This window comes from Zingiber officinale, chromosome 3A (genome assembly GCF_018446385.1).
Source record: "Zingiber officinale cultivar Zhangliang chromosome 3A, Zo_v1.1, whole genome shotgun sequence".
Classification (NCBI taxonomy): Eukaryota; Viridiplantae; Streptophyta; class Magnoliopsida; order Zingiberales; family Zingiberaceae; genus Zingiber; species Zingiber officinale.
Window position 1 is genome coordinate 94415575 of NC_055990.1, and position 123869 is coordinate 94539443.

At 35.5% G+C, this 123869-nt stretch overlaps 1 protein-coding gene and 2 long non-coding RNA genes across 25 annotated transcripts; all 3 read left to right on the plus strand.

Annotated features, from left to right (window-relative positions):
• Nucleotides 1–16341: 16341 nt before the first annotated feature.
• LOC122052068 lies at nucleotides 16342–81415 on the plus strand. Of its 17 annotated transcripts, none has more exons than XR_006131765.1 (7): nucleotides 16342–16698; nucleotides 17056–17101; nucleotides 17320–17386; nucleotides 17594–17657; nucleotides 29089–29142; nucleotides 29676–29784; nucleotides 35021–35079. It is a non-coding gene; the product is annotated as an uncharacterized LOC122052068 (long non-coding RNA). The 17 variants fall into 17 exon arrangements; XR_006131761.1 differs by having other exon boundaries at nucleotides 17622–17657; nucleotides 35021–35071; XR_006131757.1 differs by lacking the exons at nucleotides 17594–17657; nucleotides 29089–29142; nucleotides 29676–29784; nucleotides 35021–35079 and adding exons at nucleotides 77318–78219; nucleotides 79113–79639; nucleotides 81252–81411.
• LOC122052069 lies at nucleotides 60628–61250 on the plus strand. Its single transcript, XR_006131767.1, has 3 exons — nucleotides 60628–60718; nucleotides 60879–60983; nucleotides 61210–61250. It is a non-coding gene; the product is annotated as an uncharacterized LOC122052069 (long non-coding RNA).
• Nucleotides 81416–81469: 54 nt separating the features above from the next.
• LOC122053895 lies at nucleotides 81470–84582 on the plus strand. 7 transcript variants are annotated; one of them, XR_006132430.1, is made up of 6 exons: nucleotides 81470–81642; nucleotides 81776–81826; nucleotides 81928–82162; nucleotides 82807–83249; nucleotides 83776–84003; nucleotides 84314–84582. XR_006132430.1 is itself a non-coding variant. In XM_042615811.1 (6 exons), exons 4-6 carry the CDS (start codon nucleotides 83139–83141, stop codon nucleotides 84412–84414), a joined length of 543 nt encoding a protein of 180 aa, XP_042471745.1. In that variant the 5' UTR covers nucleotides 81470–81642; nucleotides 81776–81826; nucleotides 81903–82162; nucleotides 82807–83138; the 3' UTR covers nucleotides 84415–84582. The 7 variants fall into 7 exon arrangements, 5 of the variants coding, with proteins under 5 accessions (XP_042471745.1, XP_042471743.1, XP_042471744.1 ...); XM_042615811.1 differs by having other exon boundaries at nucleotides 81903–82162; nucleotides 84211–84582; XM_042615809.1 differs by having other exon boundaries at nucleotides 84211–84582.
• The last annotated feature ends 39287 nt before the right edge of the window (nucleotides 84583–123869 follow it).

Here is a 123869-nt window from a genome sequence, read left to right on the forward strand (position 1 = left end):
TGTTCAGATTAACATATATAGTTTTAGTTGAGAACAAATAATTGAGTAGAATGTATTAGATGAGTTATTTATGTTTCCAGCTGTTACTTATTGTATCCTTTGAGTTTTTGAGAGTTTTAGGTATTGATATTTACATGTGAGCAACACTAGTTAAGAAAAGTTAATAGTACAGTAGCGTCCCACCCTCACAGACTAGTAGAGTGGAGGGTGGGGTGTTACAGATTAAGTGGGAAGCAAAGTGCGATGAAACTTTTGCTGAATTAAAGGAATATTTGCTCTCTGATGAACGTACATTATGCATGTTTTCTAGGCATTATCATACATTTACCTATATTTCATAAGCATGATTTACATTATCACACCCTATTTCTATGCGATTTCATTGTTTTTACTCTTTTGATTTAGAGAACTGCTCTTTGCTTATTTTGATTGATAGGGCATATTTTCGGAGCAAAAATGGAGCATAAATCCCTTGGAATGTGAAGTTAGAGTAAGGAGTATGCTCTAGCCATGTCCCATGACACAAACGTGCTCTATGACCAAAAAGTCGAAGAATGAAGTAGAAAAGACTCAACACTGACTAACCATGCCTCATCATCGAGCAAACACACGAAGTATTCAGGAAGAAAAAGGGATTCAAAAGACCATCAAAATAAAGTTTTAATCAAGGAATATGCTCCGACCGTGTCTCATGACACGAGCATGTTTGTACGGAAGAAATTGGGCGTAAAATAATACTAAAATGGAGCCAACAACTTCCACCACAACATGGTTGTGTCGGCACACATGACTATGTCAATTTTGGCCATATTCTAGTGTCCACCATCGTCGGATGTGCCAGCTTGCCACGACTATATTAGCCTCTAGACTACACTATAAATAAAATTTCAAATGGCCATAACTTTTAGCTTAGTTTGAATCACAGTCGTACTACCTATCAAAAGTTAGATAATTTCAAGATCTACAACTTTGATTCAAGGTTCAATATAAGGAAACTAGGTTTAAGGGTTGAAAAACTCATTTTAGGGGAGCTTGATAAATTTGTAGATATGGACAACCTGGGGGAGATATAAAAGGGTGAACGAAACTCTTCTTGTGATCATCTCCGACTAGGGGGCTTTGCCCCCTTCCTTGGAAGAGGGTTTTTCCCTTTAGGGGAAATCCTAGAGCAACTATCTTCATCCATCTCGACTATCCGTCCACCTCTGGAGCAAGAATTTCATCCGAGAAGACCAACATTACATTGATAAACATTCTCTTCTCTCTATTTTATGTATTGAGTTGTTGATTGCTATTTTCTTTATCTCTTGGATGTTTTTCCTTCTCTATGGAGTATATATCTGGATTCTAGGAGCAGGGAGTAAATTTTTTATGCATGAGTTGTGTATTTGGTCATTTCCATGTTTTATAATATGTTTGTTTGTGGTCCGAGCCTACTATATGCACACGATCTTGATGCCAAAAGCACAAGATTCGTATCCCATAAGGTGTGGGGATGAACTAAAAGGAGAACTCAATCCTCTGACCCATAGAAACTCGAGACATGGAGAGTCACTTACAAAAGTAGATTGGTATGCCACAAGGAGTAATAAGCTGTTAGATTTTGAAGGACATCCTAAGGTAATCGCCTTATAGTTTTTACTAAATATAGATTCATTATTTGAGCGCATATTATATATTTAATTATCTTAAATTTATTTACTGAATGTCCATAATACAATTCATAGCATCAGAGAAATTGTGATTGGATCACAACTAGTGATTATCTCTACATGTGCAATTATGAACACATTAGAATTTTCCTAGTTGTCAAATTGATGCATTCGAATATTATCAATTCGGTAAGACTAGCACGAGTTATACTCCTTGGTTCGCCAAACAGCTATTTTCTCATTGGCTGGAGATATCGAGAGTTAAACGTAAATGCTAGTTATGATAACTAGTTCATTGGAGTGACTCACTTTAAGATTTCATATGGTTATCTATATATATAGATATGTCTGTGAAGCTCTTACTGCAACTTGAGTGCAAGTTTCCTTTGAGTAGAGGTATGCAAGTCATCTTGGTCATGGAAATTTATACTTTGACATCTTAAGCAAGCACCTCATTGGGATGTGAATCCGGGATGATTGGGTATAAGTCAAAATGCCCGAAGATGTTTGCATAACCCATAGAGGATTCACCGCTCCTTGCGAGGAGATGTATACCCTATGGCCACTTGTTAGGATTATTACTCAAAGTCTTTGGCCAAAGCATCACATGTTAAGACTACGAGACTCTTGTACACATGTACGAGTAATTTGAATCTATAGAACAAGGAAGAATTACTTGGGCTAGGTGTGATGTAGTCATTCTAGTGGGGACAGACACACAGACCATGTCCTGAACCAAGTGAGTATAAGACGCGTGAAAGGAACAAGGCACAGCTCACTGTAGCTGTTGAAAGGTTTAGAATTAGTTCTAAGATTAACTATGATTTTTCAGCTAATTGGAGATCATGATGTACTACTAGGTGCTACTCATGATCGTTTTATAATTAAGTAGTTAATTATAGATGACTAAGATAAACCGGGAACCTATTGGGTTGCATGCACTAACGAGTCTCTAAAAGACGTAAAACAAGTTAAAGAATAAGATTCTTAGATCTAGAGATAAATATTTGGTTGGACCATACATAAGACAAATATGAAAATATTTGTTATGACTTATGGTAGAGTTGAACCATATTTGCTTTAATCATGAATTAGTCATGAACCAACTTGGTTTAATTGTGAACCAAACCAAGAGGTTAATGGGCTAATTTTTAGTTAAGGGATAATGTATTAGATTTTAGATTTCTAATCCAACTCATTAAAGAAGAGTATATATAGATGTAATTAAGAGAGAATTGTATACAAGTTTCATTATTTGGTTGATTAAGTTTTGGAAACTCAAACCTCCTCTCCCTCTCCTCTCTCTCCTGCCTCCGACAAGAGGGTGCTCCCACTTGTTGTGACTGTTGGGTTTTTCGGGTCGTAAAAATCGCTTTTTGCATTGCGGAAACTCCGAATCCCATGCCACCGGATCCGTGCGAAGTTATAAAACAAAATTTTCTACATGTATGAGTTTCTCTGACCTAGATCTACACTAGATCTACAAAGAAAAAGAGATTACCCTTGATGCGAAGCCCTTCGCAAATCCCGCTCGTCCAAGGTTCGCCGGATCTCAAGGTTGTCAAGTGTACAACCCTCTATGTGTATCCACATGAACAAATCGATGGAGAGAACCTCTAAAGATGTGCTAGCAACCATAGAGGATTAGCAATGGTGGAGGAGAGGGAGAGAAGAAAGGTAGAGAGAGGAAGAAGAAGGAGGTTTGAATGAAAAATCAATTCACTCTAGTAACCCCCACCAAAGTGGCCGGCCACTTTATGCTTCTAAACCCCCATGGAATATCAAGAGTCAAGTCTCTTGATCTCCTCCATGAGGTGGCATTTGGTCAAGTCAAACTTGACCAAATGAAGAAGTCTTGATGATGTGGCATTGGTCAAGTCAAAGTCAAGTCAAAACTTGACTCTTTATCTTCCTACTTAAGTCAAGTCATACTTGATCTTTTTCTCTCCCATGGTTGATAAAATCTAACCATTGGTTCAAGTCAATTTTAATTTAATGAATCTCTATTAATTGAATTAAATTGGCTCAATGAGTCTAAGTCCAAATTAGACTCATTTAACACATGAACCAAATTGAGTCCAACTCAATTAGTTTACTTTGGATTACTCTTAATCTAATTTGGTTCATCACATGAACCTAATCCTCTTGGTTCATCAAATGAACCTAATCTCCATCTAATTTCCCTTTGTGTGTGACCCTATAGGTTCTTGTAACGTTGGCAATGCTCCTAAACTCATTTAGAAGCATAAGTAATGAGCGGTATCTAACAACACATCATTACTACCCAAGTTACAAGAATGTCGAGATCCAACATCACCTTGTGACTACTAATTGTGACTCTTCACAATATGTGACAAGTGTCCTTCTATCCTTGACATCTAGAATGATCAATATGAGGCATAGATCGTGTCATCCTCTAATCAATCTAAATCTTGAATCACAAGTAGACTCACTCAATCAAATGAGCTCAACATATCATATTGACTCATTTGGGCATGGCCATGCACTTAGTGGTCTCACTCTATCAAGAATAATGATGTCACTCCCGTCATATAGGAGGGATAGATCCCATCTACATCACTCACATCCCTTCGCATAATTCGTTACATACCCAGTAATTGCCTTTATAGTCCACCCAGTTACGGGTGACGTTTGACGAAGCCAAAGTATGTAACTCCTTATATAGGGAACCATGGTGACTTCAGGTCCAAGGACTAATAGTCATACTAATAGCCATATGAGAAAGTATATAATACTCATATAATGATCCATGATACTTTCTTATGGCAGGTCATTCAGTATACATTCTCCAATGCATACCCATGTGTCAACTTGATATCTATATATCCATGACTTATGAGATCAAGTCATCGAGTTGACCTACATGCTAGTCTCGTCGCATTAACATTGTCCCTGAGTGTTAATACTTGACTAGGAATGATTAAAAGTAGTGTTCCCTATATCATCTCACTATCGATTCAACCAATCGATTGATATAGGTAAGAACCTTCTACTCAAGGATGCTATTATACTTAGTTATTTGGCACCAATACAAGTAAGTATAATAACCATAACCAAATGTCTTTATATATACATAAGAATATGATACAACGAGTCCATACAACAATCATCAAATGATTGACTCTAGGGCTCTAAGTAACAGTGACCACCATAAGGGAGAAAAACTCTTCCTTGTGTGCTTCTCTTCTTCTTCCTCTTGATCCCTCTTTTTCGCTCGTGGCTAGTAACTTTCGAAGGAGAAGCTTGTACTCAAGGAGCTCGGCGTGGAAATGAATAGAGGCGAGGTTCGACAACGTCGCTACGGTTGATGTCCTTCTCGTTACAGGTCATCCGTAAGGTATACCTAGCGTAAATTTACTTTATGTAAAATTTTAATTATGTGTGTGGTGTGTGTTGTAATAATTATGAATTATTATTGTTTTATTTTTCGCTGTGCATGTTTACAAAACGTGTTCTAGCACGCATCCGCATCAGGCATATCCCAACATAAGCTATCATCGAACTTAATGGATCGATTCCAATTCGTCGCCACATGGTAAGAAAGGCAACTCGAGGGTTGTGGGATCACGTGATAGGGATCTCCTTAAGAAAGCAATCTTTCATCTCTGTCACTCTAAAAATAGGCTATAAATTGGAATAGATATGCTGATGTAGTCCCAAAAGTTCACATCGGATACCATAGGATGATCTACCTATATAAATAACCATTGAAGATAGAAAATCAAATATAGATTAAGTGTTACAAGCATCATACTGAAATCGAAGTCCTAAAATCATTCCGACCAATTTCAACTTCTCCCTTCAACTATTTACTTTCTCTTGATCTCCTCTAATCTAGGCCCTCTCTCAAACCTTTCTCCCTTACTCTCCCAACTCTCTATCTTTCTGACACTCTCTCATTTTTTTTAGCACACTTGACTTCAAACAATTTTCAACTTTCTAGATTACTTTGCAAAATCTGCTAGTACTTCAACAATACCTGTGGATCGATATTTTATTTGTTGACGACAGAGTCGTACACTTGTGATTTGACCACATCAATCTCTAAACTAGTGATAGGAGAAATGCTATAAGTACATTTATCGGCATCTGAAGGAGTAGTCGCTGATTAAGTATAAAAAATAAACTTGAGTAAATAATTGACCTTGAGTTAGAAATGAACTTGAAAAATTCACTAAGTTAAGATAAGTCAAATTAAATCAACAATTAAGCATAAAGTTAACTACTAGTCAAACACATATTTAATATTAAAGCTTAAGCAAGTAAGACATGAAATAGATATAAACAACTTGAAACATACTCCAAGTCAACAAAAGATAGCATAAGTCACTGCAAGTCCCAAATAGAGACAAGCTATCTAAAATAAGCTAGTCTAGTTAAAAGTAGAGGGATGCTGACTTATATGCTAGGAGCACATCATCTCCAGAATCTCCTACTATTGTGCCTCCATGATTTTATGTCGCTCATCAATACACTAAAATTCGAGAGTGACAATCTCCTCGAGGCAAATAAGTCGATATATCCTCTAAAGACAAAGGAGGTGGAGATGGTGGCAACTAACGTCAAAATGGAACTCAAGCATCTTCTCATCCTTCCAAGACTGAGGTGGTTGCCTCCCATGCTTTCATATTATATATAACTCTATTCTTAAGTTACATTTTCGCTAAACTAAATTGTCTAAACCCTATATTATTGTATCCCTAGGGCTACGATGCAATGATTATGCCCTCCAAGTTGTAACCAGACATCTAAGGGTTGAATATATGACACATTAATTGCAAGGATTTCTCCAGTGGGACAACAACCCTAAGAACGCAGGTTGCTTGAATGGACCTTCACGAGTGCTTTCCGATTTATTCTGTGGTCGATGGGAAACTTCCTTAGGGCCATGTTAGTCACCTCCAAGATTAGTCGATTCGAAGAGTTAGATACCTGGATTACCAGAAAAAAAGATAGGGTTTAATGTTATCTCAAGTGTAAATATGCTATCACGAACGATTCTTATGAGCAGTCAGGATATATAAAAACCACTGTCTGCAAAAGAAACACATTATCATGAATGATTCTCATGGCAGATAGAGTGTGTTTGTAATATGAGAATAGATCATAAGCATACTAAGCAATAACAATGTTATCTCATAAAATCTTCTACAATTATACTACGACATGATAACACTATATATATATATATATATATATATAGAACTGATACGTTGCCTAACCTCCCATCTGCATCGCTCAAGTGTGTGTGTAGTTATATATATATATATATATATATATATATAGAGAGAGAGAGAGAGAGAGAGAGAGAGAGAAAGTTGATACACTACCTAACCTCCCATCAGCGCCGCTCGTCCGCGACTAAGTGGTTGGAATGTCCGAAAGTGATCTGAGTGTCTTGAATGCATTCACTTTGAGGGCACTTGGATCCACTACAACAAATTAAAAGACAACGGTTAAAAACCGTTGTCGTAGACCCTTTAAAACCGTTATAATTGGCAGTGTTGTTAAAAATGGGGGCTACGACAACGGTTTTAAACCGTTGTCTTTGAATGAAAAGACAACAGTTTTGCAACGGTTTTAAACCGTTGTCTTTGAATGAAAAGACAACGGTTTAAAACCGTTATTGTTTAGAGCATTTTTTTATTAACACTGCTAGTTTACAACCGTTTTTGGGGCTACGACAACGATTTTTAACCGTTGTCTTTGAGGGTGATAGACAACAACAACGGTTTTAAATCATTGTCTTTTAAATTATTATCTTTTAATACCAATATATCATATTTCAATATAAATAGATAATAAAGAATCATAATCACAAAAGAAAGAATATTTCCCATATCAATGTCATTCAAAATGTTACTTATACAAGAATTATATTACAATCACAAAAGAAGAAACATGTCTAATATTCAAATAAAATTTATCTCAATACAAATAAACAAATAAACTTCATTTACAAACTAATAAACAATTGTCAAAAGACTAGAAACTTATGATGGTGGTTCATGCCATGTAGGATTGCAAGTAATTATTGTCAACTCAAGCCCCATCAAAATCTTCAACTTGTAGAATTTCATTGGACTCCTCTTTCTCACTTGCTGATTCTTCCATGTCAACCTTTTCCAACATTCTGGATTTTTGTGAAGCAAAGTATGTGAGCAAAGCACCAAAAATAAAAGGGAAGAATATAATACTTGTAGAAGACGTAAAACAGGGTTGATAGCTGAAATTTGGAGAAATGTAGTTGCTACAACCACAATAACAGATTTGATAAATCATATACTCTTCAAGTACCCCATTCATATCGGCAAATAAAACCACAACATAAAAGCTTACATGTAGAGGTGGTGGTGTTTTGGCATAATAACATGTTGGACTGCAGTACTCAAGCTCCTCCTTGGTAGGCTCATCAGACCATGGAGAACCAAATGTTTTATAAAGACTATCTATCGAGCTCAAGCTCAGTCCTACTGTTGTTAAATCAATTCCCAATGAAAGAGATGTTAGATCTGGATCATTTGTATTAATAACACTCAATAATCCAAGCATGCCAAATGGACCAAGCGGTAATTGTTACTCGAGTGGACTTTACATTTTGATCTCTATATGACTGGCAAACATCAGACATCTGCTGTAGTCGAAGTTGAGAAAGACTTTGTGGTTGTTGATATTGCTGAATCAGTTGCTCATACATACTCATACCAGAGGCTGGTGTAGGAGAGTTCAACGGTCTCAACCCAATACTAGGGTCCCCACTGTTTTGAATCTGTATAAAGTTGAGGGCAAAACCATTTAATCCATAGCATTAATAAAGATTAAACTATCTAAAGAATTGTAGCCAGGGCAAGGTACCTGTGAATGATAATTACCATGAGAAGGAAAGAAATCAGAGCCATGTGAACATAGTTCTTGAGTGTTTCCAGTGGCAAAAGGCAGCTCACCACTATGGGTTGTGGTAGTATGCAATTGATGTTGCTGAATGCTAGATTGAAAAGTTCCTCCTAAGCTAAATCCGCCAGATCATGTCATCTGGTTGATATCAAACTACCAAATGAATGAAGAAACATGATCAACATAGATAAGCCAATTCTAAAAGTTCACCATAGTTCAACTAATGCATTTAATTAATTATGAAAAAATAGATAAAGAAATATAGATTGTTGAGTGAATATTACTTGTAATTGTCAAATCCTGGACAACATTTGATGTTACTTGGAACGTTGGTGGCACGCTAGGAAACTTTGTCAATAGAACCTGCAAAATATAAACATATATTAGAAGATAAAAATATCCAAAACAAGGTCATTATCCCCTCAACTAGTTAGGTTTCATCTTTGCAAGGCTTGCCACTTATCCCAATGATTTTAAATTCTTGATTTGTATGAGTTGTCTTCACTCTCGAATTTTCAAAGCTCTTCTAGCCTAGCAACAACAAACAGTGAAAAAATAATCTTAGTAGACACAATATGAAGAATGAAACAAGCAAGCTAAAACAAGTTGCCTCAATAAGTATATTATATATAGGCATTCAATAACCTAGAAAATAAAAATAAAGAACAAATTCTTAATCACCTTATTCCAGTCCAGTTGGTATGCATCCTTGACATTTCACTCGTGAATGTATCATTACTATTCATATTAGTTGTAACTTGTAAGAAGGATTGCATAGATTTACAAATGGCATTTAACAGAATATTTAATACCATAAGTTTTAGTGCATCAATGCTACCTCTAACAACACTATTAGTAAAAACAACGTAATAACTGGTGTAACTACTCAAATAATAGAAATAACACTATCTGAATGAAAAGTAGAACTGATTGTCTGTTTAAAAACAAGTAGATAAATATTCATTTAGTACATGAGCCTACTCCATGGACCAAATTTATCAATATTGTACCGAAAAGTAATGTATCAAACAACACAATGATTAAGATCTAGGATTAATATTGACTTATGAACTAGAAAGCTTACAAGGAAGAAGTCTTGGGACTGATAAAAGATTTGGAGAATCTGCTCACGCTTCTCCTCCAAAGAAAGTCCTCTTTTCTTTGACTAGAAAAATATATACAACAAAAAGTACACTAATACGTCTTTTACAAGGAAAGCAACTGTTCATTCAAATTTGAAGAATGAAAGCAAATGCAACTTCATAGACAATTAGATAGTTAAGAATAGTTGTTACTACAAAACTAAGGACTCACCACTTTGCCTACTATAGGGCATTAGCACAGAGTCATCATTTCTCATACTAAATGTAGTAAAGGATTCAAGCATGAAATAACTACTTGACAAATAAATCAACATCCTAATCTATTTCATTCTGAATCCAAGTAAACTACAAGCAACCATTATCACTTTTAACAGCAACAGAGTAAGAAGAATGAGCTCATCTATTTTCATACTAGAGAATAATCAAATTATATTTAAAGAATATTAGGCATAATTTTCATAACTTCTTCTAGAAGTGCATCCCGATTACTAACTATCACCATGCTCCTGGTGAATAAAATTTAGTAGTCTAAATTGTTCGACGAAGAGGAAGAAGAAGACATGAGACAACAACCTCATGGAATGATTAAACAAGCATTATAAACTCCCAACTAGAAGCAGTTCCAAAATCTAGTTTCCCTAAACCCATAAATTTTATAATCCACAGTAAATCACTACCTAAATTTCCCCCTCGTTTAATTTAAAAAAAAAGTTATATCATTTAAAGATATGCTATCTCTAGATCTTTTAGCCAGGAAGAAGGCTCATCGAGTTCTACTCCACACAAGACGATCTACAGCATTAATACGGAAGAGACATGAGAACTAGGTCATCGTCGGAATGCTAATACAAACCTTAATAGGTGGAGTAATAATTGATTCACATACGTGGAGTAATCATTCCCGTCTTTGAGAGCCTGATCATAACCTGAAGAATGCAACAGAAATGACATTTATATAGCTAGGAACAAAAGTTTGCCTCTAATTGAATATAAGTAACCCAATCAGAAGGCAACAACTACAAGAATAAAAGTTATTAAAAAATAAGACATCAATCAGCAACAAAATATAGCCTATGAAAGTCTCAACTATTTGAACAATGGGATTTTAAAAACATTGGCAGGTTCTCTTATCCATTTGTAACAGCTTCACTCCTTCAGTAAGCAAAACACTCAAACTCTTCACAAGGATGCTGACATTCTCTAACAAATATCACATTTACGGCAACAACTGAACTCTAAAAGAAGAAACAAAGAACATAGAATATTCATCATTGTCCACCAAACAAGATTAAGTGTAAGACAACTCACCTCGAATTTGACGGTTCCCTTCCTCACAACAATATTTTCAGTTTAGACCTCTGGATTCCACTTCTCCTTCCAGTAGAACTGGGAAGCGATCTCCGACCAGAACCAGCTGGATCCTCTATCGATTTCTGTACATGTTCCGATACTGAAGATACATGATATTAATGCTGAGAAAAAAAGGCAAAACAAGTTTTCCAAGAAACTAAACAACGTTCCATTTTAAAGTTTTCGTATTCTTCCGAATTGGGAAAAAAAGCACACAACTAGTTCTGTACAATAGCAAATATCATAATCTACAAGTTTCCACAAAAGATAAAACTTACATAAACCTAAACAAAGCCAAAACTTACTTACAAAAACAACAGAATGCCCAACAAAGGAGGAACCTTCAAACCCACAAAACAGAATTAGCCCAAGAAAGCTTGAACCGAAGAGTTCAAGTACAAGCAACACGCACCTGTTCGAACCGAAGCAGCACGCACCTTCGGACGAGGAAGAAGACCAACGAGGAGGGAAGAGGTTTTGGCGAAGAGGGATCGAGCACAAGCAAGGAGAGGAGTCGCCGCTGAGATCTGAGACACCCTAAGCCCTTCGCATCCTCTTCCAGGATGAAGAAGAGGAGACAACAAAAGAAGCGCAAATTCATTCCGCCTTCCTCTTATAGGATTCGAAGAGCTCGTCGAGGAAGTTGGGGGGATTTTGATGGCAGCGAGGTGGGATCGAGAAGAGATCAAGAAAGAAAAACGCGAAGTAGATGAAGAGATCGTAGGTTGGACGGAAATACTTAGGGATCGAGAAGGTAAAGGGGCAGAATTGGCGATAAAAAATTTCGAGGAGAGGGAAAGAAAAACTCGGCGGTAAAAAATGACGAAGGGAAAACAATGGTATTCAACAACACTTAATAGACAACGGTTTTTAAAAACCGTTGTCGTAACCCCCAAAAAAAGCGTACATAGACAACAGTTTTCAAAAACCGTTATCGTAGCCTTTAAAAACCGTTGTCGTAGCCCCAAATAGACAACGGTTTTTAAAAACCGTTGTCGTAGGTCAAAAAAATTGCTAAAAGACAACGATTTTTGTTAAAACCGTTGTTAAAAGGCAAAAAACAACAATTTGGTATAAAACCGTTGTCGTTTGAGTGTTGTTGAATGAGGATTTTCTTGTAGTGATTACTTTTGAATGCCCTTACCACTCAGTCACTAACAATTGTGGCAAAAAAAAAAGGCGAATACGCTCGCCCCCAGTATCCTCGCTAATCTGTCCCAGGGCCAACATGGAGGAGGTAAATCACGGGCTGCTACTAGTCTTTGGAATAGTGACTAGCACATAAGGGAGGTATTTACCTCGGCTTTGCTGAGATTCGAACCCCATACTTCATTATGGCAACACCTTATGCGTTAACCACTAGACCCATCCGAGGGGACCACTCAGTCACTAACAAGTGACATATACAAGTGGCATGAATGGTCGTTGTATAATATATCAAAACTATTTATATAGATATATAGAGGTCAAGACATAAATAACAATGAAAAGAATAAATATCAACTAGTGTAAATAAGTTGATATCAAGAAACAAATGTCGAGTAGAATATTAATATAAAAATAAGTAATTGTTATCTAATTAATGAAAGAAAAATAATCAAGCATTAAGGGTAAAAAATATATATAGAAGTCAAAGAATAAAACCATCTCTACTCTAGAATGTTATAACCATCATCTAATTAGAGAGTTGCTTGAGTTCGAATATATAATTAAAGGATAAATATTTAAGATCAATAAATCAATCTATTAATTTTTTTAATAACATATTCTGTTTGGATGAGGTGAGCGAAGGTTCATTAACGGAAGGGGAAGGGAGGGGAATGGAGAGAAAGGGAAGGAAAGTAAAGTATTTATATTCTCCTTGTTTGGGAGGGAGTGAAGGTTCATTAACGTAACATGTGTTACCGTGTTTGGGAGAAAAGTGAGGGTAATGAAGGTTAAATATATAAAGTTACAAAATTACCCTCACTTTTATTAAAGACTTACACATTCAAAAACCCAGTGCATCTTGCATACATTTGTTGGTTAAGATTTACGCATTCAAATAATTGTAACTCATTTATTAAAGTCGGCATCGGTATCGTCGTCGGCGTCGACGTCGACATCGGTATCGTCGTCGGCGTCGACGTCGACATCGAAGTCAATGTCGGTGTCGAAGTTGACATCGAAGTCGACGTCGCCGCCAAAGTCGGCGTCGGTGTCGAAGTCATCGTCTGCGTAAAAGTCGGTGTCTGCGTCAAAGTCGGAGTCGGTGTCGACATCAAAGTCGGTGTCGGCGTCAACATCGAAGTCGGTGTCGGCATTGACGGAGTGTGAGCGTTGGGTGGTGCCAGTTGGGTGATGCGAGTGTTTTTCGTCATGATGCAAAGAATACCTAAAACAATGATTTTTAGAATTAATATAATTACTAAAATAGGGATAAAATTGGAATATAATTTTTTTTAATTCCCTTTACCCTTCCTTACCCCCCAAATCGGGGTGTAAGAAATTCTTTCGTTTCATAGGTAAGGAAGGTTAAAGCTTACCCTTCCTTACCTTTCCTTTCCGTAGCTCACTTCTTCCCAAACGAGGTTTCAAGTTTCCCTTCTTTTTCTTTACCCTTCCCTCTCCTTCCCTCAATTGAACTATTAATTAATATTTAATTAACTCTAAATTGCTATCAAATTCATATTAACAATTAAATTAAGGCTAAATAACTTTCAACCCCCCTGTGTTTTCCATCCAAAAGTAGTTTGTCCCCCTATATTTAAAAAATGACACTTAGCCCCCCTATGTTTTAAAGAAAAAAGGAAAAAAATAATAAATGACCAAAATAATCCTTACTTTTATTTAAATGTTAAAATTATGACTAAATAACTTTAAGCCCCTTTTATTAAAAATTATTGGTGCAAATTTGTCACACCAACACTTCATTGCTGCTTTTATTATATGTCACATTTGATAATGAAAAAGATATTTTTAATTATGAACTTTATTCCATCTTTATTTGATTTTGGTTCATTAATTTAAATTTTTGGTTTTTTTATTTGGTAAGGGTGGTGGAATGAGTTTTTGAATAGTTATTTCTTTTAGAGTTGCTGCTTATCTATTGTTTATACTGGTGTATGTATAAATTTTGTGAGAGTTTTTTTAGGAACAAATGAAATTTTTGACCTATATATCAATCAGGTTTGGTTAAAATTAAACTTTCAACGATTATGTGAGATTTTTTATTTTTAACTTTTCTTTATGTCTAAAAATCTAAAGTTGCCTTGAATAAGGATGTTTTAGTTACAATAATTTTAACATTTAGAATAGTAAAGGAGTTATTTTGATCATTTACTATTTTTTTTCTTTAAAACATAGGGGGCTAAGTGCCATTTTTTAAATACAGGGGAAACTCCTTTTGGATGAAAAATAAAAGGGGCTTAAAGTTATTTAGCCATAATTTAACATTTAAATAACAAAGTAAGGGTTATTTTGGTCATTTATTATTTTTTTCCTTTTTTTCTTTAAAACATTGGGGGGGGGGGGTAAGTGTCATTTTTTAAATATAGGAGGGCAAACTCTTTTTGGATGGAAAACACAGGGGGTTGAAAGTTAACCTAAGTGATTTAATTAATCACCAAACAACATTAACTCATAAATAAATATCTCAAATTATCTAATTACAGCTAATCAATTAATTAATTAATTAGCTATCCTAATTAATAAAATAATTAATCAATCTATCAATAACTAAACTTAATTAATTAATCCATAGATTAATTAATTAATCAATTATTTAGTTCATCACATCAATAAACCCTCTAATTGCATTTTAAAAATAATTTTAATTTTTGATTTTTTAAATTTAAAATAAAATATTTAATTAGTATATTTTTAAAAAGATACTAATTTCCAATAAGCTTTTATATCTTAATTTTAAATATATTTAGGCGAGAGATCGCTAATATGTGAGTTCTCATTCTCGACTCCTGATTTCTTTTCCTTGTCCGTTGCTTCCTCCCCACAAGCAACATGCATTACTAATGCGATGCTTTGTAGCGAGCTCGTTGCTAGCCCTCTTTCGGACATCAATTCAGTAAATCTCCATTGCCAAGGTATAACATCCCCATCATTTCAACTACAAGTTTCTTCTTAGATAAATATTTGTTAGTGAAGGTTTTGTAATAAAGAATAGATGACTTATGATCATAAACTGAGAGAATGACTGAAAGTGTGATTGCAAAGGGATGATATTGTTTTTTGAAACAAGTCATTGCAAACCCGTTCAATTGCAACCTACATTTGTTTTTATAACTCATTTGAAAGGTAAAATAAAGTGGAGATGCTTGCATAACTAAGTAAGTTAGAGATCTTTTATGGAAGCAACTAGAACTTTGATTTGAGAGAATGGGAGAGAAGAGAAGTGATCTCTCATGTTTGATTGCAGCAAGTAAACAAAAACTTAAGGGTTAAATAGGATCATGTAACAAAATTTGTAAGTAAAAAAAACTTGATAGGTCATAGTTAGTCAGATATTAATTAGGCATGGATAAATTCATTAGAGACATGGGATCTCTTTAAACCATATAAATTCAACCTAGGTATGATTGAAATATGAGTGATTGACTAATGAATTCAAAATTCAAAAATAATTTAGACTGGCTCGACCATCTTGTGCATAATTACACCAATATATATATATAAATCAAGAGTTATCTATTTACACAAAATACTTCATGATAAACTAAAAAAAAAGATAAATTAACGTTTTTAAATATCTAATATCAGCATACCCACGCAAAAAATTATTAGATTAAGTGACCAAAGCTAATCATTTTTTTAGTTCATTATTTTTTAACATAAATTTTATCTTTGAAAATGAGTTTAAAAATTGAAAATAAATAAATAGGTATAGTTAACTAAATTCAAACCTATTAGTTATTTCGATAAATTATTAATTTTTTTGTGAAATTTTTCATAAATCGTTATAGTAATATTGATGAAACAATTATATAACAAGTTTATTATTATATAATTAAAATGATTATTGTCAATACTAGCAAAAAAAGATAGGATTTTTTTTTTCCGTAAAGGAGCTGTTATTTTTTTTAACAACGTGATCATTGCCTCATTGGATCGTTTAAATTTCATGGTTATTGTTTTAAATTATTTATTAGTTTTTTTTTAATTAATATTGTCATTTTTAATGAGAACTGTTGCTTTTTTTTTCTAATTTTTGTACCGTTGCTTTTTTTTTTTTTTCTAATTTTTTTACCGTTGCTTTTTTTTTTCTAATTTTTTTTTACCGTTGCATCTTAATGCGCTAGGTTTTTTTTTGAGAGTTTTTTAAGCAGCGCATCGTCTTCTTATCGGGTTGGCAAAAGGCTACTCATCGTCTTCTTCATCGGGCAAAGAAGCGAGCGAGAGAGAGAGAGAGATGAGCGCAGAACTAATCTAAGACCTCCTCGTCTCAGTTCTCGATGATGCAGCTATCTGATACCTCTTGAGGATGATTTTCTTTTGGATTTGGCGGAGTATTTGTTGACTGGAAGGCGAATCTGCCACGCCAAGAAGGTAGGCGCAGAACTGATCCAAGACCTCCTCGCCTCAGTTCTCGATGATGCAACTATCTGATACCTTTTGAGGAGGATTTGCTTTTGGATTTGGCAGAGTATTTGTTGACTGGGAGGGGAATCTGCCGCGCCAAGAAGGTAGGAGCTACTTTGTGATCGGTCTATTTTTCTTTCTGTCTATCTGTGACTCTCTGAGAGGTTAAATTTTAAACAAAAAGAAATTAGCTAGTTTCGATATGTTTCGGTTCTTCGTTTTCCCCCGTTAGGTACGGTAGGAGCCCCTTTTGTTTCTAGCATTGTGCAAATCTTCATGATGCTTTGGGATTGTGAGTTCACATAAATGTAGATTCTTTTGGGACATTGAGAGTGTGGCAAACTTTTCTCTCCTTTTTTTTTTTTTCAAAACAAAGAAGTATTGTCTAGTATTTGCTGGAAAGTTTTTTTTTCCCATAGACCAATCCGTCACCTTCTCCTCCTAATTCTTTAACGTTGTAGGGTTTCTATCGGATCAACAGACAAGCTGCGAGATGGAGAAGAAGATGTGAGTATTTCTTATGTGGTTGCTTTAGTTTTCTTCCTTGTTTTCTGTTGGTTCTTTTGTGCTTAGGGTTCTTCCAGAAGTTGCGTTCATTAGCCTTTGTTTCTCTTCATCCCCCTCTCTTTGAATAGTTCTCTGATTCTTCGAATTGACTTCTTCTATTGTCTTCGTTCAGTGAGATCATCAAGACCACCACTTCCTCCTAATTCTTTGCTTTGTAGGGTTTCTATTGGTCCCACGGACAAGTGGCGAGATGGAGATTAAGATGTGATTATCACAAGTGGGCAGGTAATCTTTGCTACATATTTTCTAATTGTCACTCCTTCGGTTATTGGATTCTTGTCGTTAAGGTTAGTCATCGTGAAGCTGTACTGAATGGCCTTGGTAGTCATCCTTGCTTCTCCATTAGCTCTAGGTCTTTCTTTTTAAAATAGTTTCTTGCCAGTCCTTTATCAACAAGCACTTTGTTTAGTTATTTTACTTTCCTAACTGCAGATTGTCATTCATTCTTTTGAAATTTCAGGATCAGTTGCTAAGCAGTTCATTCATCTCTTCTTAGGTAGTCATCTACTTTTATGCATATCTACCATAGCAAAATACTTTCTAGTGCTAGATACATTTTGCATACATCATCCAATTATAGATTTCCAGTCCTAGCATAATTTTTTTTTTCCCTTTTGTTGCATGTTTCAAATTCTTGATAGGGATTATCTTTGGTTAAGTCCTAGCATAGATTGTCAAGTCTTGCCACTTTGAGTGGGTTATAAAATGAGATCATTAGTGGGATTTTTTTTAGTGCTTATATTGAATATGTGAAATCTAGAATTGGACCTTTATTTTATATTGCATCTTTAAAGTTAATAGTTTACACTCTGTTGCTAGTATTATGAATTAGAAAAGAGGGTTGGGAAGTATCTTTATTGTTGAAGAAGGTACAGTTTTTTTTAGTATTGTTTGTACTACAATTATGAAGGGTATTATATTACATCAACATATAAATTAATGAAGTTGTTTTCCCAACGTCTTGTACAATTGTAGCTCCCTTTCCTTACTTGCTTGAGAAGTAAGCTATATCTTGGATCATCATTTCCTCATACATAATTTATATTTTTGAGCACGCACCTCTCACTCGTTCTTGTACATATGTATTTGTTTATTGTTGTGGTTAAAACTTAAGACGTTAATAGTTCAGTTGATTGCCCATCTAAAATTCTTACGCAATAATTTAAAAATTGGAGATTGAGCCACCTTATTAATTTAAAAGGCTATTTTTATGATGTAAGATACTATTTAAGCAAACCATTAATCTATATGCATTGTACAAAGTGGTTATATTTTTAGCCAAGAAATGAACGTATGTGGGTGTTGAAGGCAAGATGACCATTTGGTTTTAGATGCTTTTTTGAATTTGTTTTTTCTTTAGTGAATATAGCTTATTTGTATCCTATTTTGCATTTGAATTGTGATAATATTGTTCATAGTTGATTTATATTTTGTATATAGACACATTGTATCATTAAAATTGTTTAATAAGAGTTTTTTTCTATATTGTTTCCATTGTATGCTTGCCTTTTTTTCTTTCACTTGTGTTTCTCCTCCTTTTAAGTTTGATCACCCTCATTGCTTCTATATGTTGACTTTCTCACATGTAACTTATAGTGTGAAAAAAAATCTATGATCCTCTTTGATATTAAAGTTCTTTTTTCATATTCAATAATGCATCTTTTGTTATTTTTGTAGCAATTCCTTTTTCTTTGGTGAAAATAGCTTAGTATCCTATTTTGCATTTGAATTGTGACATGAATATTTTGCATTTGAATTGTGACATGAATATTTTGCATTTGAATTGTGATAATTCATGTCATTGCTAATTTATATTTTGTTTTTAAACTTCCATTGTATTATTTGAATGGTTTGATATCATTACCATTTGGTTAAAGTGGATTGATCTTTTATTACTTGATTTTCTTGAGTCTATTACAAGATCTTTAAGGTATGTCATTCAACAAACTATGTCCTTCTAACCCTTTTTCTTGTGTTTTTCTCCTTTTTTTTTTTTCTTCTTCTTCTTCTTCTATTTATTTTCTTCTATCTTTTTGTCCTTTTGTTGCTTCGACATATGCTTCTCTTTATATTTAACTTCGTTTTTCATTTTGTTTCTTTGATTTCTTCTCCTCTTTGTTTTCTAATGTTTATTTTCTTTTTTTATTTTGTCACTCCTTGTAGCTTATTTCCTTTTGCTTGGTCTGTTTTTATTTTTTTCTTTCAACTATTATTATTTCTGCTTCCTTAGTTTTTGCTTTCTTTATGTTCCTCTTGTATTTTTTTCTTCTCTCTCTTCATTTTTGGCCATTATTTTCTTCTTCTAATTAACCTCTTGATAATTTTATTTATTAATTTTTCATTTCTTATTCATCAATTGGTAACCTTTTTTTTATTCTAATTTTCATCATTCTTGATTTTAATTATTTGCACTCTTCTCCTCCTTTATCTACTCCTTTCGCTTATTTATTTATTTCTTGTTCAATACCTAATTTATCTACTTGATCATCTTTATAACTCTTCTCTTGTCTTTTTGCTTTTCTTAGCCTTTGCTTATCCTTTACTATCATCATTTTTCTTATTGTCTTCTTTGTATAATTTTATTTCTTTTCCCTTCTCATCTTCTTCCTCCTTGATCCTTGTTTATTTTTTAAAGTTCTGTCTACTTTTCTTTCTCTTCTCTCTCCTCATGGGATTTGTCATCCTATTGTATTTTTATGTATTTCTACCAAATACCTTACAAAAATATATATAGATGCTGATGTATGATCATAGGATACAAGAACAAAATTTAAAATATGGTAAAAGGAAACAAAAAGGAAAGAAAAAGTGAAAAAAGGAACAAGAAGAAAAGGATTAAACATCCTTATTTTTTTTGTTTTGTTTTTCCTCTTAATTTTTATTGGGATGGGATATAAGAGAAAATTCAAATTGATGGAGAGAATGACATAGGTAACCAATGCACATTCATACAAACTCAACCTAATAAAGTGACATTCCAATATATTTAAATCATTCTTGGCTTATATTGGCTACTAAATTTCCCCTTCCTAATCGGTACTCACATTATTAATAAGACGGTCTTAAGTTTAATTAACTTCATGTATTATGTAGCTAAATAGGATGTAAGTCGAATCACATAGTAAAAAAAATATTGATTATCTTTGCCATCCCAATACAAATTGAGAGGAAAGACAAAAATTAAAAAAAAATAAAGGATCTTTAATTCTTTTTCATCTTGTTCCTTTTTTTTCCTTTTTCTTTCCTTCTTATTTCTTTTTACTCTATTTTAAATTTTGTTCTTCTATCCTATCTTTTGTCTTCTTTATGTACTCTTCTCTTGTCCTTGTATTTTTTTATCATCATTCTTTTTTTTCTTCTTTATATCTTTTGGTTCCTTCCCTCCTCGTCTTCTTCCTCATCCATGTTTATTCTTCTTATTTTTTCTACATTTTTCTTTCAATTTCCTCCTCTGTTTTCTTGTTATTCTTATTTGTTTCTTATTTTTTTATTGACTTTTCATTTTCCCTTATGACTTTTGATTACCTCTTTTTCATCGTCCTTTCTTTATCTTCTTTTCCACTTTTTCTTTCGTCATTCAAATTGATGGAGAGAATGACATAGGTAACCAATGCACATTCATACAAACTCAACCTAATAAAGTGACATTCCAATATATTTAAATCATTCTTGGCTTATATTGGCTACTAAATTTCCCCTTCCTAATCGGTACTCACATTATTAATAAGACGGTCTTAAGTTTAATTAACTTCATGTATTATGTAGCTAAATAGGATGTAAGTCGAATCACATAGTAAAAAAAATATTGATTATCTTTGCCATCCCAATACAAATTGAGAGGAAAGACAAAAATTAAAAAAAAATAAAGGATCTTTAATTCTTTTTCATCTTGTTCCTTTTTTTTCCTTTTTCTTTCCTTCTTATTTCTTTTTACTCTATTTTAAATTTTGTTCTTCTATCCTATCTTTTGTCTTCTTTATGTACTCTTCTCTTGTCCTTGTATTTTTTTATCATCATTCTTTTTTTTCTTCTTTATATCTTTTGGTTCCTTCCCTCCTCGTCTTCTTCCTCATCCATGTTTATTCTTCTTATTTTTTCTACATTTTTCTTTCAATTTCCTCCTCTGTTTTCTTGTTATTCTTATTTGTTTCTTATTTTTTTATTGACTTTTCATTTTCCCTTATAACTTTTGATTACCTCTTTTTCATCGTCCTTTCTTTATCTTCTTTTCCACTTTTTCTTTCGTTTATTTATTTTTCTTCTACAACTTGTTCTTGCGTTTTATTGCTACTCTATGTTTGCCTTATTTGTATTCATATTTGTCTTTCTTTCATTAATATTTAAAATATTTGATCTAATTTTTATTAGATTTGATCCTATACTCTTTTTTTTTTTCTTTTCCTAGTTTTTCGCTTCTTTTTCCTCTTCCCTAATTAGTCAACTTTAATTATTTTTCTTCTTTTTCATTTACGAGATCTTGTTCATTTTTGTCCCTATTTCTTTTCTTCTTGTTTCCTCTTAGTGCATTCTCAATGTTGATCTTCAATTCCGTCTACTTTCTCTTTGCCCCCTTTTATGACTCAACCAAAATTGATTATCCTTGTTAGAATTTGTTTTTTAGTGAATATAGCTTATTGTATATCCTATTTTGTATTTGAATTGTGATAATGATGTCCATATTGATTTATATTTTGTGTATAGACTAATTGTATTCTTAGAAATGTTTAAGGTAAATTGACTTTTCACACTATTTTTGAAATTTGATAAATTGAGACTTTTATTAGAAGATGTTCAAGTTGTTCCATTCAGCAATCTTTTTCTAACTTTGCACTTTTTGTTCTTTTCTTCTTTTGTATTTTTCTGTTTATATTTTCTTCTTTTGTTTTTTTGATCTTTTTAGCTTCTTTTTTTGCTACATTGTTTCCTTCCTATGGTTGCCTTTTTTTCTTTCACTTGTGTTTCTTCTTTTAAGTTTGATCATCCTTATTGCTCCTATATGTTGACTTTCTCACATGTAACTTATAGTGTGAAAAAAAAATTATGAACCTCTTTGATTTACAATTTAAGTTCTTTTTTCATATTCAATAATGCATCTTTTGTTGTTTTTGTAGCAATTCCTTTTGGTTTGGTGAAATAGCTTTGTATCAAATTTTGCATTTGAATTGTGATCATTCATGTCATTGCTAATCTATATTTTGTTTATAAACTTCCATTGTATTATTTGAATGGTTTGATGTCATTACCATTTGGTTAAAGTAGATTGATTTTTTATATCATAGTGTTAAAATTCAATTACATGAATTTCATTTTTCTTTTATTATAGTAGATCTTTAAGTCAATTCATTCAACAAACTATGCCCTTCTAACCCTAACCTAAACTCGCTCTTCTTATCTTTCCTTCATTTGTGTTTTTCTCTTTTTACTTTTTCATCTATTTAACTTCGACATGTGCTTCTCTTTATCTTTAACTTCATTTTTCCTCTTATGTCTTTGATTTTTTCTCTTCTTTTTTTCCCCTAATGTTTGTTTTCTTTTTTTTTATTTTGTGTCTCCTCGTAGCTTATTTGCTTTAGTTTTTCTCTTTCAACTATTATTTTTATTTATTTTCTATAAGTTACTTCGTTTTCTTTATGTTCCTCTTGTGTTTTTTGTTTTCTTGTCTATCTCTTCATTTTTGCCATTGTTTTCTTCTGCTAATTAACCTCTTGATAATTTCAATTATTTTTTATTTCTTATTCATAAATCAATACCTTTATTTTCTTATTCTAATTTTTATCATTCTTGATTTTAATTGTTTGTACTTTTCTTCTTTATCTACTCCTTTTGCTTGTTCAATACCTTATTTATCTTCTTTATCATGTTTATCCTCTTCTTATGCCTTTGTGCTTTTCTTAGCCTTTGCTTATGCTTTACTATCATCATTTTTCTTGTTGTCTTCTCTGCATAATTTTCTTTCTTTTCCCTTCTCGTTTTCTTCCTGCTTGATCCTTGTTTATTTTTTAAAGTTTTGTCTACTTTTCTTTCTCTTCTCTCTTCTCATGAGGATTATTTTTAGTCACTCTCTTATATTTTTATGTATTTCTACCACAATACCTTACAAAAATATATATAGATGTTTGATATATGATCGTAGGATAGAAGTACAAAATTTAAAATATAGTAAAAAGAAACAAGAAGGAAAGAAAAGGTGAAAAAAGGAACAAGAAGAAAAAGATTAAAGATCCTTAATTTTTTCTTTTTTTTTTTGTTTTGTTTTTCCTCTCAATTTTTATTCGGATGGGATAGAAGAAAAAAGTTCAAATTGATGGAGAAGAATGACATAGGTAACCAATGCACATTCATACAAACTCAACCTAATAAAGTGAGATTCCAATATATTTAAATTTTTTTTGGCTTATATTGGCTACTAAATTTTCCCTTTCCAATGGGTACCCACATATTATATTAAAAAGATGATCTTAAATTTAATTAACTTCATATATTATGTACTTAAATAGGATGTATGTTGAATCACGTAGTAAAAAAAATAGATAACCTTTGCCATCCCAATAAAAATTGAGAGGAAAGACAAAAATAGAAAAAAATATAGGGTCTTTTATTCTTTTTTTTACTCTATTTTAAATTTGTTTTCTTTAAATTTTCTTCCTTTTTTGTCTTCTTTTACCACTCTTCCCTTCCCCTAGTATTTTTCTTCACCTTTGCTTATGTTTTTTTTTATCATTATTCTTTTTCCCTTCTTTGTATCTTTTGTTTCCTTCTCTCCTCGTCTTCTTCCTCAAGATCCTTGTTTATTATTCTTCTTTATTTTTTTTTGTACATTTTTCTTTCAATTTCCTCCTCCATCTTCTTGTTATGCTTATAAATGTTTCTTATTTTTTTATCGACTTTTCATTTTCTCTTATAACTTTCTCTTTTTCATTGTCCTTTCTTTGTTCTTTTCCTCTTTTTCTTTCATTTATTTATTTTTTCTTCTCCAACTTATTCTTGTGTTTTATTGCTATCTATGTTTACCTTGTATTCATATTTGTCTTTCTTTCATTAATATTTAACATATTTGATCTAATTTTTGTTAGATTTTCATCTTATATTACTTTTTTTTTCTTTTCATCTTCTAGGTTTTTTGCTTTTTATCTCTTCCCTAATTAGTCCTCTTTAATTATTTATCTTTTTTTTTTCGTATGTTAGATCTTGTTCAGTTTTGTCCTTATTTTTTGTCTTGCTTCCTTTTAGTGCATTCTAAATGTTGATCTTCAATTCTGTTTACTTCCTCTTTGTCCTCTTTAATGACTCGAACCAAAAATTGATGATCCTTTTTTGTTTACTATTTAACTATCCTTTTTATATTTGATAATGCACTCTCCATGGTCACTTTTACTTGTTAGAATTTGGTTTTTTTAGTGTATATAGCTTACTTGTATAACCTATTTTGCATTTGAATTGTGATAATGATGTCCATATTGATTTATATTGTGTATAGACTAATTGTATCATTAGAATTGTTTAAAGTAAATTGACTTTTCACACTATTTTTAAAATTTGATTAATTGAGACTTTTAATAGAAGATGTTCAAGTTGAACCAAAAATTGATGATCCTTTTTTGTTTACTATTTAACTATCCTTTTTATATTTGATAATGCACTCTCCATGGTCACTTTTACTTGTTAGAATTTGGTTTTTTTAGTGTATATAGCTTACTTGTATAACCTATTTTGCATTTGAATTGTGATAATGATGTCCATATTGATTTATATTGTGTATAGACTAATTGTATCATTAGAATTGTTTAAAGTAAATTGACTTTTCACACTATTTTTAAAATTTGATTAATTGAGACTTTTAATAGAAGATGTTCAAGTTGTTCCATTTTGCAAATTTTTTCTAACTTTGCACTTTTTGTTCTTTTCCACTTTTGCATTTTTCTCTTTATATTTTTCTTCTTTTTTTTTTTGATCTTTTAAGCTTCTTTTTTGCTACATTGTTTCTATTATTTTTTTTTCTTTCACTTGTGTTTCTCCTTTTAAGTTTGAACACCCTTTACTCCTATATGTTGAAATTTCTTTGTGTGGAAAAAATTTATAATCCTCTTTGATATACAATTTAAGATATTTTTTCATATTCAATAATGCATCTTTTGTTGTTTTTGTAGCAATTTCTTTTTCTTTGGTGAAAATAGCTTAGTATCCTTTTTTCATTTGAATTGTTATCATTCATGTCATTGCTAATGTATATTTTGTTCATAAACTTCCCTTGTATTATTTGAATGGTTTGATGTCATTACCATTTGGTTAAAGTAGATGGATTTTTGTATCATAATGTTGAAATTCAATTACTTGAATTACTTGAGTCTTTTATTACAAGATCTTCAAGGTATTTCATTCAACAAACTATGCCCTTCTAACCCAAACCTAAACTTGCTCTTCATATCTCTTCCTCATCTGTATTTTCTTTTTCTACCTTTTTTCTTTTTTCTTCTTCTATTTGTTTTTTGTGCTCTTGTCCTTTTGTTGCTTCGACATCTGCATTCGGTAAATGTAGGATTTTAATCATGGAAGAGTTTAGAAGACAATAACCCCAAATGACATAGTAATATAATTCCTTTGCAAGAAGCATTTCACATTTAGGTATTCGTTCACACTCTTAAACTAATGTTAACTCCTTGGATTAAGTTTCAGCATTTGAAAGTTGAGGTAATTTCAGCTTGCGTTATGAAAGGCTCAACTCGTCAATGACTCTCATTTAGCATTAAGATAATAGGAGGTTGAATTCCAGTTGTCGTTGCTTGAAATCAACACATAGAATTGACATTCAACATATTTTAGATGCCAAGTTACAAATTCTTTCAGGTCATAATTTTTTTTTTCTGACTAACTTCAGATTCCACAATAGCTTAAATGATAACATCTACATTTCCTTGATCCTCTAAACTTAATGTTTATCTCAAGTAATTCAACTTCTTGTAAACCCCACTACAATTTAGCAAGTGTTGTAAAACAGAGACCTATCGGTCCTCAATTGCAATAGGCAGAATATCAAAACATCCAAGTGTGCAGCATGAAGGAAGAATACCATCTGGCTAGGTACCCGAAGACAATGGTGGTTCATTGCAAATTGATGAGAATAATAGGCCGCTCAATTTCTGCAGTGTAAATCAAAATACAGTTTCAGATATCAACAACTTCTGCTTCAAATCCAGCTGATGTAATTCCATTCTGTTTTGAATTATTTTTATATTCCTTCATATTCAATCTTTTCCTCTTTTTCTTATTTTCTTAGATGTAATTTTTTTTCTCAACTCGTGCCAACTTACTGATTTTTGTTCTGGAATGAAGCTGGATAGTTTCGGAAATTCAATCCATTGAAGTTGTCTGATTTGAACCATTGAAATCTTGGAAAGAAAAGAACAATATATAATAATGAGGTAGTCACATGTTTAATTGAAAGTTTTTCGATTAGAGAATCACAATAATAAATTGGAACACAAACAAAATCAGGACAATTCTGAATTCCTTCCTGAATTTAGGAAGTCAAAAATCTTAAGGGAATTTTTAGAAATTTTTGAAAATTTTCTGGGGATTTTTTGGAACTCGTATGACGAGTTTAAGGGGGATCAATAATTGGGCCACGGGAAAGCCTGTTTAAGCTACCCCATTTAAACGAGGAAAAGTTTGATTTTTCTTATTATTTTTTTTTTCTTTTTTTTTCCTTTTCTTTTCTCTCTTTTCCTTTCCCGTGCCCTTACTTCGCCCGATTCCTCTCCTCCCCTCTCCTGAGCTCGCCACCGTCGCCTCTCCCGAGCCTCTTCATCTTTGCCAATCGACGCGCAACCAACTCGACGCCACGCGACTCCTCTTCTTCTTCTCCGCGTTCATAACCACCGGCCAAAAGAAAGCCCCTAAGCCCTAGCGTCACCTTCCCCTCCTCTGTCTCATCGCTTCCTCGCCGCGGAGATCCCATCGCACCAGCGTCGATTTGCCTACCTCCTCTTCTCAGCCAATCATCGAAGCTTGAACCATTGCAGAGCTCTTCGAGATTTGCCCTAATTCGGCCGTGCCTTAGTTTGAAGCCGACCGCCACGACCCGACACCGCCGGCCATCCACCACTTTTCTCCTCCTCCATCCACATCTCGTTCCTTTCGAGCCACCTCACGCAGGGGAGTTGTCGACCAAGGGTGGGGAGTCGTCGACCTATTGTCGTTGTCTCTATACGCCGCGGCCCCGACCTCAGACCCCTTCGGCTAACCCTCTACCACTAGGGTTAGTGTCGCATCTCTTCCTCTGCTCAGAAGTGAAGTTCTTGGCTAAAACCCTAATACCGACTAAGCAACACAGTTTCGGTCAGGATCGGTATAGGCGTGAGTGATCGGATCACAAATCAAAGATCATTGGAAGGTAAGATCCCTTATCTAAGAGTTGTGGACTTAGGTTTGGGATTAATGCAGATACAAATATGTTGATGGTGTCGTAGGGTGTTCGATTTAGAGGGCAACTCCTTTTACCTCGCTTCGGTCAGGTTTATTGGCAGCAAGTTGTCTCTAGCTGTGGATCACCGGTTGAGGTTTCAGATTTGAGTAAGTTATGCTGAGTATTAGGTTAAGTATGGATGGGATACATTCTGTATTAGATTGATTATATTGCTAGTAAACCCTAATTGGAGGGAAAATGATTGAGGATAGTTATGAGTTGTTGGAGGTCAATTCATTGTTTTGTCTTAACGATGCAAATTGATTAAAGGATAGTTAGGGTAGATGATTATATCGATTAGGGTTTTTCCTAACTTGTTTGGGGATTTTATTAGCTATTTAAATTCATTGGAATTTAGCTAAATAAAATATATACATTGATACAGGACTCTGATTCGAGATGGGAGTCTCGACGTGGGATCTATCTTGATACGATCTCCATTTTTGAGACGAGTACCATTGATTTATCTTTTTGATATTGTCATTCTGATATGCTTAGTTGGTTATAATTTATAGTAATAGTTATGCTTATTTCTGCTTGGTATGTTACTACATGTTACTTGTTGCATGCTTGGTTTTGCTTACCTGTTTTGCATTTATTACCCTCTGGATTATTTATGTTCATGGAGGTAGTGACATACCATGCCTTATGATATACCGGACTAGACATCTACCATATCTGATGCGTGTACCTAGATCTTCTTATTTGAGTCATTTATTTTTGGTACATGTTTTATGAAGGTAGATATGGATTTACATGCTTAGTGTCATGCACCATCTTGCATGATTGTATGCTGAGCGATTGACAGCTCCATTATTGTTGAGCTCGCCAGTTACATGGATCTACATACAACCACTCATGGGTTAGTGGTATATCAGGCAGGGTATGTGGCAGTTTGCTCTTTCAGTACTCCGTTGGTCCACTCATGGGTAGCGTGACGCAGTATGGTAGCACGACAGGGGGTCCCTCCTCTGGACTGTCTCAGGGAGATGAGAGCATTGAGTTCTCCCACTTATAATTTGGGGTAGGAGGATAGGTGTACTCCAAAAGCATCCTATCCACTCTGTCACTCATCAGGAGTAGTGATGGCAGAGTGCACAGTTGTTATAGCCTTACCCATTCAGTCTTACCATCGTGTATGAGATGGCTGACTGGCGTTAGGGGTGACCATGTCATTTGCATCATATGCATTGTTGTATTTATTGCTAGTGTTTGCTGCATACTTGGTGGATGCATATGATTGACATGCATACAGGAGATATTATATTTTCGGTTTGACGACCTTATTATCCTGATAGGAGGTCCCGGTGAGTACAACTTCTCCCATTACCTTCAGTTTTGTATTTTTTATTATTATTCCAGGAGACTGTACGCATAACTGTTACTATTGGTTATTTCTTACTATGCATGTCAGCTTGGTATCCGTTGAGTGTTGGACTCACCCCGTTGATTATTACTATTTCAGGTTGATACTGTCAGGAGGTTCTAGTCGCTAGCCCCCCACCACTTGTCGCGACGGGTTCACATATTTTGGCCTTTTTGGTTTACTTGGTACATTTTATATACTTGTGATGTATAACTGTACTCGTGGATTTTTATTGATTTTTGGTCTACTGTCTTTGTTTTTCGCTGCGTTGGATTTTGTTGTGGGTTTAAGTTTTTCGTCGTATTAGTGGAATAGGTTTTATTTAAATAAACTGCGTGGTTGTGTTAGCCAGAGGCTGAGTTAATATAAATTGCGTGGTTTGTTAGTTATTTTTATTATTATTGTTCCGACCGTGTTGGCCGAGGCTAGTGTGGCCCTGAGGTCTTGTAGTAATGTTTCAGATTGTCACCGGTACAAAAGACATGTTGTCGAAATATTCTTGGTAGGGACTCCCTGCAGGGCTTGAATGATGAAAAAATCTTGCAAAGGGGGATGCCACTTGGAAATAAGATAACATAAGCTTTGATTAAGTCATCACTGCTGCAAAACTGTAGTTCCTTTCATTTCTTCTTGACCGAATTCTGGAAATGAACTCACATTCTGATTTTTTTTCTCTGTTGTTACAGTTTCATAATTCATTGGCTGAATTCTGAACTTTGTGTACTTGAAGAAGATTTTTTCTTGCGGTTTAGAAAGCTGATCTTCTCCCAACAAAATGGAAAGACAACAGGATTGGTACAACCATCTTTGCTCCTTTGTTTCCTTCATATGCTTGCTTTTTTTTTTCACTTGTGCTTCTCGTTTTAAGTTTGATCACCTTTATTGCTCCTATATGTTGACTTTTTTACATGTAACTTTATAGTTAAAAAAAAAATTAATGATCCTCTTTGGTTGTCAATTCATGTTTTTTTTTCATATTCCTTAATGCATCTTTTATTTTTCTTGTAGCAATTCCTTTTTCTTTGATGAAAAAAGCTTAGTATCCTATTTTTCATTCGATTTGTGATAATTGATGTGCATGACTAATCTATATTTTAATTATAGACTCTCCATTGTTTTATTTGAATGGTTTGATGTCATTTCCATTTTATAAAAATAGATTGACCTTTTATATCATAATGTTGAAATTCAATTATTTGAATTACTCGAGTCTTTTATTACAAGATCTTCAAGTATTCCATTGAACAATCTATGCCCTTCTAATCCTAACCTTAAAACCTTGCTCTTCTTATCATTTCTTCATTTGTGTTTTTCTCTTTTCTACTACCGCTTTTCTTTTTTTGTTTCCTCTTCTCCTATTTGTGTACTGTCTTCTTGTGCTTTTGTTGCTTCGACATGCTTCTCTTTATCTTTAACTTCTTTTTCCCTCTTGTTTCTTTGATTTTGTCTAATCTTTCTCTTCTAATGTGTTTTGTTTCACTCCTTTTAGATTATTTTCTTTTGCTTGGTCTCTTTTTATTCTAATTCTTTTTTCAATTAATATTATTTATTTTCTATGAGTTCACTTACTTTGTGGTCTTTTTTTCCTCCTTAATTTCATTTTCTTTATGTTCTTCTAGTGTTTTTAGTTTTCTTGTACCTCTTCATTTTTTACCATTGTTTTATTCTTCTAATTCACCATTTGATAATTTTATTTATTTATTTTTTATTTCTTATTCATCAATCTCTACCTTTATTTTTTTATTCTAATTTCTATCATTCTTGATTTTAATTGTTTGCTCTCCTCTTCCCCTTCATTAGCTACTCCTTTCACTTGTTTATTTTTCAATCCCTTATTTATCTACTTTCTCATCTTTTTGACCCTTCTCTTGTCTTTGTGCTTTTCTTAATTGTTGCTTATGTTTTCTTATCATCATTTTTTATATTGTTATCTTCTTTGTATAATTTTATCTCTCTTTTCTTCCTGTCTTCTTCCTCCATGATCTTTGTCTATTTTTTAAAATTCTGTCTACTTCTCTTTCTCCTCCCCTTTTATTTTTTGTTTACTTTATAGGCACTAAATTATTCTCCAATAACTTTTATTCATCTATAATTTTTAGTTCTTTTTTTATCGTCCTTTATTTTTCTAACTTTGTCTTCCTTCCTTTATTTTTCTAACTTTGTCTTCCTATCAATTTTTATTGGAATGACAAAAGGTTGTGTATATTTTTTGTTGCATGATTCGACCTACAACCTATTTAGTTATATAATACACAAAGTTAATTAAATTTAAGGTCGTATTATTCAATATAATATGTGGGTACCCATTGGGAAGATGAAATTTAGTAGTCAATATATAAGACAAGAACTATTTAAATATTTTGGAATCTCACTTTAGTAGGTCGAGTTGGTATGAATGTGTACTGGTTACCTATGTCATTCTTCTCTATCAACGTGTATTTTCTTTTCTACACTATCTACTTCCTTTTTGTACTTTTTTACAACTCTTCCTTTGTCCTTGTGCTTTTTTTGTCTTATGTCTTTTTTTTATCGTCTTATTTGTATAATTTTCTTTCTCTTTCCAACTTGTCTACTACTCTTGACTTTTATTCTTTGTTTTTCATCTTCCTTAATTCATTCTCTTTAATTCTTTTTTCTTCCTTGTATTTCCTTTTTCTTTCTTCTTGTTTCTCTTTGCTCTATTTTAAATATTGTTCTTCAATCCTATATATTATTATTTTTGTCTTCTTTTACCACTCTTGTCCTTGTGTTTTTCTTCACCTTTGCTTATGTTTTTTTATCATCATTATTTTTCCCTTCTTCTTTGTATGCTTTTGTTTCCTTCCCTTCTCTTGTCATGCTTATTTCTTTGTTTTTTTATTATTTTATCTACTTTTCATTATCCCCTATATCTTTTGATTATCTCTTCTTTCGTCCTTACTTTAACTTGCTCTTTTACAATTTTTTTCATTTATTGTTATTTTTCTTCAACTTTTTTTCTATCACTACTCTATGTTTTCCTCTATGTTTTCCTTATTTGTATTTATATTTGTCTTTCATATTTAAAATGCTTGATCTAATTTTTTGTTAAATCTTCATTTTGTATTACTTTTCTTTTCTTTTTCTTTTCAAACTTTTGCTTCTTTTCTTCTTCCCCAATTAGTTCTCTTTAATTATTTTGCTCTCTTTTTTGTTTACTATTTTTCCTATTTCTTTCTACTTTTAAAATATGCATTCTAATTGTTGATCTTCAATTTTATCTACTTCCCCTTTGTCCTCTTTTATGATAACTAAAATTTGATGATCTTTTTTGTTTATAATTTAACCATCCTTTTCATGTTTTTACTTGTCTATATTATTTTGCATTCGAATTGTGATGATGTCCATAGTTGATTTATATTTTGTGTATAGTCTAATTGTGTCATTAGAATTGTTTAATGTGAGTACTATTTGTTTAATGTAAATCAATTTTCGACACTATTTCAAAAATGTGAGTAATTGAGAATTTTATTAGAACTTCAAGTTGTTCCATTGAACAAACTATATATTTTTGTAACCTACTTTGCACTTCCTTTTCTTCATCTTTTTTGCTTAATTTTTTTTGTTACTTTGTTTCCTTTGTATGCTTCTTTTTTTTTCCCTTTCACTTGTGCTTTTCCTTTTAAATTTGATTACCCTCATTGCTACTATATGTTGACTCTCTCACTAAAATTAATGCTCGTTGTTCTTATAGCAGTTCCTTTTTCCTTGATGAAAATATCTTATTTTCCTTTTTATTTGTGATCATTGATGTGCATGTCGAATCCATATTTTGTTTATAGACTTCCATTGTTTTATTCAAATGGTTTAATGTTATTATAATTTGGTTAAAATAAACTGATCATTATATCATAATGCTGAAATTCAATTACTTGAATTACTTGAGTCTTTTATTACAAGATCTTCAAGGTATTTCATCCAACAAACTATGCTCTTCTTATTATTTCCTCATTTGCGTTTTTCTCTTTTTCCACCTCTTTTCTTTTTTTTTTGTTTCATCTTTAACTTCTTTTTTCCTCTTGTTTCTTCGATTTGTCTTGTCTTTCTCTTTTAATGTTTGTTTTTTTCTCTCCTTTTAGCTTATTTTCGTTTGCTTGGTCTCTATTTGTTCTTATTTTTTTTCAATTAATATTATTTATTTTGTGGTCATTTTTCTTCCTTAATTTTCATTTTCTTTATTTTCATCTTGGGTTTTTGGTTTTTTTGTACCTCTCTTCATTTTTTTCCGTTGTCTTTTTCTTCTAGTTTACAATTTGATAAATTTATTTTTATATTTTTTATTTCTTATTCATCGATCAATACCTTTATTTTTTATTCTAATTTTCATCATTCTTGATTTTAATTGTTTTCTCTCCTCTTCCCCTTCTTTTATTATCTACTCCATACGCTTGTTCATTTTTTAATGCCTTAATTATCTACTTTCTCATCTCTATGTCTCTTCTCTTCTTCTTCCTCCTTGATCCTTATCTATTTTTTAAAATTCTGTCTACTTCTCTTTCTCCTCTCTCTTCTCATGAGGTTTATTTTTAAAATTTTTTTGTCTACTTTATGGGCACTCTTTTATTCTCCAATAACTTTATTCACCTATAATTTTTAATTCTCTTCTTGACCATCCTTTATTTTTTCTATTTTTGTCTTTTCTCTCAATTTTTATTAGAATGACAAAAGGTTATGTATATTTTTTTACTACATGATTCGACCTACAACCTATGTTTAGTTATATAATGTGAGATCTCGGAAAAATTTAAATAAATAAGGTTATTTGGGAAATAGCCTTATAGAATTTTTCCGAAATTTTTAGAAATTTTCTGGGGATTTTTCGGAGCTCGTACGACGAGTTTTGAGGAGATCAATTCCGGGTACGGATAAGGCCTATTTGGGATACCCATTTAAGTGAGGAAATGTTTTTAATTATAAATCATTTTCTTTTCTTTAAATTCCCTTCCCAAGTGCCGTTTCCCCCAAACCCGACGCCGATCACCCGAGTCTTCCTCCTCTCCTTACTTCCCCGATCTTCCTTCCGTCTCTGTGCTCTCCCTCTCTCGCGGATCACTCGGCGCCGAGGCCGAAGGAGACTCATCATCGGAGCTCGATGGTGCCGAGGAGCTGGATCCGATCGGGGGTCCTGATCCGGTGAGTTCTGCGGCTGAGCGTCAACGGCGAGGTGGCTAGGGCACGGTGAGGAGCAAGATTCGCCGACACCCAACCGATCGACCTCCGTTCTTCTCTCCTCGCGCTGCTCATAGTGCGATCCACCTCTTCAATGGCCGGATCTGGATCGAGCCGTGCCACCCGACCGCCGGCGTGAAAGGGGCGATTAGGGCTTCAAAGGTAAGCAATCGAACCTTCTGTTGCGTTCTTGTTTCAATCCATGCCTTAGATCCATCGCCGGAGCTTTGCCCTTTGGATCTTTTGGTGCTAGATGATTTTGATCCTCTTCTTTGTGGCTGATTTAGATCACGGGATTGATTTCCAGGTGAGGTTTGGTGATCAGTGAAGTGAGGGTCTGTTGCTGTGAGGCTGGAATTGTGATCATTGCGGTGAAATTGAGGGCTGTGGATCAATAGGTGTGGCTAGGTTTCTTGTTCTTGATTCCAGAAATTGCTTGGTCTCGGCAGCAACAATCCTCTTATCCCAATAGCCACAGTAGCTGTGGAATTGAGGTATGGTTTTTGATCTTGCTGTAGGTTAGTTAATTTAGGTTTATGATATGAATTAGGAGTATTTGGATTACTAGTTGTTGATTATGATTAGATTTATTTACGTAGATTTAATCTAATGGAATAATTAGGGTTAAGCAATTAACCCTAATTAACTATTGGATCTAATCTAAGTTTGGATTTCTAATCAAATTGGTGGTTAGGGAATAGGTAACTAACCCTAATCGACCATTAGGTTTAGTTAGGTAAGTTGTGATTATGTGATTAGGGTTTTGCCCTAATTTGATTTTAGGGATTTTATTTGGCTATTCTTTGGATCTAGTTAAATAATATATATATGTTGTTTGACGTAGGACTCTGATTCGAGACGGGCGTCTTGACTTCGGATTTGGATTGACTGTACCTTCTATTTGAGGCGGGTACCCTCTGACTTATCTTTTGATAATGTCTTATGATATGTGTAGCTTATATATACTTACTAGTGGTAGATAGTAGATTATTCTCTCTCTTGGGCTTAGCTAGTTGATACCTATCACATGCTTCATCTGCTAGTTGCTTTACTTCAGGATTGGATAGTTTATCTCTTGCCATGTGTATATATGTTCATAGAGATGTATATCTATAGTGCTCTACTCTACTGGATTAGTTGCTTTACATGTGTGATACATGCTCTTGGATTCATGATACCTACATCATTGTTATATGTGATGTCTTTGGATTTATGCTGTTTCTTATCATTGTTATATATGTGTTTGTCTGTTTGGCATCTACACATATGGAGGAGGCTTTGTTCAGGTATGTCATATTGTAGCCGCATGCACCATATCGCATGATTGCATGCTGGGCGATTGACGACTCCATTATTGTTGAGCTCGTCGGTCGGCTACATCGACCGCTGCACACGTGACCACTGCATGGGTAGTGGCACAACACACGTGGTGTGTAGGTTGCTCGGTGGTGCTCACTGGAGGCTCCACTCATGGGTAGTGTGATAGGCGTGGTAGCGCACCGGGTCCCTCCCGTCATTGTGTCTCGGGAGATGAGGCATGGCGCTCCTCTATAGTGAGGTTGGAGGATAGGTGTACTCCGGTGCATCCCGTCCACTCGGTGTAGTGACGGCAGAGTGCACGGTGTCACAGCCCTACCCACGCGGTCTCACCATTGTGTGTGAGATTCTGACTGGCGTCGGGGTGACCATGTCATATTGCATCATATGCACGGATTGCATTCGTTATGATTGATGCATTTTGGTGATTGCATATGATTGACATGCATACAGGATACATGCTTTTGCTCTGACTATTTTTATCTCTGTATGTGGACAGTCAGTTGCCCAAGCCTCGCAGGTGAGCACAGTTTATTTCAGTTATGCATTTTCTTATTATTCTTGCTATAGACTGTACCTTATGCCTATTGCTGGTTACTACAGTTTATTTCGGCTATGCATATATGCTATTCTGTTAGGAGACTATACCGTAGGTTGTATGGTTAGAGAACTGTACTATTGATCACATGGTTTAGGAGACTGTACCTTAGGCTATTACTGGTAGTTATATATTGCTGTACATGTCTATTGGATTACCTGCTGAGTTCATTGAACTCACCCCGTTTTTATTACCATTTCAGGTTGAGGCCGTCGGGGAGATTCCAGTCGCTAGCCCCATTATCGCGAGGATTTTCCTTGTCGGATTTATTCTGCTCTTGCGTCTTATATACTGGTATTGTGGGTTTGTATTGTGGACTTTATGTCGAACCTTTGGGTTTGCTGCTTTTGTTTTCCGCTGCAGATTTTCACACTACTTCGTTGATTTGTTTTCTTCGTTGTAGTGGAGTATGATGTGTACGTATATCTTTGTTGGTTTTATATCGTTCTTCCTTATTAAACTGCGTGGATTGAGTATATGTTGAGCTGTGTGGAATATTGATATAAACTGCGTGGTTTGTTTCTTATTTGTACTGTATTGTTCCGGCCGAGTGTGGCCGAGGTATAGATATATGTATACTGAGATTCATATTGTCCGCCGTACAGGGGAGATGCTGTCGAAATTTCTTCGGACAGGGACTACCTGGGGCGTGACAATTTTTTTGGTATCAGAGCTAGGCTCACGATACTTGCTCTTCGCTTTGGATTTTCGAGGTTTATCTGATACCAATTTATTTGGTATCAGAGCAAAGTTTTGCGATACCTACTTGTCGGGTTTCGGATTTACGATACTTTCGTGAGCATTCCTCGATATTTTCGGATTGTACGGATCTCCGTCGATTTTATCGTTTCGGAATTCCGAGGTATTTTGACGAGATTTTATTGGATCTATTTGGGCGCTATGCAGCGACAGGATATCTCCAGACGGCAATAAGTAATTCAGGTAATTTTATAGTTTTCATACCTGTAGTGATATCTGGATAACATTTTTTTTTTTTTTTTTTTTTTACATATATGATACGTGTTCTAGTACTTAGACGTGGTCGCACATGTATGAGGGCGATCGATTCTCTAGAGACAGAGTCTTCAGAGAGTTCTGTTAGGGTTGAGCCTGTCCATCAGGGATAGACTCCTCAGGGTATTGTGACCACGTTAGACTGTCAGATCCTGACGGTTCCGACTTCAGAGGTACCTACCTCGCCTGTACCGCCAGTAGTACCTACAGGGTACTCGGCACCTCCTCTAGCCATGCCTACTGCGTACTCGGTACCACCACAGACATCTGTGCTGGTTACTACATACTCGGTACCTGCACCAGCAGTACCGGTTACATCTTACCCGGTACCGCCCATCGTACCTTTAGTCGTCCCTACTTATGCCTACTCTGTAGTTCCACTAGTGGTTCCTACCCTGTTTATGTGGCAGCACCAGTGGTACCTCTTCCAACCTATCCATCAGTACCACCCATAAGATCAACTCTAGTGATTCTGCCCAGATCCGCAGCGATATCTACGGATATGGTTGCGGCACTAGCGTGGATCCCAGCCTTAGCGGAGTTGGTGAAAAGATCAATTCACGCTATTTCGCGGGGAGACTGATCCGAGCGTGGCTCAATCTTGGATAGAGTCTATGGAGCGGACATTCTTTTACATGGCCTGCTCCGAGTGGGAGAAGGCTGAGCTGGCTGCTTATCACTTACGAGATGGGGCAGAGATCTGGTGGGACACACAGCGCTCGATCATAGGCGAGCAGCATGTTATATATACGAGATTTAGAGAGGCATTCGAGAGTCAGTGTTTTCCCCGGGCGTATCAGATGACACGACGGTAGGATTTTCTAAGTCTTCGGCAGAATAATCGCTCAGTGATGGAGTATAATGTCGAATTTAATCGGTTGGCCAGATTCTGTCCTGAGTTAGTTGTCGAGGATAGATCTCGTATGCTTCAGTTTGTCCAGGGACTGCACCAGCATCGAAAGCTCCGTATCGTATGGCACCGAAAGAGTTGGACGAACTGAAGGTTCAACTCCAGGAGTTATTAGATAGGGGATTTATTCGCCCTAGTGTATCTCCGTGGGGCTCTCCTGTACTATTCGTCAAGAAGAAGGATGGTACTCTGAGGTGGTGCATTGATTACAGGCAGCTGAATGCAGTGACTATCAGAAATAAGTACCCCTTGCCACGGATTGAGGATTTATTTGATCAGCTTAGAGATACATCAGTGTATTCCAAGATTGATCTGCGGTCTGGATATCATCAGCTGAGAGTCAGAGATTCTGATATTCAGAAGACAGCATTCCGCACCAGATACGGACAATATGAGTTTTTGGTAATGCCATTTGGGCTTACCAATGCTCCTGCAGTATTTATGGATTTGATGAACCGTATCTTTCTGGAGTACCTAGATCAGTTTGTTATTGTGTTTGTCGATGATATATTGATCTATTCGCGTTCCGAGGAGGAGCACACGGAGCATCTTCGCATAGTCTTAGAGACTCTTCGACGACATCACCTGTATGCGAAGTTCAGCAAGTGTGCGTTTTGGCTTCCCTCAGTTGGTTTTCTAGGACACGTGGTGTCTAGCCGAGGTATTTCTGTGGATCCTCAGAAGATCGAGGCTATCACTAGCTGGGAGCAGCCGAAGTCAGTCCAGGAGATCCGTAGTTTCTTGGGCTTGGCTGGATATTACCGACGATTCGTTGAGGGTTTCTCCAGCATTGCTATGCCGTTGACACGTCTGACTAGGAAAGGCGTGAAGTTCACGTGGTCAGAGGCTTGTGAGACCAGCTTCCAGGAGCTGAAGCGGAGATTAGTATCAGCACCAGTCTTGGTTTTACCTTCTGGTGATGACGGATTCATACTTTACACAGACGCATCTCTTCAGGGCTTGGGCGCTGTTTTGATGCAGCACGGTAGGGTAGTCTCCTATGCTTCTCGTCAGTTGAAGGAGCATGAGAAGAACTACCCAGTACATGATTTAGAGCTAGCCGCTATTATCTTTGCTTTGAAGATTTGGCGACATCATCTTTATGGTATTACTTTTGAGATTCTTACTGATCATAAGAGTCTCAAATATATTTTCACCGAAGGAACTCAATCTCCGACAGAGGAGATGGATGGAGTTCCTGAAGGATTATGATTGTACTATTAGCTACCATCCGGGTAAAGCTAATGTGGTTGCTGATGCACTTAGCAGGAAGTCCAGAGGGACTTTAGCTTGTCACCGAGTTTTAGTCACGGACTTGATTGAGATCTCTCGAGTTGGGCCTTGAGGCGAGGGCCAGACGGGCGGTATTCTTGTTACCATGGTGGCTCATCGTCGATTAGGATGAGGATTCGAGGCCCAGGGAGATCGACATTCTGATTCATTAGCGACAGATAGCTTCTTGGACGAGAGTTTACGAGGCGATGAGGATTGTTTATTTCGAGGCGATTATGTACCTCGGTCTCACCCGGTCATGGAGGAGTTACTTCAGGAGGCTCATCGATCTAGATTTGCTATCCACCTGTGGGACCCGTATGTATCGTGATTTGAGGCGTTCCTATTGGTGGAACGGTATGAAGAAATCGCATATTTTGTAGCTAGATGTCTTGTCATCAGCAGGTGAAGGCCGAGCACCAGAGACCTGCTGGATTACTTCAGAGGATCCCTATTCCCGAGTGGAAGTGGGAGCACATTACTATGGACTTCGTGGTTGGTTTGCCTAGGACTCGACGAGGCCATGATGCGATTTGGGTAATCGTTGATCGATTAACCAAATCCGCACACTTTTTAGCGATCCGGAAGACTGATTCTCTGGATCGATTAGCAGAGTTATACTGTCGTGAGATTATTAGATTACATGGTGTTCCTTTGAGCATCATATTAGATAGAGACCCACGGTTCACGTCCCGATTCTGGCAGAGTCTGCAGCAGGCCTTGGGCACACAGCTTCGTTTCAGTACGGCATTCCATCCGCAGACAGATGGGCAGTCAGAGCGGACTATTCAGACATTGGAGGACTTGCTGAGATCTTGTGTCATGGACTTCGGAGGCAGTTGGGAGGACCACCTGCCATTAGTGGAGTTCGCCTACAACAACAGCTATCATTCGGCTATCCAGATGGCACCGTTTGAGGCGTTGTATGGTAGGCCTTGTCGGACACCCACCCTCTGGGAAGAGGTTGGGGAGGCCCAGTTGATAGGACCTCAGAGAGCTCAGCAGGATGCAGAGTTAGTTCGCACTATCAGACGGAGGATGTCAGAGGCTCAGGACCGTCAGAAGAGTTATGCTGATCAGAGACGGAGACCCCTGGAGTTCTCCATTGGTGATCACGTATTTCTTAGAGTTTCACCCACGAAAGGGGTGAAGAGATTTGGTCTCCGAGGTAAGCTAGCTCCCCGATATATTGGACCATTCCAGATCTTGGAGAGGATTGGAGCAGTAGCTTACCGTCTGGCGCTACCACCATCTCTAGCTGGCATTCACGATGTATTCCATGTATCTATGCTGAGGAGATACGTATCCGATCCGGCACATGTTCTGTCAGATATATCTGTTCCTATTCAGCCTGATGTTACTTACGAGGAGGTCCCGGTACGGATTCTGGACCGTAGAGAGCGTCACGGTCCGACTGGTTAAAGTCGGATGGCAGCATCATTCTGACGAGGAGGCTACGTGGGAGCTGGAGGATACGATCCGAGCTCGATACCCCCATCTTTTTACTTGAGGTATGTGGGTTAGAGTTCCTTTCAGCATTTATACTGTTTGGTTATATTTTAGTGTTTGCTGTTAGTTATAGCGAAATTTGGGGACCAAATTTTTATTAGTAGGGGAGGATGTGAGATCTCGGAAAAATTTAAATAAATAAGGTTATTTGGGAAATAGCCTTATAGAATTTTTCCGAAATTTTTAGAAATTTTCTGGGGATTTTTCGGAGCTCGTACGACGAGTTTTGAGGAGATCAATTCCGGGTACGGATAAGGCCTATTTGGGATACCCATTTAAGTGAGGAAATGTTTTTAATTATAAATCATTTTCTTTTCTTTAAATTCCCTTCCCAAGTGCCGTTTCCCCCAAACCCGACGCCGATCACCCGAGTCTTCCTCCTCTCCTTACTTCCCCGATCTTCCTTCCGTCTCTGTGCTCTCCCTCTCTCGCGGATCACTCGGCGCCGAGGCCGAAGGAGACTCATCATCGGAGCTCGACGGTGCCGAGGAGCTGGATCCGATCGGGGGTCCTGATCCGGTGAGTTCTGCGGCTGAGCGTCAACGGCGAGGTGGCTAGGGCACGGTGAGGAGCAAGATTCGCCGACACCCAACCGATCGACCTCCGTTCTTCTCTCCTCGCGCTGCTCATAGTGCGATCCACCTCTTCAATGGCCGGATCTGGATCGAGCCGTGCCACCCGACCGCCGGCGTGAAAGGGGCGATTAGGGCTTCAAAGGTAAGCAATCGAACCTTCTGTTGCGTTCTTGTTTCAATCCATGCCTTAGATCCATCGCCGGAGCTTTGCCCTTTGGATCTTTTGGTGCTAGATGATTTTGATCCTCTTCTTTGTGGCTGATTTAGATCACGGGATTGATTTCCAGGTGAGGTTTGGTGATCAGTGAAGTGAGGGTCTGTTGCTGTGAGGCTGGAATTGTGATCATTGCGGTGAAATTGAGGGCTGTGGATCAATAGGTGTGGCTAGGTTTCTTGTTCTTGATTCCAGAAATTGCTTGGTCTCGGCAGCAACAATCCTCTTATCCCAATAGCCACAGTAGCTGTGGAATTGAGGTATGGTTTTTGATCTTGCTGTAGGTTAGTTAATTTAGGTTTATGATATGAATTAGGAGTATTTGGATTACTAGTTGTTGATTATGATTAGATTTATTTACGTAGATTTAATCTAATGGAATAATTAGGGTTAAGCAATTAACCCTAATTAACTATTGGATCTAATCTAAGTTTGGATTTCTAATCAAATTGGTGGTTAGGGAATAGGTAACTAACCCTAATCGACCATTAGGTTTAGTTAGGTAAGTTGTGGTTATGTGATTAGGGTTTTGCCCTAATTTGATTTTAGGGATTTTATTTGGCTATTCTTTGGATCTAGTTAAATAATATATATATATGTTGTTTGACGTAGGACTCTGATTCGAGACAGGCGTCTTGACTTCGGATTGTACCTTCTATTTGAGGCGGGTACCCTCTGACTTATCTTTTGATAATGTCTTATGATATGTGTAGCTTATATATACTTACTAGTGGTAGATAGTAGATTATTCTCTCTCTTGGGCTTAGCTAGTTGATACCTATCACATGCTTCATCTGCTAGTTGCTTTACTTCAGGATTGGATAGTTTATCTCTTGCCATGTGTATATATGTTCATAGAGATGTATATCTATAGTGCTCTACTCTACTGGATTAGTTGCTTTACATGTGTGATACATGCTCTTGGATTCATGATACCTACATCATTGTTATATGTGATGTCTTTGGATTTATGCTGTTTCTTATCATTGTTATATATGTGTTTGTCTGTTTGGCATCTACACATATGGAGGAGGCTTTGTTCAGGTATGTCATATTGTAGCCGCATGCACCATATCGCATGATTGCATGCTGGGCGATTGACGACTCCATTATTGTTGAGCTCGTCGGCCGGCTACATTGACCTGCGCACCACGTGACCACTGCATGGGTAGTGGCACAACACACAGGGTGTGTAGGTTGCTCGGTGGTGCTCCGCTGGAGGCTCCACTCATGGGTAGTGTGATAGGCAGCGTGGTAGCACACCGGGGTCCCTCCCCGTCATTGTGTACCGGGAGATGAGAGCATGGCGCTCCCTCCTATAGTGAGGTTGGAGGATAGGTGTACTCCGGTGCATCCCGTCCACTCGGTCACTCTTCAGGGGTAGTGACGGCAGAGTGCACGGTGTCACAGCCCTACCCACGCGGTCTCACCATTGTGTGTGAGATTCTGACTGGCGTCAGGGGTGACCATGTCATTTGCATCATGTGCACAGATTGCATTAATTATGATTGATGCATTTTGGTGATTGCATATGATTGACATGCATACAGGTTATATGCTTTTGCTCTGACTATCTTTATCTGTGTATGTTTACAGTCAGTTGCACAAGCCTCGCAGGTGAGTACAGTTTATTACAGTTATGCATTTTCTTATTATTCTTGCTATAGACTGTACTTTATGCCTATTGCTGGTTACTACAGTTTATTTCAGCTATGCATATCTGTTATTCTGTTAGGAGACTATACCGTAGGTTGTATGGTTAGAGAACTGTACTCTTGATCCCATGGTTTAGGAGACTGTACCTTAGGCTATTACTGGTGGATATATATTGCTGTACATGTCTATTGGTTTACCTGCTGAGTTCTTTGAACTCACCCCGTTTTTATTCCGTCGAGAGATATTCCATCGCTAGCCCCTTTAGCGCGAGGATTTTCCTTGTCGGATTTATTCTGCTCTTGCGTCTTATATACTGGTATTGTGGGTTTGTATTGTGGACTTTATGTCGAACCTTTGGGTTTGCTGCTTTTGTTTTCCGCTGCAGATTTTCACACTACTTCGTGGATTTGTTTTCTTCGTTGTAGTGGAGTATGATGTGTACGTATATCTTTGTTGGTTTTATATCGTTCTTCCTTATTAAACTGCGTGGATTGAGTATATGTTGAGCTGTGTGGAATATTGATATAAACTGCGTGGTTTGTTTCTTATTTGTACTGTATTGTTCCGGCCGAGTGTGGCCGAGGTATAGATATATGTATACTGAGATTCATATTGTCCGCCGTACAGGGGAGATGCTGTCGAAATTTCTTCGGACAGGGACTACATGAAGTTAATTAAATTTAAAGTCGTCTTATCAATATAATATGTGGGTACTCTATTAAATTTATGTTTGTCTTCTTTTTTTCCTTTTTCATCTTTCCGAATTAATCCTCTTTAATTCTTTTTCTTTCTTTTTTTCTTCTTCTTTACTAGATCTTGTTCCTTGTATTCCCTTTTTTCTTTCCTTCTTGTTACTCTATTTTAAATATTGTTATTCAATCATATATATATATATATATATATATATATATATATTGTCTTCTTTCACCACTCTTCCCTTGTCCTTTGTGCTTTTCTTCACCTTTGCTTATGTCTTTTTATCACTTGATTTTTTTTTTCTCTTCTTCTTTGTATGCTTTTGTTTTCTTCCCTCCTTGTCTTCTTCCTCTATCCTTGTTTATTCTTCTTTATTCTTTATTATTTTTTATTTACTTTTCATTTTCCACTATAACTTTTGATTATCTCTTCTTTCGTCCTTTTCGTTATCTTGTTCATTTTCATTTTTTTTTTCATTTATTGTTCTTTTTATTCTTCAAATTATTATTTTTTATTGCCACTCTCTATGTTTTCCTTAGTTGTATTCATATTTGTCTTTCTTCTACTAATATTCAAAATGTTTGATCTAATTTTTTTGATTAATCTTCGTCTTATATTACTTTTATTTTTTTTTCCTAACTTTTTTGCTTCTATTTCTTCTTTCCTAATTTGTTCTCCAATTATTTTTCTTCTTCTTTTTCGTTTTCTATTTTTACTATTTCTTGCTTTTTGTTTCCTTTTAGTGAATTCTAAATGTTGATCTTCAATTCTATCTACTTCCTCTTTGTCTTCTGACTCAACTAATATTTGATAATCCTTTTTTGTTTACAATTTAACTATGCTTTTCATATTAGATAATGCACTCTCCATGGTACTTTTTTTGTTAGATTTTTTTTTAAAAAATATAGCTTACTTGCATATTTTATTTTGCATTGGAATTGTGATAATGATGTCCATAGTTGATTTATGTTTTGTGTGTAGTCTAATTATGTCATTAGATGTAACAACCACCCTTCTTTACTAATCTCTAAGGATGGATGCTACTTAACTATAACTTTACTTAAGTAATGTTGCCTATGCTAATAAAAGCAAAGCTAAAAGAAAATTTCAGACTGCCATGCAAACCTTTTTTTTTTTTTTTTTACTGTTCTTATTGTAACCGCCTTTCATATCATGCAATTTAAACATTTCTATATGTGATTACATGCTGAGAACGGAAAGAACTCTTTCTATAAAAAGAAAACTAAACTCAAACAATAAACTAGCATACCTAGAAATTGTTATAGACAGAGTTATAGAGAAACTAGTCCTCAGTATGCTACATTCAAGCTTAAAGGTAAGTCCATGCATGTTATGGTTTCGCATAGAATTCTCAGTTTAGAGCAACTGGAAAAAAAAGTAGTCAACTGCATTATATACTATAGGGTTCGGTTGCTGCTTCTAACAGTGCTAGCAACCTAACCAATACGAAAGAACAAAATGAGTAACAGCTAACCATTTATTCTCCCATTCCAGGTACACCAATAACCTTCTTAGCATACAATTTAAGACACCATAGTAACAATTCTGATAGGGGTATTTCCAACAACACGGCATAAACAAGTCTAACATGCACTTTACCCATTTCAAGGCTTGAAAGCAATTACAGTACATTTAGGAACAACTGCAGATCACGAATATATCATGCAATTCTATTTGGTACAGCAACTGAGCATGCAAATCTTTCTGAATTTAAACAGCAGTGCATCCCAACACAATTAATGCTATAACATTGATAATAAGACACGTACATGGCAGTTCAAATGCAGAACTTTCAGCAATGACTAACTCCATTAGTGCAAGGAATAATAATACTGCACTAAATTTTAACATGCAACCAAAGCAATCACCTGAGGCTACTTTACAATGAAAACCAAATTTTCATATGCATTTACTTCCATAAAACATTTAACCATGCATTTAACCATCCGAATGGTTCCAGAAATCCAACAGAAACAAAAACAAAACATTTAAACACTTCATAACAGCAAAACAGAAAGAGTAACAGAATTTGTATTTCCTCTAAATTCTCCTAGTTATTTAAGAAGAAAACTCAATAAATTAACTTGCAGCAATTTATTAGCTAGATCCCAAGCTTCCATATCCGCCACCACACACACACCATCAACGTCTCCTTGTCGCCTTCTCCTATACCATTTTAGCCTTTCCTTTATTTTTATCCATATCTGCAGTAGGAGGAAAAAGTAGTATCTATAAGCTAAAAGCTTAGTAAGTGCTTTCTACTCACAAAATCCGATAAGGAAATGCATAAGCATAAAAGAAAGCAGGGAAATACATGCTCAACATGAAAATAGCAAATGGAACTACATCATGCATCTTTAAAGGAAACAACAATTTAATTTGCTAAAATTGGCAACTTTGATAAAAGAACTTGTTCTGTTTGTTTCCAAATAAATACTTGTATACTTTAAAAATAATATTCAACTTTACTTGGGCCCGGCATTGTACCACTTTGCGGCCTTCCTTAATGAGAATTGAGGTAGCTAATCCCGAAACCATTAAGACACTTCTAGACCTTATGTCTAGGGGCAACTTGGAGCCCATCCCTTGGACATTGTGTCCGGTACATGCCTTTTAAAAGTAAAATACTTTTCTTTATATACTTCTTTAATCACTTCTTTTAAATAAATGCCTTGGCATCTATTTAAGCACTTAGTGTGCCTTGATTCTAACTTCTGAAACTTAGGATCAGATTGTATCCTAATATTGCTTTACTTGTACTTCTCTCATTTATTCAACAAACAAGAGATTTTAAACTACATGGCACTGATATAAAATATTATCCAGTACATGTTCAAATAAACTCCACAATAATTAAAGAAAGAACAACTATATCACGGAAATATAACATGATATGTTCAAATCGGATTCAACAGCCAATAACAGAACTACATGGTCATAGACGGTAATCTTAGCTAAGCTCACAGCAGCAAAAGTTTCTACACATCAAGCTTGTATCAACTAACTTATTCATAAACCATCAATCTTGCTTGTATCAACTAACTTATTCATAAACCATCAATCTTTCATCATGCTGTAGCTGGAAGTAATTTGTATTCTACTTAAACATGCTTGAATTGTGAGGTAACTACATTTAGATAAGCATGCTGTAACCAATCCAGAAGACACTTAAAAAAAAACTGTCCGTGATCAAAAAAACAGCAAACGAACTTGAACCAAAGCCCAAACCGAAATGCTAGCAGAGGTTTAAAATCTGGACAATAGGCTAGAATGAAGGGCTGCTCTTGTTCATTACACAACAACAAGAAAATGCGAACAAAAACCCCAAAAGCTACTCCTACCGCAGGTGAGAAGCACTTACAATGGGTTCTTGGACTTACAACCGGAGAAAGAGACCTAGGGTTCGGACGAGGTGAAGGTTTCGGCGATCCCTTCCTATCCGCGTGTTCTCCTTGACGAGGAGACCACGAATCCGCGAACAACTCTCGGAAAGAAGTCCTCGCCGGCCGCCGGAAACGAGCCCTAGCGCCGTCGCCCCTTTTTCGCCCGAGAGGAGAAGGCGGCGTCGCGTGGTGAGGAGGGGAAAGTGATTTGGGGTTTTTAGGGTTCGGGGAGGAATTAACCTCCTTTAATAACTTGAGTGATCCGAATCTACCTATAACTCAAATATATTCGTTCACATACTTAGTTAACAAAACGAGCTCAGCTCGGTTGGTTGGGCCGCTTACTGCTTGGGCCCGAGAAGCTGGGTTCGAATCCCAGCTCTTGCACTTTGGTTTTTTATTTTATCTTTTTCCTTTTAAACTTTCTCCACTCGGTAAAAATACCAAACGGACTCCAAAAATTGCATAAAAATACTCTAAAAATTCCTAAAAAAATCTCTAGAATATTTAAAAGCATTTTCAATTATTTTTGAAGATATTCAGAACTCAAAATAAGGAAAATTGGGTCGTTACATTAGAATTGTTTAATGTGAGCACTATTTGTTTAACGTAAATTAACTTTTCACACTATTTCTTAAATTTGATAAATTGAGAATTTTGTTAGAACTTCAAGTTGTTCCATTCGACATACTATATTCTTGTAACCCTTATCCAACTTTCCACTTTCTTTTCTTGATCTTTTTTGCTTTATTTTTTGCACTTTGTTTCCTTTGTATGATTGTCTTTTTTTTTTCCATTTCACTTGTGCTTCTCCTTTTAAGTCTAATCACCCTTCTTGCTACTGTATATTTGTCTCTCTCACATATAACTTTATAGCGTGAAAAAAAATTAATTATCCTCTTTGGTTTACAATTTAAGTTTTTTAGTTTCATATTCATTAATGCTTGTTGTTCTTGTAGCAGCTCCTTTTTCTTTGATGAAAATATTTTATTTTCCATTTTATTTGTGATCATTTAAGTGCATGGCGAATCCATATTTTGTTTATAGACTTCCATTGTTTTATTCAAATGGTTTAATGTTATTATAATTTGGTTAAAATAAACTGACCATTATATCATAATGCTGAAATTCAATTACTTGAATTACTTGAGTCTTTTATTACAAGATCTTCAAGGCATTTGATCCAACAAACTATGCTCTTCTTATTATTTCCTCATTTACGTTTTTTTCCTTTTTCACCTCTTTTCTTTTTTTTTGTTTCATCTTTAACTTCTTTTTTCCTCTTGTTTCTTCGATTTGTCTTGTCTTTCTCTTTTAATGTTTGTTTTTTTCTCTCCTTTTCTTATTTTCGTTTGCTTGGTCTCTATTTGTTCTTATTTTTTTCAATTAATATTATTTATTTTGTGGTCCTTTTTCTTCCTTAATTTTCATTTTCTTTATTTTCATCTTGGGTTTTTAGTTTTTTTGTACCTCTCTTCATTTTTTTACCGTTGTCTTTTTCTTCTAGTTTACAATTTGATAAATTTATTTTTATATTTTTTATTTCTTATTCATCGATCAATACCTTTATTTTTTATTCTAATTTCATCATTCTTGATTTTAATTGTTTTCTCTCCTCTTCCCCTTCTTTTATTATCTACTCCATAATTTTAATGCCTTATTTATCTACTTTCTCATCTTTATGACTCTTTTCTTCTTCCTCTTCCTTGATCCTTATCTATTTTTTAAAATTCTGTCTACTTCTCTTTCTCCTCTCTCTTCTTATGAGGTTTATTTTTTAAATTTTTTGGTCTACTTTATGGGCACTCTTTTATTCTCCAATAACTTTATTCACCTATAATTTTTAATTCTCTTCTTGATCATCCTTTATTTTTTCTATTTTTGTCTTTTCTCTCAATTTTTATTAGAATGACAAAAGGTTATGTATATTTTTTTACTACATGATTCGACCTACAAACTATGTGTAACTACATAATACATGAAGTTAATTAAATTTAAGGTCGTCTTATCAATATAATATGTGGGTACCCATTGGGAAGCTAAAATTTAGTAGCAAATATATAAGCCAAGAACGATTTAAATATATTGGAATCTCACTTTAGTAGGTCGAGTTGGTATGAATGTGTACTGGTTACCTATGTCATTCTTCTCTATCAATGTGTATTTTCTTTTCTACACTATCTACTTCCTTTTTGTACTTTTTTACAACTCTTCCTTTGTCGTTGTGCTTTTTTTGTCTCATGTCTTTTTTTATCATCTTATTTGTATACTTTTCTTTCTCTTTCCTCCTTGTCTTCTTCTCATGAAGTTTATTCATTGTTCTTAATTTTTTGTTTATTTTTATTTTGCTTCGCTTCTCTTTCATTTTATGGGTTTCTATTTATATTTGTCTTCTTTTTTTCCTTTTTCATCTTTCCGAATTAATCCTCTTTAATTCTTTTTCTTTCTTTTTTTCTTCTTCTTTACTCGATCTTGTTCCTTGTATTCCCTTTTTTCTTTCCTTCTTGTTACTCTATTTTAAATATTGTTATTCAATCCTATATATATATATATATTGTCTTCTTTTACCACTCTTCCCTTGTCCTTTGTGTTTTTCTTCACCATTGCTTATGTCTTTTTATCATCTTGATTTTTTTTTTCTCTTCTTCTTTGTATGCTTTTGTTTTCTTCCCTCCTTGTCTTCTTCCTCTATCCTTGTTTATTCTTCTTTGTTTTTTATATTTTTATTTACTTTTCATTTTCCACTATAACTTTTGATTATCTCTTCTTTCGTCCTTTTCGTTATCTTGTTCATTTTCATTTTTTTTTCATTTATTGTTCTTTTTATTTTTCGAATTATTATTTTTTATTGCCACTCTCTATGTTTTCCTTAGTTGTATTCATATTTGTCTTTCTTCTACTAATATTCAAAATGTTTGATCTAATTTTTTTTGATAAATCTTCGTCTTATATTACTTTTTTTTTTTTTCCTAACTATTTTGCTTCTTTTTCTTCTTTCCTAATTTGTTCTCTATTTATTTTTCTTCTTCTTTTTCGTTTTCTATTTTTACTATTTCTTGCTTCTTGTTTTGAATATGTTGATCTTCAATTCTATCTACTTCCTGTTTGCCTTTGTTAGATTTTTTTTTAAAATATAGATTACTTGCATATTTTATTTTGCATTGGAATTGTGATAATGATGTCCATAGTTGATTTATGTTTTGTTTGTAGTCTAATTATGTCATTAGAATTGTTTATAATGTGAGCACTATTTGTTTAACGTAAATTAACTTTTCACACTATTTCTTAAATTTGATAAATTGAGAATTTTATTAGAACTTCAAGTTGTTCCATTCGATATACTATATTCTTGTAACCCTTATCCAACTTTGCACTTTCTTTTCTTGATCTTTTTTGCTTTATTTTTTGCACTTTGTTTCCTTCGTATGATTGCCTTTTTTTTTTCATTTCACTTGTGCTTCTCCTTTTAAGTCTAATCACCCTTCTTGTTACTGAATGTTTGTCTCTCTCACATATAACTTTATAGTGTTAAAAAAATTAATGATCCTCTTTGGTTTACAATTTAAGTTTTTTAGTTTCGTATTCATTAATGCTCGTTGTTCTTATAGCAGTTCCTTTTTCCTTGATGAAAATATCTTATTTTCCATTTTATTTGTGATCATTGATGTGCATGTCGAATCCATATTTTGTTTATAGACTTCCATTGTTTTATTCAAATGATTTAATGTTATTATAATTTAGTTAAAATAAACTGACCATTATATCATAATGCTGAAATTCAATTACTTGAATTGCTTGAGTCTTTTATTATAAGATCTTCAAGGTATTTCATCCAACAAACTATGCTCTTCTTATTATTTCCTCATTTGCGTTTTTCTCTTTTTCCGCCTCTTTTTTTTTTTGGTTTCATCTTTAACTTCTTTTTTCCTCTTGTTTCTTCGATTTGTCTTGTCTTTCTCTTTTAATGTTTGTTTTTTTCTCTCCTTTTAGCTTATTTTCGTTTGCTTGGTCTCTATTTGTTCTTATTTTTTTCAATTAATATTATTTATTTTGTGGTCCTTTTTCTTCCTTAATTTTCATTTTCTTTATTTTCATCTTGGGTTTTTGATTTTTTTGTACCTCTCTTCATTTTTTACCGTTATCTTTTTCTTCTAGTTTAAAATTTGATAAATTTATTTTTATATTTTTTATTTCTTATTTATCGATCAATACCTTTATTTTTTTATTCTAATTTTCATCATTCTTGATTTTAATTGTTTTCTCTCCTCTTCCCCTTCTTTTATTATCTACTCCATATGCTTGTTCATTTTTTAATGCCTTATTTATCTACTTTCTCATCTCTATGTCTCTTCTCTTCTTCCTCCTCCTTGATCCTTATCTATTTTTTAAAATTCTGTCTACTTCTCTTTCTCCTCTCTCTTCTCATGAGGTTTATTTTTAAAATTTTTTTGTCTACTTTATGGGCACTCTTTTATTCTCCAATAACTTTATTCACCTATAATTTTTAATTCTCTTGTTGATCATCCTTTATTTTTTCTATTTTGTCTTTTCTCTCAATTTTTATTAGAATGACAAAAGGTTATGTATATTATTTTACTACATGATTCGACCTACAACCTATGTGTAGTTGCATTATATATGAAGTTAATTAAATTTAAGGTCGTCTTATCAATATAATATGTGGGTACCCATTGGGAAGCTAAAATTTAGTAGCAAATATATAAGCCAAGAACGATTTAAATATATTGGAATCTCACTTTAGTAGGTCGAGTTGGTATGAATGTGTACTGGTTACCTATGTCATTCTTCTCTATCAATGTGTATTTTCTTTTCTACACTATCTACTTCCTTTTTGTACTTTTTTACAACTCTTCCTTTGTCCTTGTGTTTTTTTTGTCTCATGTCTTTTTTTTATCATCTTATTTGTATACTTTTCTTTTTCTTTCCTCCTTGTCTTCTTCTCTTGAAGTTTATTCATTGTTCTTAATTTTTTGTTTATTTTTCTTTCGCTTCCCTTCTCTTTCATTTTATGGGTTTCTATTTATATTTGTCTTCTTTTTTTCCTTTTTCATCTTTCCGAATTAATCCTCTTTAATTCTTTTTCTTTCTTTTTTTCTTCTTCTTTACTAGATCTTGTTCCTTGTATTCCCTTTTTTCTTTCCTTCTTGTTACTCTATTTTAATTATTGTTATTCAGTCTTTTATATATATATATATATATATATATATATATTGTCTTCTTTTACCACTCTTCCCTTGTCCTTTGTGCTTTTCTTCACCTTTGCTTATGTCTTTTTATCATCTTGATTTTTTTTTCTCTTCTTCTTTATATGCTTTTGTTTTCTTCCCTCCTTGTGTTCTTCCTCTATCCTTGTTTATTCTTCTTTGTTTTTTATATTTTTATTTACTTTTCATTTTCCACTATAACTTTTGATTATCTCTTCTTTCGTCATTTTCTTTATCTTGTTCATTTTCATTTTTTTTTCATTTATTGTTCTTTTTATTTTTCAAATTATTATTTTTTATTGTCACTCTCTATGTTTTCCTTAGTTGTATTCATATTTGTCTTTCTTCTACTAATATTCAAATTGTTTGATCTAATTTTTTTTGATAAATCTTCGTTTTATATTACTTTTATTTTCTTTTTTTTTCCTAACTTTTTTGCTTCTTTTTCTTCTTTCCTAATTTGTTCTCTAATTTTTTTTCTTCTTTTTCATTTTCTATTTTTTACTATTTCTTGCTTCTTGTTTCCTTTTAGTGAATTCTAAATGTTGATCTTCAATTCTATCTACTTCCTCTTTGTCTTTTGACTCAACTAATATTTGATAATCCTTTTTTGTTTACAATTTAACTATGCTTTTCATATTAGATAATGCACTCTCCATGGTACTTTCTTTGTTAGATTTTTTTTTTTAAATATAGATTACTTGCTTATTTTATTTTGCATTGGAATTGTGATAATGATGTCCATAGTTGATTTATGTTTTGTGTGTAGTCTAATTATGTCATTAGAATTGTTTAATATGTGCACTATTTGTTTAACGTAAATTAACGTTTCACTCTATTTCTTAAATTTGATAAATTGAGGATTTTATTAGAACTTCAAGTTGTTCCATTCGACATACTATATTCTTGTAACCCTTATCCAACTTTGCACTTTCTTTTCTTGATCTTTTTTGCTTTATTTTTTGCACTTTGTTTCCTTCGTATGATTGCCTTTTTTATTTTTCCATTTCACTTGTGCTTCTCCTTTTAAGTCTAATCACCCTTCTTGCTACTGTATGTTTGTCTTTCTCACATATAACTTTATAGTGTGAAAAAAATTAATGATCCTCTTTGGTTTACAATTTAAGTTTTTTAGTTTCGTATTCATCAATGCTTGTTGTTCTTGTAGCAGTTCCTTTTTCCTTGATGAAAATATCTTATTTTCCATTTTATTTATGATCATTTATGTGCATGGCGAATCCATATTTTGTTTATAGACTTCCATTGTTTTATTCAAATGGTTTAAAGTTATTATAATTTGGTTAAAATAAACTGACCATTATATCATAATGCTGAAATTCAATTACTTGAATTGCTTGAGTCTTTTATTATAAGATCTTCAAGGTATTTCATCCAACAAACTATGCTCTTCTTATTATTTCCTCATTTGCGTTTTTCTCTTTTTCCGCCTCTTTTTTTTTTTGTTTCTTCGATTTGTCTTGTCTTTCTCTTTTAATATTTGTTTTTTTCTCTCCTTTTAGCTTATTTTCGTTTGCTTGGTCTCTATTTGTTCTTATTTTTTTCAATTAATATTATTTATTTTGTGGTCCTTTTTCTTCCTTAATTTTCATTTTCTTTATTTTCTTCTTGGGTTTTTGGTTTTTTTTGTACCTCTCTTCATTTTTTACTGTTGTCTTTTTCATCTAGTTTACAATTTGATAAATTTATTTTTATATTTTTATTTCTTGTTTATCGATCAATACCTTTATTTTTAATTCTAATTTTCATCATTCTTGATTTTAATTGTTTTCTCTCCTCTTCCCCTTCTTTTATTATATGCTTGTTTATTTTTTAATGCCTTATTTATCTACTTTCTCATCTCTATGTCTCTTCTCTTCTTCCTCCTCCTTGATCCTTATCTATTTTTTAAAATTCTGTCTACTTCTCTTTCTCCTCTCTCTTCTCATGAGGTTTATTTTTAAAATTTTTTGGTCTACTTTATGGGCACTCTTTTATTCTCCAATAACTTTATTCACCTATAATTTTTAATTATCTTCTTGATCATCCTTTATTTTTTCTATTTTTGTCTTTTCTCTCAATTTTTATTAGAATGACAAAAGGTTATGTATATTTTTTTACTACATCATTCGACCTACAACCTATGTCTAGTCATGAAGTTAATTAAATTTAAGGTCGTCTTATCAATATAATATGTGGGTACCCATTGGGAAGCTAAAATTTAGTAGCCAATATATAAGCAAGAACGATTTAAATATATTGGAATCTCACTTTAGTAGGTCGAGTTGGTATGAATGTGTACTGGTTACCTATGTCATTCTTCTCTATCAATGTGTATTTTCTTTTCTACACTATCTACTTCCTTTTTGTACTTTTTTACATCTCTTCCTTTGTCCTTGTGCTTTTTTTGTCTCATGTCTTTTTTTTATCATCTTATTTATATACTTTTCTTTCTCTTTCCTCCTTGTCTTTTTCTCTTGAAGTTTATTCATTGTTCTTAATTTTTTGTTTATTTTTCTTTCGCTTCCCTTCTCTTTCATTTTATGAGTTTCTCTTTATATTTGTCTTCTTTTTTTCCTTTTTCATCTTTCCGAATTAATCCTCTTTAATTCTTTTTCTTTCTTTTTTTCTTCTTCTTTACTAGATCTTGTTCCTTGTATTCCCTTTTTTCTTTCCTTCTTGTTACTCTATTTTAAATGTTATTATTCAATTCTATATATATATATATATATATATATAGTCTTCTTTTACCACTCTTCCCTTGTCCTTTGTGCTTTTCTTCACCTTTGCTTATGTCTTTTTATCATCTTGATTTTTTTCTCTTCTTCTTTGTATGCTTTTGTTTTCTTCCCTCCTTGTCTTATTCCTCTATCCTTGTTTATTCTTCTTTGTTTTTTATTATTTTTTATTTACTTTTCATTTTCCACTATAACTTTTGATTATCTCTTCTTTCGTCCTTTTCTTTATCTTGTTCATTTTCTGTAAAATACGGTACCCAAATAATAATTAAATAATAAGGCTAAGGGACGAATAATCTTATTGGAATTTTTAGAAATTTATAGAAATTTTTTGAGAATTAATTGGAGCTCGTATGAGGTAGGTTAAGGGGATTAATTATTGGGCCAAGGAAAAGTCTGTTTAAGTTATCCGATTTAAACGAGGAAATGTTTAATTTCCTTAAATGTTTTAATTTTCCTTTCCTTTAAAATCTCTCTCGTGCCCTAACCTTGATCGCCGAACTCCCTCTCCTCCTCACGCGATCCCCTCACCTCGCTACACCACAACCGACGATTTTCCCTCTCGAGCCACAGCTGCCTGCCCTAATCCTTTCCCCGCCGCCGACTTCTCCCGATTACCCTTGCGAGTTCCTGTGCACAGCCGGGACTTCTTCTTCCTTGAGCTATAGCCGCCGCTTCTCCTTGCACCAGCATCACGGCAACAACTGATCTCCCTCACGCAGGCACCACAGCTTGCGATCTCACCCTCAGCAGAAGTCGCGGCCGCTAATTCTCTCCAAGTCGTGCCCTAACCAAACCAGCAAGTAGATTCCCTTCGTAAGTATGATCCTTTAACATACTTTTGTTGGCATTTCTGTTGGGTTTTGGATTGGATGTTGTTCTTGCTTTGTAATGGTTTTGGATTCCAGTGTAGAATTGAAGGAGGTGATTGAGATTTGACTTTGGGTTCTTGACTGGTGATGGTCTCGGGTTACAGGGCAGTTCTGGTGAATTGATGATTGGGCTCTTGCTCGGAGGATTGTGATGCAGTTTTGTGTTGCTGGTTTTTCTGTGTTTACAGATTTCGGACAGAATTTGTTAGGTAGGTTATGGTTTTGCTGCTGTGTAGGTTCTCTGATTATGCAGGGAAATGGATTAGGAAAAAGTAATAATGAATCATTATGGTTACAAAATGAGTGGAATGTGCTATTGACTTAGGTGAATCGAGGTTCATAGTTGAATTGAGGTTTTTCCCTAATTAAGTTAAGTTTCGGTTTAGCTAGTGTCGTTTATGAAATTAGCTAAATTGTACATCACGTGATTTGCGGGACGTTGATTGAAGACGGTTGATACAATCTACGTATAAAGGCGGGTACTTCTTACTTTGATTCTCTAGTTCTTCGAACTTAGTGCATGAACTATTTTGGATAAGAATTGCTTTATCTTGACTCCACTCGTAATTTTTCCTGTGATTGATACTTCCACTCAAAATCTTTGAGTTACTCATTTTTATATCCATACAGTCTCTTGTTGTTGTCCATGATCAGTAGCAGATACTAGATAACATGTTTGTATGTTTTGACTGTTACTTATTTATGTACGATATTGAGCATGCTGGCTTCATGTAGCATACCTGTTTCTGTTTATATATATATATATATATGATGACTGTTGCATTGTTCGCATCATGTCATTGCATGCATGCCGCATCCTCGGCCACTCGAGAGAGTGGTAGCTGGAGTTGATGCCGCTTGTCCTGTCGTGCCGCACTCGGCCACTCGTGTGAGTGGTAGCTGGAGTACGAGCAGCAGGGACCCCGTCGCAGATGTAGCTAGTTAGCTACTATGCAACTGTCCCCTCGGCCACTCGTGTGAGTGGTAGCTGGAGTGGTGTACAGTCTGTCACTGACCCGGCCTCTCGACCATACAGGGGTCATGGTGCGGAGAGGTGGGCGGGAGTGACCATCCGTGCATACGCTGTTGTTATTATATTTGTTTTGGCTGCTGTCTATATATGCTGTTATTGCTTACTTACTGCTGTTGTTCACGTATGCTGATATGCTTACTTGTGTTGAGATATATTCTCATTGTAGATGTTTAGATATTGGTTTAGTCATTGGAAATTTATATATACCTTGCTTATTACCTCTGTAGTTATGAGCAGTATGATAGCAGATTAGTATCGGTTCTGACTTACTATACCTAGCCTAGGATATGGTTTCAGGTATGAGCGTCTATTTTGGTTCTATTATAGTATCTGCTATTTCTTTTATGAGATTGTATACGTTTGGCACTTTCTATCTGTATGTTATGTTCATGCACTATCCCTTTCTTTACCCGCTGAGTTCCAATACTCACCACCTCGCAAAATGATTTTCTTTCGCCAGGTAACAGGTAGATGAGTCATGGATGCTTGGAGTAGATGCAGGTTGCCAGTCCCACGTCACACTCGAGGATAGTTCTTTTTCTGGTTTTAGTTTCCAACACTATTTATGTTTTGGTTTTGTGAACTTGGTATTGTATGCGTCGATATGGTTTATGGAGTCTAGTCTGTTGGTTGCAGGTAATTTAGTTAGTGTCTTTGTCGGTCACACATTCGTTTTCCTTTTGTGATTTTCGCTGTGTTTACATCCAGCCGTGTAGGCTGAGTATTTATCGTTCTATCTTCCGCTGTGTGTGTTTCTATTTTGTTCCAGCCGTTTAGGCTGATGGTTATAGATGATGGTTATGTGTTATTTCATTTTGTCCAACGAGTTGATTGAGTATATTCAACTGCGTGTTATGTTGTTTCTATTTGTGCATATATTCCAGCCGAGTGTGGCTGATGTATATTTTGTATGTAGTAATGTTTCATATTGTCCGCCGTACAGGGGAGGTGCTGTCGAAATTTCTTCGGACAGGGACCCCCCGGGGCGTGACAATTTAGTGGTATCAGAGCGGGTTTACGATGTCTGTTGTTTTTCGTGTTTTGTATTTTCGAGTTAATCTGATACCAATTTAGTGGTATCAGAGCCCAGGTTGCGAAGCCTATTTTTATTATTCAGGTTTTACGATTTTTCTTTCGTGTTTTGAATTTTCGAGTTAATCTGATACCAATTTAGTGGTATCAGAGCTCAGGTTTTCCGATGCCTATTTTTGATGTTTTGGGGTTTATGATGTCTGTTGTTTTTCGTGTTTTGTATTTTCGAGTTAATCTGATACCAATTTAGTGGTATCAGAGCCGGTTTCGTGATCTGGATTTTCGATGTTGGGTTGTGTGTTTTTGGAATTTCGATCTTGTTCGTTCTATGATTTTCGGTGTTACGATTGTTTTGTTTTCCCTTTGTAAGTTGATCCCTCGATGTGACTCTTGAATTGTGGGACCAGGCAGCGACAGATATCTTCGAGCTATAGGATGTAAGTTGTCTATTGTTGAATCATTTTTTCCTGATGATGCCTTGCCATGCATTACCAAAGTAACCTTCGATCCATCTATTGCAACGATCTTCTTGTATGGACATGTGTCACCTCTTGGTTATACCAACTTTGCTTTCCTAGATCATCCATTAGTCACATTGTTTGTGCTCTGCCTAGCAAACATTTTGCTCATACACATGGTGGAATTTAGTTTTACTTATCCACATTAGTTACCCCTTAGATCTACTTGTACACAATAGTTTAGATGGGAAGTTGTGGTGGCATTCTTTTGAACCTTCTAAATTCCAGGACTAGATATAGCGTATTGATTCATCATTAAAGGTGACCTCAAACTAACACCACGTTGAAGGCCTGTTTCCAATTTTGCATGATGTCTTTTCTATGTAAAAGTTGCTCTACTCATTTGTTTTCTTACTACTCTTTCCATCTACATCTCACTAAGCTTGAATTGATTTCTTACCAGGTTTGAATGTGTGGTTTATAAACCATCATTTTTGTTTCAAGCATATATAAACCTTTTTGCTAACAACACTGTTCCTCTCATGGTCAATGATTGGTCCCGATCTGGACATAAAAAGATTCTCAAATGTATGATAATCAGAGAGTACCTTCCCTTATGTTTTTATCTGCTTATTATAATCCAAATACAACGTGCTACTTCTTTGACCACTATTTCAATGATTCTGATTCATCCCTTCTCCTGGGTATAAGGTTTTGTTTTTACTCCATCAATCTATGTTCTTTCTAGTTTCTTTTCTCCGATGTTTACAAGTTGCTTGTGTGTTATATTACAACAGTTGCAATAGTTACTAGAATTCACAGTTGTTATGGTAGGATGCAGCATTTCTTCACGGTTTCACTTTGTGCTCTAGTTATTAGTTCAATCATAAATATTTGAATACATATTCACAAGCTAGGGATACTTATTCTGTCCTTTTTGTTTCCATTGAAATTCTGGCACGCATTATCGTCCTTTTTGTTTCCATTGAAATTCTGGCACGCATTATCATTTCTTATGGCTGCTGCTATCACCGTGATTCTAGCAGGGGTTATACAGGCATTGGATACAGAGTTCTGTTTTAGTAGAGCATTCATCTCAGACAGATGGATTGTCTGAGTGCACAGGACGAACATTGGAGGATTTGCCGATAGTGCGTGTTATGGATTTTAGAGGTAGTTGATATGCTCACAGTTGGTTAAGTAGTAGTGAGGGATAGCGAAAGCAGGGTGAGTTCATAATCCAAGAGTCATGCTATACAGTTGGAGATTTGTTGAGGGTCGCTCTAGTGTAGCCCTGCCATTGACTCGACTAACCAGAAAAGGGGAGACTTGCTCATTATACTTGGATAAAGTGATATATGAGTATGTGGCTTGGTGGTTACCTTCGGATGAGGATCCTTGGGTTGAGTAGTAAATTTGGGGACCAAATTTTTATTAGTAGGGGAGAATGTAAAATACGGTACCCAAATAATAATTAAATAATAAGGCTAAGGGACGAATAATCTTATTGGAATTTTTAGAAATTTATAGAAATTTTTTGAGAATTAATTGGAGCTCGTATGAGGTAGGTTAAGGGGATTAATTATTGGGCCAAGGAAAAGTCTGTTTAAGTTATCCGATTTAAACGAGGAAATGTTTAATTTCCTTAAATGTTTTAATTTTCCTTTCCTTTAAAATCTCTCTCGTGCCCTAACCTTGATCGCCGAACTCCCTCTCCTCCTCACGCGATCTCCTCACCTCGCGACACCACAACCGACGATTTTCCCTCTCGAGCCACAGCTGCCTGCCCTAATCCTTTCCCCGCCGCCGACTTCTCCCGATTACCCTTGCGAGTTCCTGTGCACAGCCGGGACTTCTTCTTCCTCGAGCTATAGCCGCTGCTTCTCCGTGCACCAGTATCACGACACCAGCCGATCTCCCTCACGCGGGCACCACAGCTTGCGATCTCACCCTCAGCCGAAGTCGCGGCCGCCGATTCTCTCCAAGTCGTGCCCTAACCAAACCAGCAAGTAGATTCCCTTCGTAAGTATGATCCTTTAACATACTTTTGTTGGCATTTCTGTTGGGGTTTGGATTGGATGTTGTTCTTGCTTTGTAATGGTTCCGGATTCCAGTGTAGAATTGAAGGAGGTGATTGAAATTTGACTTTGGGTTCTTGACTAGTGATGGTCTCGGGTTACAGGGCAGTTCTGGTGAATTGATGATTGGGCTCTTGTTCGGAGGATTGTGATGCAGTTTTGTGTTGCTGGTTTTTCTGTGTTTACAGATTTCGGACAGAATTTGTTAGGTGGGTTATGGTTTTGCTGCTGTGTAGGTTCTTTGATTATGCAGGGAAATGGATTAGGAAAAAGTAATAATGAATCATTATGGTTACAAAATGAGTGGAATGTGCTATTGACTTAGGTGAATCGAGGTTCATAGTTGAATTGAGGTTTTTCCCTAATTAAGTTAAGTTTCGGTTTAGCTAGTGTCGTTTATGAAATTAGCTAAATTGTACATCACGTGATTTGCAGGACGTTGATTGAAGACGGTTGATACAATCTACGTATAAAGGCGGGTACTTCTTACTTTGATTCTCTAGTTCTTCGAGCTTAGTCGTGAACTATTTTGGATAAGAATTGCTTTATCTTGACTCCACTCGTAATTTTTCCTATGCTTGATACTTCCAATCAAAACCTTTGAGTTACTCGTTTTATATCCATACAGTCTCTTGTTGTTGTCGATGATCAGTAGCAGATACTAGATACCATGTGTGTATGTTTTGACTGTTGCTTATTTATGTACGATGTAGTATACCTATTTCTGCTTATATATATATATGATGGCTGTTGCATTGTTCGCATCGTATTACACGACGCGTCCTCCGCCACTCGAGAGAGTGGTAGGTGGAGTCACTGCGGCTTGTCGCTCGTACTCGGCCGTTCGTGTGGTGGTAGGCGGAGACGAGCAGCAGGGACCCCGTCGGAGATGTAGCTAGTTAGCTACTATGCAACTGTCCCCTCGACCACTCGTGAGAGTGGTAGCTGGAGTAGTGTACAGTCTGTCACTGACCCCGCCTCTCGACCATACAGGGGTCATGGTGCAGAGAGGTGGGCGGGAGTGACCATCCGTGCATACGCTGTTGTTATTATATTTGTTTTGGCTGATGCTGTCTATATATGCTGTTATTATTTACTGCTGTTGTTCACGTATCTGATATGCTTACTTGTTTTGAGATATATTCTCATTGTAGATGTTTAGATATTGGTTTATTCATTGGAAATTTGTATATACCTTGTTTATTACCTCTGTAGTTATGAGCGGTATGATAGCAGATTAGTATCGGTTCTGACTTACTATACCTAGCCTAGGATATGGTTTCAGGTATGAGCGTTTATTTTGGTTCTATTATAGTATCTGCTATTTCTTTTATGAGGCTGTATACTGTTGGCACTCTCTACTTACATGTTATATTCATGCACTAACTCTTTCCTTACCCGCTGAGTTCCAATACTCACCACCCCACAAAATGGTTTTCTTTCGCCAGATAACAGATAGATGAGTCATGGATGCTTGGAGAGATGCCGACTGCCAGTCCCACGTCACACTCGAGGATAGTTCTTTTTCTGGTTTTAGTTTCCAACACTATTTATGTTTTGGTTTTGTGAACTTGGTATTGTATGCGTCGATATGGTTTATGGAGTCTAGTCTGTTGGTTGCAGGTAATTTAGTTAGTGTCTTTGTCGGTCACACATTCGTTTTCCTTTTGTGATTTTCGCTGTGTTTACATCCAGCCGTGTAGGCTGAGTATTTATCGTTCTATCTTCCGCTGTGTGTGTTTCTATTTTGTTCCAGCCGTTTAGGCTGATGGTTATAGATGATGGTTATGTGTTATTTCATTTTGTCCAACGAGTTGATTGAGTATATTCAACTGCGTGTTATGTTGTTTCTATTTGTGCATATATTCCAGCCGAGTGTGGCTGATGTATATTTTGTATGTAGTAATGTTTCATATTGTCCGCCGTACAGGGGAGGTGCTGTCGAAATTTCTTCGGACAGGGACCCCCCGGGGCGTGACATTTTCATTTATTGTTCTTTTTATTCTTCAAATATTATTTTTTATTGCCACTCTTTATGTTTTCCTTAGTTGTATTCATATTTGTCTTTCTTCTACTAATATTCAAAATGTTTGATCTAATTTTTTTGATAAATCTTCATCTTATATTACTTTTATTTTCTTTTTTTCCCTAACTTTTTTGCTTCTTTTTCTTCTTTCCTAATTTTTCTTCTTCTTTTTCGTTTTCTATTTTTACTATTTCTTGCTTCTTGTTTCCTTTTAGTGAATTCTAAATGTTGATCTTCAATTCTATCTACTTCCTCTTTGTCTTCTGACTCAACTAATATTTGATAATCCTTTTTTGTTTACAATTTAAATATGCTTTTCATATTAGATAATGCACTCTCCATGGTACTTTCTTTGTTAGATTTTTTTTTTTTTAAAATATAGATTACTTGCATATTTTATTTTGCATTGGAATTGTGATAATGATGTCCATAGTTGATTTATGTTTTGTGTGTAGTCTAATTATGTCATTAGAATTGTTTATAATATGAGCACTATTTGTTTAACGTAAATTAACTTTTCACACTATTTCTTAAATTTGATAAATTGAGGATTTTATTAGAACTTCAAGTTGTTCCATTCGACATACTATATTCTTGTAACCCTTATCCAACTTTGCACTTTCTTTTCTTGATCTTTTTTGCTTTATTTTTTGCACTTTGTTTCCTTTGTATGATTGCCTTTTTTATTTTTCCATTTCACTTGTGCTTCTCCTTTTAAGTCTAATCACCCTTCTTGCTACTGTATGTTTGTCTCTCTCACATATAACTTTATAGTGTGAAAAAAATTAATGATCCTCTTTGGTTTACGATTTAAGTTTTTTAGTTTCGTATTCATTAATGCTTGTTGTTCTTGTAGCAGTTCCTTTTTCCTTGATGAAAATATCTTATTTTCCTTTTTATTTGTGATCATTTATGTGCATGGCGAATCCATATTTTGTTTATAGACTTCCATTGTTTTATTCAAATAGTTTAAAGTTATTATAATTTGGTTAAAATAAACTGACCATTATATCATAATGCTGAAATTGAATTACTTGAATTGCTTGAGTCTTTTATTATAAGATCTTCAAGGTATTTCATCCAACAAACTATGCTCTTATTATTTCCTCATTTGCGTTTTTCTCTTTTTCCGCCTCTTTTTTTTTTTTGTTTCATCTTTAACTTCTTTTTTCCTCTTGTTTCTTCGATTTGTCTTGTCTTTCTCTTTTAATATTTGTTTTTTTCTCTCCTTTTAGCTTATTTTCGTTTGCTTGGTCTCTATTTGTTCTTATTTTTTCAATTAATATTATTTATTTTGTGGTCCTTTTTCTTCCTTAATTTTCATTTTCTTTATTTTCTTCTTGGGTTTTTGGTTTTTTTGTACCTTTCTTCATTTTTTATCGTTGTCTTTTTCTTCTAGTTTACAATTTGATAAATTTTTTTTTATATTTTTTATTTCTTATTCGTCGATTAATACCTTTTTTTTATTCTAATTTTAATCATTCTTGATTTTAATTGTTGTCTCTCCTCTTCCCCTTCTTTTATTTTCTACTCCATAATTTTAATGCCTTATTTATCTACTTTCTCATCTCTATGTCTCTTCTCTTCTTCCTCCTCCTTGATCCTTATCTATTTTTTAAAATTCTGTCTACTTCTCTTTCTCCTCTCTCTTCTCATGAGGTTTATTTTTTATTTTTTTTTAGTCTACTTTATGGGCACTCTTTTATTCTCCAATAACTTTATTCACCTATAATTTTTAATTCTCTTCTTGATCATCCTTTATTTTTTCTCTCAATTTTTATTAGAATGACAAAAGGTTATGTATATTTTTTTACTACATGATTCGACCTACATCCTATGTGTAGTTACATAATACATGACGTTAATTAAATTTAAGGTCGTCTTATCAATATAATATGTGGGTACCCATTGGGAAGCTAAAATTTAGCAACAAATATATAAGCCAAGAACGATTTAAATATATTGGAATCTCACTTTAATAGGCCGAGTTGGTATGAATGTGTACTGGTTACCTATGTCATTCTTCTCTATCAATACGTATTTTCTTTTCTACACTATCTACTTCCTTTTTGTACTTTTTTACAACTCTTCCTTTGTCCTTGTGCTTTTTTTGTCTCATGTCTTTTTTTATCATCTTATTTGTATACTTTTCTTTCTCTTTCCTCCTAGTCTTCTTCTCATGAAGTTTATTCATTGTTCTTAATTTTTTGTTTATTTTTCTTTTGCTTCCCTTCTCTCTCATTTTATGGGTTTCTATTTATATTTGTCTTCTTTTTTTCCTTTTTCATCTTTCCGAATTAATCCTCTTTAATTCTTTTTCTTTCTTTTTTTCATCTTTTTTACTAGATCTTGTTCCTTGTATTCCCTTTTTTCTTTCCTTCTTGTTACTCTATTTTAAATATTGTTATTCAATCCTATATATATATTTTTTGTCTTCTTTTACCACTCTTACCTTGTCCTTTGTGCTTTTCTTCACCTTTTCTTATGTCTTTTTATCATCTTGATTTCTTTGTATGCTTTTGTTTTCTTCCCTCTTTGTCTTCTTCCTTTGTCCTTGTTTATTCTTTTTTGTTTTTTATTATTTTTTTATCTACTTTTCATTTTTCACTATAACTTTTGATTATCTCTTCTTTCGTCCTTTTCTTTATCTTGTTCATTTTCATTTTTTTTATTTATTGTTCTTTTTATTCTTCAAATTATTATTTTTTATTGCCACTCTTTATGTTTTCCTTATTTGTTTTCATATTTGTCTTTCTTTTACTAATATTCAAAATGTTTGATCTAATTTTTTTTTATAAATCTTCGTCTTATATTACTTTTATTTTCTTTTTTTTTCCTAACTTTTTTGCTTCTTTTTCTTCTTCCCTAATTTGTTCTCTAATTATTTTTCTTCTTTTTCGTTTTCTATTTTTACTATTTCTTGCTTCTTGTTTCCTTTTAGTGAATTTTAAATGTTGATCTTCAATTCTATCTACTTCCTCTTTGTCCTCTGTCTCAACTAATATTTGATAATCCTTTTTTGTTTACAATTTAACTATGACTTTAATATTAGATAATGCACTCTCCATGGTATTTTCTTTGTTAGATTTTTTTTTTTTTTTGAAAATATAGCTTACGTGCATTTTTTATTTTGCATTTGAATTGTGATAATGATGCCCATAGTTGATTTATGTTTTGTGTGTAGTCTAATTATGTCATTAGAATTGTTTAATGTGAGCACTATTTGTTTAACGTAAATTAATTTTTCACACTATTTCTTAAATTTAATAAATTGAGGATTTTATTAGAACTTCAAGTTGTTCCATTCGACATACTATATTCTTGTAACCTTTATCCAAGTTTGCACTTTCTTTGCTTGATCTTTTTTGCTTTATTTTTTGCACTTTGTTTCCTTCGTATGATTCTTTTTTTTTTTTTTTCCATTTCACTTGTGCTTCTCCTTTTAAGTCTAATCACCCTTCTTGCTAGTGTATGTTGTCTCTCTCACATATATCTTTATAGTGTAAAAAAATTAATGATCCTCTTTGATTTACAATTTAAGTTTTTTATTTTCATATTCATTAATGCATTTTTTGTTGTTCTTGTAGCAATTCCTTTTTCTTTGATGAAAATATCTTAGTATCTTATTTTCCATTATATTTCTGATCATTGATGTGCATGGCTAATCTATATTTTGTTTATAGACTTTCATTATTTTATTTAAATGGTTTAATGTCATTACAATTTTGTTTAAATCAATTGACCTTTTATATCATAATGCTGAAATTCAATTACTTGAATTACATTTGATCTTTTAGCACAAGAGCTTTAAGTTTTTCATTCAACAAACTATGCCCTTCTAACCCTATTCTAAACTGACTCTTCTTATCTTTTCCTTACATTTGATCTTTCTTTGCTTGATCTTTTTTGCTTTATTTTTTGCACTTTGTTTCCTTTGTATGATTGTCTTTTTTTTTTTTTTCCATTTCACTTGTGCTTCTCTTTTTAAGTCTAATCACCCTTCTTGCTAGTATATGTTGTCTCTCTCACATATATCTTTATAGTGTAAAAAAAATTAATGATCCTCTTTGATTTACAATTTAAGTTTTTTATTTTCATATTCATTAATGCATCTTTTGTTGTTCTTGTAGCAATTCCTTTTTCTTTGATGAAAATAGCTTAGTATCTTATTGTCCATTATATTTCTGATCATTGATGTGCATGGCTAATCTATATTTTGTTTATAGACTTTCATTATTTTATTTAAATGGTTTAATGTCATTACAATTTTGTTTAAATCAATTGACCTTTTATATCATAATGCTGAAATTCAATTACTTGAATTACATTTGATCTTTTAGCACAAGAGCTTTAAGTTTCTCATTCAACAAACTATGCCCTTCTAACCCTATTCTAAACTGGCTCTTCTTATCTTTTCCTTATTTGTGTTTTTCTCTTTCTACTTTTTTTCTTTTCTTTTTCTCTTTCTTCTTCTTCTTCTTCTATTTGTTTTTTGTGTTCTTGTCCTTTTGTTGCTTCAACATGTGCTTCTCTTTATCTTTAACTTCCTTTTTCATTTTGTTTCTTTGATTTCGTCTCCTTTTTTTATCTCCTCATAGCTTATTTTCTTTTGTTTTGTCTCTTTTTATTCTTCTTCTCTTTCAACTGTTGTTATTTTATTTTCTATGAGTTCACTTCTTTTGTAGTCTTTTTTCTTCCTTAATTTTCATTTTCTTTATGTTTATCTTGCGTTTTTGATTTTCTTCTCTCCTATAGACTTCCTTTTTCTCTCCGGCAGCTCTACTTCACCTCCTTCCTTAAAATAGCTTGTAGGTTGTGTCCTTGTTGTCAAATTCAGGAAATTTCTGAAGGGATGCTGAAATTTGAAGCTAGATTGCAGCATTAAGTAAATGCAAGATTCCAATCATGAAGGGGTTTATATGACAAAGTAAGTGCAAGTACTCTTAAGGTTTTCAAGAAACAATTCACATTTAGGTATTAGCTCACACTCTTCAACATAAACAAATGTGAACTCCTTGGATTAAGTTTAAGTATCTGAGAGTTGAGGTAATTTCATCTTGCGTTATGAAGGGCTCAACTGGTCCTTGACTCTCATTTAGCACCGGGAGAATAGGGGGTTGAATTGCAGTTGTTGTTGCTGAGAATCAACACAGAGAATTGGCACTCAACTTGTTTTAGACGCCAAGTTATAGATCCTTTGAGTTCCTGCTAATTTCTGTTCATAACTTCTTTTTTTGTGACTAACTTAAGATTCCACAATGGCTTAAATGATAACATCTATATTTCCATGATCTTCTAAACTTAATGTTTATCTCAAGTATTTCAACTTCCTGTAAACCCCACTACAAATTCTACAAGTGTTGTAAAATAGAGACCTATCAGTCCTCAACTGCAGTAGGCAGAATATCAAAACATCCAAGTCTGTACAGCATGAAGGAAGAAGACCATCTAAAACATAAATATCTAATAGGCTGGTATCAGAAGACAATGGTGGTTCATTGCATATTGATGAGGAGAATAATAGGTTGCTCAATTTTTGCACTGCAATTCAAAATACAGTTTCAGAAGTCCTCTACAACTTCTACTTCAAATCCAACTGATGTAATTCCATTATGTTGGGAATTATTTTTATCTTCCTTCATATTTAATCTTTTCCCCTTTTTCTTATTTACTTGTAACTTTTTTTTCAACTCATGCCAATTTACTGATTCTTGTTCTGGAATGAAGATGGATAGTTTCGGAATTTCAATTCATTGAAGTTGTATGCTTTGAACCATGTAAATCTTGGAAAGAAAAGAACAACAAATGACAATGAGGTGGTCACAAGTTTAATTGAACATTTTCAGGTTAGAGAATTGCATAAATGAATTGCACACAAACAAAATCAAGACAATACTCAATTCCTTCCTGAAACAGGAAATCAATAATTTAATTATAAAAATTTGGACTACAAACTCGAATCATGAAAAATCTTGCAAAGGACGTGTTGAAACTTGGAAATAGGATAGCACAAGCTTTGATTTAAGTATCACTGCAACAAAATTGTAGTTTCTTTCATTTCTTCTTGACAAAATTCTAGAAATGAACTAACATTCTAATTGTTTTTTTTCTCTGTTACAGTTTCAGAATTCATTTGCTGAATTCTGAACTTTGTGTACTTGATGAAGATCTTTCTTTGCTTACTATTTAGAAAGCTAATCTTCTCCCAACAAAATGGAAAGACAACAGAACTGGTACAACCATCTTTGCTACTTCGTTTCCTACGTATGCTTGCCTTTTTTTTTTCATTCACTCATGCTTCTCCTTTTCACCCTTATTGCTCCTATATGTTAACTCTTTTACAGGGAGCCTTATAGTGTAAAAAAATTTTTTTGTTGACAATTTGTGTTTTTTTTTCATATTTGTTAATGCATCTTTTGTTGTTCTTGTAGCAATTTCTTTTTCTTTGATAAAAATAGCTTAGTATCCTACAAATTCAATTACTTGAATTATTTGAGTCTTTTATTATAAGATCTTCAAGAATTCCATTGTGTTAGTATACTCTTCTAATCCTAACCTAACGTTGCTCTTAACCTTGCTCTTCTTATCATTTCCTCATTTGTGTTTTTATCTTTTTCTACCTCTTTTTTTTTGTTCCTTTTTTATTTCCTCTTCTCCTATTTGTATACTACTGTCTTCTTGTGCTTTTGTTGCTTTGACATGTGCTTTTCTTTATCTTTGACTTCTTTTTTCCTCTTATTTCTTTGATTTATCTCGTCTTTCTCTTCCAATGTTTGTTTTTTTTCTCACCTTGTAGCTTATTTTCTTTTACCTGGTCCCTTTTTATTCTTATTCTTGTTCAATTTATATTATTTATTTTCTATGAGTTCACTTAATTTGTGGTCTTTTTTCTTCCTTAATTTTCATTTTTTATATTAATTCACCTTGTTTGCGTAAAAGGATTCATACAGCCGACCCCACCTAGTGGGAAAAGGCTTGGTTGTTGTTATTGTGTATATTAATTCACCTTGTACCTCTATTTTTTACCATTGCTTTCTCCTTTTAGTTCACCATTTGATAATTTTATGTTTTTTATTTTAATTTCTTATTCATTAATCAATACTTTTATTTTTTATTCTAATTTTCATCATTCTTAATTTTAGTTGTTTGCTCTCCTCTTCCCCTTCTTTTATCTTACTCCATTCGCTTGTTCATTTTTTAATGCCTTATTTATTTACTTTCTGATCTTTATGACTCTTCTCTTGTCTTTATGCTTTTCTTAATCTTCGCTTATATTTTCTTATCATCATTTTTTATGTTATCTTCTTTGTATAATTTTATTTCTCCCCTTCCCGTCTTCTTCCTCCTTGAGCCCTATCTATTTTTTAAAATTATGTCTACTTCTCTTTCTCCTCCCTCTTCTCATGAGGTTTATTTTTTTTTATTTTTTGTCTACTTTATAGGCACTCTATTATTCTCCTCCAATAACTTTTATTCACCTATAATTTTTAATTCTCTTCTAGATCATCCTTTATTTTTTTTCAATTTCTATCTTTCCTCTCAATTTTTATTGGAATGGCATAAGGTTCTGTATTTACTACATGATTTGACCTACAACCTATTTTGTTATATAATATGAAATTAATTAAATTTAAGGTCGTCTTATCAATATAATATGTGGGTACACATTGGGAAGCTAAAATTTAGTAGCCAATATATAAGCCAAGAACGATTTAAATATATTGGAATATCACTTTAGTAGGTCGAGTTGGTATGAATGTGTACTGGTTACCTATGTCATTCTTCTCTATCAATGTCTATTTTCTTTTCTACACTATCTACTTCCTTTTTGTACTTTTTTTACAACACTTCCTTTGTCCTTGTGCTTTTTTTGTCTCATGTCTTTTTTTTATCATCTTATTTGTATACTTTTCTTTCTCTTTCCTCCTTGTCTTCTTCTCTTGAAGTTTATTCATTGTTCTTAATTTTTTGTTTATTTTTCTTTCGCTTCCCTTCTCTTTCATTTTATGGGTTTCTCTTTATATTTGTCTTCTTTTTTTCCTTTTTCATCTTTCCGAATTAATCCTCTTTAATTCTTTTTCTTTCTTTTTTTCTTCTTCTTTACTAGATCTTGTTCCTTGTATTACCTTTTTTCTTTCCTTCTTGTTACTCTATTTTAAATATTGTTATTCAATCCTATATATATATATTGTCTTCTTTTACCACTCTTCCCTTGTCCTTTGTGCTTTTCTTCACCTTTGCTTATGTATTTTTATCATCTTGATTTTTTTTTCTCTTCTTCTTTGTATGCTTTTGTTTTCTTCCCTCCTTGTCTTCTTCCTCTATCCTTGTTTATTCTTCTTTGTTTTTTATAATTTTTTTTCATTTATTGTTCTTTTTCTTCAACTTATTGTTTTTTTCTATCGCTACTGTATGTTTTCCTTATTTATTCATATTTGTCTTTCTTCAACTAATATTCAAAATGTTTGATCTAATTTTTTGTTAAATCCTCATCCTCTATTACTTTTATTTTCTTTATTTCCCCCTAACTTTGTTGGATAAGAATGAATATGATATGAAAACTAATAATCTAAGATTTGGAACATGGAACATAGGAACTCTAACTGATAAATCAATGGAAATAGTAGATATGATGATTAGGAGAAGAATTAGTATTTTGTGTGTACAAGAGACAAAATGGACAGGCGAGAAGGCAAAGATGATAGAGAACTCAGGTTTTAAGTTATGGTATACTAGCAAGAGTAAAGCAAGAAATGGAGTGGTATTATTGTAGATAGTTTGTTAAAGGATGAAGTTGTAAGAGTAGTTAGAAAAGGGGATAGAATTATAGCCCTTAAGATAATAGTGGCGAAAGAAACTTGGTTTTGGGAGGACTTAGATGAAATATTACAAAATATTACATTAAATGAAATGATTTTAATAGTAGGTGATCTAAATGGGTATGTCGGAGTGAAAAATGAGAAATATGAGAGAGTACATGGGCGTTATGAGTTTGGAACGAGGAATGATGAAGGGAAAACTATATTAGATTTTGCGATACCATATGACCTTAAGTTATGAGTTTGGAACGAGGAATGAGGAAGGGAAAACTATATTAGATTTTGCGATACCATATGACCTATAGGTCATATGGTATCGCAAAATCTAATATAGTTTTCCCTTCCTCATTCCTCGTTCCAAACTCATAACTCCCATGTACTCTCTCATATTTCTCATTTTTCACTCCGACATACCCATTTAGATCACCTACTATTAAAATCATTTCATAAGAGGATAAGGCTGCGTACAATGGATCCTTCCTTGGGTTCCCGCATGGCGGGAGCTTCGTGCACCGGGCTGCCCTTTTTATATGACCTTATATTAGCTAATACGTTTTTTGAGAAAAGAGAACACTTAGTCACATTCAAAAGTGGGAATAATAAATCGCAAATTGACTTTCTTATGGTTAGGAAGAATGATAGAAAGATTTGTAAAGATTGTAAAGTTATCCCTGGAGAAAGCTTAACTACCCAACATAGGGTAGTAGTGTTGGATATACGCCTCAAACATAGTATCAATAGAAATAAAATATATACGATTCCTAAAATTAAGTGGTGGAAGTTAAAGGATGAGAAACAAAATATATTTAAGGAGAAGGTAGAAGTACTGAAATATATGATGACTCTAATACAACATGAGATAAGATGGTATCAAAGTTGAAAATAGTAGCTAAGAGTGTACTCGGTGAGTCAAAGGGACATCCACCACTAAGTAAAGAATCTTGGTGGTGGAATGAGAAAGTACAAGAGAAAGTATAGGAAAAACGAATAGCTTATAAGGAATTATATATTTGTAAGAACGAGAAAAACTTAAAAAAATATACAATAGCCAAGAAAGAAGCTAAGAAAGTAGTGAGTGAAGCAAAAAATGAAATTTTTGAACGATTATATCAAAAATTAGATACAAAAGAAGGGGAAAGAGACATTTATATAATAGCTAAAGTGAGAGAAAGGAAAACACGAGATCTTAGCTAAATAAAATGTATTAAAGATGAATGTAATAGAGTATTAGTAAACGATGGAGAAATAAAAGTGGTGGAAGAGGTATTTTTATCAACTTTTTAATGAAAGTTTAGGTGACCGACTTAACTTAGGTAATTTAAGTAGGTCAAATGAGCATAGAAATTTTAATTTTTATCGTAGAATTCAAACTTCAGAGGTAAAACAAATTTTAAATGAGATGTAAAATGGAAAAGTCGTTGGACCAAATGATATTTCGATAAAGGTATGGAAGTGCTTAAGGAAACAAGGTATTGAATGACTTACAAAATTATTTAACATGATATTGAAAAATAAAAAAAAATGCTTGATCAATGGAGGATAAGTACTCTTGTTCTCTTATATAAGAATAAGGAAGATATACAAAATTGTGCAAACTATCGGGTTTTAAACTAATGAGTCATACTATGAAACTTTGAGAAAAAGTAATAGAAAAGAGATTAAGGAAGGAGACCACAGTGATAGAAAATCAATTTGGGTTCATGCCTAGAAGGTCGATAATAGAAGCTATACATCTTCTTAGACAATTAATTGAAAAATATCGGAAGCAAAAATAAGATCTACACATGGTATTCATTGACTTAGAAAAAGCTTATGATTGAACCCTAAGAGAAATTATATGAAGAATTTTAGAAAAGAGAGGTGTTAGCGTAACAAATATTGAACTAATTAAGGATATGTACGAGGATGTAACGAACAGAGTAAGGACTTCAGGTGGAGTAACTGAAGCATTTCCAATAAAGATAGGGTTACATCAAGGATCAACTCTAAGTCCCTATTTTTTTACACTAATTATGGACGAATGCACACTCAAGACACAGTACCATGTTGTATGTTGTTTGCAGATGATATTATTTTGGTACATGAAGCACGTGAAAGAGTAAATGCTAAACTAGAATCTTAGAGGGACGAGTTGTCCGGAATCGAGAGATTCAAATATTTAGAATCATTTTTACAAAACGATGGAGGGATTGAGAGAGATGTCTTACATAGAATACAAGCAGGATGGGTGAAATGGAGGGGAGCGTCGAGTGTTTTATGTGACCGTAAAGTATCTCTTAAACTTAAAGGTAAGTTCTATAAAATCACAGTTAGACCTGCTATGTTATATAGAGCTGAATGTTGGGCTATGACTTGAGCACATGAGCAGAAGATGAGAGTTGCAGAGATGAGGATGTTAAGGTGGATGTGTGGACATACGAGGATGGACAAAATAAGAAATGAGAGCATTAGAGAGAAAGTCGGAGTTGCATCTATTGAGGAAAAATTTCGAGAGACACGTTTAAGATGGTACGGACATGTACTTAGACAACCAATAAATGCTCCAGTTAGGCGATGTGAAACTATGATAAACATGTATATCAAACGAGGAAGAGGAAGACCAAAAATGTTAGAAACAATAAAACAAGATAAAATTTATTTAAATATAAATGGTGATATAATAAGAGATAGAACTCAATGGCGTAAAAGGATTCATACAGCCGACCCCACCTAGTGGGAAAAGGCTTTGTTTTTCTTCTTCTTGTTCTTTCTAATTATTTTTCTTCTTACTCTTTGCTGTTTCTATTTTTCCTATCTCTTCCTACTTGCTTCCTTTTAGTGCATTCTTAAATGTTGATATTCAATTCTCTATCTATTTCCTCTTTGTCTTCTTTTATGACTCAACTTAAATTTGATGATCTTTTCTTGTTTACAATTTAACTATCCTTTTTATATTAGATAATGCACTCTCCATGATACTTTCTTTGTTATATATTTTTTTTTGAAAATATAGCTTACTTGTATATTTTATTTTGCATTCAAATTGTGATAATGATGTCCATAGTTCATTTATATTTTGTGTGCAATCTAATTGTGTAATTAGAATTGTTTAATTTGAGTACTATTTGTTTAACGTAAATTAACTTTTCACACTATTTCTAAAATATGATTAATTGAGGATTTTATTAGAACTTCAAGTTGTTCCATTCGACAAACTATATTCTTGTAACCCTTATCCAATTTGCACTTCCTTTTCTTGATTTTTTTTGCTTTATTTTTTTTGCTACTTTGTTTCCTTTCGTATGCATGTCTTTTTTTTTCCTTTCATTTGTGCTTCTCTTTTTAAGTGTGATCACCCTTATTGCTACTATATGTTGACTCTCTCACATATAACTTTATAGCGTGAAAAATATTAATGATCCTCTTTGGTTTACTGTTTCAGTTTTTTATTTTCATATTCATTAATGCTTGTTGTTCTTGTAGCAGTTCCTTTTTCTTTGATGAAAATATCTTATTTTCCATTTTATTTGTGATCTTTGATGTGCATGGCGAATCCATATTTTGTTTATAGACTTCCATTGTTTTATTCAAATGGTTTAATGTCATTACAATTTGGTTAAAATAAATCGACCTTTTAAATCATAATGCTGAAATCAATTACTTGAATTACTTGAGTCTTTTATTATAAGATCTTTAAGTTATTTCATTCAACAAACTACACCCTTCTAACCCTAACCTAAACTTGCTATTCTTATCTTTTCCTCATTTGTGTTTTTCTCTTTCTACCTTTTTTCTTTCTTCTTCTTCTTCTATTTGTTTTTTGTGTTCTTGTCCTTTTGTTGCTTCAACAAGTGCTCCTATCTTTAACTTCCTTTTTCATCTTGTTTCTTTGTTTTCGTCTCTTTTTTTTTGTATCTCCTGTAGCTTATTTTCTTTTGTTTGGTCTCTTTTATTCTTCTTCTCTTTCAACTTTTATTATTTTATTTTCTATGAGTTTACTTCCTTTGCGGTCTTTTTTCTTCCTTAATTTTCATTTTCTTTATGTTCATCTTGTGTTTTTGGTTTTCTTCTCCACCATGGACTTCATTTTTCTCTCCAGCAGCTCTAGTCACCTCCTTCCTTAAAATAGCTTGTAGGTTGTGTCCTTGTTGTCAAATGCAGGAAATTTATGAAGGATGCTGAAATCTAAAGCTAGATTGTAGCATTAAGTAAATGCAGGATTCCAATAATGTAGGGGTTTAGAAGACCGTAACCCCAAACGATAAAGTAATTACAAGTACATCAGATTCAAACTTCATTTTTTATATTCAAATAAGTCTTCCACTAAATTGTAGACATCCTCCCAATTTAGTACACATATGAGTCAAGAACTCTTGTTTCAAAGAACAAGTTTCAGAAATTCAAAACTTCAGATAAGGCAATTAGATTCAAAGGAGTTTCAGATTTCAGAATCATTAAAGGCTTGTAAAGGAATGAAGAATACCACTTGACATTAAGGAAATAAGAGTTTCACTGTAACTTTTCACTGATCATAAACTTACAACAAAAGCTTGGCACACAAACCACAACATACAAAATTTTCAGAAACTTTCATCACAGAGTAGAGCAAGCAAATGCAATACTTGATCTCATGATGTAGACATCCATATTGTTTGAAAATGCTACTGGTATGATTAGGCAATTAGGAGAAAATAAAACCACCAAAGAAATAAGATAGAGAGCTAATAACCAGGCAGAGGGATAAACTCACTGATATGATTAGTTTTCCAATACAGAATCTAGGAAGGAATGCTTTCATGCTATGCAATCCATTCCTTCCCTAAGCTGATCACCAGATTCTGAAAATTCAGAAACACTGTATATTTTTAGAAAAACAAAGCAATCATCTGCTAAGCTTGTCCTCCCTGGTATGAAACTACAATCTTCAACTTGCTGAATTCAGCAATTCTAGCATTGTCAATTCCAAAAGGCATAATTCTGTCTAGTTACATTTTGAGACTTGCAAGGTGAGCTTCATGGAACCAATTGACATTGTTTTCAGCAAACCTTGTAACTAGAATTCCTTGAACTCCTTTTTTTTTTTTTTTTTCCTTTTGTTCTTCTAGTTTTTCGTTTCTTTTTGCTCTTCTCCAATTAGTCCTCTTTAATTATTTTTCATCCTCTTTTTCGGTTACTAGATCTTGTTTGTTTTCCCCCTATTTTTTTGCCTTCTTGTTTTCTTTTAGATGCATTCTAAATGCATCTGCAGGCCTATTCCTCCATCTCAAGTTGTACTAGTTATAAGCAATACTTATGGTCAAGTTCGAAAACCTGTTGGCTTCAAGTTTATAGCATCCATTTCTAGTATTCTGGATTTCGGAAGTGCAACCCACTAAACAAGGATACAGACTGTTCTATATGGATTCCAATCCCACCTTCAGCATACTTGGCTATAGGATGTGTAGCACATCCTGGAAATCAGCCTCCTCCAAATCACATTGTCTATTGCCTTCATTTTGATCTTGTAACATCAACTAAGTTTTCAAGCTGCATTTCCCTCTCATCACCTAGTTCTAGGTTCATTTCCTTACCTCTCCATTTTGTACATTCACTAATAACAATACACTAATTTTTCTTTGATATGATTGTAGGGCTCCTTCTGCATTTAGCATATGGCATGTTCATTACTCTGCTGGTTCTTTTTATGCTCATAATTCAATGGATTGTCCTCCTTGGACAGAAAGTTTTGATTTACACCAGATTCTTTTGTGCAATCCTGATGACATTTACTCAAAGGAAATAGCAGACAAGGAGCCACAATATCAACAATTTGAATTCCTCTGGATGGGATATTTTGAGAACTTTATCAGGTGCAGCTGCATATTGTATGTCTACTCCACGATTTGCAAAAATTTGGTGGGATAAAGGATGTGACTTGAGAAGATCAATTTTGATATGGCGACCGGTAGGATGCCCAGCTTTTGGCACACTTGGTGATTGTGTGATACAAGGGTTAGACATTGGCTCTTCTTATGTTTTATAAATGATACAAAATTTGTGATATAATAATTCACAATTTACTTGTTTCTGTTTAGAACCACCAGCTTTAGATTGATAACATAATTTGTGTTTATCATAACTCACGAGTTACTCATTTGTCTCAATGTGACAATCCATCAATTTCTGCAAGTCCTGTATAATTCGCTAAAGTTGCACATATTTCTGGAAAAGGATTTGATCAAGCTTTTTTTCTGGTATCCAATTCCTCCTGGCTATGTTTCATTTGATTGAGTGGTGACAACAACTGATTATCCACCAAAAAGGGATTCATAACTCACGAGTTACTCATTTGTCTCAATGTGACAATCCATCAATTTCTGCAAGTCCTATATAATTCGCTAAAGTTGCACATATTTCTGGAAAAGAATTTGATCAGGCTTTTTTTTTCTGGTATCCAATTCCTCCTGGCTAAGTTTCATTTGATTGAGTGGTGACAACAACTGATTATCCACCAAAAAAGGATTTTGTCTGCTGTCCTAGATCGGATCTGTTAACCAAACAAATGTTGCTAGTGAACCCATTTCTAGGTCATCTAGTTCAAAGGGCACAAATTGCTAGAGTATCTGGAAAGTTGAGAATCAGGTATCCCCCAATTTTTTTGTTATTCTCTTCTATTTCACGTCCTGATGTCTTCTTATTCTTGACCTGTACTTTTCTTGCATGTTTTGATCACATTATACCAATAACCCGATTGGTGTACAAATTTAGTGACTATGCCAAAGCTAAAGCACATGAAAATGTTGCTGCTGAGTTGAAGTTGGAACTTCTCTCACTGAGTGTTTTGGACAATTTTTGTGGAACAATGAGTAGCCTTGTCTTGCTTACATTGGTCTTAGAAAGAAGACACTTCAGTCTTCTTATTTACTGTATTAATGCTTACTTTTGATTTGGTTCAGATGATGCCACTTCTTGACACAACAGTGACAATTATTACACATGGAAATTTTCAGGCAATGAATGTTGTTCTAATATGTTCAATTGCTTCATCCACATCAACAGACAACTAGAGGCATGAGAGCCTCTAATTGAACCATTTGATGCCATATTCAAGTAATTATTTGTAATTTATATATTTTGTAAGATTTCAATAAGAGTTTGAAAAAAATGGGAGGGGGTTATGTCATTTACAGTTCCATATATTCCTATACTTCCTTAAATCTAGTATATGTTGGACTTTACTAGTATTTTCATTATTAGTTTTTTTACCCTTTAGAATGGAAACATATTATAAGCAAAAATTCACAATCCACAATCAGCATGCAAATTCATTTTTTTCAACGAGTGCCCTAAATGTTAACATTAGTGCTGCAAATCTAGAAACTCTCATTGAAACTATTATTTTCTGGTATGCAAAATGATGTGGAGAACAAATTGTTGAGAAAAAGCAAGGTAATGTATGATGTCAATTCACATGTTACCCCATTGAGATTTGTTGTATCTACAGTTGAACTAATTATATGTTTTTATTCTTCCAGGAAACTGGTGAAAATTATAGTAATTCAGATAATTTAATAGCCTCTGTATAGTTGATGATGTTCAGGAACAAGCTCGGATGTGATATGCATTTGAGAGAATTTGAACAAAATTCAGAGACAACCAAGTTTTTACAGCACAATGGGCATGTTTCACTATTCTTTCCTACTCCAAGATTTTTGGATAAGCTAAATGTCGTGGCCAATTCTAGGGAATCAAGCTACTATGTTGCTATATAGATTCTTGAGTCGGAGGTCATACAACTGTATTTATTCTTATAATCATACTCTAAATCAATAGTTTTGGATATAATTCTATTTCATACATTTGCAAAGGTTAACTATAGTGGATGATGGTAATAACATGACTACTTTTGTCCTTTATGGTTGCTTATTGATGGTAAGGTATTTGATCAATACAAACTTTTCCCACAAGTGCGAGGACAAGTTGCATGAGTCCATTGCTATCAAAGAACACTAAGAGCCACGCTAGGCGGAACAAACTCTTCATATTTGAAGTTCCTAAGAAGGTTTTGTATCAACTTCTATTCTTTATTTTATTATAGCTTAGCAAGTTTCAGCAACTTTGACTTCGAAGATATTCGATTTAAGCAGTTTTTTTTTCTTTTATTCCTTGGCTGTGCCCATTTTATGTGCACTTGTATATTTTTTTATTAATATTATATTTTGTTTGATTGCGTAATTTATTTGAGTATTATCATGGATGGGAATGAATGTCTATATAATATTATTGTGCTAACGAATTAGTCTATTTCATATTTTAAAATTTCAATAAAAAATCCTCTTAACCCTAATGGCATTGAATTCCGGCGAAGATGATGTAAAGGAAGAATATGAGTGTCGTCTCCCTCTTCCGCGCGCCGATCCTTTGTTTTTGGATGATCGCCCAAGAATCTCTTTTGAATCTAATCTCATATTTGAACAAACAGCTGAGTTTATTCCAACTCTGATCTAATGGTGGGAGTCAATCTAGATCTGATCTAAGGGCTCAGATCTAGATCAAGGGTGATGATCTACTCTGTCTTTGACTTGGATGGACTAGATCATGATAGATGGCCGAGATTCCTTCAAATCTTAAATGAACGGTCTAGATCTCTCCAAATTAGTTCTCCTCCTTTAGCCCTAACCTTAAGCTCAATTTGAATAGATCTGACTATAGTTCATTGCTTTTTACCTACAAAGACCACATTCAAATAATTAGTCATAATTCTACAAATAAAAGATAAATTGCATTAAAAACCAAAAACGAATCCAATTCGTGAAATGTAGTATAAATGCGAATTTACCACACGAGGAGATCAAAAAGCATGAATATAGAAGCTTAAATACGTGACAAAATAATGGTTATCAAATCCCCACACTTATTCTTGCATGTCTTGGGCAAACTAAACAAAACTTATCTCTCGAAGCATTTCCTGGCAATACTTCAAAGATAATAAAAGGTAATTAATTAAGACAATCTAAATATTAAACATTTATGAATTCAATCCCTATAATAATCAATAAGCATGGTGATTTTAATCCATTTGAAAAATTAAGAAAGATGCAACCTCCCAAGGTAAATGTTCACTCTAACTCTCACAATCACATGAAAATGAGGTCACTCAATGTCACTCACAACATTTCAATACCATAATCTTGCTTATTTTCTAATTATCCATCATTGTAAATATATAGCATGAATGAATCAAAAGGATTTATTGAAAATTGAAATGAAGTCAAGAGTAACTAAAGGAAGCAAACAAAACGATTGAAAGAAAAGGAAACAATGAGAGATTGCAAGTATCGGTGGAGTAAACTTGATGAGCTAGTTTGGAACTAATGTTGTACTATTTTACCACCAATGGAGCATGTTCTGCTTCCCTTCCTTGTTTACTATCTCATTGCTTGAAATCCCATCAACTCCAAATATTATAGATGCACATTAAAGTATCAGATTTAACTCAGACTTCTTCCAAAATTCATATCTAATTTAAGTTGGAGAATTTACCACCAATGGAGCATGTTCTATTTCCTTCCTTGCTGTTTATTATCTCATTGCTTAAAAAATCCCATCAATTTCGAAAATTACAGATGCATATTAAAGTATCAAATTTAACTCAGCCTTCTTTCAAAATTCAGATCTAGTTAAAGTTGGAGAAGAGAGAAGAACTACAAATTGGCTTAGGTCTACTGTATGTGTAAGTGAACTATAATGTGAACCCAATACTCCAATTCAGCATCAAAACCAGCACCCAAGACCAGGAATTCAAATCTGTTCTGCATTTCACAAGTTCAGTTTCAGAAATTGATTTCAGAATTCAGAATCCAGGTGCCTCTATGATATGTTTCCAATCGTCATGGGAAGAAGAAAAGCCACTAATTTGCTATAGTTCAGCTTCAAGAAATCAAATTCTGATTCAATTCTCAAAGGACGTCTACATTTCCAACAATCCAGAATTTTAATTTCAGAGTTTCAGAATTGAGATTTCAAAGTAAATTCAGCTTAATTCCTGAAGGATTCAGCTTTGAAGTGAGTATCTTTTAGCACTAGAATGATTAAAACTTAAATTCAAAACTGTACCAATCAAGGATAGCATAGCGACTTGGCGCAAAATCAGATTCTCACTGTTTCCTGCTGATTCAGTTTCTGAATCAAATGGCAGGATCTCACTTGCAGCATGTCGCAAGTTGTTGGAAGCTTACTTCCTGCACAGGTATGGAAAGACATTATGATTCATTCAGCTCTCCTGCAGCTCTAGTTTACCCCTCCTTCCTTGAAATAGCTTGTAGGTTGTGTCCTTGTTGTCAAATGCAGGAAATTTCTAAAGGATGCTGAAATCTGAAGCTAGATTGCAGCATTGTAAATGCAGGATTCCAATCATGGAGGGGTTTAGAAGACAGTAACCCCAAACCACAGAGTAAAGGTTGTCCTTGGAATATAATTCCAATAGGGTTTGCACGAAACAATTCACATTTAGTTATTAGTTCACACTCTTCAGCAGAAACATATGTGAACTCCTTGGATTAAGTTTCAGCATTTAAGAGTTGAGGTAATTTCAGCTTGAGTTATGAAGGGCTCAACTCGTCAATGACTCTCATTTAGCATTGAGATAATAGGAGGTTGAATTCCAATAGCTGCTCAGAATCAACACATAGAATTAACACTCAACATGTTTTAAATGCCAAGTTACAGATCCTTTCAATTCCTGTTAATTTATGTTCATAACTTCTTTTTTTCTGACTAACTTCAGCTTCCACAATGGCTTAAATGATAACATTTACACTCCCATAATCTTCTAAATTTAATGTTTATCTCAAATAATTCAACTTCCTATAAACCCCACTATAGATTCAGCAAGTGTTGCAAAATAGAGACCTATCAGTCCCCTGAATTGCAGTAGGCAGAATATCAAAACATCCAAGTCTGTGTAGCATCAATGGAAGAAGACCATCTAAAACATACATATCTAATAGGCTGGGTACCCGAAGACAATGGTGGTTCATTGCAAATTGATGAGGAGAATAATAGGATGCTCAATTTCTGCACTGTAATTCGAAATACAGTTTTAGAAATCAGCTACAACTTCTGCTTCAAATCCAGCTGATCTTTTTCCCCTTTTTCTTATTTACTTCCTTGGTTGTAACTTTTTTTTTCAACTCATGCTAACTTACTGATTTTTTTTCTGGAATGAAGCTGGATAGTTTCGGAAATTCAATCCATTGAAGTTGTATGCTTCGAACCATGGAAATCTTGGAAAGAAAAAAATAACAAATGACAATGAGGTGGTCACAGGAACCACCAAAGAAACAAGACAAGACAGAGAGCTGATAACCAAGTAGAGCAGTGGGATTAACTCTCTGATACTGACTGATACTGATTAGTTTTCCAATACGGAATCTAGGAAGGAATGCTTTCATACTGTCCAATCCATTCCTTCCCTATGCTGATCACCAGATTCTGGAAAATTCAGAATCACTGTATTTTCCAAAAAAAACAAAACAATCATCTGCTGAGCTTGTCCTCCCATGTATGAAACTACAATCTTCAACTTTCTGAATTCAGCAATTCCAGCATTGTCAATTCCAAAAAACATAATTCTGTCTAATTCCATTTTGAGACTTATGAGCCAATGCAAGGTGAGCTTCATGGAACCAATTGACATTGCTTTCAACAAACCTTGTAACTAGAATTCCTGGAACTGATTTCAGCAGCAAGGTCCTGAAAAATTCCAACTGTTTTTACATAATTTCCAACTTCTTGTGCAGATTTTTCCACAAGTTCTATCAGATTTAGTTACTGACTCCTACACCACTAAAACCTAATTTTCTCACATCTGTAGCAAGAACTTGACCACAACATCAAATTCTGTGACTCAACTTTACGATTTCAGAATTAGAGCTCCTTAATTCTTTAGCTTAACAAGTTTCAAGGACAAGTTTTAAGGAAGTTGCAAGCATATTAAAAAATATGATGGATAGATGTACAGTGGTTTAAAATGTTTTTATTCCTTTGTTCCCTAGCATATATTATTATACATAAGTACTGCAAGACTCTAGATAATGAAGCCTCGCAGAATAGTTATATAACTGTGCTAACTTGCTAACTCTTGTTGTTGATTCTTATCTACCTTTTTAATGTTTTTCTCCTAATGTGCTTTTGAAGATTAAAGTACCCCATCCAAGGTATCCATCAGCTAGAGTTTCTGTACAAGTGCCCAATCTCTGTGTTCATTTTTCTTCAGAAAGATATTTCAGGATCATGGAACTCATGGGAATATTGCATGGGTCAAGTAAAATCATAGAGCAAAACCTTGATGGCCATCTTCAATCTTGTGATAAACCTTGGCATCCTGTTGATCTTGCAACTAATGCTAGAACTCTAGTTTGGCAGGTATGATCCTTAAATGGTTGATATTCATCTCAGTTTTCATACATATCTTAGCCCCACTTTTGGCTTATTCTTGTTCCCTCTATTTATATCAAGGGTCTTGAAATTCGTTGGTTGAGTAGCATCCTTGTTATCTTGTTTTATCCAATCTATATCTGTATGTTTTGGAGTCTGAAGCTTCTAAGGACTATCAAAGATACTTTTGTGTAGGTTCAAAGTTTTGTTTTCTTTTTGACTAAAAGTAAGTTGGAATTACTTCGGGAGAAAAATTGCAAGTGTTGTATGATATTATGGAGTTTGGGCAAACTTGCAGCATGGCTAGTGGACAAGTACTTGAAGTTCCGCCAGCGAGTGAAGATGGATCAGCTAATGTTATTTCTATTAACCACAGAGGAGTTGATATTCAGAAGGTAATTTTTAAATTGGATGGTGTCTCATTTGATACTGATTCGTGCATCCTATTGCTTCTCCGACCTTTTGTTCATCCTAAAGGTGTAATATGAAGAAGTTAATGGTTCCACACTAAAATATCTTTATATCTTTTTTTTTAACAAAAAACACATTATTTTTATGTCATTTTTTTGTCCAAGTTTTCTATTGGTTTCTGTATTGGCATATTTTGTATTTTTAATTTTTTATTAACTTGAAATACTAGTGTTTTATTACATCATTTGAGATCTTACTACATGAAATATTAGTATTTTTAATTTATCATATATATTAATTTCAATATATAGTAATACCAAGCAAGGTTTGATATCTTGTTCTAAGATGCTTTGTGGCTAGAATAAGATGTAGGGTTGTGTGCTTGGTGTGTGAGTGAACTGAGCACCAACTCTAGGTTTAGGATGAGGCAACCTAATGTTGCTTGTTCTATGCATTTATCCTAGGTAGAACAGTCGTACCTGTGTTTAACAAGGCCTGAAGCGAATAATAAAAAGTTGCCTTTTATTGCGATAAATAGCTGTAAATTTCAGTTTACAAATAATCAAAGAGCTTGCATACAAAGTACATCCCTACTTTGAATCCATGAAACTCCAACAAGGCTATCAAACTAGCAATGCCCTTAAACTGATTACAATATCAAATGTCTTGATGTAGACCATACACTAATAATCAACACTCACATAGTAATTGATGACCAACCGAAGCTTTTAACTAGAACGATATTGATGCATATTATATGATAATTGATAGTTCACAAGATTCCAATTTGGGCACATATGCATTGATCACCATAAACAACTTCAAAAATCCTAATCTTGCAATCTAAACAAGACAATACTCATCCACTTAAAAGAGAGACTTGTTCATCTCCTCGACCACGACTTCATTGAAATTGATGTGAGCATGAAAAATCAAACGACCCAACCAAAACAAGAAGAGGGGGAAGAAGCAGAAAGAGAGAACTTGCAATCCTCGCCAAGAAGTCAGCCCACCAATTTTTGGTGCATGCATTGGTCTAGAGAAGAAATCACGTGGAAAAAAAAACTAGGATAGACTTGTGTCACAGACTAGTAGCGTTGGTGCATGCATCGCAGAAGGGTAATTAAAAAAAATTGAGCCCTTTCTTGGGCTGGGCCCTGAGACAGTCGCCTCTTTGGTCTCATGAAAGGTTCACCCTTGGATAGAACAGAACTAGATCACTACAAGAAAATAAAAAATTTGTCTCTGAAAATCATTTTCCGGTCTTTAAAAAAGTTTGAGACGGAATATTCCATCTCAAAATGTTGATCCTGATAGCATGAAATAAAATCAGAAACTAAACTGTAAATGACTTACATTGATCTCCCGAAGAAATCACAAAAGATGTCGTCGAAGACGTTGTTGCTTCTGTCGTCGAGAAGATCACCGCTTCGAACCTCCTCGAACTTTTTCACGAACCAAATCCCGGAGCCCAGGACGTTCTCTTTCTCTTGCACACGATCACCTCACACCTTTGCTTCCTCCCTTGATCTCCTTCCGATCTTTTCTTGGACGCCTATTATAAGAAGAAAGAGGAAGACGAAGGGGAAAGGACGCCCCTTCATCTCCTTGACGTTTGCATAAAGGGGAGATGAAGGGGAAGCAACACCCCTTTGTCTCCTCTCAACGTCCAACATCTTCCACTCGTCCAAGTTAATCCATAAGGTTATATAGTCACATAGACCATGTCAGTCACGTAGACTACAAGGTGATCATGTTATAGCATCAAAATCAAACATTAATTGGTCACATAGACCAAATAAGTCACATAGACTATTTGACGATCAAGTCACGAAGACCAAAGTAAAATTAATTAGTCACAAAGACCAAATAAGTTATATAGACTTTATGAGGATCAAGTCACGAAGACCAGAGCATAAATTAGTCACAAAGACCATATAAGAACATCCATTCCATACATTAGGGAAATGGTCGTGCGACAGTAAGCACATTGAGCATTCAATTGCTAAGAACATTGTCACACCTTACTTAGCTGCTCCATTGAACGAATCAAAGACATCAATGACTTGCCTTTACCCCAGATTAAATTATTTACATCAATATGAACATCTCTAATCTCTCATATTGACTAAATGTCAACAGCATGTTCAACATCTCCAATCAAACAAATTATTCACATTTACATTTTATATACTGAACTAAAAATGTAACTGGTACCAGTGAATAAATGTCATAGATATAAATTAATCTTAATCTTCCTTTTTAACTAGAATTTATCCATTCTAATCAGTCACTTTCCTAGTTATGCTCCATAGACCGAATCATCCATAGCCAATAGGAAACATACTAAAGTAGCAGGCACTGATCAGAACTTCATGTAGACAGCTAAATAGTCACTTAGAGTAAGATTGAGATTAACTTATAATCTCAAGGGTCTCACATAGTAGAGAAGCAGAGATCCATTCTCCTACTACCCTTCTTGTCGCCATAGCACATGTGGTATGAATCACATGCTACGATATTATTCTCTTTACTAAAAAGAGCGCATGTTGTTCTCAAATTTTAACATCGTACAGATTTCGATCTAGACATACCTAATGTCTAATCCTAAATTCAACATATGAATTCTAATATGGCTTTCAATATGTTTAGTAAATGGTGAGTTCATTTACTTCGATCATTACATAAATAATCTCATCTTGACACAATTATCAAGGAGATCTTAACTTATAGATATATCTCTATTCACAGCTACATAAGTTGTCCTATAAGTAACGGTTTTACCTCTATTTATACTCAACAAATAGAGATAATTGTCCATATAAGTGGACCAATCTCAACCTGTCAACATGCTCATCGAGACTTTAATCCAAAATGTAACAACTTATACACTGAATAGATCATGACATTTTACAACGTGTTATATTTTACGAAGTCATAAAGACTTCCCATTCTTTGAAATGACCCTTTAGTCAATGACTTAGTTTAAGGATCTGCAAGCATAGTACGTGTAGGGATATACTCAAGAATTATCATTTTCTTATCCACAATATCTCTTACAAAATTATACTTAATTCTATATGCTTGCCTTTGTTATGATATTTGAGATCCTCAGCTTGGTCATTACAGTATACTGTAATAGGACTCTCACTGTCCTCAGCAATCTTCAAATGTTTTAGGAACTTTTTTCAACTAGACAGATTGTTGCACAACTGATGCGCAAGCCACATAGCTTCCAATGTCGACAAGGCTACATAAGCCTAATTTTTACTATTCCATGAGATGACGCCACCATTTAGCAAGAAGGTATAGCTTGATCAAGGTCTCCTGCCCAATCTGCATTTGTGTAGCCACTCAGGCTAATCTTAGATCCTTAAAATAAACAGATACATAATCTGTTGTCCTTTTGAGGTATTTAAATATTCTCTTTATCGCTTACCAGTGTCTCGATCCTGGGTTTGACTGGAAACGACTAACTAAGTCAACATCATATCCTATATCAGGACGAGTATACAACATAGTGTACATTAAACTACCAATAGCACTAGCATATATTTTTTTCTTCATTTCGGCTATTTTCTCAAGAGTCTTGGGATACATACTTTTGCTCAAAATAGTACCTCTTGCTATAAGTTTCTGTTCGATATTGCAATCTGACATATTAAAGTGTTATAGCATCTTAGTGATATAAACTTCTTGAGACAAACTCATATCTATTATGTCAAATTGTGATGAGAGCCAGGATTTGACTTCTATCATACACTTTATGTCACTTCCAGCTATTAGCATATCATCAACATATAATGATAAAATGATAAACTTTTCTTTTTTCCTTTCTTAAGTAAACACAATGATCCTCATTGATCATTTCGAAACCATAAGACAAAATGACTTCATTAAATCTTATGTTCCATTGTCTTGACGCTTGCTTTAGCCCATATATAGACTTCCCAAGTCTACATACTCTTTTCTCTTGGATTTCAACAACATAACTTTCTAGTTGTACCATATAGATTTCTTCGTCAAGATTACCATTAAGGAAAGTCGTTTTTACATCCATCTAATGTAATTCCATCTCATATTGTGCTACTATAGCTAGGATGACATGTATTGACACAAACTTCACAACTGGGGAGAATGTCTCTTCAAAGTCAATACCCTCCATTTGGGTATATCCTTTTGCAACTAGTCGAGCTTTGTATCGATTAATCGATCCATCTACTTTCCTTTTTACTTTGAGAATCCACTTATTCCCAATAGCCCTTTGGTTCGAAGGAAGATCAACTAAATCCCTAACTTGATTCTTTCTCATTGACTCCATTTCTTCATCCATTGCAACTTTCCATTCTTTTCTAACTGAGCATCTCAAAGCTTCCTCAACTGTTCGAGGTTCAACCGGGAGAATCATCAATGTCTCATTCTCAATATCAAACCTTCTCCGAGGAATAATCTGACAACTACTTCTTCGTAGGTTAGACTGTTGAGAAACTGACTTATTCTGTGGCAGATTACTCCCACTATGTTGACTAGATTCAGGTATCTCCTGATCTGTTGATAAAGGAACATTATCCTCCTCCTCTATCTCATATAAAGGAATTGTCTTATCAACTTCACCTCGTGTTGGGATCTCAGTTTCAAGAAAAGTAGCATCTCTTGATTTTATTTCAGAGATGGTTCCATCTTGTCGCTCACCAATAAAAACATAACCCTTAGAAGTCTCAGAATATCTTATAAAGATACACTTCTTACCTCTGGGTCATAATTTTCCATGTTCGTGAGTCTTATCATGAACGTAGGCAGCTGACCCCCAAGGTTTCAGATTACTTAAATCCGGATTTCTGCCTGTCCAACGTTCATGTGGAGTAGATGGAACTGACTTTGAAGGCACTTTGTTAAGTATATAGGCCGCAACTAATAATGCATCTCCCTAATAGGAGATTGGTAAATTAGCCTGCGTCATCATAGACCTAACCATTTCAAGAAGAGTCCTATTTCTTCTTTCAGCAATCCCATTTAGCTGTGGAGTTTCAGGGATAGTTAGCTGTCTAATAATCTCTTTCGCATTACACATTGTCTTGTACTGATCAAACAAATATTCACCTCCATGGTCAGTGCGCAAAGTTTTAACCTTACGTTCCAATTGATTTTCAACTTCATTCAAGTAACGAATAAAGCAATCTGATGCTTTAGATTTGTGAGAAATCAAATGCACATGACCAAAATGTGTAAAGTCATCAATAAATGTAATGAAATAAGAACTCTCAATTCTAGCCTTCATATTCATTGAACCACAAATATCCGAATGAATTAATTGCAATGGTGATTCAGCCATAATAGTCTTACCAAATGGTTTTCTAGTCGTCTTTCCAGCAAGACAATGCTCATATATAGACAAGTTAATCTTAGCATGAGTGCCAAAAGACCCTCCTTAGCTAATCTATTCATTCATTCTTGTCCTATATGTCCTAGCCCTAGCCTAGTATGCCAAATTTCATCATTAACATCAACATTACTAGTAAGAGAAATGTTTGAAAAACAACCATCATTATTATTTGGTTCTACATCAAGAACCATAAAATCATTTGTTACATAACCATACCCAATTAACACAGAGTTAATTCGAAATTCCACACAACGGCTATAAAAATTTACATTATAACCTAAATCAAGAAGACAAATGATGGAAATCAGATTCCGTCGAATCTCAGGAGCATACAGGACATCATGTAGAAACAAGGTACGCCCACCACGTAGGTTGAGCTTGCAAGTGTCAATTCATTTGACTTTAATTCTTGCATTGTTTTCTACATATATTCATTTGTTGCTAGCTGGTACCCGACGGTACTCCACATATGTAGCTCGATCACGTGCTACGTGGTTCGTTACTCCTGAATCTATAATCCATAAAAGATACGAATCAGCTAACAACACTGTATTTGCAACATATTGCTTGTGGAAAGAAGATAACAATGGATCTACCTTTTTAGACTCAGTACAATCCCGAGCAAAATGGTCTTTCTTGCCATAGTTATAACAAGTCAACTTGCTCTTAGGTCTTTGTCCATATTTCTTTCCTTTCTTCTTGATTTAGTTTTTGCAGCAACAACATTAGTCTCCTTTCCTTTTTCCTTTCCTTCTCCCTTTCCTTTCTTAAACCATTTATTCTTATTCTTGGAACCAGAACTTTCAGTTACAAAAGCTTGACCAGAAATCCTTGCGGATTCAATCCTCTCCGCCTCAAGTTCTACATGTCGTGAGACATCAGTGAAAGTCTTAATACTCTCACTATGGGTGAGATTATGTTTCATCGTTTCCTAAGAATAAGAAGGAAACGGATAACTGCTTGAACCTGTTGTTCATTGATCAACGCATAGCCATCAGTCTTAAGCTCTCGAATCATGTTACCCATCTCCCTGAGATGTTGGGCCATGGTAACATTCGAGCGTTTTTTGCAGCTATCAAACTTGATAGTTAGCTGACAGAGCTTACTCAGACTTACTCCACTGTACTTCTATCTAAGGGCTGCCTAGACAGCATGAGTCGATGGTAATGACTTATACTCAAATACCAGGTCATCCATCATTAAACTAATCAATATTCCCTTAGCAATGGAGTCCTTCCTTTTCCATGCCTTATAGGCATCAAGGTCACATCTGTGCTGTGTTGTGCTGTAGAACCATCAGTCGATTCCTCCATGAATTGATTTACAGCCTCTAGAACTTCTTGTTCCTTAAGAACGTATTGTATCTTGAGGTGCTAGATTTTGTAGTTATCTCCATATAATTTTTCTCCCTTATTGAGTTCAGCTATGATATTTTTAGTTGTCATGATCTACATAAATAAACATATTATTTATTATTTCAGTGTAATTCATATATTTGCAATTTTGACTCAGTGTAAATTAGAGTTAGTTTACAAAATCAAGTGATAACATTGTTTTCACTCATCATTTGTATGTTCTAATATAATCAACATTGATCAATCATATTACACTCATCCTATCTAATGAAGGAATCATTATTAAAATGAACTAATCATTTTTCATATGAACTAATCATATGGATATATGAACTAATCATATTCACATGAACTAATCATGAGCAAGTTAGTTAACACATAACATAATTGTTTATTTATGATAACTCTATTCATACATAACGACAGAAATTATTACATGACTCAGACACTAAATGAGCTAACTCTGTTCGTACATAACGATAGTAAATAGAACACTAATAAATTAGATAGGTCAGCACCGCTCCCACTAGGACAAATACTAGTGCAACGACCAACATTATTCCTATTAACCTGAACTCATTTGGGATAATCTCAGATGGAGCAACTTCAGGATTCTTCATCAGATCCATTTCTAAATCTTCCTCGAACATTTCTTGGTCCTCTTCAAACTCTTCTGGCTCTTCTTCACCCATATAGTGAAGTAGTTCCTCACACAGTTCTGAATATGTGGCGCGTCCTTCATGACGTCTCCATACATAGTCTGCTATTACCCTAGGATACTCTGGCAATGAATGCATCAATGCTCAGATCCTATAACTCGTCGCGAAGTGCGGCGAAACCAGCTCCGGGAGGAGATTCAGGAGATAGAGTATAAGTTTGCTTATGGAGTCGACGGACATGTTAAAAGGCTTGATAGGCTTGATAGACTATTCTGATAGACATGTGGTAATCGTTCGAGCCATCTGAAAAATTGAATTTAAATAAGTCAGTACAAAACTGACTAACCAATATAAAACCAGTTTAATTTAATTTATACAGATATAGAGCCATCATTATAAATCAAGAAAAATAAATCTTCTTGATTTTCAGGAGTTTAAGTCGACTGACCGATTGGACCGATCGATCAAGAGTCCGGATCTTAAGCTTAGTCTATCGTCCTCATTAGAACTAATCTAATTGGACAGGGATTTCTGACATATATTCTATTATTGTTTAAACTCATTTGAGTCAATCTTATACTTATTGATCAAACTTATGTCTGTTTGATTCATCCAATTGCCCTTTGGATTAAGTCTGACCCATTAGAGCAAATCTAATCTTTTTGATCCAATCTGACACAATAGAACTAATCTGGTCATATTTGATCAGCCCAACTTTTGTAATCAAGATCACCCCAATTAATTCAATAATAAACCATATTGGTTAAACTAACAAATAATTTGAACTAGATATAGGTATCATTGAATCAAACTGTTTTGCTTAAATCAACTAATAATTTAAATCAGACCTGGGTTTGATTGGACAAGTTGGTCTGATTCAATTTTCAGCTAATTGAACCATAAATTAATTAAATATCTATTTTTTAATTAATAATATATTTCTATATGTATTTAATTAATTAATTAATAAATATTAATTAAAATTTAAACATGCACTGTTTATCTATATGAAAAAGAAAAAAAATTAAAAAGAAAACAAACATGTAAGTGATTTTCATCAAAACCTACTGTTCATGTCAGTTTTTTTTCTTTTCTTTCAATCTTCAATCGATTCATGAATCGATCAAAGAACTGTGTGCGTTTTTGAATCAATTGAAATGAATTTCAATCGATTGAATTCAATTAGACCGATTGATTAATCGATCAAGCCATTTGACTGATGAACAGTGCTCATTGTTCATCTTCTTCGCGACAAAAAAAAATGCGAGCTTTCTCGCGATAAACACGAGGCGTCCCGCAACCGAGTTCCACCGATATTTTAACGCGATCGTCGACACTCCTCTACCGTCATATGTCCGGGAGGTAATCGCGACTTCGACAGCATTGGCGATTATTGCGAAATCGCAATGTCACCATTTTACAGTTAATTTCATGCTTTCAGAACCATAATTTTTGGCTCTAATACCATTGTTGATCTTGATAGCATGAAATAAAACCAGAAACTAAACTGTAAATGACTTACATTTGTTGGTGCAATATTCCTCAGGTCAAGGTTGACCTGGTTGACCAAGCTTGAGTCTTGATTTGGGTTTCGATGTTTGACAATACAAGACTTCGATGATATGGACAAGTGCAGGTGCAGTTGTTCATTTGGGGAGATTGTTTGGTGCAATTCTCCTCTGATCAGGGTCTGTTCAGATTGGTTGAAGAAGAGTCAAGTAGGTCAAGGATTGACCAGATACTTGACTAGAAAGTCCTAGTGAGTGAAGCGAGGCAGTTTGAAAGTCCTGGTGAGTGAAGCCAAGCAGAAGGAAAATCCTGGTGAGTGAAGCCAGGTGAAAGACCTAGTGAGTGAAGCTAGGCAGTGAGGAAATCCTAGTGAGTGAAGCTATGTGAAAGTCCTGGTGAGTGAAGCTAGGCAGAAGAAAATCCTGGTGAGTGAAGTCAGGTAAAAATCCTAGTGAGTGAAGCTAGGTGAAAGACCTGGTGAGTGAAGTCAGGCAGAAGAGAAGTCCTAGTGAGTGAAGCTAGGCAGAAGGGAAGTCCCGGTGAGTGAAGTCGGGCAATGGAAAGTCCAAGTAGGTCAAAGGGATTGACCGGATACTTGGCACGAGGATAAAAGTCCAAGTGAGTCAAAGGGATTGACCGGACACTTGGTGAGGGAGTCCTAGCAGGTCAAGGGTGACCGGATGCTAGGAATAATATACCAACAGGTCAAAGTTGATCGGATGTTGGTTTGAGGGGCTTGGGACTTAGTTTTGGGCAAAAACTAGTAGTTGGATCGATCAGCCGATCGATTGGCTAGAGCCCAATCGATCGACCGATCAATTGGGGAGTCCCCGCGAGAAGCCTTCGTCCCAATCGATCAGTGGATCGATTGGGAGGCAATCGCGAGCGCACAGAAGCCTGCTGGATCGATCAGCTGATTGATCCAGAGGTCCCAATTGATCAATGGATCGATTAGGAAGCTGCGATGTGTCGCGATAAGCCCTGGATCGATCGACCGATCGATCCAGGCAAATTCCCAGAGCACAGAGGCGCTCTAGATCGATCAGCCGATCGATCCAAAGCCTCCTCGATCGATTGGGAGCAATCCAATCGATCGGGATCCGACCGTTGGCGTAGATAAAGGCCGTTGGCGTGCGTCTTCTTCGGCAGAACTTCACCGATTCATCTCAGATCTTCACTGTGCTCCCACAGCTTCTCCACAAAGTTCAGATCGCCAGTTCTTGAAGATTCTTGGAGGTTTTCAAAGTCAAGAGGTGGATCTACAGCTGAAGAAGAAAGCTAGGGTTAGGGTTTTCTTGTAAGCTTGTGCTGTATTTTATTTCCCTTTCCTTTTCTTCTTATAGTGTGAACTTGTAGGGCTTCTCCGCCTTTGGTAGTTACCATAAAGGAGGGTTTTCTTAGTGGAGGTGTGTGTGAGTGTGTGGATCCTTGGACTAGTCACCTCCTTTGGAGGTGGATACCAAGTAAATCTACTTGCTAGCATTGTGTGTATTGTTTCTTGTATATTTCCGCTGCACATCTTTGAAGAAACAAGCAACGCCGACCACGAGCACGCGACGAGCTATTCCCCCCCCCCCCCCCCCCCCCCCCCTCTAGCTATATTTTGGTCCCAACAAGTGGTATCAGAGCGAGGTCGCTCTTCACCGGAATCATCGTCGGAAGGGGCAAACATAACAAGAAGAGCTAGAGGGTGAAGAAGTTGGAGCAAATTCATCAAAGTCAAAGAATTCAAGAACCTCAACTTCAAGATGCAATTCCAAGATGGACTTGGATTTGACACATGGGTGCCTCCACCATTCACAATGACAAGCTTCGATCTTTGGAGATCAAGGATCGAAAATTTCTTGATGGTGGAGATAGAGCAATGGTTTGCTCTAATGGAAGGCTTCGAGGCTCCAAGAAATTCAAAGGGTAAAGTTCTCAAGAGGAGCAAATGGAGCCCGGAGCAAGTCCAAAGGTGCGAAGCAAATGACAGGTAACCAAATTATTGGTTAATTTATTGCCTAGCACAATTCTATGCAAAATTGGACAATATAAAGATGCCAAAGAGCTTTGGAGCAAGTTGGCTAAGCTCCATGAAAAACCCTCCACTGTACTGAATCAAGTGGAATCCAAAGAGGGTGACTCATTGGAGCAAGACCAAGAGGAGGACTCCGAAGTTGAGAGATGCTCAACTTCCAAAGAAGAAGTCCAAGAAGCTTCATCTTCAGAGAAATGCAATGAAAGGGCAAGGAGGGAGCATACTCCTTGTTCCATATACAAGATGAAGATGAAGAAGCCTCCACCTCTAGGATTGAGGGGGAGCAATCTTTGGTGACGCCGGATCAAGAAGAAGGAGAAGCTTCTACATCCGGGTCAAGAGAAGAAGTGGAGGAAGAAGCTTCCACCTCCACAAGTCAAGCTAAATCAATGGGAGGAAAATCATTTGCGGATCAAGAGGAAGCCTCTACCTCCGGATCCAAAGGAGAAAGTGTCATCCCTACACATGAAGGTATAAGTGTGTCAATTAATAATAAAAATCATATCATATGCTTTGAATGTAGGGAACATGGACATTGCAAGAGTAAATGCCCTAAATTGGCCAAGAAGAAGGGCTAAGTGGCACAAAAGGGCAAGGAGAAGCCCAAGGAGATCATCCCCAATACAAAGAAGAGCAAGGAGCACATTGTGTGCTTCTCTTGCAATCAAAAGGGGCATTACCAAAGTCAATGCTCTAAGGGGAAGAAGGTGGTCAAGGCTCAAGGAGAAAGCTCAATTTAAGGGGGAGCCTTCAAGGTAAAAAGAAAGGTAACTTCTATTGAGCCTACCCCCTTAAATAATGGTAAAAAGCATGTTAGTTCTAATTTATATCATTTCAATGCTATTTACCATGAAAATAGGAGGCATGATAAAGTTAAGGAAAATCATGTAGCTTATCATGCTAAAGCCTCTCAACTTAGGTTTAGAAAGGTAGATAGAAATTTAGGCAAGAACCCTAAGGATTCTAGGTATTTGCCTAAGAAGAAGAAAAATCAAGGTTTTAGTGAAAAACCTAAGGTTGAAGAATTATGGAAGGAAAATCAAGTCTTGAGGTCAAGACTTGACAAATTAGAGAGGGCTCTTCGAAAAATAACAAATATGACACAAGGGTCCAAGAGTCAAAACCTAGGTCTAGAAGTATCAAAGTCATCAAGTGGTCATAAGGGTTTAGGATACAAACCTAAAACCAAGAAGGATGTAATTTCTTACCATAGGGTTCCATATAGTTATGGAACCAACCCTAGGTCTAGTGATCAAGCCAAAAATACTAGGGAGGTCATCCCTAAGAGTATTTTTGCGACAAATGTGATTAAGACTTCTAAAAAGTCTAAGAAAGTCACTAAGAAGGTTACAAGGGAAGCAATCCCTAGGGTTGACCTAGAAAATGTGACCAAGGCTTCTAAGAAGCCAAACAAGGTCACTAGGAAGGTATCTAGGGAAGTTATCCCTAGTGAGTACTTAGAGCATCCAAGGAGCACCAATAGGTTTTGGGTTCCTAGGAGCATCTTCTCTACTCCATAGATGGGTTAGAGAGTGTCAACTCTAAGTGGAAGGGTAGTTAACCCGATCATGATGAAGTTGACACTCAAGGAGCATTTTCAAGGTTATTATTAACTTTTGAAAATGAAAAGGATAAAGAGTTTACTCTTGGAAAGAGTAAAATGTGTCATATTTTGAGAAATTAGATGAAATTTTAAATGACACAATTTAAGAAAATAATAAGAAGTACCAAGTTGGGATTTTGGTATGTTCTTAGAAAGTAAAAGAGAAATTTAAGCCTTAACTCAATTGATTACTCTTTAAAAGAGTAAATTATGTCAAAATTTGAGGAATATGCTTAATTTAAATTGGCACAAATTAGAAAAATCAAACGAAGTATCAAATTTGGTTTTTGACATCTTCTTGGGAAATAGTGGGCAATCTAGGGTTTAAGTTTTTTAAGTTAGCTAAGGGGTAAGGATACTTAGGTAGGTAATCTAGGTATTTTATCCATGCTAACCTGCCAGACTTTGCTTGCCCATAAAATGTCATGACATCATATTTACTTATTTGTGTTTGCAGTCATGTCTTATTATCAAAAACACAAAAATACCATGTCATGTCATCCATACATCATATAGTTATAGGAAGTTTTCTTTTAAGAATTATTTCTTGTTGATGTATGTCATAACATCATCATGCATCATTTTAATTCCTTGTTTATTAAGGACTAATGGCATTAATTAACAAGTAACATCCTTGGTGGATGTCTATAATTCAAAAATGCCTAGATAGATATGCATGATCCCTAAATTAGGGCAAAACCAAACTTTACATCTCACAAAGACCCATGAGGTGACTTGTATGTGTTTGGGTGCACATTAGATACAAGTGAGATGTTAGGATGATGAACAAAACTCAAGATGTTGATGTAGTGCATTCTTTTGAGTTTTATGTTCATAAAAACACATAGTTATGTGTTTTCCCATCATTGGGAAAGCTAATGTACAAATCATGTGCATTAAGTCCAAGGAATATGGTGGGATATTGGTTTTGAAAATCTTTTTAAAATATTTTTGGAAAACCTTGGTGAAGGCCATCTTTTGATAGTAATCACCATTGAAAAGTTTAGCACAAACTTAGAAGAAAACACTAAAGTTTTTGTAAGTTTTCAAGTTTGTGTCAATCTTAAAAAATATGAAGTATTTTCTTATAAAACTATTTTTCCATACTAATATATGCCCTAAATAGTGTCTACACAAATTTTCATGATTTTTAGAATTTTAGAGAATTTTTGGGAAGTTTCTGAAATTCACCGCAAGTGAATTTCAGAACTATCAGGCATTCAATCGATCACCCGATCGATTGAAGGGTCTCAATCGATCGGGAGATCGATTGAGAGCAAGCTTCTCGCGAACAGAAGCTTCCTGGATCGATCCACCGATCGATCCAGCCCTCCTGAATCGATAAGTGGATCGATTCAAGCTGGTCCGATCGATTGGGATCCAACTCCAATCGATCGAAACTGCTGATTTTGACTGGGAAAACCTGATTTCAGCATTTTTGAACCATGGTTAGTCTAGGTAACTATTCCAAATCCATCAAAATGCATTGTTATACATAAAAAGGGTGTTTTCATGTTGAAAACAAGGATGGATTGGTTGAGGAAGACTAAATTGAAGTTTAGGTTGAGGTTTGGTTTCAATATTGAATTTTTGAACCTCAAAACTTCTAAATTTGGGTTTCCTAAAGGTTTAGGGATTTCAAGTCATTGTTGGTGCAATAACAGAAGGTACGACCATGTCTTTAGGGGGAGTTACTCTTTAAGGACATGAAAATTATTTTTCATACACCTTGGAAGGTGGTTAACCATCTATCGTAGAAATGCTCAAGGTTGAGCATTTGTTTACAATGGAGAGTGGATATCTCCATTGGTTAAGTTAAAAATGCTCAAAGTTAGGCATTTGCCTACATTGGGGGAAGAATGCAGGGTTAAAGGAAAATGAAAGGTATGGGACTTTCATTATCGAGTTGATCACAACAAGTGAAGTTGTGAACAATGGTGAGTAACTCTTCAGGGGGAGATTTTGTTTTGATATGTGCCCAAAGATGGGGAATGTTTGTGATGTGTGCCAATAGGGGGAGAATGTAGAGTTTAAGTTAGACCTTCATTATCTAAGAGGGAGTTTGCCTTCTTAGTGGGAGAATGTAGGGTTTAACTTACGCTTTCATTACCTAGTGGCATGAAGGAAGTTGAGGCTATGGGAATTAGCCTAACTTAAATGAGGTATTGTCAAATATCAAAAAGGGGGAGATTGTTGGTGCAATATTCCTCAGGTCAAGGTTGACCTGGTTGACCAAGCTTGAGTCTTGGTTTGAGTTTCGATGTTTGACAATACAATACTTCGATGATATGGACAAGTGTAGGTGCAGTTGTTCATTTGGGGAGATTGTTTGGTGCAATTCCCCTCTGATTAGGGTCTGATCAGATTGGTTGAAGAAGAGTCAAGTAGGTCAAGGATTGACCAGATACTTGACTGGAAAGTCCTAGTGAGTGAAGCGAGGCAGTTTGAAAGTCCTGGTGAGTGAAGCCAAGCAGAAGGAAAATCCTGATGAGTGAAGCTAGGTGAAAGACCTAATGAGTGAAGCTAGGCAGTGAAGAAATTCTAGTGAGTGAAGCTAGGTGAAAGTCCTGGTGAGTGAAGCTAGGCAGAAGAAAATCTTAGTGAGTGAAGCCAGGTAAAAATCCTAGTGAGTGAAGCTAGGTGAAAGACCTGGTGAGTGAAGTCAGGCAGAAGAGAAGTCCTAGTGAGTGAAGCTAGGCAGAAGGGAAGTCCCGGTGAGTGAAGCAAGGCAATGGAAAGTCCAAGTAGGTCAAAGGGATTGACTGGATACTTGGCACGAGGAGAAAAGTCCAAGTGAGTCAAAGGGATTGACCGGACACTTGGTGAGGGAGTCCTAGCAGGTCAAGGGTGAAAGGATGCTAAGCATAATGTACCAACAGGTCAAGGTTGACCGGATGTTGGTTTAGGGGGCTTGGGACTTGGTTTTGGGCAAAAACTAGCAGCTGGATCGATCAGCCGATAGATTGGCTGGAGCCCAATCGATCGGCCGATCAATTGGGGAGTCCCCGCGAGAAGCCTTCGTCCCAATCGATCAGTGGATCGATTGGGAGGCAGTCGCGAGCGCACAGAAGCCTGCTGGATCGATCAGCTGATCGATCCAGAGGTCTCAATCGATCAGTGGATCGATTGGGAAGCTGCGATGTGTCGCGATAAGCCCTAGATCGATCGGCCGATCGATCCAGGCAAATTCCCAGAGCATAGAGGCGCTCTGGATCAATCAGCCGATTGATCTAAAGCCTCCTCGATCGATTGGGAGCAATCCAATCGATCGGGATCCGACCGTTGGCGCAGATAAAGGTCGTTGGCGTGCGTCTTCTTTTGCAGAACTTTACCGATTCATCTCAGATCTTCACTGTGCTCCCACAGCTTCTCCACAAAGTTCAGATCGCCAGTTCTTGAAGGTTCTTGGAGGTTTTCCAAGTCAAGAGGCGGATCTACAGCTGAAGAAGAAAGCTAGGGTTAGGGTTTTCTTGTAAGCTTGTGCTGTATTTTGTTTCCCTTTCCTTTTCTTCTTGTAGTGTGAACTTGTAGGGCTTCTTCGCCTTTGGTAGTTACCATAAATGAGGGTTTTCTTAGTGGAGGTGTGTGTGAGTGTGTGGATCCTTGGACTAGTCACCTCCTTTGGAGGTGGATACCAAGTAAATCTACTTGTTAGCGTTGTGTGTGTTGTTTCTTGTATATTTTCGCTGCACATCTTTGTAGAAACAAGCAACGCCGACCACGAGCACGCGACGAGCTATTCACCCCCCCCCCCCCTCTAGCTACATTTTGGTCCCAACAACATTGATCTCCCGAAGAAATCACAGAATATGTCGTCGAAGACGTTGTTGCTTCTGTCGCCGAGAAGATCACCGCTTGGAACCTCCTCGAACTTTTTCACGAACCAAATCCCGGAGCCCAGGACGTTCTCTTTCGCTCGCACACGATCACCTCACACCTTTGCTTCCTCCCTTGATCACTCCTCTCATCTTATCTTGGACGCCTATTATAAGAAGAAAGAGGAACACGAAGAAGAAAGGACACCCCTTTATCTCCTTGACGTTTGCAAAAAGGGGAGATGAAGGGGAAGCAATGCTCCTTCGTCTCCTCTCAACGTCCAACACAAAAATCTGTAGTTGATTTTGAGACGGAAATATTCCGTCTCTAATTTTAAAAATAGATTTAAAATTATTTATAAATATGTTTTTAAGTTGACCAAATAAAATTAATTTCAAATATAAATTCTATTTCTAATTTTATTTTAAATCCATTATTAATTTATCTCAAATATCATTCAAATATAATTTTAATTCATTTATAAATATGTTTATAATTTTGTTTATAAATCCGTTTACAATTTATTTTTTAAATTTATCACTAAGTTTGTTATATTCTATTTCTATATATCACATATACATATTAATTTACAAGAAACAATCATGCATTTCAAATAAATTTAAAAAGTATTAAAATATTAATTTCTAAATCTAAAAGTGTCATGCAATTAATATTGAGATAAATAAATATATACACCATCGAAGTATATTTAACCATTAATCAAACTATAAGTAATCATGATTTTTTTTTTCCAATTTTCTTTGGTTATGTATATAATTACTATTTTAATATATATAACTAAAATTAATTAACTTGATTGAAAAGTTCTTCATATCATATATGATAATTTTTTTGAATATTTTTTGTTTGATATAAAAATCTGCTCATTTTATAGAAAATCTTGTGTGTGTGTGTATGTGATACATGCTAGAGTAGAGTAATTAATTAGTGTCTTAACAATTAGATTCGATCTAAATTGAGTATATGATGCACCACGATTAGATTAGATCTAAATCGCGTATATGATACACATCAACGATTAGATTAGATCTTAATCGCGTCAACTCAAAATGCCTACCATGCCGTGATACCCATCACTACCTCGATCACATGTTGTTGTTGAATCTGCCAAAGTAGAGCAACGTATATTATCTTGGTAGGGTGTGAAGGGACAATCTTGGTCCCGCCTATCAGCGCCTGGGTTAGTACAAACTCAATCAGATTAAGTAAAACTAGTTAAACTCAATTGGATCGGGTTTAACTATAGGCATTTTCCAATGGTTGGTAGATAGGTCAAAATCACATTTATATTAACTCTTGGGTGATTTAGCCAAAGCTAACTCAAGTTTTAATATAAATACGGATCTTGATCCTATAAACAAGAGTTGCATAGAGATGTAATTGATAAATAGTTATCTACCGATCATACTAAGTCTTGGGCGATTTAGCCAAAACTAACTCAAGGCGTAGTATGATGTGGATCTTGTCCCACATGAATTATAGAATTCAGTGGGAGCATCATTTAGTTAAAGGCCTAATTAAATGATTAAATAGAATATGATATTTATTTTCTGCATTTTCTGTTGTAGATTGCCATGTCGTCAAACACGAACATCTTCTCCCTGCGTTCTGTCCTTGATAAGGACAAACTCAATGGAGCTAACTTCCTAGACTGGTACAGGAACCTGAGAATTGTTCTCACTCAGGAAAAGAAACTGTACGTCCTGGAGACGCTTATTCCCGAGGCACCTCCTGTCACTGCCACGCGAGCTGACCGTGATGCTTATAAGAAGCATCAAGATGACGCATTAGATGTGTCCTGTCTCATGCTCGCGACCATGAACTCTGAGCTTCAGAAGCAACACGAGTTGATGGGTGCTTATGATATGGTTGAACATCTTCGTCAATTGTATCAAGGACAAGCAAGGCACGAGAGATTCAAGATCTCTAAGGCACTGTTTCAGTGCAAGATGCAAGACGGGACTCCCGTAGGCTCATATGTACTTAAGATGATTGGGTACATAGAAAACCTACAGAGGTTGGGATTCTCACTTGGCCAAGAGCTGGCCACTGACTTGATCTTGCAATCCTTGTCAGATAGTTACAATCAATTTGTTCTAAATTACAACATGATAGAAATTGATAAACCCCTGTCCGAGCTGCTAAGCATGTTAAGAATTGCTGAGCTCAACCTTAAGAAGGTTAAGCTCAACTCCATTTTGATGGTGCAAAGGCACAAAGGCAAGGGCGAGCCTAAAGGTAAGGGAAAGTTCCAAGTCAAGGGCAAAGGCATGGTATTGAAACCCAAAGGAGGGGTTACCAAGGATGCTACCTACTTCCACTGCGATCAAATCGGGCACTGGAAGAGGAACTGCAAAGTGTACCTGGAAGATCTTAAGAAGAAGAGAAGTGAGACTTCTACTTCAGGTATATATGTTATAGAAGTCAATCTATCTATTTCTTCATCATGGGTATTAGATACCGGATGTGTTTCTCACATTTGTACTAATATGCAGGCACTGAGAAATAGCAGAGCATTGGCGAAGGGCGAGGTGAACCTACGAGTAGGCAATGGAGCACGGGTTGCTGCTGTTGCTGTAGGAACTTACTGTCTATCTCTGCCCTTTGGGCTTGTACTAGAATTAGATGAATGTTGTTATGTGTCTGCTCTTACTAAGAACATAATTTCAGTTTCTTGTTTAGACAAGAAAGATGAACAAATGTTGTTCAGTTTATTTAAATGATATGTTCTATTGTAGTGCACCTCTGATGAACGAACTCTATATTCTAGACTTAGAGAACCCCATCTATAACATAAATACCAAAAGGTTCAAATCAAATGAAATGAACCAAACCTATCTCTGGCACTGTCGCTTAGGTCATATATGTGAGATCTCGAAATTTTAAATAATAGGGTTATTTGAGAAATAACCTTATAGAATTTTTCCAGAATTTTTAGAAATTTTCTGTGGATTTTTCGGAGCTCGTACGGAGGGTTTTTAGGGGATCGATCGGCGAGCACGGATAAAGCCTGTTTGGGATACCCGTTTAAGTGAGGAAAAGTTTTAATTATAAATTTCCTTTTCTTATTTCTTTTTCCCAAACCCGACTTAATCCTTTAGCCGACACTTCTTCCTCTCCTCACCCGAGCTCTTTCCCTTCCTTCTCTGTTCTCTCTCGCGGACAAGCGGCGCCGAAGGGATTAGGGCTTTCAGCTCCGATGATCTTCTTCTACTGACATTGGCAGCCGTTGAGCTCAGATCCGGGCGGCGCTATTCCTCTCCGGATCATAGACACGGCGTCGCGTCTCCTAGCCGATTGCCGACCTTTCTTTCCCAATCAGACGCCGCTGGATCAATCCAAATGCATCGATCACCGACGTGAATAGGCAGTTAGGGCTCCGAGGGTAAGAAACCTTGACCAATCCTACTTCTTTTGGGTTCTTTCTGACTTTCATTGTCGCCGATCCTTTCTTCTTTACCTTCTTGTCTCTGCCCTAGATCAGCAGAGCCCAATTTCAACGATTCACCTGAGACGACCGAGATAGGTCGTTTTCCTTGGACACCCTTACTCCTCTGCCGGTGCTAGATCTTGGCAGACGCTGGCTAGTTGAGGGTCAGTACCTTCTCTGGTACGCTGCTTCGTGGTTCGGATCAGGTGGCACATTTTGGAGACAATCACATGAGGTAAGATTAGGTTGTTAATTAGGTTGGTGTTTGGATCCGTGATTCCCATGGCTTCATCTACTACTTGATCCGATTGATTCCAACATATAAGGATCTGTTCTGTGGTATTCTTGATCTCACCTTGAACCGATTGAGTAGGGAAGGATTTCAGGAGGATTATATTTTGTGGAATCAGTGAGGTTCTGTGTTGTTGCTGTAGGGTTGTCTTGGTCCGGCAGCACCCCAACCAGTAGCTCTCCTGGTTTCTCCAATCAACAATGGCTGTTAATTGAGGTTCTTATTTGGTTCAGCAGCTTAATTGAGGTATGTGTAGGGATTTTGATACTTGATGTGTTGATGAATTAGATTTATGTATTGAATTAAGTTTATGTGTAGATTTAGGTATGATTTGGATTACATGATTACTAGATGGTTAGTAATTGTGTTTAAATTTATTTGTAGAGATTAAACTAATGGAATGATTAGAGTTAAGATAATTAACCCTAGTCAACCGTTGGATTACTAATCTAATTGGTGATTAGGGATTTGGTAACTTATCCTAATTAACCATTAGATTTAATTATGTGGATTGGGGTTGTGCTGATTAGGGTTTTGCCCTAATTTAGTTTCAAGGATTTTATTTAGCTATTCATTTGGATTTAGCTAAATAAAATATGTATATTGTTTGACACAGGACTCTGATTCGAGACAGGCGTCTCGACGTTGGATTTGGCGTGATACTACCTGCTATTTGAGGCGGGTACCCTTTGACTTATCTTTTTGATAATGTCTTATGATATGTGTAGTTTATATATAATTACTAGTGGTAGACGGTAGATTATCTCTTCCCTGGTCTTAGCTTAGTTGATACCTATCACATGCTTCTTCTGTTAGTTGCTTTACTTTATAACTGGATGCTTTTATCTTTTGCCATGTATATATGTTCATAGAGATGAATATTTATGATGCTTATCTACACTTGATTAGTTGCTGGAGATACTTGTTATATGTTGTTGGATTTGCGTTGCTTATATCATTGTTATACATATGCGTTTGTTGCATTGGCACCTACGCATATGGAGGAGGATATGTTCATGTATGACATACTGTAGCCGCACGCACCATATTGCATGATTGCATGCTGGGCGATTGACGACTCCATTATTGTTGAGCTCGTCGGTCGGCTACATGAGGGCCTGCACACAGCGTGACCACTACATGGGTAGTGGCACAGCACTCAGGGTATGTATGGCAGGTTGCTCGGTGGTGCACCGCCGAGGTGCTCATGGGTAGCACGATACAGCGGGGTTGCAGCCGGGATCCCTCCCCGTCATAGCGTACCGGGAGATGAGAGCATTGCGCTCCCTCATTATATTTGAGGTAGGAGGATAGGTGTACTCCGACAGCATCCCGTCCACTCGGTCACTCTTCAGGGGCAGTGATGGCAGAGTGCACGGTGTCACAGCCCTACCCACTCGGTCTCACCATTGTGTGTGAGATGGTTGACTGGTTGACAGGGGTGACCATGTCATATTACATCATATGCATGGATTTGCATTCGTTATGATTGATGCATTTTGGTGATTGCATATGATTGACATGCATACAGGATACATGCTTTTGCTCTGACTATTTTTATCTCTGTATGTTGACAGTCAGTTGCCCAAGCCTCGCAGGTGAGTACAGTTTATTTCAGTTATGCATTTTCTTATTATTCTTGCTATAGACTGTACTTTATGCGTATTGCTGGTTATTACAGTTTATTTCAGCTATGCATATCTGTTATACTGTTAGGAGACTGTACCGTAGGTTGTACTGTTAGGAGACTGTACTGTAGGCTCTATGATTTAGTGTACTGTACCATAGGATGTTACTGGTGGTTATATGTTGCTGTACATATCTATTGGATTACCTGCTGAGTTCTTTGAACTCACCCCGTTGTTACTATTTTTCAGGTTGAGGCCGTCGGGAGATATTCCAGTCGGTAGCCCTTTGTCGCGAGGATTTCTAGATATCGTTTTCTGTATTCGCTCTTATTCGTATACTTGTGATGTGGGTTTGTATTGTGGACTTTATATCGAACATTCGGGTTTGTTACTTTGTTTTCCGCTGCGAATATTTCATTACTTCGCGGATTTCGTTTCTTCGTTGTAGTGGAGTAGGATGTGTACGTATATCTTCGTTGATTTCTATATCATCTTTTCTTTATATAACTGCGTGGATTGTTCGTATTATATCTGTGTAGAAATGTTGAATATAACTGCGTGGATTGTTTACTATTTGTGTGTATTGTTCCGGCCGAGTGGGGCCGAGGTATAGATATATGTATTCTGGATTCATATTGTCACCCGTACAGGGGAGATGCTGCCGAAATTTCTTCGGACAGGGACTACCTGGGGCGTGACAATTTATTTGGTATCAGAGCCGTTCTGATACTAGTGCTTACGAGTTTTGCGAGCTTATCTGGATATTTTCGGTATTTCGGATTTGTACGGATTTTCGTCGACTTACTCGTTTCAGAATTTCGAGGTATTTTGACGAGGTTCTATTGGATCTATTTGGGGGCTAAGCAGCGACAGGACATCTCCGGACGGCAAATATGTAAAACAGGTAACTTTATAGTTTTTATACCTGTAGTGATATCTGGGTAACATTTTGTTTACAGATATGACATATACACGTATTCCGGTATCGAGACGCGGTCGTCCATGTAAGATGTCGATAGATTCTTTGGAGACAGAGTCTCTAGAGAGATTTGCTAGGGTCAAGCCTGTCTGTCAGGGACAGACTTGTCAGGATATTATAGGTACGTCAGATTCTAAGACCCCGACGGTTCTGACTTCAGAGGTACATATCCTCGATTATACCACTAGTGGTATCACCTTTAGTATACTCGGCTCCCACTCCAGTCGTGCCTACTACTGCGTACTTGATGTACGAGATGAGGCAGAGATCTGGTGGGACACGCAACTCTCGATTATAGGCGAGCAGCATATTATTTGGGCGAGATTTAGAGAGGATTCGAGAGATTCTGATATTCAGAAGACAGCAGTTCGCATCAGATACGGACATTACGAGTTTTTGGTAATGTCATTTGGGCTTACCAATGCTCCTGCAGTATTTATGGATCTGATGAACCGTATCTTTCTGGAGTACCTAGATCAGTTTGTTATTGTGTTTATCGATGATATATTGATCTATTCACGTTCCGAGGAGGAACATGCGCAGCACTTTTGCATAGTCTTGGAGACTCTTCGACGACATCATCTGTATGCGAAGTTCAGCAAATGTGCATTTTGGCTATCCTCAGTTGGTTTTCTAGGACATGTGGTGTCAAGCCGAGGTATTTCAATAGATCCTTAGAAGATCGAGGCTATCACCAGCTGGGAGCAGCCGAAGTCAGTCCAGGAGATTCGCAGTTTCTTGGGCTTGGCTGGATATTACCGACGATTCGTTGAGGATTTCTCCAGCATTGCTATGCCGTTGACACGTCTGACTAGGAAAGGCATAAAGTTCACGTGGTCAGAGGCTTGCAAGACCAGCTTCCAGGAGCTGAAGCGGAGATTGGTATCAGCACCAGTTTTGGTTTGACCTTCTGGTGATGACGGATTCGTACTTTACACAGACGTATCTTTTCAGGGCTTGGGCGCTGTCTTGATGCAGCACGGTAGGGTAGTCTATTATGCTTCTCGTCAGTTGAAGGAGCATGAGAAGAACTACCCAGTACATGATTTAGAGCTAGTCGTTATTATCTTTGTTTTGAAGATTTAGCGACATCATCTTTATGGTATTTCTTTTGAGATTCTTATTGATCATAAGAGTCTCAAATATATTTTCACACAGAAGGAACTCAATCTCCGACAGAGGAGATGGATGGAGTTCCTGAAGGATTATGATTGTACTATTAGCTACCATCCGGGTAAAGCTAATGTGGTTGCTGATGCACTTAGCAGGAAGTCCAGAGGGACTTTAGCTTGTCACCGAGTTTTAGTCACGGACTTGATTCAGGGATTCTCCGAGTTGGGCCTTGAGGAGCAAGGATGGACAGAGCAGGGTATTCTACAGGATACATGCTTTTGCTCTGACTATTTTTATCTCTGTATGTTGACAGTCAGTTGCCCAAGCCTCACAGGTGAGTACAGTTTATTTCAGTTATGCATTTTCTTATTATTCTTGCTATAGACTGTACTTTATGCATATTGCTGGTTATTACAGTTTATTTCAGCTATGCATATCTGTTATACTGTTAGGAGACTATACCGTAGGTTGTACTGTTAGGAGACTGTACTGTAGGCTCTATGGTTTAGTGTACTGTACCATAGGATGTTACTGGTGGTTATATGTTGCTGTACATATCTATTGGATTACCTGCTGAGTTCTTTGAACTCACCCCGTTGTTACTATTTTTCAGGTTGAGGCCGTCGGGAGATATTCCAGTCGCTAGCCCTTTGTCGCGAGGATTTCTAGATATCGTTTTCTGTATTCGCTCTTATTCGTGTACTTGTGATGTGGGTTTGTATTGTGGACTTTATATCGAATATTCGGGTTTGTTACTTTGTTTTCCGCTGTGAATATTTCATTACTTCGTGGATTTCGTTTCTTCGTTGTAGTGGAGTAGGATGTGTATGTATATCTTCGTTGATTTCTATATCATCTTTTCTTTATATAACTGCGTGGATTGTTCATATTATATCTGTGTAGAAATGTTGAATATAACTGCGTGGATTGTTTACTATTTGTGTGTATTGTTCCGGCCGAGTGTGGCCGAGGTATAGATATATGTATTCTGGATTCATATTGTCACCCATACAGGGGAGATGTTGTCGAAATTTCTTCGGACAGGGACTACCTTTAGTGGACACAGTGAGAGAGCGATTGACTTGTTAGGACTTATACATAGTAATGTATGTGGCCCTATGTTCTATTATAGTGCACCTCTGATGAATGGACTTTATAATCTAGACTTAGAGAACCCTATCTATAACATAAATACCAAAAGGTTCAAATCAAATGAAATGAACCAAACCTATCTCTGACACTGGCGCTTAGGTCATATAAATGACAAACACTTATTCCAGCTCCATAAAGATGGTTTGCTGAACTCATTTGATTTTGAATCATATGAGACATGCGAGTCATACCTACTGGGCAAGATAACCAAGACTCCATTTAGTGGACACAGCGAGAGAGCGATTGACTTGTTAGGACTTATACATAGTAATATATGTGGCCCTTTCAATGTCGCTGCCAAAGGTGGTTATAGGTACTTCATTACATTTACTGATGACTTCAGTAGATATGGTTATGTGTATCTGATGACACATAAGTCAGAATCCTTTGAAAAGTTCAAAGAATTCAAGAATGAAGTACAAAACCAGCTTGGCAAGAGTATTAAGATACTTCAATCAAATCGAGGTGGTGAATACCTTAGCCATGAGTTTCGTGACTATCTAGCTGAGTTTGGGATTCTATCCCAACTCACTCCTCTTGGAACACCACAGTGGAATTGTGTATCTGAAAGAAGAAATCGTACCTTGTTAGATATGGTACGGTCTATGATGAGTCACACAAATCTTCCTATATCTCTTTGGGGCTATGCTCTGGACACAGCAGCCTTCATACTCAACCGAGTTCCATCCAAGGCTGTGATAAAGACACCATATAGGATATAGACTGGGAGAGATGCCCATGTGCCTTTTATAAGGATTTGGGATTGTGAGGCTTACGTTCGACGTCAAGTCTCGGACAAACTGGGACCCAAATCCGATAAGTGCTATTTTATAGGATATCCCTAGGAAACGAAGAGATATTACTTCTACATTCCCAGTCAACACAAAGTAGTTGTGGCTAAGACTGGGGTATTTCTAGAAAGTGATTTTGTTTCTAAAAAAACTAGTGGGAGTACATTCAATCTTGAAGAAGTTCAGGATATGGACCATAGCACTGAAGCCTTGATGGAAGTTGAACTGGAACCATAAAGTGTTGTGGATGATGAGATTGTTCCACAAGGAGTTGAGGAACAACAACCAGTTCAAGTAGACATACCTCTTCGCAGGTCTGATAGGGTACGTCGTCAGCCTGAGAGATACTCATTTCTCTTGTCTGATCATGATGACGCTGTGCTCATTGAGAATGAGCCTACCTCCTATCAGGAAGCTGTGATGAGACCAAATTCTGAGAAATGGCTAGAGGCCATGAGATCTGAGATGGAATCCATGTACACCAACCAAGTATGGACTTTGGTTGATCCACCTAAAGGCGTCAAACCCATTGAGTGTAAGTGGGTCTTTAAGAGAAAGACTGACATGGATGGACTTATCTATAAAGGTCGTTTGGTAGCAAAAGGTTTCAAGCAAATGCATGGTATTGACTATGATGAAATCTTTTCTCCAGTAGCGATGTTTAAGTCCATTCGGATTATGCTTGCTATTGCAGCATACCACGATTATGAGATCTGGCAGATGGATGTCAAAACCGCATTTCTGAATGGAAACTTACTCAAGGATGTGTACATGACACAACCTGAGGATTTTGTAGATCTACAGCATACTGACAGAGTATACAAGCTGCATAAGTCCATTTATGGACTAAAGCAAGCTTCTCGGAGCTGGAATCTTCGATTCGATGATGCAATCAAACAGTTTGGTTTCATCAAGAATGAAGATGAACCCTGTGTCTATAAGAAGGTTGTAGGGAACACAGTTGTCTTCCTTGTATTGTATGTGGATGACATACTCCTCATTGGGAATGACATCCCTTTGCTGCAGTCTGTAAAGACTTGGTTAGGGAATTGTTTCTCAATGAAGGACTTAGGTGAAGTAGCCCATATTCTAGGCATACAGACCTATAGAAATAGATCTAAGAGATTGCTTGGCCTAAGTCAGAGTACATACATTGACAAGGTGCTTAAACGTTTTGCCATGGAGAATTCCAAGAAGGGATTCTTGCCTATGTCACATGGTGTGAGTCTTTCGAAGACTTAAAGTCCCTCTTCTATAGAGAAGAGAGCCCGCATGGATAAGATCCTTTATGCTTCAGCCATAGGATCTATCATATACGTCATGTTATGTACTCGTCCTGATGTTTCATATACTTTGAGCATGACGAGCAAATACCAGTCAGATCCAGGTGAAAGTCACTGGATAGCGGTCAAGAATATTCTTAAGTACTTGAGAAGGACTAAAGAATATTTCTTGATATATGGAGGCGATGACGAGCTAGCTGTAAAGGGTTACAGTGATGTCAGCTTCCAAACTGACCAGGATGATTATAAATCGCAGTCTGGGTTCGTGTTTTGCTTAAATGGTGGTGCTGTGAGCTGGAAGAGTTCGAAGCAGGACACAGTTGCTGATTCGACAACAGAGGCCGAGTATATTGCTGCATCAGAAGCAGCAAAGGAGGCAGTTTGGATCCACAAGTTCATTACTGAGCTTGGGGTGGTCCCTAGCATAGCAGATCTTATAGAGCTCTATTGTGACAACAATGGAGCAATTGTGCATGCTAAGGAACCTCGCTCACACCAGCGGACCAAACACATACTACGGCGCTTTCATCTCATTCGAGAGATCATCGATAGAGGAGATGTGAAGATTTGCAGAGTACCCACAGAGACTAACATCGCAGATTCCTTGACCAAGGCTTTGGCACAGAGAAAGTATGATGGTCATACTAGGTCATTGGGCCTTAGAGCCTACACTGATTGACCTAGTGCTAGTGGGAGATTGTTAGTTAGAGCCCTAGAGCCAATCATTTATTGATTGTTGTATGGACTCGTTGTATTATATTCTTGTATATAAATAAAGGCATTTCTTTATGGTTATTATACTTACTTGTATTGGTGTCAAATAACTAAGTATAATAGCATCCCATAGTAGAAGGTTCATATCTATATCAATCGATTGGTTGAATCGATAGTGAGATGATATAGAGAACACTACTCTTAATCATTCCTAGTCAAGTATTAACATTCAGGGACATTGTTAATGCGATGAGACTAGCATGTAGGTCAACTCGATGACTTGAACTTACAAGTCATGGATATAGAGATATCAAGTTGACACATGGGTTGGAGAATGTATACTGAATGACCCGCTATGAGAAAGTATCATGGATCGTTATATGAGTGTCATATACTTTCTCATGTGGCTATTAGTATGACTATTAGTCCTTGGACCTGAAATCACCACGGTTCCTACATAAGGAGTTGCATACTTTGACTTCGTCAAACATCACCCGTAACTGGGTGGACTATAAAGGCGATTACTGGGTATGTAACAAATTATACGGAGGGATGTGAGTGATGTATATGGGATCTATCCCTCCTATATAACGGGAGTGACATCATTATTCTTGATAGAGTGAGACCACTAAGTGCATGGCCATGCCCAAATGAGTCAATATGAGATATTGAGCTCATTTGATTATAGTGAGTCTACTTGGAGTTCAAGATTTAGATTGATCAAAGGATGACACCGACTATGCCTCAGATTAATCAATCTAGATGTCAAGGATAGAAGGACATTATCATATATTGTGAAGGGTCACAATTAGTAGTCACAATGTGATGTTGGATCTTAACATTCTTGTAACTTGGGTAGTAATGATGTGTTTCTAGATACCGCTCATTACTTATGCTTCTAAATGGGTTTAGGAGCATTGTCAACGTTACAAGAACCTATAGGGTCATAGACAAAGGGAAATTAGATGGAGAATAGGTTCATATGATGAACCAAGAGGATTAGGTTCATATGATGAACCAAATTGGATTAAGAGTGATCCAAATTAAATTAATTGAGTTGGATTCAATTTAATTCATGTGTTAAATGAGTCTAATTTAGACTTAGACTCATTGAATCAATTTAATTCAATGAATATAGATTCATTAAATTAAATTAACTTGAATCAAAGGTTGGATTTGATCAACCATGGGAGAATTTAAGTTAAGTTTACCTTGACTTGAGAGGGAAGATGAAGAGTTAAGTTTGACTTGACCTTGACTTGACCAAATGTCATGTCATTGTGACTTGGCATAGGGCCGGCCAATAATGATGTGCCACATCATCAAAGGTTACATGAGTGTGTGCCACCTCATGAGGGAGACCAAGAGTTGTGACCCTTGGTATACCATGGAGATAAAACTCCTCCATTAAGTGGTCGGCCACTTAAATGTGATTTTGGTGTGCTTGTGTAACTCCATCTTCTTCCTCCTCTCTTCTTGCTCTCCCTCTCATCCTCCTTGGCCGAAACCTCCTTGAGTGCTAGCACACTTAAGAGGTTTTTCTCCACCTAATCGTTCGTGTGGATACACATAGAGGGGTGTTCACTTGACACCCTTGAGATCCGGCATCTTCTTGTCGAGCGGGATAAGCGAAGGGCTTTGCATCAAACGTATAAATCTCCGCCAAGTAGATCTAGAGTAGATCTAGGTTAAAAAACATGTACACAAAATTTTTGTTCTTTTATCTTCGCACGGATCCGGTGGCATGGGACTTCGGGGTTTTCGCAACGTAAAAAGTGGTTTTTGCGGCTCGAAAGTCCCAACATGTTCTAAGGTAATCGCCTTACGATTTTTACTAAATATAGATTTACTATTTGAGCACATATTATATATTTGATTATCTTAAACTTATTTACTGAATGTCCACAATACAATTCATAGCATGAGAGAAATTGTGATTGGATCACAACTAGTGATTATCTTTACACGTGCAATTATGAATGTATTAGAATTTTCCTAATCGTCAAATTGATGCATTCGCACATTATCAATTCGATAAGACTAGCACAAGTTATACTTCTTGGTTCGCCAAGTAGCTATTTTCTCACTAGCTGGAGGCATTGAAATGTCGAGAGTTAAACGTGAATGCTAGTTATGGTAACTAGTTCATTAGAGTGACTCGCTGTAAGATTTCATATAGTTATCTATATATATAGATATGTCTGTGAAACTCTTACTGCAGCTCGAGTGCAAGTTTCTTTTGACTCGAGATATACAAGTCATCTTGGTTATGGAGACTTATATTTTGACATCTTAAGCAAGCACCTCATTGAGGTGTGGACCCAGGATGATTGGTTATAAGTCAAAATGGCAGAAGATATTTGGATAACTCACAGAGGATTCACTGCTCCTTACGAGGAGACGTATACCCTATGACCACTTGTTAAGATTATTACTCAAAGTCTTTGGCCAAAGCATCACATATTAAGAGTATGATACTCTTGTATACATGTACGAGTAATTTGAATCTATAAAATGAGGAAGAATTACTTGGGCTAGGTGTGATGTAGTCATTCTAATGGGGACAGATACATAGACCATGTCCTGAACCAAGTGGGTATAAGACATGTAAAAGGAATAAGGCACGACTCACTATAATTGCTGAAAGGTTTAGAATTAGTTCTAAGATCAACTATGATTTTCGGTTAATTGGGAATCATGATGTACTACTAGGTGCTACTCATGATCATTTTATAATTAAGTAGTTAATTATGAACGACCAAGATAAACCGGGAACCTATTGGGTCGCACACACTAATGAGTCTCTAAAAGACGTAAAATAAGTTAAAAAAAAAAAGATTTTTAGATCAAGAGATAAATGTTTGGTTGGACTATACATAAGACAAATATGAAAATATTTGTCATGACGTATAGTAGAGTTGAACCATATTTGATTTAATCATGAATTAGTCATGAACCAACTTGGTTTAGTTGTGAACCAAACCAAGGGGTTAATGAGCTAATTTTTAGTTAAGGGATAATGGGTTGAATTTGAGCTTTCTAATCCAACTCATTAAAGAGGATTATATATAGATGTAATTAAGAGAGAATTATATATAAATTTTATTATTTGGTTGATTGACTTTTGGAAACTCAATTCTTATCTCCCTCTCCTCTCTCTCTCTCGTTGCCGACAAGAGAGTGCTCCCACTTGTTGCTATGACCACCACAAGGGAGAAAAATTCTCCCTTGTGTGCTTCTCTTCTTCCTCTTGATCCCTCTTCTTCGCTCGTGGCTAGTAACTTTCGAAGGAGAGGCTTGTACTCAAGGAGTTGTCTTAAGGAGCTCGGCGTGGATATGAATAGAGGCGAGGTTCGACAACGTCGCTACAGTTGATGCCCTTCTCGTTACAGGTCATCCGTAAGGTATACCTAGCATAAATTTACTTTCCATAAAATTTTAATTATGCGTGTGGTGTGTGTTGTAATAATTAGGAATTATTATTGTTTTATTTTTCACTGTGCATTCTTACGAAACGTGTTCAAGCACGCACCCGCATCAGGCATATCCCAACATAAGCTATAATCGAACTTAATGGATCAATTCCAATTCATTGCCACACAGTAAGAGAAGGTAACTCGGGGGTTGTGGGATCACGTGATAGGGATCTCCTTAAGAAAGCAATCTTTCAGCTCTGTCACTCTAAAAATAGGTTATAAATTGGAACAAATATGATGGTGTTCACATCGGATACCATAGGATGATCTACCTACATAAATAACCATTGAAGATAGAAAATCAAATATAGATTAAGTGTTACAAGCATCATACTGAAACCGAAGTCCTAAAATCATTCCCACCAATTTCAACTTCTCCCTTCAACCATTTACTTTCTCTTGACCTCCTCTGATCTAGGCCCTCTCTCCACCTTCTTTCTCCCTTACTCGCTCAACTCTTTATCTTTCTCACACACTCTCTCTCATTTTCTTGAGCACACTTGACTTCAAACAATTTTCAACTTTCTAGATAACTTACTTTTTTGTAAAATCTACTAGTACTTCAACAATCTCTGTGAATCGATATTTTATTTATTGACGACAGAATCATGTACTTGTGATTTGACCACATCAATCTCTAAACTGGTGATAGGAGAAATGCTATAGGTACATTTATCGGCATCTGAAAGAGTAGTTGCTGATTAAGTATAAAAAATAAACTTGAGTAAATAATTGACCTTGAGTTAGAAATGAACTTGAAAAATTCACTAAGTTAAGATAAGTCAAATCAACAATTAAGCATAAAGTTAACTACTAGTTAAACATATATTTAATATTAAAGTTTAAGCAAGTAAAACATGTGTTAGATTTATTATATCACAATGTGAAAGCGTGACATCTTTAATTTCTCGAAAAATAAATAGGGTTGAGTTTTCAAAATTTACCTCAGCGAATGAATATCGAAGATCTGGGAACCACGAAAAACTCCTCGAATCAAACTCGTAGTCGGGATGATAATCACGAACTAACTATCACCACGAATCTATAACGTCTCAATCCAGAGTCCAGCGATTCAAGAAGAAAGTGTTAGAAGTCTCTTCTCCCTTGTATTTCTTTCTGCAATGTGCTCTTTATATAGTGCACACTTGCCTTATCCATTTTTACCATTACCTTGTAGTGGAAATCATGGAGAAATAAGATCATGAGAATAACCACCCATGATCTCATAAGTGATATTACCAAAATATCCTTAAATGGGCATAATTTCCAATAACATGAAATAGATATAAACAAGTTGAAACATACTCCAAGTTAACAAAAGATAACATAAGCCACTGCAAGTGTTAGTGAGAGTCCTAGAGCCGATCATGTGATGATTGTTGTATAGACTCGATGTATCATATTCCTATATATATTTATAAAGGCATTTCTTTATGGTTATTATACTTACTTATATTGGTGCCAAATAACTGAGTATAATAGTGTCCTTGAGTAAAAGGTTCTTATCTATATCAATCGATTGGTTGAATGATATGATATAGATAACACTACTCTTAATCATTCCTAGTCAAGTATTAACATTCATGGACAATGTTAGTGTGATGAGACTAGCATGTAGGTCAACTCGATGACTTGATATCACAAGTCATGGATATTAGATATCAAGTTGGCACATGGGTATGCATTGGAGAATGTATACTGAATGACCCGTCATGAGAAAGTATCATGGATCGTTATATGAGTGTCATATACTTTCTCATTTGACTATTAGTATGACTATCAGTCCTTGGACCTGAAGTCACCATAGTTCCCTACATAAAGAGTTGCATATTTTGGCTTCGTCAAACGTCACTCGTAAATGGGTGGACTATAAAGGCGACTACTGGATATGTAACAAATTATGCAGAGAGATGTGAGTGATGTAGAAGGGATATATCCCTCCTATATGACGGGAGTGATATCATGATTCTTGATAGAGTGAGACCACTAAATGCACGATCATGCCCAAATAAGTCAATATGAGATATTGAGCTCATTTGATTAGAGTGAGTCTACTTGGAGTTCAAGACATAAATTGATTAGAGGATGACACGGTCTATGCCTCAATTGATCAATTTAGATGTCAAGGATAGAAGGGCATTGTCATATATTATGAAAGTCACAATTAGTAGTCACAATGGTGATGTTGGATCTCAACATTCTTGTAACTTGCGTAGTAATGATGTGTTGCTAGATACCGCTTATTGCTTATGTTTCTAAATGAGTTTAGGAGCATTTCCAACGTTACAAGAACCTATAGGGTCACACACAAAGGGCAGTTAGATGGAGATTAGGTTCATATAATGGACCAAGAGGATTAGGTTCATGTGATGAACAAAATTGGATTAAGAGTCATTCAAATTAGACTAATTGAGTTGGACTTAATTTGATTCATGTGTCGAATGAGTCTAATTTAGACTATGATTCATTGAGTCAATTTAAACCAATGAATAGAGATTCATTAAATTAAATTGATTTGAGTCAAAGGGTAGATTTGATCAACCATGGGAGATAAGAGGTCAAGTTTGACTTGACTTGAGAGGAAAGATGAAGGGTCAAATTTGACTTGACCAAATGTCACTTCATTGTGACTTAGCATGGGTCAGCCAATGATGATTTCCACATCATCAAGGCTACCTCATTGTGTGCCAACTCATGAGGAAGATCAAAAGTCATGACTCTTGGTATTACATAGAGGTATAAAATGCTCTAAAAGTGGCCGACCACAATAATGAATGAGTGATGCAAGGGTGTGCTCATTCAAGGTCTCTTCTTCTTCCTCTCTTCTTTTCTCTCCTTCTCCTCCATTGTCGAGACCTCTCAAGAGTGCTAGCACACTCTAAGTGGTTCTCTCCACCTTTTGTCTGTGTGGATACGTGTAGAGGAGTGTACACTTGACACTCTACGAGATCCGGTAACCATTTGAATGAGCGGGATAAGCGAAGGGCATCGCTACAAGGGTAATACTTCCTTTTCATGTAGATCTAAGGTAGATCTAGTGTAGACAAACATGTACATAAATATTCTATTTATCTATCTTCGCACGGATCCGTGGCTAGCTTTGAGGTTTCCGCAACGCAAAAAGCGATTTTTACGGCTCGAAAGTGCTAACAGCAAGTCCCAAATAGAGACAAGCTAGCTAAAATAAGCTAGTCTAGTTAAAAGTAGAGGGATGTTGACTTATATGCTAGGAGCACATCATCTCCAAAACCTCCTACTATTGCGCCTCCATGATTTTATGTCGCTCATCAATACACTAAAATCCGAGAGTGACAATCTCCTCAAGGCAGATAAGTCGATCCTCTAATTAATGGAACTCAATCATCTTCTCATCCTTCCAAGACTGAGTTGGTTGCCTCCCATGCTTCCAGACTATATATAACTCTATCCTTAAGTTACATTTTAGCTAAACTAAATTGTCTAAACCCTATCTTATTGTATCCCTAGGGCTGCGATGCAACAGTTATGCCCTCCCATTGGTAACCAGACATCTAAGGGTGAATATACGACACATTACAAGGATTTCTCCAGTGGGACGACAACTCTAAGAACGCAAGCTGCTTAGATGAGCCTCCGCGAGTGCTTTCCGATTTATCCTGTGATCGATGGGAAACTTCCTTAGGGTCATGTTAGTCACCTCCAAGATTAGTCGATTCGAAGAGTTGGATACCTAGATTACCCAAAAAAAAGATAGGGTTTAATGTTATCTCAAGTGTGTAAATATGCTATCACGAATGATTCTTATGAGCAGTCAGGATATATAAAAAACTACTGTATGCAAGAGAAACACATTACCATGAATGACTCTCGTGGTCGATAGAGTGTGTTTGTAATATGAGAATAGATCATAAGCATACTAAGCAATAACAATGTTATCCCATAAAATCTTCTACACTTATACTACGACATGATAACACTAAATCTATATATATATAGAGAACTAATACGTTGCCTAACCTCCCATTTGCACCGCTCGCTCGCGCGCGCGTGTGTGTGTATATATATATATATATATATATATATATAGAGAGAGAGAGAGAGAGAGAGAGTTGATACGCTACCTAACCTCCCATCTGCGTCTCTCATCCATGACTAAGTGGTTGGACTGTCCAAAAAGCGATCTGAGTGTCTTGAATGCATTCACTTTTGGGTGCTTCGATCAATTTTGAATGCCCTGACCACTTAGTCACTAACAAGCAGCGTAGACGAGTAGCATGGATGGGTCGTTAGACAACATATCAAAACTATTTATATAGATATATAGAGGTCAAGGCATAAATAACAATGAAAAGAATAGATATCAACTAGAGTAAATAAGTTAATATCAAAAAACAAATGTAGATTAGAATATTAATGTAAAAATAAGTAATTGTTATCTAATTAATAAAAGAAAAATAATCAAGCATTAAGGATAAAAAATATATATAGAAGTCAAAGGATAAAACCATCTCTACTCTAGAATGTATAACCATCATCTAATTAGAGAGTTGCCTTGATTTCGAATATATAATTAAAGGATAAATATTTAAGATCAATAAATCAATCTATTAATTTTTAATAACATATTAAGTAATTCAATTGAACTATTAATTAATATTTAATTAACTCTAAATTGATATCAAATTCATATTAACAATTACATTAACCTAAGTGGATTAATTAATCACCAAACAACATTAATTCATAAATAAATATCTCAAATTATCTAATTACAGCTAATCAATTAATTAATTAATGAATTAGCTATCCTAATTAATAAAATAATTAATCAATCTATCAATAACTAAACTTAATTAATTAATCCATAGATTAATTAATTAATCAATTATTTAGTTCATCATATCAATAAACCCACTAATTGCATTTTAAAAATAATTTTATATTTGATTTTATAAATTTAAAATAAAATATTTAATTAGTATATTTTTAAAAAGATACTAATTTCCAATCCAACTTTTATATCTGTAACGTCCCCGCCTTCTACTGACAGAGCTGTAAGACCGGGGGTTACATTGTCTAATTATTGTGTGCGAAAAACTGAACTAATTAAAATCTCTGTTATTTGCTGTAAAATCTGGAATCTAAACTTCTCATATAGTCTAGGAGCTGAAATCAGCTGTTTCCAGCTAAAATCAGACATCCCCAATCGATTGAGTTGGGACTCAATCGATTAAAAAGTCTTCAATCGATCCACTGATCTATTCAGCGTGCTTCTATGCACGGAAGAACCTTCTGGATCGATCGGCTGATCGATCCAGTCTGACCAATCGATCCAATGATCGATTCAGTAGTTCTCTGTACGCACAAGTCGTGATTCAATCGATCAGCTGATCGATCGAGGACTCCTCAATCGATCAGCTGATCGATTCAGCAACCTTCTGTTCGCAGGGTGTTTCTCCCGATCGATCGGCTGATCGATTGAAGGCTCCTCAATCGATCAGCTGATCGATTCAATAGCGTTCTGTACGCGGGGAGTTTCTCCCAATCGATCGGCTGATCGATTGAGGACTCCTCATTTCTGATTTCAACAGAAAATCCACCCGAACTCATTCACAACTCACATGAATTAACTACAAGCTTAAAAATACTACTAGACATGACATTACTCATATTTTGCTATCTAATATCAAGATAATTAGCAGTCTAAGCATAACATAGTGCCTACTTCCACAATTCATGATACTTAACATCCTAAAAGTGCAGAAAAGTAACAAGATCAGAAATACTTAGTCTTTAGATGGGCTAATTCCCAAGAGTCTTTATTCCAAGTTCCTTTTCACACACATCTGGTCGCATTGAAGCCCAGCCTCCGCTAATCCATCTTCCCTTTACCTTTATCTGCAGTATAAGGAAAAAGAAACTATAAGCTTGGGAGCTTAGTAAGAACTATCTACCTCACAAAAACATGCATTCGATGAAATCATGCTTTCAAAAGATGCTAGTTAGAATGCATGCTGATAATCATGCTGAAAATACTAAAATATGGCATACAGATATGTAAGTCATGGCAATTAAATACGGTTCATAGAACTAACTTGTTTTGTCAATGAGAAAAGCTAAACTGATACATAAGCTGGGCTAAGCTGAGGTTGGACTAAGATTAAATCTGAACTGCATTCACATAACTGAATTATGAAGTTTTGAAAACTATTTTTCATAATAGATAAAAATAATAATCATGCTGCTGATGGGCCCGGCAACTGTACTTGCTATACGCGCATCCCTAACTAGACCCGAGGTAGCTAATCCCGAATCTAGTAGGATTTACTAGGTTATCTAAACCTAGGGACGACTATGGGAGCCCAACCCAAGGACAACTAAGAGTCCAGCACAGTGCCACTGATAAAGTAAAATACTAATTCATAAGCTAATTTATCTTATCTTACCTTACTAGGTTATCTGAACCTAGAGCTAGGTTATCTGAACCTAGAGGCGACTATGGGAGCCCACCCATTGGACCGTAGTCCCATATAAACTGAAGCAAGACTAAACATGCTATTTAAAATGCTTCTATGACATTTAACTGAGCTATTAAAATGCCTACTGTAGCATTTAACTGTACTAGTCATTTTATCGAGCACTTGGTGTGCTTTAACTCTCCTCGAAATAATAATAATGCATATGGATGAACTAAAAGCATAAAAATGCACGATTAACTACTTATACTGCAGGTGAGGGGTTACTTACTTCCTGCGCTAGGTTTCTTACAATTCTGATCGCTAGATTTCCGAAGAAGAAGATCTCTTCGGCGGTCTTCTTGCGTCTACGTGTTCTTCTCGCGGAGAGGAGCGTCCTCGTATCGGAGACGTCGTCGGAAGGTGCTCCTACGACCCTAGGGATGGAACCCTAGGTTTTCTTGGGCTTGGTGTGCTGAGAGGGTGAGGAAGAGGGAGGGGCGGCGATGAGGGTTTGAGGGAGAGTTGTCATTCAAGAATAATAAACTCCCACTTAAATTCCTTATTTATATTAAGGGATCAATACAACCCAACTTGATCATAAATATAATTCTTCTCCTCTTCTTTCAGCACACCCCTGCTGGGACCCCCTGGTTACTATAGGTGCAGCGGAGGCCGGCAAGAGGGGGTGAATTGCTGTAAACAAAAATAAAACTACCCTCCTCGAATTTCAACTCAGAACAAATGCAGTAGTAAAATAATAGAGGCAGAAAATAAAAGCAAAAACATAATTTTTAACCTGGTTACAACCAAGAGGGTTGTTAATCCAGGGCAGTGAAAAGCACACTAAGAAAATTCTCCTTTGCTGAAAGCGGAGAAGCCTTTTACACTCTAATGGCTCAGAACTACTGCTAGGAAATGCTTACAGAGTTGAATGTAGAAGTTATTCTGAATTCCTAGCTCCATGGGCCTTTAAATAGCTTCTGGAAATCTGATCTCGATGGTCCAAGGCACCTCCAATAGGGCTCCAAGGCGCCTCCAAGAGGTGAGCGGATAAAACTTTATCCGCAGCTTGAAATGGTCACTTTGACCTGTTGAAGGCGCCTTCAAGCTGGAGGCGCCTCCAAGCCTGCTGGAGGCGCCTCCAAGCTGGCAGCTCCAATTCCATCTTGCTTTCTTCAGCTTCCGACGCTCCGTTCTTTTGGGTGATTGCGACCAACCGGAATAGGGCTCACCCGAACCCAATTCCTGGCCTTCTCCTCGAGCAGCCTTCCGTTCCGGCTTAACGTCCCTCGAACGTCGCGCACGCTCTTCACACCCACCGGAGTACTCTTCCGCAGCTCTCTCGTCCTTCGGACGCACCGAGCCCGTCGGCTCCCTTCCCGTGCCGTCCTTCTCGCTAGTTGCGTCTTCCGCTCGACCTCCTGTGCTCCTAAGCTCCTACACACTCAGACACAGGGATCAAACATAGCAGGACCTAACCAACTTGGTTGATCACATCAAAACTACCACGGGGTCCAACAATCTCCCCATTTTTGATGTGCATCAACACAAGTTCAAGTTAGGGTTTAAATAGACATAAATAGTAATTTAAAGGAAATTACTAAACTAACATATTTAAGTATAAATTTGCAATAAATAAAATTGCAACATAGTTTAGAAAAAATATAAAAAAGTTTTTAATTTTCTAATTTTCCTAACTCCCCTTAACTTGTACCTTTCTCTCCCCCTTTGATCACAGCAAAAATGGGGTACCAATAAGAGAATAGTATGCAAATTATTAAG

What these genes read in the sequence shown, in the direction of transcription:
- LOC122053895 (XM_042615811.1), top strand. Translation starts at nt 83,139, where the DNA reads ATGTATGAAACTACAATCTTCAACTTTCTGAATTCAGCAATTCCAGCA. An exon ending in GACTTATGAGCCAATGCAAG is followed by an intron (nt 83,250 to 83,775) that starts GTGAGCTTCATG and finishes GTGCTTTTGAAG; the next exon opens with ATTAAAGTACCCCATCCAAG. An exon ending in CTAGAACTCTAGTTTGGCAG is followed by an intron (nt 84,004 to 84,210) that starts GTATGATCCTTA and finishes ACTTTTGTGTAG; the next exon opens with GTTCAAAGTTTTGTTTTCTT.